The sequence below is a fragment of the Marmota monax genome, unplaced genomic scaffold (assembly GCF_021218885.2).
Source record: "Marmota monax isolate L192 unplaced genomic scaffold, Marmota_monax_Labrador192_F-V1.1 WCK01_AAM20220418_F8-fsc00071, whole genome shotgun sequence".
In the NCBI taxonomy this organism is placed as follows: domain Eukaryota; kingdom Metazoa; phylum Chordata; class Mammalia; order Rodentia; family Sciuridae; genus Marmota; species Marmota monax.
The window spans coordinates 9266825-9406481 of record NW_026695217.1 but is presented as its reverse complement, the minus strand read 5'-3'; the positions used below and the strand labels follow the sequence as shown (position 1 = coordinate 9406481).

The 139657-nt window shown below is 55.7% G+C and overlaps 1 protein-coding gene across 3 annotated transcripts; it reads left to right on the top strand.

The window, feature by feature from the left end:
* The first annotated feature begins 45282 nt into the window (after positions 1-45282).
* Positions 45283-132666, top strand: Galnt2 (polypeptide N-acetylgalactosaminyltransferase 2). 3 transcript variants are annotated; one of them, XM_046432058.2, is made up of 16 exons: positions 45283-45462; positions 86010-86103; positions 99628-99781; positions 107978-108076; positions 108264-108331; positions 108470-108535; positions 112605-112726; positions 114677-114764; positions 116535-116622; positions 117076-117179; positions 120438-120564; positions 122180-122272; positions 122477-122560; positions 124207-124333; positions 128078-128197; positions 130339-132666. In XM_046432058.2, exons 1-16 carry the CDS (start codon positions 45346-45348, stop codon positions 130492-130494), a joined length of 1707 nt encoding a protein of 568 aa, XP_046288014.1. In that variant the 5' UTR covers positions 45283-45345; the 3' UTR covers positions 130495-132666. The 3 variants fall into 3 exon arrangements, with proteins under 3 accessions (XP_046288014.1, XP_046288015.1, XP_046288013.1); XM_046432059.1 differs by lacking the exon at positions 45283-45462 and adding an exon at positions 75769-75828; XM_046432057.1 differs by lacking the exon at positions 45283-45462 and adding an exon at positions 78902-79066.
* Positions 132667-139657: the final 6991 nt, after the last annotated feature.

The window sequence follows — 139657 nt, the reverse complement described above, 5'->3', positions numbered from 1 at the left end:
CTAATTAGCACAAGTTTGGGCCAATAGCAGTGACCCAGGTGCTATATGAGCCACTAGACTAGCACATGGGGTCCCATAGTGGGTGCTCTTGTGTCCCCTCTTGTGCCGCAAGAGTCCTGTTCCGGCTTCTACTCTTCAGTAAGTCCTACTCTTTCACCTACTCATCCTTGCCTGTGGGTTTCACTCTTGAATTCATGAGACAAGAACCCAGAAAGACGACATGGACAGTGACCTGCTGGGGTCTGCTGCACACTGTGGGTACAGCCCCCCACTGAGAGCCGCAGGGCTGCAGCACTGGAGGGCTGCCACCTTATGCAGGTCCCACCTGCCAGCAGAAGGAGAGAAACTCGGGTTTCACCTGCAGACACAGGAAATTCAGTTTCATCTAAAAACTTCGGGTTCACCCATCTACCCAGCAAGAAGGGCTATGAAGGGCTGGGGCTCTAGCTCAGTGGAAAAGAACTTGCCCAGCATGTGGGAGGCACTGGGTTTGATCCTTAGCACCACACAAAAATAAATAAATAAATAAAATAAAGGTCCATCGACAACTAAAAATATATAGATTAAAAATAAGAAGGGCTGTGAGGAGTTGCTGTTGTCCCGTATGCTCCTCAGACTCCACTTTAGGTGGAAGCCTTGGGGTGGGGTTTGTCCCAGGGCAGGGCTCCAGCTGCACCAGGCCACAGCCATACTGGTTTGATACGAAGACCCTGAGGGCCAGCCATTTCCTGCAAATAACAGACAAAACCATCAGAGTGGTCTGGAGCCTTATGGCTGGACCCTAAGGCCAAGAACCCCCTGGATGCTGGCATCCACTTGAGATAAACCAGGTGCACTTAGCTTGAAGTCACTTCTCTTCTGGCTAACATGCACATCCCTCCTGACCAAGTCCCGGGGTCCCTGGTCTTGCTGCAAGACCATGCTCTCCTTGGTCATTCCCAGCAGTTGCCTCTACAGTCCCAAACCTGTCTGCCTTTTTCTTTGGTCTCAGCCTCTCTTTTTGACCAGAATGTGGCTGCACAAGGAGGCTACTGGTGTCTCTGAGCTGTGCTAGGCCTGCAGTGTGGCCTACAGCGTGGCCTGCAGCATGGCCTGCAACGTGGATAGACATATTAAGTAATTAGCAACCTCTACAAAATGTCCAGAGCAATCAAAGCAAATGATGACCCTCCCCATTCAGATGGCGTCGAGGGCCTGGCTTGGCAGAGTCACCATCTGGTTCCTAGAGGTAAAGTGCCCATTTCCCAGTACTCTGTGTGGGGGAAAGTAGGCCTGCCAGAGTGCTCCAAATGTCCTGACCCTGCAGGTCCAGCTGGTCACCAGGACCGTCCTTTCAAGTCGTCCAAAAGCTGCTTCCTCGTCTCCTGGATTGAGGACAACGTCCTCCAGAAGGGACATCAAGGGCAATGTCCAGCTGCTCCTCTTCTACTGGCCAATTTCTCCTCTGAACAACAGTCTGTCCACAGGAGTGTGAGACTGCTGTGCCCCACTTGACTCCAGAATGACACGTTTTTTCCTGAGCTCCTGGGGACTTTTCCTTGGGGCCATTGTCACCCACTGGACATGTGTTGGAGGAACGGGGCAGGTGTGGAATGCGGGAGTCCTGCGATGCTGGGGCGGGGTTCCTTCTGGTCCTTGGCTGGCAACACACCTCTGTGGTCCAAGCTGACCATGCCCACCTGTGCCCAGCAGCTCTGACTCCCTCGGGCAGGCGCCACTCTCACTGGCGTTACGAACTCCTCGCCTGCCTTGGAGCAGGGCTCGCGGGTCACCTGCCAGCAGAGGCACAGTGGTGCACAGCACGTCTCGATCCACCCTGCACCACCCACACTGTGGCCGCCCACAACTGGTGGAACTGGTGCTGGGCCACCTGCAGCAAGGTAGCACATTTGTCACACATCTGTGGGCTGCAGGTGTGAGCAAGCAACTAGCTGCCAGGCGCACAGAGGACAGCACACTGGTCATGCAGTGCAAGGTCCGGGCTGGTAGTGATGGCCAGCTGCATGTTTTCCGTTTCACTCTTCTGACTGCCATTATAGGATGTGCTCCTTTCACTGGGGTTTCGTGAAGGTTACTGTGAAGAGTGTGTCACGTGATGCTGCAGCCTTGAGGGTCTTGTGTTGACCGTGTCTCCTGCCCACACAAGGGGCCATGTCATGGGATGGACCTGCACCCTCTAGGTCAGTGGCTCTGTGGCGTGTGACCCACACTGTCCAGAGGGGTCCTGGGCCCCTTTGCAGGCAGAGGCACTTCCAATGGAGGTGGAGGGGTGCCTCCCGGGCTCAGTTACACTCCATCTAGAGAGAAGCTCCCAGGTTCAGCCCCGGGCCCTGGGACAACTCCTCTCTGTCTCTTTTGCATTAGTGACTCCTGCTCCTGTTCACCACACTCAGACGTCACTGAGGCTGTGACTCCAACTAAGGGAAAAGCACAAGCCTACCAAGCCCCAGCAATAAAGGTTAATTCATGGGGCCACATCCCCCAAGGTGCGATGGCTGCAGCATCATGAAACACACACCATGAATACCAAATAGCCATTGAATAAGGCCACCCCAGCCAAATGGTGAGACAGAATGATGCTGCAGGAGTGGACAGGCTACTTATAAATGCTGGTGAAATGATTGAAGCCAGGACTCTCCTTGTGTGTCCGTGAGCACATGAGCATGAGGGAGTGTGGGCAGCAGACCACAGGAGAGGCCCAGTGGGGGACTAGGGAGAGCTCATGGGTGTGGTGATCAGGGAAGTGCAGGAAAATGCCAGCAGGTTTCAGAGATAGATGCCCTCTCCTGGACAAGGTGGACATCTGGAGGAGACAGAGGACCTGGAGCCATAGGTGGAAGCCCGTGAAAGGTCCTTGCTGTCCTCTCCCGTCAGGAGCTGTTCTGTTTCTCCTCCCCTGAACACTGTCCAGTGCAGCGGAGTGTGGACCAGGAGGGGACATCAAGGGCACGAGGTGCCATTGCGTCCTGTCAGGAGGACTCTGTGAGAATGCTTACCAAGGCAACGGACGTTTTGCGGTGAACTGCAATTCCCTCTCGCTCTTCTGTTACTGGAGAGACGGGTGTTTCTCTGCCTCCGCAGGCAGGGGGTCTGTGTAAGGTTGCAGGCCTTTGCAACTGAGAAGAGCCACAGCTCTTAACGGAGGGCTGTGCCCTACAGTGTTGCAGCAGCCCCCGCAGGCCACACTGGCTTCTTCTTTCTGGGTGGTCTCATGAATTCAAAGAAGGAAATCCACAACGAGAATGAGTCCCTGTGAATAGGATGTATTGAAGTGTCGAAGCAGAAACAGGACTCTTACAGCAAAAGACCAGACCCAATAGTAGATCTTCTGTGATTAAACATGCTACTCCAGGGGTTTATATAGCACTTGGGTCACTGCTATTTATCCAAACTCACACTAATCAGGGTTTGGAAAAGCACTGATGCTATTGGTCAGCCCTCCCTGCACAGGCAAGTGGGAGGTCGAAGGCAGTGGACAGCACATGTGGTGGGCCGTGTGGAGCTGCTGTGCTGTGTGGAATGCGCTTCTGCAGCAGGTGTCTGCACTGTGTGCAGCCCAGGCTGCCATGGGGTGACTGGTCAGCTTATCCCTCTCACTTTGGTGCTGGCCCACTGCCTCAGGCTCATGCCAGCTTGGTCGCTCCACAGGGCAGCCTGTGCTCCAGTCTACCCAGCTGCAGCTCTGCTGCTTTTTGGCAGGGACCAGATGGCTGGCTGTGCGGTTTGATGGCTGGAGAGCTCTGCCATCGGATGCTTAAGTATGCTAATAGCGTGTATGTGAGTCATGTCCTCCTAGGCATTTGGGTAAGCCCTAGGAAAGCTTGCAATGAGGTAAGAAGGACTTTAAGAACTGTGATAATGAAGGAAGTGGAGAGGGCAGATGGCCACTTGCCTTGTCTCCAGTCTTCAGGGTCAGATCAAAGCAGTGACCTCGGTTGTAAGGTAAAGGAAAGTGCACATAGAGCACATGGAACTCCCCCTACAATTGGGGCATGCAACTCCCCTTCTGTCCCCTTCTTGTAGGCATGGTGTGGCCTTCACTGTCCCAGCCTGCTGCTTCAGGAGCATATTAGTATTAAATTGTCCAACACCTCTCCATTAAGTCCTCCCAGTTCTGTCTCTGGGATCAGTAAGCATTATGCCAGGGACTTTGCAGCCCTGAAGCTGAACATTAGGCAATTTAACCTAGAAAAACAATTCAAAACCCAAACCTGACTACCTAATCTTTACCTCCTAACATGACGAATTGGATGGAAACATTACCCACAGCCTAAGTTTCTAATAAGAGAACAGTAATTGTAACCAACCACTGTATGGAATGTTACAGGTTCCCAAAGGAATACTTATGAAGAGTTTTTAAAATCAAGAAATTCTGTCTCACTCCTGGGGCAGGAGAGTACTGACCTCCCGAACCCAGGAGCCCGACTCCTGGAAGGTGGAGTATGGCGTGGGTGACACAGCTCAGAGCGAATCTGCGACACTGTGAGCCAAAATAAACTTTTTGATGTTCTTCTGTGTCTTTCTGTATCACAGAAAGGAAACCCTCATCATCTCCACTATCTTAGGAGACAGTTTGGTTCAAGAAGGTTGTTCTAAAAAACTTCATTTGAGGATGACAAGTACAGAAAAATGCAAAGAAGAAAATATGAAAGGACACTGATGACAGTGGCCTCTGGTTGATGGCACTCTGACCTCTTCCTGCTACTGCAAATTGCAATGGATGGTCCTGATTTTCTACAATAGGTTTATGTCACTTTATAACCTGAAAAAAATGAGAGTGAAGTGGGGCAGGTGGCCAGGGTAGCTTGCTCTCTGGCCCTTAGCCTGTGCGGCACCCAGAACTGTGCTGTGTGGCTGGGACCCTGCCAGGCGTGAGGCAGTCAGGCCCTGTGGAATTTCTGTCCTACCCTGTCCCCCAATGCTGTAAGACAAGAAAGTGAAAGGTACTCACGACAGAATACGCACAGCCCCATAAATGGCCACAGAGCCGGAGGGAGGCCTGGAACCAGGCTGAGGGGAGTTGCAGGCCCTGCTACATCATATCTCCTGGCTCCGACAGGGTTTCGTCTTCCCCCTGACAAAGCGTTGGCAGAGTGCCTGCCTGGTGTGTGAGAGCCTGGGTAAGTACTAGGACAGCCCCAAAAGGGACAAATTAAGAGTTATTTTAAAAATTGGCTTCAGTGAGTGTGGATATAAAGACTTTTCTTGTAAAAGCTTTAAGAAACTGTGCTGTAGATCCAACAGCATAGGAAGCCAGTTCTCAGTCAGTAACCCACCATTGCAGTCATTGAAATTCACACTGAACTCAACCTCCACCACTGGCTCTTCCCCTCCTCTGTGTCCTCTGCCTCACTCAGGCTGTAGTAGGAGCAGCTTGGTGCAGAGGGCGGGAAGCTCCTCAGGCAGCTCCTCTGCCTGTGGGAAGCTGGCCCTTTGGGCTGCAGGAGCAGGAGGCTCAGTGGACACAACACAGTTCCCAGGTCACCTGCCTCCAAAGACCAAGAAGTCAGGAGAGGTTGACCAGCCACCTTCACCTGTACTTGGGGCCCAAGGTCACCAACATGGCAGGGCTACAAAGCCTCGGGCCCAGGCCAGGCCTGGGTGGTAAGGCTGCTGGCTTCCTATCCACACCTCCCCTCTTCCAGGGCCCTCAGCGCTCCACGCCTCAGCTCTGCGCTCACCCTGCAGACAGCAGCACTGAGTCCTCCAGCGGCTGGCCTCCAGCTCACCTGTCTACTTGTGCCCTGGCTGGGGTTGTTTCTCAGACATGGAGTGTTAACTGCCCAGCCAGGTGGAGGCAAGGACATATGCCCCCTCCTCAGGCTGCCTCTGCCTCCCCCTTACCCACACCCTGCACCGGGCCAGGTTCTACAGTGTCAGCCATACCCTCCCCACCCTGCCAGCCACCCTGCCAGGCCACAACTCTGGACTCTGGGTGCTGCTGGTGGGAGGCTGGTGGCAACGGAGACATAGTACTGGGCCTTGAAAGGGTGTGTGCTGGAGGCTGTGCTGCTGCTCGGCAGTCAGGAGTCCTTGGTCACCATTTAAGGCTGGTCCAGCCTGAGGGTGTGGTGCGCCTGTTGGGGTAAGGCTGTGGTGGTCTCAGTGTTTTTCTGCTCTTCTCCTGGGGTTATGGGTGGGGGAGGCAGTAATCCCTGAAGGAAAAGGGTTGCAGGGAGATCCCCACCAGCTCATGGCCTTGGAGTTTCACGTCAAAACTTTGGTTTCATTGATATTTTCACCAAGTTTAAAAATGATTTTTCTGATCTGGGAGTTGCTTGCAGTCTTGTACAGCTTCTGTACAAGGGTTAGCCTTGGCGGGAATCACCAGGTTCATAGCTGCAAAGGCTCTCTGACTCTCTGGAAGACGCCAGTGTCTCTGTCAGTCTTCAGCCCTGAGGTGAGGAAGCAGAGGCCATGCCCTGACCACCCTGCCCAGGGAGCATGACATGCCTCCTCATCTCCAGACCACCTGCAGCTTCAGGGGGCGCCAACCAGCACCTCAGGGCCTGCATGCTTCTTCCCTAGGCTGCAGCTCAAAGCCCTTTATTCTCCTGAGGCAGCTGCAGGAGCAACCACTTCTTCATTTTCACTCATCAAAGGAGGTGCTCTGTGACATCCTGGGGCCAGGTGATGCTTTGCAATGCTTGGCTAATGCCTCCCTCTGACTCCCTTTCTTGTTAGAAGTTTTTCCTAGAAGTTTTCTTTCCTTGTACCTGCCAAATTCCATTTATTCCTTTTCATTCTTTGTTGTGTTATAGCTGAGATTGGGGACTTAGGTTATTCGTATATATTTTAAAATCAATATGTGGGTTTTTTGCTCTAAACAATTTCAAAAAATAGATTTTACTTCTGGCAAGAAAGCAAAATGAGTTTCGTTACTGGAGCCTAGTAAGTCACACGTATTTGACCATAAGGAATGGCATCCATGGTGTTCTTCCAAGAACTTGTCTCAAGTGGAATTCGTGGCTTTTGGTGAATTAAGGATCTTTGTTTGACACTAATTAAATTGTCATCCTGTGCTCACAGAAAATCAGGTTTTTCCAAATGCCCCCAGAATCCTTTGTAATTTTTAGAAACCAACACTTATTTTTTCTTTTTCTGGAGGAAAAAACAAACTCCTAGAGGAGGAGAATGCTGACCACCTGCTCCTGGAAGGCAGAGCGTGGTGTGGGTGATACAGCTCAGAGCCAATGAGTCAGCTGATTATGGACTGAATCTCTGAAACTGCAAGCCAAAATAAATTTTTTAATGTTCGTCTTGTCAAAGCTGGTCACAGAAAGGAAAAAATGGATAAAAACTGAAATTGGTACTGAGAAGTGGGATAGTTGCTCTGACTAACCTGGCCAAGTGGTTCAGAAGCTTTTGGAGTTTTTGAAGTTTGAAAATTTTAGAGATGCAAGCTGGAAAAGCTTTAGAATGTTATAAGCAGAGCTTAATAGGCAATTCTGGTGGGAGCTCAGAAAACCAGGTTCTGATAGGACTGTGGATAGTAAAGACTGGGTTCATGAGGTTCCAGAGGAAGAGGACTCTATTGGAAATTGGACTAGAGGCCATTCATGCTATGTTCCTGCAAAGAAGTTGTTTACATTTTGACTACATCCTGAGACTTTCTGTGAGGCTGAATTTAAAGATAATGAACTAATTAATCTGAAGAGGAAAATTCAAGGCAGCAGAACATTCAGGGGTGCTATGGATATTGCTGGGAGCTTTAGTGTGAGTAAAATTGATGAAAGAAATTAAAGAAGTTCTAACTAAATAAAGAGATACCCCGGGTGTATGGAGGAGAAGACTCGATATTAACCAGACAGTTCTTCCCAATTGATCAATGGAGCCAGTTCGATTCTAATCAATACTTTCTAGTCACTAAAGAGACTCTACCCAGAAATGATAGAAAAGATGGCTTATGGGCATCTCAGGCATTGGCAAGACTACACTCATCCCAGGATCAAGGGTGTAAAAATAAAAATTCCTTTGAGAAGAGAACACACTGGTACCCTGTTTGCTTAGAGGATCCTAGGAAATTGTCTCACTGCTCTCAACTGCCCAGGCATTCAGAGGCTGTGGCAGCTGTGGTCCCAGGGAGGCTCAGCTACTGCTGGAGTTGGTGGCAGACCTTCCTGTCAACCACATGGTGCTGGTTCTGCAGGATTCCAAGATCCTGGAGTTAGGGGGCCATGGAGGCTTCCACTGAGATTTCAAAGGAAGGCCTGGGAGGCCAGGCAAAGTGCAGCAGGGTCAAAGTTCCTGTGGGCAGCCCCTGCAAGGTGATTAATGAAGACCTGAGAGGGAAGTCAAAGCTGCAGCAGAGACCCCCAAGATGAAGAGACGCCAGTAACATGGGATGTTTACCAAGGAAAGTTGCAGAAATCCAGCAGAGACAAGCCAACAGAGAGACCATGTGGGCTGCAACCAGCAAAGCCATAGGGGCAGAGCTACACAAACCCTTCATGATCATCATGATGCCACATGCCCCAGATGCTGGACATGGAGCTATAGAACTTGTTTGCCCAGCTGGATTTTGGTCTTGCTTTGGTCCCATGCCTTCTTTCCATGCCCCTATCTCTCCCTTGTAGGATGGAAATGTTTATTCTGTGTCATTTTATATTGTCTCTATATAACTTGCTTTTGCTCTTTACAGGAGAAAACATCCACGAGTTTGCCTGGAGTTGCAGAGGAGACTTGGATCTTGGGATTTGGGGTAACTGTTAAGAAGGCTGTGTGCACCCAAGGTGTGCACCCAGAGGAGGCTGGAGGCAGATATTTGGAAGTGGCCAATTTAGACAAGTATGTGGGGAAAATTGATGAAAGAAATTAAAGAAGTTCTAACTAAATGAAGAGATACCCCAGGTGTATGGAGGAGAAGACTCGATATTAACCAGACAATTCTTCCCAATTGATCAATGGAGCCGGTGCAATTCTAATCAATAGCCAAGGGAATTCTTTCATGGGTTTCAATAAACTAACATTTTATGGAGAAGAAAACCACCTCAGATGGCCAACATGGAGCAGAAGGAGGACAAAGTCAGGATGGAGGCCACGTGACTTCTTCTCATTCTGCTAATTCTACCCTGATCAAGATGACACAGCACTGACAGAAAGGTAGATAGCAGATCTGTGCACAGTGCAGAGAACCCAGAACTGGACATCCAGAGCTGAGGGATCAAGTCCTGGAGCAACTAGACACACATGCAAAACTGAGTCTGGATACAGAGCTTACGCTGTTCTCAAAAGGTAGCTCAAAATGAGTCCTAGTCCTACAAGTAAAATGCAAAACTACACACCTCCTAGAAGATGACGTGAGAAAACCTGGATGGCCTTGGTGTTGGTGGTGACTCTTGGATACCACACCAAAAGTTGGACCTATGAAGGAAACACCAATGAGTTGGATTTTATTAAACTAAATACTACTTCTCTACGGAAGTTATTGTTTAAAAAAATAAGCCACAGACTGGAAGAAAAATATTTGCAAAACACTTATCTAATAAAAGATGAGTATCTAAAATATACAGGAATTTGTAAAACTCATCAGTAAGAAAACAAACAATCCAATTTAAAAGTAGACTAAAAATATGAACAGTCACCCCACCAAGGAAAATGTCCAGGTGGCAGGCGAGCATATGAGAAGGTGGCCGGCCTCATTTCTGGTAAGACTGTGCCACTGATGGACCGCTTCTGGCACTGGAGCTGTGGGAGTGCTCATCCCCTGCTAGGGGAAGAGAAAGTGGGGCAGCCACTCTGGCTTCTCACAGAACCAAGAGCACTCTTCTTGTGGTGCGCAGCCATGCTCCTGGGCATTTACCCCAAGGAGGGGAAGACTGCACAGAGCACCTTGCACGGGACACTTAGAGGAGCTCTGGCCATGGTGCTAGACCCTGGACGCCAGAGGCTGTCCTCCACAGGGGAGTAAGCAGAGCTGCAACACAGCTGTAGTGGCAGAAATAGCGAGCGCCGGTGACCCTGAACATGGAGGGAAACTTGCATGAACTACTCAGTGAAGAGGCCTGCTTGACTTCAGCCATACAATTCTGAAGAAGGCAAAACTAAGAAGATACTAGAAAGATCAGAGGTTAGTAGGAGTGGGAGGGAAGGGGTGAGTGGGTGGGACACGGGGGACTGGGAGGGCAGTGGACTATACTCAGTGGTGCTATAGCCAGAGGAAGCTAAAACTGTCCTTACACAAAGCTAAAAAGACAGAAGAACCATTTCAAACACACATCATCAAAAGAAAGACCCCATCCTGGAGTGGTTCAGCCACTGCTAGGGTCTGACAGTGCCCACCACAGATTCCATGTGGACATTTAACCCTGGGGTAAAGAACACAGAGCCTGGGTGTCAATTCTGGTATCATGCTGGGAAGTAGGAGCTTTGGGGATGACAGGTTGCAGGAGCCCATGAAGGACTGTGACCTTGAAAGAAAAGGAAAGACCTGACAGGATAGGTCCTGCCACAGGACACTCTGTGATGCCTTGAGACTGTACAGAGACCTGCCAACAAGAAGGAAGGTCCTTACCAGAGCCAGGAGGCCCTCACCATGGCCAGGAAGGGCCTTACTGTGGCCAGGACAGCCTCACCAGAGCCAGGAGGCCTTCACCAGTGTCAGGAAGTGCCTCACCAGGACCAGGAAGGGCCTCACCAGGGCCAGGAAGTCATCACCAGAGCCAGGAAGGGCCTCACCAGGGTTAGGAAGGGCCTCACCAGGGACAGGAAGGGCCTCACCAGAGCAAGGAAGGGCCTCACCAGGGCCAGGGGGGGCCTCACCAGGGACAGGAAGGGTGTCACCACGGCAAGGAAGGACCTCACCAGAGCCAGGAAGGCCTCACCAGAGCCTGGAAAGTCTCACCAGTGCCAGGAAGGGCCTCACCAGGGCCAGGAAGAGCCTCACCAGGGAAGGAAGGGCCTTATCAGAGCAAAGAAGGCCTCACCAGAGCCAGGAAAGGCCTCACCATGGACAGGAAGGGCCTTACCAAAGTGAAGAAGGCCTCACCAGAGCCAGGAAGGGCCTCACCAGGGACAGGAAGGGCATCACCAGAGCAAGGAAGGGCCTCACCAGGACAGGAAGGCCCTCACCAGGGCCAGGAAGGGCCTCACCAGGGACAGGAGGGCCTCACCAGGGACAGGAAGGGCCTCACTAGAGCCAGGAAAGGCCTCACCAGAACCAGGAGGGGCCTCACCATGACCAGGAAGGGCCTCACCAGGACCAGGAAGGGCCTCACCAGAGCCAGGAAGTGCCTCACCAGGGACAGGACGGGTGTCACCATGGCCAGGAAGGGCCTCACCAGAGTCTGGAAGGTCTCACCAGTGCCAGGGAGGGCCTCACCAGGGACAGGAGGGCCTCACCAGGGACAGGAAGGGCCTCACTAGAGCCAGGAAAGGCCTCACCAGAACCAGGAGGGGCCTCACCATGACCAGGAAGGGCCTTACCAGGACTAGGAAGGACCTCACCAGAGCCAGGAAGTGCCTCACCAGGGACAGGACGGGTGTCACCATGGCCAGGAAGGGTCTCACCAGGGCCAGGAAAGGCCTACCAGGGACAGGAAGGGCCTTACCAGAGCGAAGAAGGCCTCACCAGAGCCAGTAAGGGCCTCACCAGGGACAGGAAGGGCATCACCATGGCCAGGAAGGGCCTCCCCAGAACCAGGAAGGGCCTCACCAGAGCCAGGAAGGCCTCACCAGAGCCAGAAAGGCCTCACCAGTGCCAGGAAGGGCCTCACCATGGCCAGGAAGTGCCTCACCAGAGCCAGGAAGGGCCTTTCCAGGGCCAAGAAGGGCCTCACTAGGGACAGGAAGGGCCTTACCAGAGCGAGGAAGGCCTCACCAGAGCGAGGAAGGCCTCACCAGAGTCAGGAAGGGCCTCACCAGGGACAGGAAGGGCATCACCACGGCCAGGAAGGGCCTCACCAGGGACAGGAAGGCCTCACCAGGGACAGGAAGGGCCTCACTAGGGACAGGAAGGGCCTCACCAGGGACAGGAAAGGCCTCACCAGGGACAGGAGCCCCTCACCAGGGACAGAAAGGGCCTCACCACAACCAGGAAGGGCCTCACCAGGACAGAAAGGCCCTCACTAGGGCCAGGAAGGCCCTCACCAGGGACAGGAAGGGCCTCACCAGGGTCAGGAAGGGCCTCTTCAGGGACAGGAGGGCCTCACCAGGGACAGGAAGCTCTTACCAGGGCCAGAAAGGGCTTCACCACAACCAGGAAGGGCCTCACCAGGGCCTGAAGGGCCTTACCAGGACCAGGAAGGGCCTCACCAGGACAGGAAGGCCCTCACTAGGGACAGGAAGGGCCTCACCAGGGGCAGGAAGGGCCTCACCACAGCCAGGAAGACCCTCAGCTGAGTTGCCGTCTAGCCACCCTTGCAGCCTCAGAACCCTCAACAGAAAAGGCCTCTCTTCCTTGCAAAGTACTAGTCTGTGGCATTCAGCTGTGGCGATAGGCAGCTGACTGACCCAGCCAAAAAGACCTTGAACTCTGAACCTTCATCTTGTCCGTAAGGATAGTTGTGTTTAAGAACGAGTGGATGGCATGTCTGGGATTACATAATTGGCAGAGTTAGGAACAGAACCCAAAGGACCCGGTTCTTTGCTTGCTTCTTTTCCTATAAAATGTCTAAAATAATAATGTAATGTTGCAGTCACTGAAGACCCAGGCCTGCACCTGGTGTCCCAGGTACACTCCACAGGTGCACCCCCTGCACCTGGGCATGGGAACCCCCAGCAGTGGGGCTCCCTAGAGGGCTGTACTCCACAGGGTGCAGCCCTACCCAGTGTGAGGTTGTGCCCTGCTTCCCCTTCTTCTGTCCAGGGAATGGTGAAAGCCTGGGAAAGCACCTTTTCTGATCCACAAGGAATTCTAAACAGTTCTCGAACATTTGTCATCTAGATTAAATCCCTTGATAACCAGCTCAGTGCTCTTCAAAAGCAATTGTGGAAGGCTGGCTTCCTCAGCGGGTAGACGTTTCTCAGGAGAGATGGGGGTCAGCAGAATGGATGAAAAGGGGAAGGAAAAAGAGCTAAGCAGAGGGGGCAACTGACATAGGAACTTAGGATAAAGAGAGAGAGAGAGACTGAATCTTAAAAGAAATGCCCACAGCCATTGAGAAGCAGAAAGAACTGTTGTAAATCTTGGCCCATGACTTTGTAAAATGAGACACACAAGACCAGGAAAACGAGTGAAACTGTGCCACCCTCCCTGGTTCCACCTCCAGCTGACTCCCTGATATAGCCCTTGTATAAATACTAGATCCCAGCCCAAGTCAGGGCTACTGCTCACTCCTGATGTGTGTGGCGTAGATACCAAACCAGATTATCAAATAAAATGAAATTATGAGAACATTATGATAAAGAATCAATGCCTGGATGAAATCTTAGAGTATTTTTTATTTGCATTTCTCAAGAATACAAGCAATAGTAAGTGTTTGCAAGGATGTGGGGGAAAGGTACACACATATATTGCTGGTAGGACTGCAAATTGGTGCAACCACTTTGGAAAGCAGTGTGGAGATTCCTCAGAAAACTTGGAAGGGAACCACCATTTGACCCAGCTATCTCACCTTTCAGTCTATACCCAAAGGACTTAAAATCAGCATACTACAGTGATGCAACCACACCAGTGTTTATGGCAGCTGAATTCACAATATCTAAACTGTGGAACTATATGCCAACCTATATGCCCATCAATAGATGAATGGATAAAGAAACTGTGGTATATTTACACAGTGGAATATTACATAGCATTAAAAGAGAACAAAATTATGGCATTTGCAGGTAAATTGGTGGAGTTGGAGAATGTCATGCTAAACGAAGTAAGCTAATCCCAAAAAAACCAAAGGCCAAATATTTTCTCTGATGACTGGATGCTGACCCATAGTGGAGGAGGGGGCATGGGAAAAATGGAGAAAATGTGGATTGGGCAAAGGGGAGGATAGGGAGGGGAGGGGGAATAGGGCAGGAAAGATGGTGGAATGAGATGGACATTCATATATGGTTGCATGAATTGTGCAAATCTACATCGTGTACAACCAGAGAATTGAAATGTGGTGCTCTATATGTGTAGAATGAATTGAAATGCGTTCTGTTGTCATGTACAACTAAGTAGAACATTTTTTTTAATGTAAACCACAAAAAAAGAGTCAATGGCTAGGGAAAGGGTTAATTTCCCACCTCCCCCCCCCCCGCCAGCTTCTCTTCAGGGACCCTAATTAACCATGGGTCTCTTATAATATCTCTGTGACAGGCTTCAAGACCAGAGATGCAGCAGATGCCCATGAAGTTTCTTCTTTGTAAACATTTTAGGAATGTAGCTACATCACTTCATTGCTAGTATAAATTTTAGGTCACTATGCCAATTAACTGCTGCCTACGCTATAACCTCATAGGCTAAGTTCTTAGATTTGTGGCTATTACCGAGATAACTCAGTCATCTTGAGTTACTGCTGCCTGTGGAAAGGCCACTTCACGATAACACTCACAGGTGTTTTACTGTCTGTTCTGTACCTGTGAACTAGTTATTGTAAAATTTCAGTACATGGTCCCTGGACATGAAGGTCAAGAATTCTAACCCATCAGTGTTGTGATGGTTAAAGAATGAAGTCAAATTTCCTATAAAAGCCCTCTGTACCCAGTGGTTCAGGAGGCTGAGGCAGGAAGATTGCAAGTTAAAAGCCAGCCTCAGCAACTGCAAGGCACTAAGCAACTCAGTGAGACACTGTCTCTAAATAAAATACAAAATAGTGCTGGGGATGTGGCTCAGTGGTTGAGTGTTCCTGAGTTCAATCCCTGGTACCAAAAAAAAAAAAAAAAATGCCCCCTGTAACCTCAGCTCTGGGGCCCAGGACTTCAGAGCATCAGCTCATCTGGGTCTACCCATGTGATAACCCTGAGTTCTCACTCTCCCAGTGATGCTCCTTGCTGAGCATGATTTCCATAACATTGAGGCAGCCTGTACTGTGCCCTTGAATGTGTCCCTACTTCCTAAATAAACCTCTGTCTGTGCCTTTGTCTGACTTGTGCTGAAATTATTTTCCGTCATGTATGCCAAGAACCCTGCTGGTTCCCCTCCTCTGGGAACTCCTTGGACCCTTCTCTGGAGACATCTCTTCTCTCACAACGCAGCCAGGCTCTATCCAGGTGAAGGTAGATTCAATCAACCCCAGGGTATTTGCAGCTCGAGTGACCCTGCAGACCTGACCATGCCCCACATTGGGTCAGGGCTGCTTGAGAAGGGGCCAAATGCTCTCTGGGGCCTGCGTGACCCTGAAGAGGCCATCAGCTGCAGGCACCAACCGGCATAACCTGTGCCTGAGCAACTCGGCTCCTGGAGCAGGGCCTGTGTCATGGTAGCCACCATGGTGGTGCTCCGTAGGCAGGTGTGGAGGGAGACAGGGTGCTGAGAAAATAATATTAACACTATTTAACCAGAATTTCCATCTCTAGAGCAGGTCATGAACTTGAGCCGCTCTGCTCTGTTGGCCACAGCCATAGTCACAGTGGAACGTATCGCCCTTCCTAAGCCCAGGGGAGGCCCTCCTCCCAGGAGGGCCTGTATGCAGACTGGAGCATCTCCTGTGCCCCCCCCCAGCTCCATGCTCCCACCAGCCTGTGGCCTGGGGACCAGAGGCCCACCCCTCTCAAGTAGCATGGTCCCTGGAGCCCAGCATCTGAAAATTGCTCCACCTGCCCCACAGCCCAGCACTTTGTCAGTCTCCAGGCCCAAACCACTGAGGGTGAGTCCCCTGGGTCCCTGGAGGTGAGGCAGGGACAGAAAGACAGTCAGTGTAGGTGATAAATAATCAGGTCAGATCAGGGAGACAGGGGCGGGTTGGACAAGAGGAAATGAAATGCTGAGACCTGAGAGCCCGTCCCCTCCTCTACCTGCTGCCCAGGTTACCCGCCTCCAGGGAACTGTTCCTCTCTGCAGGGAGCTGCAGAGTTGTTAGTGAAGCACACCTGTGGCACCCAGCACCGTGGAAGGCTCCTTCCCCACTGTTTTGCCCACCTTTTGGTCACTAGTCACCTTGTAGGCAAGATAAGAGAGGAGGAGGGCATGAGAATAAGGAAAATCTCAAATGCATAAAAAGGGCAGGACACCCCCTTTCCTCAGACACCCCACTCCAGGCCCCTTCTCTGTGGAGAAGTCTGTCTATTCTATCCTTCAAGTCAAACTTGCTGTCTGCCCTTGTCCCGACGCCTCTCCGGTGCTCAGTCTTCGGCGTCTGGGGAAACGGGACTCAGTCCTGACTGATTCTCATCGCTGGTATCAGGGTTCCAACAGAGGAGGAGTATGGGGCACAGGAAGGCGACTGTGAGCCCCACATCACAAACCTTGATCCGCAGGCAGCAGCTCCCGCTTCCCAGGGTGGAGGAGGGCAAGAGCAGGCCTGCAGTGGGAGTTTGCCAGCAGCACCAGGCTTCCCCGAGGGCAAGGATACTCCATCTACTGGCCTCCTCTCCATCTGAGGGCAAGGGGCTGCCAGGAGGAAAAGCCAGAGTAGCACAGTCCACAGAGTTCGCAGTAGCCTCGCTGCTCAGCATGGAGCACCACCCAGCTGCCAATCCAGACAGGGCTACTCCTTCCTGAGTCTATTGAAACTCCTCTCTGGAGGCTGTCTGCGCTGTACTGTCTCGATGGCGAGTCCCCTCCAAACTGTCATGGCTATAAGAGCTCCACCCCGTCCTCGAGAGTGGCTTCCCCAGGGCAAACCATCCCGGGCCTGCTACGCACAGCAAGCTGCCCTGACAAGGGCACCCCTAGATACAGCACAAGCAGCACAGCAGCACAGTAGCACAGTGCTGCTGGCCCCAGTGCTCCGGCTCCCTGTGTCTGTCCCCTTTGGGAAGCATGGCTCTTTTCCAGCCCGGAAGACCACACGCTGCCAGCCTGACCCCACTGCTGCCTCCCACCCTGGGGCTGGTGCTGCAAAGTCCCCCTGTCTTCCTGACCTGGTTCCTGCTCCTCCTCAGCCACCCCCGGAGGCAACAGGGGGATGCATGTGATCTGTGAGGCCTGGAGCAGGGATAATCAGCAGGACCGAAGCTCAGGCGAGGAGCAGAGCTGTGGCTCAGCCCTGAAACTGATCTGTAGGAGGGAAGGAAGGCCAGTCTGGCGTTTTCCAGACCTTGCAAGGTATTGTTAGAGCCCCCAGGATAGCTCTCTGGCAGATTCCGTTCCCAGTTCCGTGTGGCAGTTCACCCATCAATATGGCCTCTAAGCTCAGAGAAGGAGTTTTGCTCTTTTTGACCATTCACAAACATTTTGATTTTTACAATATAAAAACTTGGCCTCTAAAATGAGGTTTCAGATCTTTGAAACAGAAATATCTGATCCCTCTGAGAAGCCTCTGGTCAGTGAGGCTGGACCTCTGGACCCTGGTGATGCATGGTAGATCTTTAATGTGCTGCCAGCTGTGGCCTCTGCACTGGGGGGTCTCACCATGGAGTGGGGATACTGGTGACACCAGGCCCAGGGGGCTCTTGCCAGGTTCTGTCCAGCATAGGCTCCTCTGCTGCTGGGGCCTCTTATGTGCATGGTGTGGCTGTCACCAAGAGACTGCGGAGCCAGCTTCTGTCTTTGTTCATTTAAGCCAGACACAGAAGCAGGAGTCACAGGGGGTGACCTGGAGAAGGGGGCCCCCCGAGAGGCAGGTCCCAGGTAAGAAGTGGGTCAAGTAGAGCAAAACCAGAAGAAACCTCTCCCACCCAGAAGGAATAATCCCAGCAATCCACAGCTCAACCAGTGTGAGTCCAGGAAGGCCCCAGAAGCAGCTCCAAGCTGAGGTCACAGAGCCCTGAGGCCGGGTGCGAGGCCTCCAGCCCAGGCCTTATTTCACAGAGGGAAATGGGCAGCGGGTCCCTGATCCAAGCCTCCTGGGAAACCCCACCAAGTCAGGTCCAGCTGCTGTGGATGGCACCCTCCCTCAGTGGTGTGCCCTGGGAACATTGATCCTGGATCTCAAGAGGGAGTGGGAAGCCCAGGCTGAGGGCTAGGGGAGTGGGCAGGAATCCCAAAGAGTCCCAGGCGGACGCGAGGAGTGGCTCTGTTAGCAGTGCAGATGTGTGTGCCGAGTTGGCCGGGTCCCCTCCCAGCTACTACAGGGTCGCCCGTCACCGCACAACCCCTCCCCTGACTCAGGGCCACAAGGCACCGGTCCCCTTCCACCTCCTCTGAGGGCAGTGCTTTGGAGCCCCCAGCTGGACTCTGGCTCAGGGATTCTTAAGGGGTGTAGGGAAGGTCCCAGGGCCACCACTCTCGCCTGGGTCTGGAGAGGCACCACGGTGACTCCCTCCCACACTGGCCCTGGACCGTGTCCCCCTGACATGTCAGAGGCTCCCCTGAAGCTGACAACCCACGAACCTTTCTGACGTGGCCCTGGAAACACTTGCCTCTGCTTTGTGGTCAGGTGCCTGGTCAGCCCTGACCCTCATAGGAGGGACACAGGGAGGTCAGGACACAGGCAGCTACAAGGGAAAACATGCTTTTAGAACTAAAGTGTAATTGACAACAACTTGAAACGATGAGCTGTCCTTTGAAACTTGTCCAGGTGAGTAAACAATGGTCCTGTGGTGGCCTGCAGTGGCGGAGGGTAGGGGACAGGGAGAAGGGTCCTCCCCACTGTGGTTGTGGTGGGGTGAATTAGTGCCGCCTGCTTGAGGACAAAGAGGTGTAACGTGGGTTTCCCCACCAATCCCAGTCCTGTGCTGCTGGCCTCCATTCTGGGGAAGACCGGGTGTGCAGAGAAGGACCCTGAGCTGGGAAGCTGGCTGCAGCCCAGGGCAGGGCCCAAGGGGCTTTTTCTCAGGTGGCGTGAAACAGCTGTGTCATTGTGGGAGGGGCTCCAGGCTCCAGACACACCAGGCACCATGGAACCCTGCAGGCTGAGGGAGCAGCTTCTGTGGCACGTGGATCGTGGATCGTATCTCAGCCAGACTGTTGGATGCAGGCACACCCCAACAACTCCGGTGCACTACGAAGGGACTGAACACAGCACAGCCTCAGGGCCACAGGACAGGAGGCTCTCTAGGGTTTGTAAGGGATAGGGGACAACAGCCAACTGCAGATGGCTCTGGGCCCGGAAGGGTTGGGAAACAGTGTGTGTCTGTATCTGCTTCTCTGCATGAACAGACCTGGGCAGACATCTAAAAAGAAGTGGGGATGGGCAGAGGAGGGGGAGGAGGTGGACAGGCTGGCGTCCTCTCGGGTGTGTCTCTACTGTACCCTGACTTTGATCACACGATGTTGATCAGTGTGTTCCACTGCTTTCCACGACTATTTACTGTAAAATGGATCTCACTTAATAAAAATAGCAAATTCTGTGTGGAGGTCTGGAGCTTATGGTGGGCATGGCCATGTTACCCCAGGAGGTCCTTACAGCAACCAGGTCCCTATAGCAACCAGGGCAGGTCAGGATCCAACTCTCATGAGCCAGAGAAGAAAACTAAGGCCCTTACAAGGAGTTGGTGGTGAGACAGAACTCCCAAGGGTCTCTCACCACCCCAAGGTCTAGGCTTCCTGTCAGGAACAGATGGGCATGTGGTTAATTGTGTGTCAATTGGCCTAAGCCTGAGGAGGCAGGAGTGTCTCTTGGGCCTTTAGAGAAGAGACAGCCTGAAATGCTGGGCTGAGTGCGGGGACCACCCTCACTGATGTGAGCCCCAGTAGATGGCAAAGCTGCAGAAGGGCCAACCTGCTGTCTGCTAGAGCTGGGACATCTCCTTCCTGCCCCAGACCTGATACTCCATTGGCCTGGCTCCATTGGCCACTAGTTTTGGGGTCCTTGCTCAGACTGCACCATAGGCTGCGGGGCTTGTGCCCCCCACACAGGAGTTTCTGGGCCTCCAGAGTCAAAGGAACCAATCCCTTAAGGTAAGTCCCTCCCAGAGCAATCTCTCTGTCCTGCTGATCTGCTTCCCTGCAAGAGCTGGCCAGGGCCACAACTGGCCCTGGGATCTGGGCTCTCGCAGGCCTCTCCTGCTCCCTCTAAGCTTCTGCCAAGCTGGTGGGACTCCTGGTGGTCACAGCACAGTCTTGATGGGCCCTGAGTGAGTGAAACCTTCCTTTCTGTAAGCGTTTGCTCTGGCAGGGAGCATCATTGGGCACTTTCACCAGTGGATGTAATAGTAAATATGTTCCATTCCTACCTGCATGTCCATGCTGTATTGATTGCTTGCCCTGATGGCGTTTAAAACTAAATTTTACTCTAGGCAGATGGAAGCAAAAAGAAATTGATGGGCTTTGTGCTTAGGTTACTCAGGTACGGAGTCAGCTGGAAGCAGGAATGAAAAGACCTAAAAACAGCGTTCTAAAAAAATATAAATATATAAATATGTAAACACATATATAGCAATTTTTTATGTTGGCGTTAGAGTCACCCAGAAAAAAAGCTCCCAGTCCCGTTTGTCCACAGCTCTCTGGCCCCAGGGAGCCTGGTGCCCACATGCAAGATTTTCCTCAGTTTGGCGTTTAGACCTGTGGAGCCCACCTTCCTCTGCTAAGGGTAGCACCCCATGACCTAAAGACCACCCAGGGGCCCTCCTAAAGGTTGTTCACCTGCAAGGCCCCCCCGGGGGCCCACTCCAGATCCAGACCAAGGCAAGATCCAATCGACGCTGTCCGTGGATCATGCATGGGCAGCATTCCACCTAAGCTGGAAGGCCCTTGCAGGCGCAAGGCAGGCAGCTTGTATAAGGCGGCTCTGTCGGGAACCAGGAAGCAGCAGGTGTCTGGCGGCCTTCCCGCGGGTGCTGGAGAGGGCCCCTTGTCAGGCGGGTCTTTTCTGGTTGAATTTCCAAGTTTTCTCTTTAAACTGGCCTGTTTGATGACTGTCCTCGTTGCTGACATTTTGGTTTGATCATGTGGCACTTGACTCCAGTGACTGCACTTGGCTGGGTCTGCTTGGGCCTTGTGCAGAGCAGTCCCCACACGTCTCATCTCCTGACCTTCCCTGGCTGGGTGCCAGGCTTGCGCCAGGTGGGGCAGGTGGGAATGCCAGCCCCTGAGCAGGGCTGTGGGTCCCGGGCTCCAGAGGAATCTGAGTGCTGCTGGCACCTGCAGCTTCCCTGCCCAGCTTCCCCCACCCACCGTGACCACTGCCCTTGGAGCCCAGCGATCCTTCTGGGGCCCCAGATGCCTCGTTGAGCTGGGGGAGGAGGCTGGCATCAGAGGAGGGTGGTATGCGGATGGCTGGGCTCCTGGAGACCCCAGGACTGAGGGGAAAGACATGCTGGCAACCTGCCCGGGCACCTTGGCCAGCCTGCTCTGTGCCATCCAGCGGAGGTTCGAGGCCGCTGCTGGAGGCTATCTTATCCTTACTTCTCCGAGGTTTCCCTGCTTCTGCACTTTCTGACTAGAGACAGAGCTCAGGAGTCCACAGCAGTACTCTGGCCCCGTCGCTACCTTGAGCCACAAGACAGGGAAAACATTCCTGATGGCACCAAGGAACAGCCAGTGCTTGGGAAGCTTCATGTGCAGATGTGGGGCAGTTCAGACTGCACCCCAGTCATGCCCACCGTGCAGTAACGGGCGTGTACTGAGCAGGTTCTGTGCTCCAGACACACGTCCAGGCACATCCAGCCACTGTGCCTTCCATCCGCCCGACAGCCCCAGGTCCTACTGTGATGTCCACTCTGTAGATGGAAACAACCAGGTACAGAGGCATCCAGTAACTTGCCTGAGGTGGAACAGGGGCCCTTGCAGGGCAGACCTGGGCCCTACACAGACTCCGACTCCACCCTGGGCACCTTAAACAGGGGACAGCTCCCCACTGCGAGCCTCCCTGAGCCTCTGGTGACTTGGGAGTAAGCTGGAGCACCCACAGCTCCACAGCAAGGCAGACAGAGCAGGAAGCAGACGGAACCACGTGGGGCATCAGAGAAAGGGAGAGACCGCGCCATGATAGGGAGGAGGGTCCCTTCTCCAGCTCCATCAATAGACAGCAGCCACACAGTGGGCCACCCGACAAGTGGGGACAAACACATCCAAAGGAGCAGGCCCAGCAGCCAAGTCCTGCCAGGGAGCGGGCAGTGGGGGCCCAGGGCCAGCATGGCAGAGGGAGGATAGGGAGGTGACAGGCTCCAGCCCAGAACCCAGGTCCACACCAGACTGCCTCTCTCTCTGTCCAGTTGCACAGAACATCAGTGAGAGACGGATTCAGGCGCTGCTGCCCAGGACGTGAGCTGCGCATGTCATGAGCCCTCTGACATCAATGCCCAAGCTTATAAAACATGGATGGCACCATGCATTGGGGCATTGGGAGGACTGAAGATGGCGGGTCCAGTACCCAGTGCAACGTAGTGTCCATCACACAGGGCAAGAGTGAGTGCCTGACCAGTTGCTTCCTGCGAGGGCTCTGGCAAAGGCAGGACTGCACCTGGACTAGGAGGTCTCCATGGGGCTGAGACCCATGCGCATCATGGGCCCAGTGCATCAGAACTGCAGGCCCCACCTAGTGCTTCTCCAAGGAAAGCAGAGACGAACAAAGATGGGCATCCACCAGCATGAGTGGTTGACAAGCAAATAGTAGAAGCCACCAGGCTTGTTAAAGATGGGATCTGGCTACATACACAGGCCACAGGATTTGGACAGAATGCGGTACAGACACTGACGACACCGTCTGACCCCGTGATGGTGGGGTGCTCCCCGTGAGTCTTCAGAGCAGGAGAGGAAGGCACCCAACAGTGCTCTCGGCACACTCTGGGGCTTGTGTGCACAGCAGCAGGAGGCCACAGCCGGAACAGTAAGTCCTGTGGATTCACGGTGGCCTTCATCTCCTTGGCCTCCATTTTCCAGATTTTCAGAGAGCGCCTGTGCTGCATTTCACCCAAGAACACGTTTAGAATATTCAGCTTCATTTCTGGGTCTCTATTTACACAGCTTCAATTGGTAAATATCTGGCAACAATGATAAAGCCACCAGAGTGACAGGATTCGGACACCCCTGGTCAGTATGGCAGGTGACAGGGGCTCTATCTTGTTTTGTTTTTGCATTGTTCAATATTAGCTGGTTTTTCTTTTTCTTTTCTTTTCTTTTTTCTTTTTTGGTTTTATTGATTTTATTTTTTTAAATACATGACAGCAGAATGCATTACAATTCTTATTACACATATAGAGCACAATTTTTCATATCTTTGTATATAGAGTATGTTCACGCCAATTCATGCCTTTTTACATTTACTTTGTTTTTTTTTTTGTTTTTTTGCATTACAATTCTTATTACACATATACCACAAATTTTCATATCTCTGTTTATATATAAAGTATGTTGACACCAATTCGAGTCTTCATACATGTACTTTGGATAATGATGTCCATCATATTCAATTGCCCTTAGCTGGTTTTTCTTTAGAGTAAGAATTTCAGGATTTAAACAACCTGAAGTAAGTTAGATAAGATGGAAATACTGAATGCTTTCCCTTGGCTGAACTTAGGAGCTGGGCTTTGGTCCCTGTGGGCAGGAGGAGGTGGGCATTTGGGCCGTCCCTGGTGTAGGAAGCCTTCTCCAGGGGCCTGGGTTCTGCTTCCTGGAATCCAGCAGGTAGGCTGTGCCTTCCCTCTGTGCAGAGGATCCTGGTGTTTGGGGGAAGCGTAGGCCATTAAGGTCCGTGCCCAGGAGGCTGAGGAGAGGTGAACACCACCACAGCCATCTGGGCCCCTCTGCTCTGGGCTGCAAGGTGGGTTCACAGTGTCACGCTGCTTTGACATGCGGGCAGCATGCTGCTGCTGTAGGAGGTGGTTTTTCAGGGTATGCAGGAGAAGCAAACAAAGGGAGACCGTGGAGAGAGGCCAGGGAGAAAAGAGGCCTCTAGGAACGGTCCTAGAGGGTGCGGTGGTATCAGGACTGCTTAGGAAGGGCCAAGATGGCAGATCCGTGTTGTGCATTTGTGTGTGTGTGGTGCTGGGTAAACCCAGGACCTTGAGAACGCTGGGCAAGGGTCATGCCTATTATGTACACTTTTTATTTTTTTGGTACTAGGGATTGAACCCAGAGGCACCCTACCACTAAATGATACCTAAGCCCTTTTTATTTTTTATTTTGAGACAGGGTCTCACTAAGTTGCTTAGGATCTCATTGAGAAGCTGAGGCTGGCCTCGAACTTCTGATTCCTCCAGCCTCAGCCTCCCGAGTCACTGGGATTACAGCCCTGCCACTGTGCCCAGCTGTCATGTACATTTTAACACAAAATAGTTCTTTTAATGTAGGTTCAAGTACTTCATCAGATACATATTTTATTGTTCCTTTTCCAGGCTGCAGCTTTCTGATCTTATCAGTGTGCTTAAACACCAACAGCTTTCCTTTTGATCATATCCAATTCATAAAAAACATCTAAGACAGTGTCTTGCTCTGTTGCCCAGGCTGGACTTGAACCCCAGGCTCAAGAGATCCTCCTGCCTCAGACTCCTGATTAGCTGAGACTACAGATATGGGCCACTAAGTCTTCTAGAAGTTTCTTCTGTAATTTTATGTTTAGGTTGAGGTCTAGATTGAGCTGAGTTGATTTTGTAATGGTCAGTTTACAGTACCGGGTTCCAGCTCATTTGCCAGGCAGACTGAATTCCTTGGCGGCTGTCCACAAAACCAATCGACCTGCACGTGTGGTCTATTTCAGGCTCTCCATTTTGGCTCTTTGGTCTAATTATTGATGCATGCAATTGTCTTTTTAAAAAAATCTACTAGTGGTTTTTGTTATATCTTTTTTTGTTCTTTTTATGCACACATGACAGTAGAGTGTATTGTTTTCATTTTCATTTGTTCTAATTAGTTACACATGACAGTAGACTTCATTTTGACACATTGTACACAAATGGAGCACAACTTCTCATTCCTCTGGCTGTACATGGTGCAGAGTCACACCAGTAGTGTAGTCATACAGCTTAATAATGTCTACTGCATTCTTCCTTCCTTTCCATCCACATTGCCCCACTCCTCCCATCACTCCCCTCTGCACAATCCAAAGTTCCTTCATTCTTCCCTACTCGCCCCCCCCGCCACTGTGGATCAGCATCTTCTTATCAGAGAAAAATATTTGGCCTTTGTTTTGGGGGGATTAGCTTATTTCACTTAGCATGATATTCTCTAGTTCCATCTATTTACCTGCAAATGTCATAATTTCATTCTTCTTGACCTTCTCGGACTATTCCCTGAAGACCTTAAAAGAGTGTACTATAGGGATACTGCTACATGGATGTTCATAGCAGCACAATTCACAATAGCTAGACTGTGGAACCAACTTAGATGCCCTTCAATAGATGAATGGATTAAAAAATGTGGCATTTATACACAATGGAGTATTATTCAGCACTAAAAAATGACAAAATCATGGAATTTGCAGGGAAATTGATGGCATTAGAGCAGATTATGCTAAGTGAAGCTAGCCAATCCCTAAAAAACAAATGCCAAATGTCTTCTTTGATATAAGGAGAGCAACTAAAAACAGAGCAGGGAGGAAGAGCATGAGAAAAAGATTAACATTAAACAGGGACGAGAGGTGGGAGGGAAAGGGAGAGAGAAGGGAAATTGCATGGAAATGGAAGGAGACCCTCATTGTTATACAAAATTACATATAAGAGGAAGTGAGGGGAAAGGGAAAAAAATCAAGGGAGAGAAATGAATTACAGTAGATGGGGTAGACAGAGAAGATGGGAGGGGAGGGGAGGAGAGGGGGGATAGTAGAGGATAGGAAAGGCAGCAGAACACATCAGACACTAGTATGGCAATATGTAAAACAGTGGATGTGTAACCGATGTGATTCTGCAATCTATATACGGGGTAAAAATTGGAGTTCATAACCCACTTGAATCAAATGTATGAAATATGATATGTCAAGAACTATGTAATGTTTTGAACAACCAATAAAAAAATAATTTCATTCTTCTTTAAGGCTGAGTAATATTCCATTGTGTATATGGAATATTAGAGAGCAGGAAGGACTCGCTGAGACCACATTTTCTTTATCCATTCATCTGTTGAACAGCATCTAGGTTGGTTCCATAATTTAGCTACTGTGAATTGAGCTGCTATAAACATTGAAGTGGCTGCATCCAGTAGAGTGTATTTTGACATATCATACATACATGGAGCATAACTTCCCTTTCTTGTGGTTTGTACATGATGTGGAGTTTCATGGGTCATGTATTCATATATGAACATAGGAAAGTTATGTCTGAGTCATTCTACTGTCTTTCCTATTCCCATCCTTTCCCCATTTCCCTTTGTCTAATCCAATGAACATCTATTCTTTCCTTTCCCCCTTATAGTGAGTTAGCATCTGCATATCAGAGAGAACATCTGGGCTTTGGTTTTTTGTGACTGACTTATTTCACTTAGCATAATATTCTCCAGTTTCATCCATTAATGGACAAATGCCATAATTTCATTTTTCTTTATAGCTGAGTAATATTCCATTGTGCAATTGTGTTTTAAATTCAATGAGATAGAAAAGGGTTTTAGAGAGAAGCCCTGCCTTTTGCCTGTATGTGTGCTGCCCTGGCTGTGCACCTTTCTGCATGCCAGGAGCTCAGGCTTCTCTGCTGTGCTCCCTGTAGCCTGAAGCACTCCCTTCAGCATTTCCTGTGGGTCAGGCAAGGTGGAAACAAATTCTCCTGTTTATCTGAGCATGTCTGCATTTCTCTTCCATGTCTGGAGGAGCGTGTTCTGGACTGCGGCCTTCCCCCCAGGTCTGAGATGTTGCGTCTGCCCTGGCCCAGCTGCTGCAAGCCTTGGCCATGGTCCAGAATTCCTGGGCCCCGGGGTGCCCGCCTCTTGCTGCTCTCGAGGTTTACCTTTGGTCTGACTTTCTACAGTTTGATCTTTCTCTTTGGATTAGGCTTCTTGAGTTGGTGAACTGCTTGGGTGTGTGGATGAATGTGTTACGTCACACCTGGGGAGTCCACAGCCGTGATTTCTTCAGACGTTCCTGTGGCCATTTCTCTCCTGTCTACATGGGACCCCACCATATGTGTTTGCAAACCCGAGGGTCCCAGCTCGTCTCTGGGGCTCAGCCTGTTCATGGTTTTTCCTTCTGTTCCTCAGACTGGACCACCTCAGACCACTCCCAGGCTTCCGGGCTCTCTTTTGCCTGCTGGAATCTGCCGTCAGACCCCTCTAGGGATCGCAGGTCGGCTCTTTCTCTTCTCAATCCCACAGTTCACGGTTGCTTCTTTTGTTAGAATCCCTGTCTGTTCATTGATATTTCCTCTTCTGCACATTCTTGCCCATCTTAGTATGGTTTCCTTCAGCTGAGCATATTCAGTCGTGATTGACAGGCTGCTGCGGGCCTGCTGACCTGCTGAGCCTGCCCCGGGGTCCATCAGAGCTGCTTTCTGATCCACATGTCACAGCTCCCTGAATCTTTCCACCCTTAGTTTTACCTCTGTATAGGCCCTTGATCCCTTTCTCCTGCAAGGGTCTCCAGGACAGCCTGAAGTGGGGAAGCCTGTCCCAGTCCTCAGGGGTGAGCCTCTGGCCTTCCTGTCAGTGCAGTTCAGGGGGAGGGATCCCCTCCTACCCGTTTTTCCTGGGTGTTTAGTCTTAAGGGGAGACACATTTTGTCCAACTCCTTTTCTGTATCTACTGAAGGGACGGCATGGTTTTCCTTTCTAGACCTGTTAATATGGATGAACTACCTTGCGTTTTCACGCTAGACCAAGTTCAGGTTCCTGGCATAAATCCTACAGTGATGTATTATGGATTGTATTGCTAGGTCTGATTTGCTAATTTTTTGCTATGAATTTTATCTATATTTTGAAAGACATTGGTGTGAAATTTCTCTAATGTCTTTGTATGGTTTGGGTATCAGGACACAGTGGCCTTTAGGTTAAATTGGAAAAGGTCCATCCTCTTCAGTTTCCTGAGCAGCTGGTGTAGGGTTCTTGCTGGTCATGTCTGGTAGAGCCCATCTCGGATGCCCCCTCTGCGGGAGCTTTCTCCAGGAGGGTGGCTCTTCCAAGAAGCTTCCACCTCAGGGTGGTTTTAAAGTAGGACAGTCCAGGCTGCCCCGGTGCCACACCTGGTGCCAATGCCCCTCACCATTGTCTTCGTTGAAATGGACACTGGGCATCACTCTGACCTGAATGGAGCCTGCTGTCCTTTCCCACGTCCCTCTCCCCTGTTCTCGCATCACAGCCCAGGGGTCATGCTGCCTTGGCCTCTGCTCCTCTTGAGGGTCCTCTGGCTGTGCCAGGCCTCTGGTGCTCCCTGCTTTCAAAGACCTTGACTGTTTCAAGGTGTCCTGGTCAGGTATGCAGACTGACTGCCCACTGAGTGCTCTGGACATTCCCTCAGCTCACCCTCATGTGATGGGAACTGGGGGGACGACAGAGAGAAAAGGCTGTTATGGCCATGAGTGTCCAACTGCCTGGCCTGGGCCTTGGTGCTGACCTGGGAGGTGTGGTTGTTGGTGTCTGCACTGTGGGGTTGCTGGCTTCCTGCTTAGGGACTGCCTTTACCCCATCCAGACAGGGCCTGTGGCCCTCTCAGGTGAGGTCTGTCTCTTCAGGACTTTGTCCATCCATCCTGGGCAACTTCGGACTCAACGCACCTGTCACGTTGCCCTCTGCCCTCTTGCTACGTGGCCCCAGTTAGCCCTTCTCCTCACCCAACCATAGCCACTGTTCCTCTGATTTTGCATTTGCCTCCTGTGACTTGCTGGACTGCCTGGCTGGGCGGGGTATGTGACGTGGCCACCTACAAGGGCAGTCATGGTACCCTGGCGGTAGTCCCTGTGGTATTCTCTTCTTCCTGACGTCACCTACCCTTTCCAGCCTGCACATGGAGCCTGGCTTGGCCGTCAGAGCCACCTCCGCAGGGAAGGATGCCCCACACTGAGGATTCCGCCAGGGAAAATTGCTGTCTGTCTGCAACCAATGAAGTTTAATGTGCATCTCCACCCCCACTCTCCCCACAGAAACCTTCTTGTTTTTGTTGCGTCTATTTAAGAAGAAAATGTTTCCCTGTTCATTACTTCCAAGATTTTCTGATTTCCTTTGTAAATTCTCCTTTGACCCATGGGAGAATTTAGAAGGGTGTCATTTCATTTCCAAATATTTGGGGTAATTTTCCAGATATTTCTGGGTAATGACTCCCAGTTTAACCCTCTCTGGTCTTAGCGCATCTGCTGTCTGACTTAAATCCTGCTGTGTCCACGGGGACCGGGGCTGTGATCTGGGAGGCAGTCTATTCGGCAAGTGGCTCACAGACATGTGAACTCAGCATCTACTCTGAAGCCGGAGCTCGTGTGGCAACTCAATTACCAAGATGAGGTGTAGGAGGGGCTGGCCTGGCGGGACCTGGTGGATGTGAGGTGTGTGCCAGGGAAGGGACGATGGGCGGTCTTGAAGGGCTCTGCTCTGAACCAGCTTGCCAGGACCCTGCAGGCTCGCTGATTTCCCCCGGCAAAGGTCCCTGTCTCACCTGCAACACCTCAGGACTCTGGCAGCAGGACAGCTTCCCACATGTGGCACCTCAACCTTGGATTAGGACATGGGTCAAAATGAACCTCTTTCCTCCCTTTCCAGTCTGCAGAATTGTAATCAGCACAGTTAGAAAAGCCATGCAGTGTCCGCCTGTCCCGGGGGTCACGAAATGCCCAGGCTGGATTGCTTGGACCTCTGTTCAGTGACTGTGTATCTTCTGGTGCTCTTAGTCACGGGGAGGACTCCCCACGACCTGGGTGAGCGGAGGTGGACAGGGATGGAGGATTCCCTGAGGCCCGGGTGAGAGGTGGTGGACAGGGCAGGGGGGACTCCCTGAGGCCTGGGTGAGCGGTGGTGGACAGGGCAGGGGGCACTCAGTGTAACCTGAGCAGTGATGACCTGTAATACTGCCCCTGTGTAGATGGCCCATGGTGCATGCCTGGGCTCCAGCTCAAGGTGGAATGCCGGTTGGGGTTTTGTATAGACCTCTGCTCAGCCAGCCCCTCTGTACCCTGGGGCCCCTCAGTCCTCTCCTGTGAAGCAGGTTAGGGTAGCTTTGCATCCTGGGCAGGGCCTGGCCTCCACGTTTGCATCCTTGCTGTAGTCAGGCCGCCTGTCCCCATGTGTCTGAGTGCAGCATAGGTATGGACAGCAGCTTTCAGAAGGAACTTCCTCTCCACAGAGTCCTGGACCCTCAGGGACCTGGGTTCTCTTCCATGCAGGAGCAGAGCTGGGGTCTCCTAACCCCCGCTAGGGGCCATGTCTAGAAAGCCCAGCAGACCCCATGTCCTCCAGCTCCTGCTGGCCGCTGCCTCTGCAGAAGAGCTCGGCGGGCCCTGCTGCACTGATGGCCTGCAGTCTTGCTCCCGTCCCGGGTGCCTCCTCCTCTCTACAGGGCCTTCATGCAGGTTCGGGGCTGGGCATTGTGGGAGGTGCTGGGTGTGCCTGTCCAGCAGGGGACCCTCAGCATGGCTCCTGGAGTGTGGGCAGTGTCACACATGAAATCAAAAAACCCAGTGTGGAACTCAGAGTGGTGGTCCTCCAGAAGGTCTGGATAGAAGAGTCTGAAACCTGAGTGGCGATGAGGCCTGCCAACAGCTACTCTCCAGCCAGGCTCCAGGAGTCTAGTTCCACAGGATGCTCCGTGGGGGGAATGTGTCGGCCAAGTGTGTCTGAGAATCCAGGAGTCAGAGGCCTTCTCAGGGCGTTCAGTGTCCTGTAACGTGCCTGCCAGGGGATTTTGAGTCTAAAGCATTTCCCGACAGATCTGATGACTGAGGCGTCACGACAGCGCTCAGGAGGTGCCCTTGGGAGAGGCTGGCGTGTGCCTCGCCTCCCGACTCCCTGAGATTTGCAGGAAGACCCATGGGTGCCCCTCCCTTCGGCTCTTCATGCCTGCTCAGGTGAGGAGGGGCTGCCTCCTGTGCCACCCTGTCAGCTGCATGTGAGAAAGTCCACCACCTGCGGAAAGGTGGCTCTGGAATAAGCCCACTGACGGGGCCTGACACTGTCTGATGCGAGGCACAAGCTCCTCCACTCTGCCTTCTCCAAGTGGCTGGGCAACCCTGAGCTGTGTTCGTGACTCCCTCTGAGTCCACTGGCCCGCTCGCTTTGAAGTGACAGTTTTCTCCTCCAGTCCTTCAGCTGAGCTGTCTTTGATTAAAGGTCTTGAGGAAAAATATTCTCGATTCCCCATCAATGATCAAAGAGCAGCGCTGGGATGGAACCCAAGGCCTCACACACACTAGGCAAATGCTCTACCATGAGCTGTAATTCCAGCCCTTTACAGTTTTTACTTTGAGACCAGGTTTTGCTAAGTGAGGCTGGCCTTGAACTTTCAATCCTCCTGCCTCAGCCTCCCAACCTTGAACTTTCAATCCTCCTGCCTCAGCTTCCCAAGTGGCTGGGATCACAGGTGTGCACCTAGCACCTGACAAGGTGAGGTTTTCAGTAAGGAGCCTTCACCTCTGTTTTGACCTGCACACTCACTGACTGGAGTGCAGAGCCCCTGTCCCCCAGAGCCAGGCCTTGAGGCCCCTGCATGGCCACATTCAGCAATTACCACACAGCTCAGGAACGTGCTTCCGGGAATCGAGGTGCTAGTGGGCACTGATCCCTGGCAGAAAGATCAGGGGCGGGAGAGTCGAGACAGGGTGGTGAACATTTGGAGAAAGCTGAGGCTTGGGTCCTCAGCACCATGTAACCAAGTTACAAGTTCCTGGAGTTCCTGAGGAGTCCAGGCCTTGGGCCCCTGGCGGTGATGGGACCAGGCACTCTGAGAGGTGAGGCCGTTGTTTGAAGTGTGCATGCCCTGCAGCTTTGAACTGCTGAAGGACACTGAAGTAAGTGGGGTGGGGCCGGGCCCTGCATGAGCCCAGGAGCTGGGGCCAGGAGGCCAGGCTGGGGATTAGTGGCCTCGTGATAAGACACCACCCATGTGAGCGGGCGGGCTCAGCAGGAGGCCTGAGCCCAAGGCTTGGGAGCACCAGGTGTTGGTCATCACCCCCCAGTGTCAGCCTCCCCCAGCTTTTCTGCCCAACAGTCACTGTCCATCTCTTGCCAGCCCAGTCCTCTGCTGTGGGAATCGCTGGGCTCTGGGGAAGCCAGTCACACTGTCCACCCCCTGGACACCCCACTTCATGAGAACACTCTATTAACTCTGTTTTCTCTATGCTTGGTGCTCAGACATCCAGACCTCACGGACTGCAGAGAGATGGCCCCTCCCAGGGAACTGAGGCCTGCCCAGGAGCTGGCCTTCCCTGTGCAAATAATGAGTCCAACACTCACAGAGCCACCTGCCCTGCCTGGCTCTAGCCGGCAGGGGCAACATCCCTGCCTGGTCACCCCAGGCCAGGCAGACAGCCAGGAAAAACCCCATCCCACAGTCCAGAACCACCCATGCTGGCCAGCACAAGCCTCCTGGCCTGCCAGCCTGTCCCACAGGGGCCACAATAAAGGCCCAGGTTCTCCTCTTCCCCTGCTAGAGACCAGCCTGGTGTGGCCCCTGGTACCCCCCTTGCCTCGAGAGCTGTGAGTGACAGGCCAACTTTCCCGGCTGTCGTCTCATGATCAGTGCCCCCTCCCCACTTTTAAACAGGCGGGACCCAGGGAGGGGGGGAAGGGGGAGATGGTGGGATGAGATGGACATTGTTATTCCACATATGTGGGGTACGATTACACGAGTGGTGTGACTCTACTTCATGTAAAACCAGAGAAATGAAAAGTTGTGCTCTATTTGTGTAAAAAATAAAATAAAATTTTTTAGAAAACCAAGCAGGACCCAAGTCAGGCATCAGATCAATCAGGAATATTCCAGGAGTCTTGCTTGGAATTACAACTGGGCTCTCTCCCTCGTGTCCCAGGGAGGAAGGCTTGTGGACCTGAACCGCAGGCCTGTCCCCCCACCAGGCTAAAGGAAGTGACAGGCCTGGAATGGTCTCTGGGACAGCCCTCAACACTTCTCTCAGAGCTGGTGTGAAAGGGGGCTGTTCCAAGCATCGACTGTGCCGCCTCTGCCCAGGCCAGCAGAGTGGACGTGGGCCAGCTGCTCCTCACACAGGGGACCTCAAGCCAAATGTGCACTGAGCTCAGATGACTCAGGACCTGGCGGAGTCCCACATGTCAAGACCCACCCGGTGCCCTCCATCTGGGAGGATTGGTTGACCTATATGGGCAGCTGGGTATCAAAACCTGGGGCCCTGGCAGCAGCAGAGACTGGGTCTCCACAGTGAAAAGGTGGGGCTCACAGATGGCAGAGGAGCAGAATGTGAGAGACCACCAAGGAGAATCAATGACGCCACCTCCAACACCAGCGCCCCTCAGCAGGGCCCTCTGGGTCCACAGGCAGTGTGAGCTGCTGTTACCTGGGCTGCCACGAGCCCTCCAGGCCAGAGCTAGCGCTGGACAGGGAGTGAGCACCTGAGATCCATCCTGGGAATGTCCAGCCTCCTCTCCCAGGACCTCAGAGCTGCCACATCCCATGTTGTGGTCCTGAGACCACAAGACCTCTGTAAATGAGGCAAAGACAGCAGGCCACACGAACCATGGGCTTTGTAGCCAGCTCACAGGCCACTGGACTCTGCTCCACGCAGTGCACACAGCCATGACATTGAACTCGGCTCCTGGCACAAGACCTCAGTTAGCAGCTAAAATGGGGATGCGATGCGCTGTGTAGGTGAGGAAGCTTCCCTCCCAACCTGCCCTGGGAAATGGAGTAGACCCTCTCAACCTGACCTGGAAAGGGGAGGAGACGCTATGTGTAAGTGAAGGGTCTTCCCTTCCAACCTGCCCTGGGAAGGGGAGGAGACTCTGTAGGTGAGGAGGCATCCCTCCCACCCTGCCTGGGAAGGGGAGGAGACCCTTTTCATAGGTGAGGCAGCTTCCCTCCCACCCTGCCCTGGGAAGGGGAGGAGGCCCTCTGTGCAGGTGAGGGGGCTTCCCTTCTACCCTGCCTTGGAAATGGGAGGATTCACTCTGTAGGTGAGGGGGCTTCCCTCCCAACGTGCCCTGGGATGGGGGACGCGATGCTCTTTGTTGGTGAGGAGGGCATGTGTCCCCAGAGCTTCCTTTAAGGCCCTCTGCTTCTGGAACTAGACCCAGCAGCCAATACGGGTGATGCCTCCTCTTCAGTGTCCCCAACTTAGAGCTGAGGTCCTCGGGCAGCTCTCGGGACCCTGCACTCTTGAGTCTCTGAGTCCCTCTGACTCATCTCTGATGACTTCTTCGCAACACTGGTCACCTGGGCTCCCGTCACAGGCCTCAGGTACCTGTGCAGGGCAGCTCTCTCCTTCTGGGAACCCCTTCTGCCAGGTCCCTGCTCAGCTACTGCTGTCCACCCCCGGCTGAGTTCCAGGTACCTGCTGGCTGTGGACCACCTTCCCCCACACTCCCCCAGCCTCCCTTCCCACTGTGCCCCGCCTGCCCAGTGCAGTTCACCTGTAAACTGCAGTTTGCTGCATAAAGCCGCCCCATGTGCTGAGAGGAAACCCAGCAGGACAGGAACCCAGGTCTGTCTAGTGCCTGTGGAACCCAAGGTCCAAGAACACAAAATGAGTCCCTAGGAGGCACTGGCTGGATACAGAACACGTCTTGTCATGGACATCACCCCGACACGTCCCCCACTGCTTGAGTCCCTTATCTGGAGGCATCTTAAACTGGGAGTCTCCTCACCCTGTGTGACTGCAGGTGTGTCTCCCTGCTCTCCCAGGATCCACTGTTCAGCCCTGCTCCACCCCATGCTGCAGCTTGTTGCCTGGGGCTGGGTTGCCCCCTGAGAGCCGGCTCCACCAGCACAAACCCTGGCCTGGGCTTCCTCGATGGCTGTGGGAACCAACTCCCTTTTGATCAAGACTCATGCTCCAGGATCTGCTCAGTCCCTACCCTGACCCTTCCCACACCCACTCCAGCCACACACCTGTGTCCCTTCTCCACGCCCCCAGCAGGATCTGACTTAAAAGCCCGACACAGCAGGGTATTGGGACAGGAAACCTTTCTCCATTTGGAAATCCAGAAGAGATCTGGATGCCACCTGACCTGCTCTCCATCCTTGAAATCTCATTTTAAATGTGCAGTTGACTTCGCACTATGCCTTCCTGGCTCTGCCCCTGCATGTGCTGCCTTATTGTCCTTCACTGCACATGCTCTGGCTGCCACAGGGCCATCAGTTCCTCCAGGAGAAAGGCTGTTTATAAAGCAACATCCTGAAGAGAATTCCTCAGGAGTGAGGCTCCTCTTAAAGTCAACAAAACATCTCCTGTGTGGAGCTGCCGGCTCACCATGGCAGTGCTTCAGCCTGCAGCTTCTGCCTATGCTGAGATTGGCGGGCCTCTTAGGGGAAGCTGCAGTCTGCGGTTCCACCACAGCTCCTGAGCCTCCTCATGCTCTGTCTCCAGCCCTAGACTGTCAGGGTCCTGGGCATCCCCTAGAGAGGCGCCATTTCCAACTCCCACCTGCAGAGCTCCTGCAGATGGGTGAATCTGGGGACTCTCCTTTCTTTCCTGATGAGTTGCAACGCTCCCTGTACTCTCAGACCAGGCTGGAAGGCAGAGTCTGCCCTTTGCTTTTGGCGGAGGCCGGCCTGCAAGCTGGTGAGGTGCTTGGCACAGGGGGCACTGGGTAACTACTTGTGGAAGGGTGACTCATATTTACACTCTAGAACCTTGATCCTGCAGGGTGTGGTGGCTCCTTCCTGAAGTCCCAGGCCTGGGAAGGCTGATGGAGCAGGACTTCCTGCACCCAAGAGTTCAAGATGGCCTGTGCAACACAGTGAGACTCCAGCCCAAAGAAACTTACCACAGAAAGGAGCCATCCCAGGCCTTTCAGGCAGATGTGCTCAGAACCCCCACTAGGTCCTGGGGTTGACCTTGAAGGGCCTCCCAGGCCTGCAGAACGTTCCCCAAGACCTCGTAAGACCCTCACTCACTGCCTGTCCTGGGAGGGGCACGAGCAGAGGCAGCCCCTTTCCTGGCTCTTGCTCACCAACCCTGAAGCCCCTTCTTCCCAGGGCACTCACTCTGTGCCCTCAACACTGATCCGCCTGCTGTCCTGTCCAGCTTAGGTGTCCAGCCACCATATCTTGCTGGCCCTACTGGCTTCTGATGAAGGACTTTCCTCCATAAAAGCCCCCTCTTATGGCCTCCTGGGACATGTTGGATCACTTTTCCTCCTACCTGAGCAGCTTCTTCTTGGGAATGAAGCCCACTTGGTGAAAGAGGTACAATTGGTTTTCTGGACTCTCCCAGGGGATCATAACCAGAGCAAAAGATCTCACAGATCTGAATTAACCACCCCCGGTTCAAGGGCAGGCATCCCACAGTGTGCACCTCTACTTCCTTTTCACTATTTATGGAAGTTCTAGACTCAGTGCAGACTTACAAAACCTGTTGAATAATTGATTGATGGGCAAACAGTGGACATGCCGGATGTTTCTGTCCAGCTACAGTGTCTGGATTTTTTTTTTCACTACAATTTTTCATGAGAGTTTGCGCATTTGTCTTTTCTCTCCCAACTGTTTATTTTGAAATGTTTAGCCATAGACAAAGTTGAAAGAGTAGAACAAGGATCACCCATTATGCTTTCCCTGACCAGACTCAACAATAATGTTTTTCATGTTTGTTTTATCTCTTTCTATATCTTGTCTACTGTATTTATAACTTTTTTTTAGGAATACTCTTGCTGGGTCATTCGAAAGTAAGATGCAGACATTCAACATCTCACCCATAAATACCCCAGCACATAGCCCCTAAGAATGAGGACATTCCCTCATGCCCATGAACTGATAACCATTGCAAAATGTAACAAAATTGTCCTCCCTTCACTTCTTCTGCAGTTGGAGGAGTTTGCCTTTTGATCAGACAAGATTGGACTCCAGGTTGGAGCCCTGTGGACCCATCAGGATTTGTGAGTGAGGCCAAGACCTAAGTTCAGGTGAGGTGGTTGCTCTGGTTCTGGGGTGTCATACTCTTTCAGGCCCCACAGGTGGTTGCTTCTAGAGCATACCTGCCGGTCCTCCCACAAGCCCGGGAGGTTCTGCTTAGAGGCTGCTGAGGGCCCCTCCTGGAATCTGACTCAGCAAGTCTGGGATGGGAATCTCAGAAACTTACATTTTTACAAAAGCTCTCCAGAATTAGAAACTGGGCAGGGGTCAGTGTGGAAAGTCCTAGTGGGCTACAGAACCTATGCTGCTCTTCAGCCTGTGATCAGTGGGACACTGTGTGATGCTCTAATCAGCTATGGAAGTGAGTGGTGCAGAGCATGTAGAAGGCTTTCTCAGGGTATCTGTGTGCTTCCGCCACCTGGGACTCTGCTGCTGGGGGCGGGGGTGGGGTGGGGTGGGAGGGGTCCCTGCCCTATTCTGGGCTTGCTGACTGCACCAGCTTCTCTGAGCCTCAGCCCCTTTTCCTCCAAGGGGCCAGTGAGGTCTCCTTCTGGGGACTCTGGGAGGGTGTGGCCATGAAGGCGCCTTGTGAACCAAACCAGGGTCTACTCAGCCCAGGCCTGGAGCCAGCTGGGACCCCTAGGGTGGGCTCATAGGAGCTGGCTACGGCAGGGCTCAGGTCCTCCTGGGAAGAAGCCCATCCTGCCTGAGGGAAGCACCTATGTGCAGGAGGGGAAGATGGGGAAGGGGTTTGCTGAGGTTGGGGAAGCTTCTATCAGTGGCCAGGAGGGACCTGGGGAGAAGAGACTACAAGGCAAGAGTGTCCACAAGCCATATCACTGGTTGGTTTTCCTCTCTGTGGAGTGTAGTCAGGGCAAGGTGCCTGCAGTCATCAATACTCCTGAGCTGGGCATCTGACTCCCAGCCCAGCTCCCAGGCTCACTCCAGCCAACCCAGGGCAGCCCAGGCCTCAAGGCCTCAGCAGCAGGCAAATAAATGCAGGACATGGTGCCTGCTGGACAGGGTCTCCAGGAGCCTTGGGAGAGAGGGTGGACGTGGTGGCAGTGGGAGGGGACAGCTCACAGCCAACATTTCCCTGGGGAGGTCAGTAGTCCTCAGTGAGGACTTGGAGGGGGCCACCACCCTCCTCAGAGCCACCATTGGAGCTCAGACATGATATACCCAAATGTGGTGCTCTGGACCTGGAACAGAAGGACACAGAAGAACCTGGAAGCAAGGTCTCTGGCCAATTGCTGTCTTTCCCTGCCCTGTTCCCCAAGGTGGCCAGAGAAATCCATATTCCTCTACCCACAGTGGGTCCTAGAAACTGGAAGCCTCCCCACAGCCAGCCATGCCACCTGGAAACCTCAGCCCAGCCCCCTTCGTGTGGGCACTGGACATGAAGAGCCTCTGCCCCCTGGCCTCGTGGTGGATCATGAGACCCCCTCCCATGGGGGCCTGCCACATTCCAGGAGAAAGGAGCGTTGAGAGAGGTCAGGAAGAGAACAAGCCCTCAGGCCTTGCCGGGCCCCCTGGGCCTGTGCCCACCAGGTCAGATGCTGCGGTGCAGTCCTGTCCACAGCACTGCCTGCTTCATCCAATCTGAGCGTGAAAACTGTTTTCCTGGGTCTTTGGGGCTTCGCTTCTGAAGGTACCTGTGCCTTGTGGAGATTTGGTGAGCAGGACCTGGCTGGGTTAGAAGGTCTGCCCTGCCCTCGCGATGGGCGGGTAGGGGTCTCTCCCCTCACCTTAGCAAAGAGCACTCCTTCACAGCTAGTGGGATTTTCTCCTCCTACTAGGCCTGTGTGGCCCGTGGCATGGGGTTGCAGTGGAAAACAACTCTGCTGAGAGAACCAGGGATGGCATGTCTAGCTCTCACAGAGCCTCCTATCAGCTCTGACCCAGGGAGACTCCAGAAAGGCCACAGGCAGAGTGACCAGGGGACAAAAGCCTTCTGGTCACCCTGATAGCCCAACATGCCCCTTGAATGAGGCAGTGGCTGCTTCCACACACCCAGAGGTTGCAGGGACCTTGCTAGCGAGGACATTCCTGGCCATCTGGTTCCAGCCACAGGGCAGCTGGCCTTGGGGCACACACAGCAGGGGACGGGAGGCACTGCTGCTGCAGTGGCAGGTTCCCACAGATGAACGCGGGGGACTTTTCTGGAAGCCTTAAAGTAAAAGGGCATGACAACCTTCTGGGTGTCACCAAGGAGACCTGCACATGGAAAGTGAGTGCGGCCCAACCACAGAGCACATGGAGCCTCTTCACCAACAGCCCACGTGCGCACCCAGCACCAGTTCCAGCGGCAGAATGTCCCCCCAGCCACACAGCCTGGCACTGAGCCTCGTCACCGCAGCCCCTCCAAGGACACACTGCAGGGGGCCTAGAGTTCACAGACAGCTCACACTCCCTAGCTCTTCTGTCCATGGAGCTGCCTTGGCAAGTGACTCTGTGTCCTGTGCCTTACCATAAAACCAGAATGGCGTTCACTCCATCTGACTGTTGTGAAGCTCTCATGGATCATGGCAGAGGAATTCTGCGATGGGTGCCTGGTGGATGGCGTGCTGATGAAGCAAGGTTGCCACATGCAGGGTGGCCGAGTCTTTTCCCGCGGGTCCCACTGCCAACCATTTCCCAGTCACACCTCACATCAGGATGTCCCTGGGAAGGCTGTGGTGGGGGTCAGCACTATCCACTGCCACTGAAGTTTTGAGCTGATGCCACTAACAGCTGCTTGCTGTTGTATGTCAAAGTGTCCCCTCCCAGGAGAGCAGCCCACAGCAAGTCCCAAGAATGGCAGAACCTGGGCAGGACTTTTCCAAATCTCCTTTTTGTAAAGTCCTTTGTACAGAAGTGTTTAGAGTTCGGGGAAGAGTTCTGATGATCCGAAATCTGGTGTTGACTATCTGGCCCTATTTAAGCAGTTGTAACTTTGTTATTTTTCTATCCTGACTGGGAACTTTCCCTCACTAAAATATTTTAGGAAAAGGAAACTCAGACAATGGGGCTGTGAAAAGGCTCTTCTGTAAGGACACGTTGTCATCGGACTGCACAGGTCCTCTGCCATCTCCGCCACCTCTGAGGCTGATTCATGTGTTGCTACAAGCAGGGTTCCTGACACAACAACATGACATTGACAGATGACAGCCACAGTGCTGTGCAGTACCCTGTGCTGACACAGGGCAAGGTGACGAGGCTCAGAGAGTATTCGGCCCCTACCTCTGAAAACCATGGGGACCATGCACAAGCTGCAGGCGTGTGTGGCTGTGTCAGGAAGTAAACAGATGCAAGAGATGTGCAGAGGGAGAGCTGGGTGCCCGCCAGCTGCTGGGGAAGCAGGATGAGCCCAGAGGCCGGGGCTGTGCAGTGTGAAGAGATGATTCAGCTCCTGCCTCTTTTCTATTTTACAAACTGAAACTAAACACTAAGAGCCTACCACACTGCAAGTAACATCACCTCTTAAATACACACCATCGAACTTCGGGAAATTTGTAATGAACAAAACAGAGAATTCACACCTTTCACCCCGGTCCACCAATTTTTAATGTTTTGCCACACCCATTTTATCATCCTGCCTATATTCTCTCTGAGTCTTTCAGGAGAGGCTGGTTATCAGCTGGTTATCCTGGGACTGTCGACACTCAAGCTCATGTTTCTTGAGAACAACATGGTCCTATGTAGGTCAGCACACTGGGGAGTCTTGCATTCCTGATTCACGCTGCTGTGAGAGTACTGCAGACAGGGTATATCATAGAGCACAAGCTGGACGTCCAAGGCCCCAGTCCAAGGTGGCGCCTCGAAGGCTGCATCCCGCTGAGGGGAGGAGGCTGTGTCCACGCATACAGGAGGGTGAAGGGAGAGCTGACTTGCAAACCCTCGGGGCAGTGCCAACCCCTCTGCTGGCAGAGCCCTTGTGACCCAAGCAGGTCTTGTTGGGCTCACATCCCAGTGCTGGGCAACTGCAAGTCGAGTTTCAGCACAGGTTTTGGGGACTCACTGAATCATGACAACAGCACATGGTCACCTGATTTTGCAGTTTTCCCCCGCCCCCGCCCTGCTCATGTCCTCCATGACATTTGTACACCTGGTATGGGAGCTTGCACTGCATTCGGTCAGGTGCCCACTCGTCTGAGACAGCTCTTCCACGTCTTTCACCACACTTTTTTTTTTTTTTTAATTTATTTATTTTTAGTTCTCGGCGGACACACAACATCTTTGTTGGTATGTGGTGCTGAGTATCGAACCCGGGCCGCACGCATGCCAGGCGAGCTTGAGCCACATCCCCAGCCCTTCACCACACTTTTGAAGAATACACACCAGTTACCCACAAAACATTCCTGGCTTTTTTTCTCCCATACATATTCATGATTAGATTCAGGTTGACACCAAGTCATGATGTCACGTCCTTCTGGGGTCTCTGCAGATGCAAGATGTCCATCACTCCTCATCAGCAATGTTGGCTTTAGACATCTGGCCAACCTGTGGTCATTTCCCCACCAGTTACAAACCTCCCTGCCTTTCATAAAAGATCCTGTTGAAAGGCCCTTAAAGATTGCCAATCCAGCCCTCCCCTAGTGTCACTGACGTGGAGTCTCCAGCCTCTGCTGTGGCTTTTGGCAATGGCAATCCACACCGCTACCAGCTGGCACCCATGGGAAGAAAGACTGCTGCCCCCCACCTGGTACCTGTGCTCCCCCACCTGTGTTCAGAGTGGACTCATAGGTTCCTACTGGATTCGGTTTGTTTTGAGGTGCACATTGTCCAAGGTTTTGCAGGTCGGGGGTGCGCTTCATGCAGCTGCTGTCACTCTAGAGCTGCACAGGCTCACTCTTTCTTCTGTCCTTCTTTACTTTCTATTGTAAGACGCTGTGGGCTCACCTAGTACCTCCCAGGCTCCAGTTATGGAATCAATCAAGTCTTCAGGAAACGTTCTTATGGTGGATACGGAGTGGTCTTCAGCAAGCAGGCTCTGGACGCAAGTGGGCTCCCAGCTGCCTGATGTCACCACATGGGCCCCACCGTGGACAGATCTAGGAAATGTGCACATGTGGTCTGGCTCCTGAGCCATGTGTGCACAAGCATGTGAGCATGCGTGTGTGTGTGAAATGAGTTCTGACTGTCCTCTCCAGCCTCAGGTCCAGGTAGGGATCTTGTTGGCCTTTCTCCAGTTCTTGCTGTATCTGCCTCCTTCCATGGTGGAAATTCCAGTTCCCCAACACCTTGCTCCTCTGCTCAAGTGCTCAGGACCCATTGAGTAGTTTAATGTAGTTTAGATTTTGCTATATCCAAAAAATTATATATATATATATATATATATATATATATATATATATATATATATATATATATATATATTTATGTGGGGGGAGAATTCAAAAACTCTGGGGATGAATGGCTGAAGTACTTTGATTGAAAGTTACAAGCACTACTTTCTTATGTTATTCATTTGCAACATGGTTGGGTTCAGGTATTTCTGTTTGGATTTGTCTTATTCCCCTCCCCCATCTGTTATTTTTATTTTGCTTTTTGAATATGTAGAACATTACCATCTTTGCAAAACCCAAATCTAGGAAACAAGGTTCCTTCTCCTTTTCCTATCCCTCTCCCCGCCTCTGCTGGTCACCAGTTGTATTGTTTTCTGGTTCATCAGTATTTTGTGTGGTTCTGTGTTTTTGCCCAAACAAGCAAACCCCACCCAGCATACAGACCACGTGTGCATACTGTCTTTCTGATATAAGAAATAGCTTTTGATACCTGCCACAGCATTTTGCTTTCATAACTTGTGTGTTTTTTAACTCTCAGAGCATGCCCTGGAACACTTCACACTGCTCACAGAGCCGGCCTGGTCTTCACACTCTCACCCACAGCGCTGGCCAAGACTTTGGCTTTTTGCCTATTTTGGGGGGGCAGCGGGGGCAGGTAATCACTATCTTTTCATCTACAATGGATCCAATTAAGGCTGAATACTGAATTCTGAAGATGGACCACTAGACTTCCTATTCCTCACAGCAGTCCCTTTGTTCTATAGCCGCCACCGCTGTCCACCTCCAGAGCCTTGTCCTCTTCCACCTGAAACTGTCCCCATCACACATGGATTCCCCCTCCCAGCCTCCAGCACCCACTCTGCTTTCTGCCCGTGAAGTGGCTGCCCAGGCACCTCACATCAGGGACATGGTGGCGTGCGTCCCTAGGTGTGACACAGGCGCTAAGGGGGTGCATGTGCGATGCAGCATCTGTACACGTCCTTCCTTTCCAGGGCAGTGGCACTCACCTGGAGAACAGGGTTGTGCTGTTTACCCACCTGTCTGAGACGGCGAACAATACTACCAGGTATCTGGTTTCCTGTTTCCAATTCCTTCAGCTCCCTGCTCAGTAGTGGAGTTGCTGCATCTCGTGGCAATTCTACCTTTGATTGTGAGGAGCTGCCACTGGGCCATAGTCAGTGAGCACAGGGGCAGCTCCGCACCACGCTCGGCTGGTACTGTACAGTGGCTCCTTAGGAATCCTTGGAAAGCCCGTGTGTGGCACCCTCTGAATCCTGTACTGGTTCTCACCTATTGGTCTGTGGCCTCAGTGCTATGGGACAGCAACCTTGGCTGGAGCCCTGCCGCTGTGCCATCCTAATGCACCGTAGCCTCATTTCCACATTGCTCTCAGGAAATCTGATGCCAGCCTAATTTCTTATCTTCATGATCTTTCTTGTAAAGTTTAAAAGTTTCACTAAGATATGTTTTGAAGTTGATTATTCCCAACCGTTTTCCCACGATCTATGGAAAGCACTTTGGGTTTATAGATTTAAATTTTCCCCTGTTCCTGCATGATTTCCCCAGTTACTGGTTCCAGTACCCACTCTCTCTCAGCCTTGTGTGCCCATTTTAGAGACTTCAGTTATGTGTACCTTGGTCCTTCTTTTCTGACTTTCATTTCAACAACTTCCCTCTGAATCTTTTTACTTCTTTGTCTTATTTTCAATTTCTTGATTTTCTTGCCATTCTTCAAAATCCTTTTAATTATTTTCATTTAAATATATTTTTCCTTAGGTAGCTGGTAGTTATTCTTTCTTCCTGGGACAGATTTTGTCTTTATTTCCAATTTCTTTTCTGAATTTGGTCAACTCTCATGGTTTCTTCCTAGTGTTTGTCCAGTCTGTCCCTGGTTTGAAGCTCTTGTTCCAAGCTGTGTGCACACAGCCATCTGGCACCTTGTTCAATTTGGTGGGTGGAACTACCATTGCTTCCACTTCATGGTTCTTGTGTGTGTGGGGGGGGATTTTTATCAGGCCAACCATCATGGTTCCTTTTGTCATCATTAGGAACAGAATTAATTTTCTGTTTTCTTCTTGAGTAGCTTCTTGCCCTTGACTTGAGTTTTCCTGTTCCTGGGCATTTGGGGGCAGGGTTCCCAGGTGGGGAGTGTTCTCTCCCACCTGCTACTGAAGTGCAGATTTCACACATGATGCCCGAAGCTGGAGAGGGGCAGGCTGTCTTATTTCTGCAGGGTCTTCTCACTTCCTTCTTCTCATTCACCCCCAGGCATCCAAAGGGCCTCACCTTTTCCTATGACTCCCGAAAGAAGCAAGGTTTTCTCACAGTTGCCACTTCTTGTCTCCCCCCCTCCTTTTTTTCTCCTGCAAACTCTCTTCCCCTGATCAATAAAGTATGGACCTGTGGTGTTTCCCCTAAGTCCTTGGCTATAGTGGAGGAGCTCTGTTGGGATTTGTCTTTTCTTCCTTCTTCCGTAATCTAAATCTTCCTGCTTTTGTGGAGGATGTGGGTAGACACCATCAGCAGCTGCCATTATCCTGGGACTCTGATGCTCTTGAAAAACTGGTAATGTGTCAAGTGCTGGTAACATTTCTTCCTTTCTCAGGAACACTGGAAACGTTGGCCCTACGAGGGCATGCCAAGGTTACACTGACGCTGTTAGGACAGAGCTGTTTCTTGCGCGTTTGGAGATGCTTCCTGCAGACTGCGCTCTTCTTTCAAGAAAACACCCCATGGAAAAGAAAAGAGTTAAGAAATTCTGCCTTCCTTCCTTTCAATTTCATGTTTGCTTAACACGACCACCTCCTAGCTATTAAGACGGTTCCACCCAGAAACGCGTGCCTTTGAAAACCACCTTCCCAGGCTCTACCTTAACGCCCCACCTCTGCGTAAACAAAAAAGTGAACCTGACACTGGGGATGGGGGCGTTTTGCTGCAAGCTGAGAACGGAAGCTGCAGCGAGCCGACCGCTTGGTCTGGCCCAGGGCCGGGCCTCGCGCTCCGCCTCCGCCCGTAGCCACCTGCCATTCACGCCGCGCGGCGCTCGGGGGCGGGGAGCCGCAGCCCCGGAGATACGGCCCCGCCCCGGCTCCGCCTCCCCGCGCCGATTGGTCGCCCTTTGCTCCCTGACCTCGCCGCCGAGCCGCGCTTCCTGCCGGGCGCCGAGCGCCGCCCGCTCGCGTCCCCGCGTCCCCGCGTCCCTCGCGCCGGGTCCCGCCCCGCGCCCGGTCCCGCCCCGGCCCGCCCGCGCCCTCCGCCGCCGCCGGCCAGGCTGCAGTCGGCGCCGCGCCGAGTGGGAGGATGCGGCGGCGCTCGCGGATGCTGCTGTGCTTCGCCCTGCTGTGGGTGCTGGGCATCGCCTACTACATGTACTCGGGGGGCGGCTCCGCGCTGGCCGCGGGCGGCGCGGGCAGAAAGGTGAGTGGCCCCGGAGGCCCGCGGATGCCCGGCCCCTGCCTACCTGGTCCCCACCTCCGGCCCCAGTCTGCTTGGTCCCCACCCCTGGCCTCTGTCCACCTGGTCCCCCTCCCCGGCCTCTGTACACCTGGTTCCCCTCCCCGGCCGCTGTCCACCTGGTCCCCACCCCTCCCCGCCTCTGTCCACCTGGCTCCCCCCCCCCCCCCCCCGCTCCCGCCCACTTTGTGTCTCATCTGGCTTCTGTTCACCTGGTCTCTCCGGGCCTCTGGTCTTATGCACCACCCGACCTCTGTCCATTTGGTTCCCCCACAGGCCCCTTTCCACCTGACCCCCCCCCCCCCGACACACACACACCCGTGCCCACCTGACTGGAGTCCTGTCCCCGCTCAGCTTGCGCTGCACGGAGTGTAGGGGAGGGTGCTGGGAGCACAAAGGGGTGCGCAGCGAGCAGAAGGAGAGGCCGTCCTTCTTGCGCGGCGTGGACACTAGGAGTCAGGAGTCCAAGTTTCTTCTCGACTCCTTGGTACAGGCGGCAGCAAACCCTCGTGCCTGCCTCTGGCCACCCTGCAGGCTGTGGTCGCTTGTCTGGCACCCATCTGCCCTTTGGCGCGCTGGGCACAGACACCCGGAGCCACACATGCAACCGCCCCGCCCAGGCTGGCCTCCGCTGTGCGGGCCCTGGTTCTCTCTGCCTAGCGTGGCCCCTGGCCTCCCACGGCGATTCCGTCTCCTGCGTTTGTGTTTCCCAGCCCCACTCCCGGTCCATCTGGATGGGTGTTTTCTGAGCGCCAAGGGCCAAGCCATGAAGCTATGGGGAATACGGGGGCCACTGTGTGGTCTCGCCGCGCAGCCGGTGGGGTTTTGATATCCGCGGACTCAAAGCGCCAAAGCCTTAAGGCCATCCTGTGCCTGGCCAGCCTCTGTGCTGCTGAGCTGCCCTACTTGCTGGAGGGGTTTCTGGGGTTTTACTACCGGCTTTGAAAGCAATCTTATCTTTTCCAAAGTCCTGTAAACCTCATTAGTGACACCAGGAACCCAGAAAGTCAGAGTTGATAGAGGTGGAATTCCTCTGAGTAAGAGTGAGGAAATGAACTTGTAGCCAGCCATCCCATGGGGACTAATGTGGCTTGAGCAGACATCTGGGGAAATCTGAGCCACCATGTTCACACAGGACTTGGTGGTCTCTAGCCATCCCTTCTAGCTTGCCCCTGTTCATTCATTCCCAGCTGCAGTTCTCGACTGAGGCAGGTGGAAGTGTTTGGTTTAGCTCTTGGTGAATCTCATGGATAGCTTTATTCATAGGGGCAGTGTGGGGCGGATGTCTCCATGGTGGTCAGGCTTTCAGGAGCTGACCTGGGCTCTCAGCCCTGCCTTTAAGCTGAATCTCTGCTGATTCTTAAATCCAGAGCAGGCAGCTTTGGAAGCAGTTTGGTCCTTTGAAAACCATATAGTGCTAATCTGGAATGATTTTTACAAGCTTGGCTTCCCAGTGAACTGCTCTGGCCAGTGATATAGCTTGGCCTGCTGGTGAGACCCCTTGGCCTTGCCACTGCCATAGTACAGGGGACTAGAAGGGCAGGTGTGTGGGGTCAGCTTCCCAGGGCTGCTTCCTCAGCCAGGGGCTGTAGCTGGTGGGCAGGGTCTTCTTGTCCAAGCCTTGAGACACCCCTCACCTGTGATTTTTAGCTCAGAAGAGAGTCCAAGGAATCCTTATGGCCAGATGAAGACCAGGGAGAAGAGTAGGGAGGTGACTTTCATGTGGATTGGGGTGCTTTGGGATGCTGTTCTACCAACCAGAAAATTAAATCCTATCCCTCAGAGGGGGGAGGAAGTAAATAAATGCCAGAGCTTTTGCAAATGCAGAAGACTCATTGGCCCAATTGGGTGGATCCTGACATAAAGAAGGGAGGACCAAAGCTGGTTTCTGGAGGCCCAACAGGACCCTGCTGTCTTGGATTCCTGACCTACAGGAGAACTGTGTCCTGTGGATTGTTTCCCTGGGTTTAAACACTGGACGTCTCTTCATGATGAAAGGAAATATGTGTTTTTTTCAGCTTGTGGACATAAATAAGATAGTGGCATATTCATGTAATAGCAGAATTTAAATACTATACTTTTCTTTTTTAAAAAGAGATAATTGGGTTTATATTTTTTCTTTGTTTTCTGCTGTTCATTTCTGGGATCTGATTCCACATTCATCCAATTTCTCCACATCCTGAGGCTTTTCATGGGGCACCAGGCTTCAGGATTAGACCTCGGGGCTTGTCTGAGGGACATGTATAGGGTTTCTGCTGTTTCAGCAGCGTGGCCTGGGCTCTTCACTGTGTACCCTGCCTGTTAAATAACTAAGCACAGAACTGTTATTCTGCATTCGGAAAACTCAAAAAGTCAGCTCATTCGGATTGCAGACTTAACAAACCAAGCAGGAATGAGAGCTGAGAACCAACTGCCTTGCACTTACTGTGAAACTCAGGACTCTGTGCTGAGGCTCAGGATGTGTGTTAAAGCAATCTATGTGCAATTTCACTTAACATTTCACATATGTTTGTGGTGGCCTCCCCTGCCCCATATTTTGTTCTTCTCCCTACACTGATGATTTGCAGTCATGAGGCCACCTCCTTTGACCATCTCAAATGCTTTAAAATTTTAATCATGTTAAATCTCCCCAGGGTTCTGGGTTGTTTGGCAGTGGGTAGAGCTGCAGAAGAGAGGAATGCATTTCTGTTTAAGTGAAGTGGCCTCTGGGTGAAGTGTGGCTGTCTTGGTAGAAAGGACGGGACTTCCAGTGGGAGACCATGTGCTCTGCTGGGAGAGGACCGGGCATGTGCCTTGGCCTCTTGCTCCCATCCTTGGGGGGCCCAGGGCCTGCAGCATCACCCTTCCTGGGAGCTAGTGTGGGAGCTAAGCCTTTGCTCTGGGGGTCCCTGGCTGGAGGACTGGAGCAGCCTCTTGCAGGAGTTGTTGGGGTAGGGGGTCCTGACATGGGGAGGGACCTCCAGGGACTGGAATAGAGTTCTTCTACTAATTAGAGGAACCTTAGGTGTGCATTTGGGGAAGGAATTCAGGGTTAAGTTGTGGAGGGCTTCAAACTTGTTGGTTCTTGACTTGGCTGATTTAGGGAGCCAGCAACTTTTTTGAGAGGCTAGTAGACACCCATGTGAAGGGAAAGGACACAGTTCACTTGTTGGCACTGAGTGAGACTTACTTTCTTCCTCTTTCTACTTAGTGACCTTCACTAATTTACTGAAGCTCTCTGACCCTCAGTTTCCTCGTCTTTGCATTAGGGATAGCATTCATATCCTGTGGCCTTTTTTGAGGAGTGCATGCTATTCGTGGTTTCTGGTAAATAGTGAATGCTGAATAACTGATATCTAAAAAAAGAGACTAGAAAAAGGAAACCTTCAAAACCTCTGGAAATGGTGTAGCCAGGGTCCTAAGTGTCGTCTGTATAACTGGGTCTCTTTATCCCTTGTCTGTGTCTCTGGGGCCAATCTGTTTGGTTTCTTGACTGCATTAATGATGGACTCTGGGAAGTCATCTGCCAATGCCAGCTCTCCACCCAGTGTGGTATCACAGAGGGTTCCCATTGGTGGGCAGCCATCAAGAACGTGGGCCCAGGTGTAGCTTGCCTTGGGGCTTGCTTCTGTAGTGGGAAACTGGTGGATGTTCCCCGAGTAGTAAGTCCTGTGCAGGGGGCTGGCCAGGCTCCCCCAGGCTCCTGCCCTGTCCCTCCTGTTGGGAGTGACATTGGGCACAGAAGCATGCTTGGTTTGCAGCTGACATGAGGCCCGCAGTTTCGTAGGTGTTTGCAGGTCCCTGGTGAGCCTGTGGGTAGATGTTGGGGCCCACACTCCCTGCTGCCTCCCCTCAGTTTGCAGTTCAGAGGCCATTCAACAGAGTTGCAGTTGGGAGGACGGCAGGGAAAGCTCCGTGGGGCAGTCTGCAGAGGGCACTGTAAGTTGAACTTCCTAAGGAGGGTAAGGCTCCTAGGTATGGAGTTGTGGCTCCCTCGGCTCTGTGTTCAAGCACAGTGGAAACAGATCGTGACTGATAAAGACTGTGGAGATTCTGAGCCCTGCGCTGGGCCCTCAATCAAGGGGAGTGCTCAGAGGGGTCAGCTTGCTCAGGTTGCGGGTTACTGTCAGGCTCTGGAGCCTGCTTTTGCTGAGTGGGCTCCTCTGCACTCTGCATTGGGAAGAGTGACCGGGAAGTGTTCAGAATAGTGGGCAGTGTGTGCCTTCCTCACTGCTGCTGGTCTCAGGCCTTCTGGCACAAGAGTCACTTGAGGAAGGTTCCAATTCTGTGATCAAGTGGTGAGGCTGCTGCTCTGCTTGCCCAGAAGCAAGGTGGTAGGTACTGAGGCTGCCTGGGCAGCATTAGGAGCTGCTGGCTGAGGTGTGAGCAGTGGCAGGATGTTCTGAGAAGAGCCCTGGAGGCTCCTGATGGACCAGTAGCCTGCATGTAGAACTCATGGATTTGGCCAGACCTACTCCCCTGTGGCTGTGGTCCTTCCTGGTGAAACCTGTTTGGGGAGCTCTGTGTGCAAGGTGACCCGAGAAATGCAGGTCAGATGGAAACTCCGTTCAGTTAGGCCACACAGACTGTGACCACTAGGTCCTTCTGTGTGGTGTAAATGTGTTACCCAGCAGGCTGCCTTCCCTCTTCAGCAATTGAGTGACTTCTGCCATGACGAGGGAGAGCTGCTGTACCCTGGTGCCCGAGATGATGGCAGGCTGAGGCCTGTCCACACAGGCCTGCTCTTGGCCTCAGGGTTGTCTTCCCTCCTGTGTTACGGCTGGTGGTCTTGGGCTTTTGAGTGGTTCTGGGATGGGATGGGCCTGGGCATTTCCTCGGCACATGTGGGTGTGGCTCACTAGGACAGACTTTCTTCTTCTCTACGGTGCCAAGACTTGCTGACCTCTGGCCCTGCAGGTGACTTCAGGGTTAACTCAGTGTGCAGGTGCCAGCCATGTGTAACTTGGCCAAGAAAGTCTCTCCCGCTTCCTCCCTGTCTACAGGGATACAGACCAGGCCTTGGCGCTGAGCAGTCCTTCCCGTGGGCCCGCCCCTCAGCCACTGCGCCTGTCTGGCTCCCTCCTCCTGTGGCTCAGGGTGACTGAGACACTGGCTTTGCACTTTCCCATGTCCACAGTGGGCCTGGGAAGCGTATGTCATTTGTACAGATGGGTTTCTTAGCATGCCAAAGCGCAGACAGCAAGCAGTGATTCATCAGGGCCGGATCTAGAAAACCAACCCTGCTGCAGGGGCCTCGCTCCTGGGCATGCAATGGAAGAGCACCCAGCCGGCAGCCCTGGGAGCCCCTATGCATGCAGGCTGGCCCTGCCTGGGGCTGGGCAGTGGTTGATCACTCCTGGCCCTGCAGGCTGCTTGCCCTTGTGAACTGTCCCTTCCTCTTCTGCTCCCAGGAGTGCTCTGCAGAGCAGGCTGTGTGCGCAGGCCCTCCTGCTGGCAACCTGTCCCTGTCCAAGGCAGCAGTTTCCTGTCCCTAACTCTCAGGGAGGCAGAATAGTCAGGAAGGCAGAATAGTCAGGAAGGATGGGGTAGAGTCCTTGGGCTTCTAAAGTCCAAACTAGGACACATGTTTTGGTTGGGACCAGGGGGCAGTGACCGCCCTGGTTCAGGGTTCTCACCGTGGTATGGTTGGTGTTGGGCTGGAGGGTGCTTTGAGTGGGGGCTGCCCTCTGTTGTAAGACATCGGCAGCATCCCAGCCTCTACCCACATTGTGCCGGAGCCTCCTCCCTACTGGCTGTGGCTGCTGGTGCCAGGCATGTATGTGTCCAGGGACAGAAGTGGTCGTTGGTGCCAGGCATACAGTGTCCAAGGGCAGAGTGGCTGTCGGTGCCAGGCGTGCATGTGTTCAGAGGCAGAGGTGGCTATAGTTGTGGATGTTGGTGGCCTCTCTCCCTGTGCCTTGTGCTTGGACCTTCCAGGGAGTCTGCTGGGGGTCTGGGCTGCACCCCTGCCAGGAGGACACGTAGACACACTTGGTCGGCACCCCTGTGCGCAGTGCATTCTAGGGGTTTCATGCATTGAGCTCTCCTCAGAACAGCTGTCGGGCGTCTCCCTTCGTGCTGATGAAGACTTAGAGTGGGGAGAGGGCAGAGGCTTTCCCGAGATCTCAGGGCTGGTGGGGGCTCCTGGGGTCCCAGGCCCTTCCTCCCTTCCTGGCTTTGGCAGTGCCCATCCTGGTGCACTTGTGCATCTGTGCCTGCTGAGTGCCTCCTGGGCCACGCCTCCCACAGTGCTCAGAAGGCAGTGTCGGCCCCTTGGCCTTTTCTTCATTAGTTTTTTACTCCACCAAGTCTGTGTGCCCTCAGTGCCTGGGCAGGGCCTGGGGTGACCACAGGCTCCATCCCTTTTATTCTCTTATTGAGAATCTTTGGAAGCCTATTGTGTGCAGGCATGGCTTGGTGCTGAGGATCTGCGAGGAGCATAGTGGGTGCAGGGCCCCTGTGCTTGGAGTGCTGGGGGACAGTACAACCAGGTCACCTTCCCTGTGGACACACTAGGTGCAGTGGGCACAGAGTAGTGTGAGAGGCCTGGGTGTCAGTGGGGCCCGTCCCTGCGTGTGTGGGTTCACGGACAGATGGCCCTGGTCTCTCAGCTGTGCCCAGCCTCTTTCTGGGGTCTTTGTTCCTTGGCTTCTTGTGCTCACTAAAAGAGCTAGTTCCCAAGGGTCATGTCTCCTCCACTGTGTGGTGTGGGGAATTCTGCTTTTGCTCCGCTGGCTCTCGGCACACGTGGCTGCTCACTGCCCGCCATGGCCCTGCTGGACCTGTGCAGGCCTTTGTGGCCTATGCTTTGAGCTTCTTGAGTTCTGAGGTGACCTCTGCACGGGGCCAGGTGAGATGGGTTGTGACTCAGGGTGCAAGGACAGGGCACGTTTGCAGACTCCACACATCAGCCTCATGAGCTGTAGCCCAGGGTCTCCACTGCCACGTAGTTGCTGGGTGTGGCCAGAGTCGTGTGGGTGGGGTCACCCATGCATGATACCAGGAATCCAGAGGCAGCCCTGCCCAGTGTCCCCAGCTTTGGGGAGACTGTGGCAGTGTGAGTGACATCAAGGTCCTGTGATCTATGGTATTGTGGAGAATACGTTGCCTATGGCCACTTAGGGCGTGGGCCTCAGGTGGCGTATCCAGCTGCTGTTCCCAGAGGCTGTCTGCTTGTTCCAGGAGTCATCATGGGCTTTGTGGGGTAGTGTGCTCCTGGAGGAGGTGGCTGAGGGCACTGGGAGGGTCCCTGCCTCTGCCTCCAAGGCCAGCTCCTTTAAGGTGCTGCTCTGTAAAATGGACACACTTTGGATGAAGGGGCTCTTTCTCAGTTAAACGACCCTATGGCAGCCTGAGGAGCTGATGCAGATTGAAGGCCTGATTTTGGAGCTGCCCAGAAATGCACTGTTATCAGTAAGTGCAGGTGAGTGTCAGGGCACGGTGTGGCCACCTTGGATGCCTCCTGCTCCCTGCTTCCTGTCGCTCTGGGACTTCCCAGGGTAGCCTCACCCCATTCTCGCCTGGCCTGTCCCCTGTGCCAGTGCTTGTCCCCTGGTCCTTTTTTGGTCACCACTGGTTTCTCTGGTCTAGAATGTTCCCTTTTCGCCACCTCTGAGATGCTGTTATTTGTAAAATACTGTTACCTTATGTAACCCTGGGAAAGAAAAACTGCCCACTGAGCGGGGTCTCGGAGCTTCCTGTTAGCCAAGGTTTTTATTTCCTACTTATTGAAAGAGCCTGTCTGACTTCATTAGAAACCAGTCTCCCAGGTATGGCTCGTGCACCTGGACACAGGGAAATGTGAGGGGGAGGGGTTGGGAATGGTGTTCCCAAATTTGGATCCAGCCACCTCTGTTGGTCACCTGCTGTGCCACCAAGGATGTGGGCCTTTTCCCAGAGAGCCCCCTGAAGCACTGAGTGCCCCCGCTTTGGGCCTGAGGCCCTTACGGCAGTTGTGTAGGGTTGGCCAGACTTCGCTCTTTGGGGAACCTTGCTGGACTCCAGCCTCCTGTCCATCTCTGCCCCACCTTGACGTGGCTCCTAGGAACACTGGTCCTAGGTTTCCTTCTATGATGTCAACATGTTCTTCACCAGTTTTGAGGTTTGAGCTGGTAATGATGTGACTTGATCCCTGCTTGGTCCACGGTATCTCCAGATGTCACCATGGGGATAGGAGTCCCGGCTTCAGGTGCTGAGCTGGGGAGGGCGTCTGGCATGTCTTTTGCTTGCCCTCAGGAGAACTTGGCTGCCATGTGTTCTGATGGAGGAAGCTGGGCCCTGTCTGACTGCACCTCTGCCTCCGTCCACTCCCGCTCCCAGCATACAGACAGAAACACTTTTGCTTTTCATTTCTGAGAGCAGCTGGCGAGCACCTACCCACTGAGAAATCATGTGGACCTACAGGTCTTGTGGACCAGCAGAGTCCTGCCTTCCTTCAGAGGGTCACAGTCATTACGATGACCCCACTGTGTGAGAAACAGAGGGTGGGTTGGGTAATGACCGAGGAGCAGATAAAGTCCAGCCTGGCTGCAGTGCATCCAGTGGCAGCAGATCTGGGGTCTAGGCCTGGCTGCAGAGTGTCCAGGGGCAGTGTGGCACTGGGGTCCAGGCCTGGCTGTCATGCGTTCAGGGGCAGCAGCTTTGGAATTAAGAGTTTTTATACATCCGTATCTTTTGGAGAGTCAAGTCCAGTTTGTGGACACAGTGGTAGCCTACCTGGGGGAAATTTTGGGACAATTAGATTAGCCAGATGTGTTATGGATGTCGACCGCTGGGTGTGGTGTTCATTATATTATTTCATTTTTTGTGTATTTTTGAAAATTTCACTCAAAAAATTGGAGGTGATGTTCCTGGTAGTGTGTGGCCTCGGTTGGCAAGAACATCGGGCGTGGCTGCTGGGCTGGTGTTGGGTCTGCTGCTCGACCTCCTGGAGCTCGGGTGAGTTTCATTCAGGGACCTTGGAGGACATGCAGGACCCTACAGGGAAACCTTCCTTGTGGTTTCCATTGTTCCTGTGGGGAGGACTCTCTGCTTTGGAAATCATCCCCCTGTTGAGTGCCCAGAGGCTATGGGAAGGTGAGGTGGCCCTGTGGTCCCTGACACCTCAGGGACTGCTTGCTGCCCAGAAATGCTTGCTCTCCTGCTCTCCCGGGCTGGTGGCTTCCCAGCACCCTGAGGGCGCCTTCTCAGTGCCTTCTCGCTGGTCAGGTACGTGACTTCGGCACCCCAGGTTTCCTGTGTCCTAGGTGGCTTTGCTTGCTGTTCCGACTGCCCCTTGGGAGGCTCAGGTGGAACACGTTTAGTAAGCACGTGCTGTTCTCTTTTTGTTCCCCAGCAGGACGTGCAGGATTACCTGGGAGCCCTTGCTCCATGCTGCATTGTCAACGAGAGGCTTTTGCAGTACCTGGTGGTGTGTGTTTTCTGTAAGGGAAGCTCCTGAGCCTTGTCCTTGCAACGCCTGGAGGCTATGGTTGTTGTGCCTCTCTGCAAGCCTGGGAGGGAGCCCCGAGGGTCGAGGGTCATCTGTCTTCACAGTGCAGTTTCTGACAGACACACCCCCCCCCCTTGCCAGCCCCCAGGTGACACAGTAGCAAAGCTGGGTGGAGTTGTGTTGGTCCAGGCTGCCTGACAGTGACTTTGGCCAGCACCAGTGCTGACTGTCCTGGTCTTGGGGCCATGTCCCTGAACCATCTAGGTGCAGAGCACAGGTTCCCCTCCTGTGGTGCAGAGCGCAGCTGCAGACTGGAAGGTGCTGATTAGAGGCCAGTGATCATCTGCCCAACCTTCTAGAAACCGCTGATGTGGAGAAGCCAGAAGCCTGGAGCCAGGAGGGGTAGTCTGGGTCCGTGGGTGGTCTGAGCTCCAGGCTGAGTGTCTAGTAGCCACCCAGGCCTCACTGACAGGCTTGTGGGAAGGTCGGGCTCTGGGGGAGTGTCCCTGTGTAGAGGGGACATGCGTTCATTTGTGCTTGGTGGCTTAGGAATTTACATGTCAGTGTGCATCAAAGAGAAATGCAGGCCACCAGGCATTTGCCAGGGGAAACATGAATTAGGTGTTCTGTGCTTGGGTTGAATCTTAAGTTTTTTTTTTTTTGGCACTGGGGATGGAACCCAGGGGCATTTTACCATGGAGCTGCTGCATTTCCAGCCTTTTTTTTTTTTTTAAATTTAGAGACAGGGCCTCACTAAGTTGCTTAGGGCCTTGCTAAGTTGCCTAGGCTGACCTTGAACTTGTGGTCCTCCTGCCCCAGTCTCCCCAGTTGCTGGGTTATAGGCTTGGCCCATGTGCATTGCATGACTCACCTGATGTTGCTGAGTTCTACTTTAAAGGATTTTCCTCCATAACTGGTGATCGAGAGCTCGTGGCATCGTGTGCCCAGCTGGCCCTGAAGCAGTGTCTCTGGTTATCTTATCAGCCTATTTTTCTGCTCAGCATTAGAAAATGCCCACATTGCTGCCAGGTGCACCATAGCTGTTGGAAGCAAAGCCTGGTCCCCGAAGAGTAGGCGGCCTGGGGCTGCTTTTTTGGGCAGAGACTGAATGGTCAGGCCCTGAGATCCACGGCTGCAGCTCTTTAACAGCGTCACTCTGCCCACTTGGATGCCAAGTCCTGGTACCTTGGGGGAAGGCCTAGTGTCCGAGGTCAGGTCGCTCCCTGCAGCCATCACAGGATTTGGAACCAGCTGTGCCTGTTTCTGATATCAAGCGCCCAGAGCAAACAGGTACGGAGCCCCTGGTAATCGGCTGGCCTCGGTGTCTCTCTAGCCTGGTGAGACCTGGCAGAGAAGTCAGAGCACAGGGGCCACAGCCTGATCCTGGAGCCGGGTGTCGGGCTGAGTTCTGGCTCTCTGGAGCCCTTGGCCTCAGGCTTCTCTAAGCCCTCATGCTGTGCTTCACCTTTCTGCCTCTATAGAGGCTCAGGGAGGCCCTGCATGCATGCTAGGAGCTTGGTGTTGACAGTTGTGTGACGAGGTGGGGGGCTGATGGCACCCTGCAGGCCTCGAGCCCTGTGGAGCCAGCTGCCAGTCCCCTTTCGTCCTCTCCCGTCCCATGCGAGGGGTTGTTTGGGAAGGAGCTGGGGAAGGGACTCCTGAAGCCCTCACTCCTCCTGTAGGTGAGGAAACTGAGCCCAGAGTTGGGAGGCTGGTCAGGGTCCTGGGCAGCTATGTGGCCCAGAAGACCCTGTCTGGAGCCGCAGGCCCAAGCCTTTCCCACTCCATGCTGGGTTACAAATCATTTCCCAGTTGCACCTCTTCATTGCTTGTAGCTTTCTTTGAAAAATTATACCAGGATGTGGGTTTTAGACATGTGGCTGTGTAATTTTTATATATATATTTTGGCACTGGGGTTTGAACTCGGAGGCACTTGACCACTGAGCCACATCCCCAGCCCTATTTTGTATTTTATTAGAGACAAGGTCTCATTTAGCTGCTAGCACCTACCTCTCCATTACAGATGCTGGCTTTGAACTTTCGATCCTCCTGCCTTAGCCCCCTGAATCTGTGGGGATTGCAGGTGTGGCCACCACGGCTGACTGTAATTAATTTTTAAACTGATTGGTAATTGTTTTTTTTTTTTTTTTTTCATCCTCTTGAGCTATTGTCTGAACATGGTGTGTTATTTGAAACTCTCCCCCAGGTTTTTATTGGTAAATGTTCTTTTAGTTTCAGTTGTTCAGTTTCTGGCTTGCTTTTGAAACTGTCAGTGAGAAGTTGAAAACAGGTCAGTGGTGACATGTGCACAGAGCCCCCTGCGTGGGCCGAGGACAAGGTCTGTGGGCCAGCCAGGTGTTGGAGTGGTTTCTGAAACCGTCAGGTATTGGAGTGGTTTCTGATACTGCCAATTAAGATAGCTTACAACTGCTACAGACTCACAGATGTGCCACCCGGCCTATGATGGCAAATGTCCTGAGGAAGCATGTTGCTTCCAGGCAGGGCCTGGCCATCCCTAGGCCCTCTGTCATTTTGGCAGCTCCGGGACCTGCTCGAGCAGGGCCTGTGTGAGGCAGTGAGTGGAGGTGAGGGCCCCTTTTACTTGTGTGCTCACATGCTCAGGTTCCCTTCCTGGAGGCCTTGGGCCAGCTGAGGCCAGGCTCCCCTGGCCTGGGGGAGGTGCACAGGGCAGGTGTGAGTTTCTGGGCTGAGGATGTAAGTCAGGTGCGGAGGCCCCAGGAGGGCCACCTCCTCCCTGTCCCCTGCCTGCCCTCCGGCTGCCTAGAATCGCCATAGACCTGGGAAGGCCCCCTCCTCCTTGAAGCAGAAGTTGAGAGGTGTATGTCTGGAGGGCCATGTGGTTTCCTTCTAAGGTCCTCTAATGGGTCAGAGCCCAGTGGACATTCCTGGGCACTGCAGGGCAGAGTGGGCCTGTGGATAACTGTGGCTTGGCTGTAGTGAGCTGGGAATGGGTGCTGCAGGGTGCCCACCTTGCCCTTGGGTCCCCCACAGGTCTGGGGTATACACACCCTTGAGTGGGGCCTGCCCAGGACCTCCCTATGGGGTGCTGGTGACTCTGTCCTTGACCTTGGCTTCTACATACTGAGTCTCTGAGGTGGTCCCCCAGCTGCTGCCAGTGGGGCAGTCCCTCTTCCCTTGAGCAGCAGAGATTACCCAGGGCTGCTGGGCTGGGTGGGGCCAGGCCCAGGCCCAGGCACCAGGCTGTTCAGGCAGTCCCCTCCTGGCAGCCCTCTTCTTCCTGAGTGTTCCATGGACCCTCCTCCTGCCAACTCCTCTCCAGAGAAATACAGTCTGGATGCGCACCAGTCCGGCTGCCTTCGAGGAGTGCACTGGGTGCAGGGTTGGGTCTGAGGGTCATTCCTTTGTTGCTCCAGGGGACAATTGGAGTTCTCTCTGGTTATTTCAGTGCTGCAGTCTCAGCTCATTGTTTAGAGAGCTCTGTTGAAACATTGTTGACTCCTAGCTTAGACCTAAAGGGCAGAAGTGGGCTTTGTTTGTGGAATGCTGGGGACATTGAGGCATACTTGGAGCCCATGGGGGTCACCCTGCATCATTGCCTTGAGAGAAATGGGCCCTGCTTGCAGAGGTAGCAGTGCCAGCAGTCTGCAGAGGTGTTGCAGCTGGCCCACATGTTGAGGTGCGGGGATGTGCTGAAGTTTTTGAGTGGGACTTGAATTGGGCTTTGATGGTCTTAGAACTCTGGAGGAGGAACCAAGACAGTCCTGTCTTCAGTGGCCCAAGGAGTTTGTGGGAGTACCACTGCACACGAGCCCTGGGGAGAGGGCATCTGGGGAGGGTGGGCGACACACGCAATCCTGGCTGCGAGGGCCTGGCTCCGTGTTCATGCTGTGGCCAGCTGGCGGGGCAGGGAGGTATACAGTGGAGATGCTGGAGCCTAAGCAGAGGCAGGCCCCGTGGGAGGATTTGCTGCAGCAGGGCCAACCCAGTGTCGGAGACTGGGGCTTTCCTGTTACTGGGGTTCTTGTGGGCCCGGCTGTGAAAGGAGCATTTTCCTTTTTGCTCTTCGTCACTTCCTAGGTACACCTCTTTAGGACATACCTTTTGCAGGGAGTCTGTGCAGATTGACCCCAGGGCGGGGTCTCTTGAGCAGTTGATGGCTTGGGAAAAGCATCAGGACCCTGCATTCCTGCTCAGCAGTGTGACTACCTTCCATGCCTTTGGGAGCACCCTGGGGAGGTAGGTGGGCAGCCTGGAGCTGCCTGGCTCAGGTGTCAGCCCTGCCACCCGCTGTGTGTCCTGGACAGGTATCCTTCTAGGTCTCAGCTGTGCCCTTGGTAAAATGTGGATCATCTGGGGTTACTGTGTAGAGCTGCTGGGAGGATTCATGGGATCAGGTGAGCACCTGCCGTGCACCCAGACTCCTAGGGGGAGAGTGCTGAGTAAGCATGTGAGGTCTCCCTTCCGGGGTGATGTCTTTCACCTGGAAGGTGTCTGCAGGGGAGACGGATGTCCCTGCCAGAGCTGACTCCTGCCCCTTCTCCATGCAGCAGGCACCAGCCCAGCGTCCGCCCGGCTTGCCCAGACCAGTGCACTCCCCTGAGGGAACAGGCAGCCTGCTGGGGCATGCCAGGTGTGCATGTTTTAGGAGCTGCCTCATCCAGTGCCCAGTACTAATTATCAAGTTCCACAAATGAAATACGTTCAGGGTGAAGCTACTGCATTAGAACTAACCCTTAGGCCTGGGGAAGCCTGCGGCCCCTTCCTACTGCCTCTAGCCTGCCTCTCCTTTTGAGTTAGTTTCCTTGCCTTCACATCTCTGCCCTTTGCTTTCTGCTGCAGCTTGCTGTTGTTCCACCTTAGGAACGCTGGGCAGATACAGAAGCCAGGACCCACCCTACCCAGTTCAGGGCAGGCTGCAAGGCAGGGCTGGCTGGTGGGAGACACTGTTGAGGTTCCACCTTTGGGTAGCAGCGCTCAGGATTGTGGGGCCTGGGGAGTGTGCACAAGCCATCTCCTTGGCTTCCAGCTTGGGTCGTCTCTGTTTTGGGAGACTCATTGTTGGCGTTTACACTCAGGGAAACGTGGACGGGTCTTTGGCAAGGTTCTGCTGGCTTGCTGCTGACGACTTGGCTGATGAGGAAGGCCCAGGCCTGTTGTCTGCCATGAAGACCGTGCGGAGGCCATGTGGAGGCCACACGGAGGCCACACGGAGGCCACACAGAGGCGATGTGGAGGAAGGCCATGCTGTCTGCCCCTTGGGAGCAGGACGGGGTGGGGTCTCTCAGCCGTTGGCTGTGGTTCCACCTCACTGTTCTCTGTGGTTTTGCCAGAGGTGCTTTAACTTTTTGTGGGGAAAACACAGCAGTTTGTGTCTTATTGTCATAGGTGTGAGGTTCTGGAGTCCCATGTATTCTCGCCAGAGTTTGGTAAACTGGTCTGTCCAGCAGATCTGCAGCCATTAAGCAGTGGCGTCCCTCCCTCCCCACCATGCTTGTGTTCCTGTGCCTTTGGGAGTGCCCTGGGGAGGTAGGTGGGCAGCCTGGAGCTGCCTGGCTCCAGCTGGCTTTTCTGTAGGCTTATGTCCTTCTGGAGGCACCACGCGGGTCCCTTGGGGACATGGGCTCAAAGCACCCCTGACCTGTGTGTCTCCCAGCATAGTGTCTGCGCGGCTTGCGCACGTGTTGTGATGGGACTCTCCGCTGCAGGCTGAATGCACCTGATGGGTGTCCTGGCATGGCAGGAGCAGCACGTTGAACGTGGGTGGAGCCTGTCAGGATGCTGCACTTCATTCTCAGGTCTGTGGCCAGTGGCTGCTGACCCTGGTGCCTGTTTCTGCCACCCAAGGAGCGCCCGCTGTCCCCACACAGGCTGCCATAGCAGACTGGCTCCCACCTCCTTGCCAGCTCTCGTGCTGCCTGAGTTTCTCAGCAGCCATCCCTGCGAGTGCGAAGCCATGGCTCATCATGGTTTCCCAGCTTTTCTCTGGATTTTCCTCGGAGGGTTTGGTCCCGCATGCTGGGGTCTGTTGTCAGGATGTATGGGTTTGAGTACCTCCTAGGTCCTCCTCAGGGGCACCTCCCCACTGAGTGGAGGAGGAACAGGAGCCTTCTTGTGATCCAGGACACTGGCATTGGGGGTCCCCATGCTGAGTGGCCTCTCTTCCGTGCCATGTGCAGAACGTGGGCCTGCAGGGAGGCCCTGGCAGAGCTGGCATTTGCGCCCCTGCCACCCTTGGTGGTGGGAAGAGCAGGGATATACATGTGGAGCTTCTGAGGGCCCTGAAGTTCCCAGCCCAAGATGCTCTTTGGCTGGGAACAGGCCAGAACTTAGGAGATGGGAGCTGAAATTCTGTGTCCCTGTCCCTCTTCTCTGCTGTGAGTGGCATGCTGGCAGAGCTAGTGGGGGCTCAGAAGACCTGCTCTTTCTCCAGTGTGTCTGCCATGTGTGACCAGACGTGCAGTCAAGCCAGATGACATCTCACCACTCAGGCTGAGCCTGGAGAGGTAGCCCCGTGTCTGGGGTCTCAGATGCATAGGCTTGGAAATTCAGCTATCACTTCTCCTTGGGTTGTCAGCCAGAACTGGGGTTTGCATGTTGGTGTCTGAGACTGGAAGTCTGATGGGGTGAGAACATGCCCGAGGGTCTGTCTGCTGGTGCATGTCCTCAGCAGACTTTTCTGTAGGCTATGTCCTTCTGTCTGTCTGGAGGCTCCACGGCAGTTCTGCAGCCTGGGGAGTTTGTGCATGTAGAAGCAGCGCCTCTCTCTGGATGAAGGGTTGGTCCTCTATTGGCCTCCTGTGGCCTTGGAGGTGCCAGCACCAGCCCAGCAGTGCCCACCTTGGGGCACGCCCTGGGCTGCAGAGGCACCGTGAGTCCAGCCTCCTCCTTTTATTCCCCAGTTACACAGGGAGTTGCCTGCTGCAGCTGCTGCTCCCCAAAGCCTTACCCAGCTACTGAGGCTACTAGGTAACCACATACGTCATAGCCCCTCCTTGGAAAGCATGGGAGCTTTGTGGTCCCAGAGTTCTCTCTGGAGCCCTCAGTCCATGGTTAGCAAAACAGCCTTCTGGTTAATTGGCTCTTGTTCCCTGGTGCTGGTGGGTGGTGTGCTCAGGCGCCCGCCAGGGCCACCTGGTTTCCCTCTGGGACAGTCTCATCAGCCCCGTCCCTAAGGTGTCAGCAAGGCTGAGTCCTTCCCCAGGAGGCCCTGCACATGGCTACTGCTGTTGGTTCTTTGGCTGTATTTAGAGGCTGAGGTTTCTGGCCTCCCCTGTCCCTGCCTGGGGAGACTCTGGGACACCTCTGTGGATGGTGCTGTGTTTGAGCTGCATTTCTCAGAGGCTGCTCACAGCTCACTAGAAAAAGCAGCCTAGTGTGAACCAAGTTCCACGGACGAAAGCTTGGCAGTGCAGGGCCACATCAGTGGGGGTGAGGCAGGGGACAGGATGGGGAAGCAGGGTGGAGGAGGCCGGCGCCTCCCAGCTGACTCTGTTCAGGGCTTCGCCCTGTGCGAGAGCCAACCACATGTCTCAAGAACCCATGGAGTCCAGGCCCACTTGCTTCCGCATGTCAGCTGACGCTGGCCGAGATGGCTCCTCTGGAGAGCACAGTGGGGCCCTGGGAGTAGCAGCAGGAAGGGGCACGTTGGTCACCGCGGTTCTCATTTTCTGAGAAGAGATTGTCACAGCCTCCAAGCTGATTAGAGGCTGTTGGCGCCAACTCAAAGGTCATGGAACACAGTGGCGGCTGCACGGTGGATGACTTCAGCTGAGCGGGCAGCACAGGGCGTCTGTTCGAACCTCTGCCTGGAGCTTACCTTATGCAGTACGCACCCTGCAGTCCTGGCAGTTGGTGTAAGGCACAGGGGCTGTGGGCTAGCACTCCCTGGGCCACAGAGCAGGGCTAGATGGCAGGCCTTGGCGAGGGGTGTGAGCCTGCCCTGGACTCTGCCAGCCTGCGAACTCAGGCAAGCTGCCGCCTATGTCTCAGCCTCAAGGTTGGCAGTGATGTTTGGTGGCTCTGCACTTGGATGCTTGTATTTGCCTGACAAACCTGGGTGGCTGACGTTGGAAGGCCTATTTCAGCAGAGGATTAAGGAAGAACAGTGTGGGCTGGACAGCCCCGGGAGACAGGCACTGCAGGTGGAGGTGCTGGTGGTGAGCTCTGACCTCGAAGCAGATCTGCTGGGCCAGTGCCACCCCCTCCACAGACGGGGCATGCTTTCTGGTCTGCACCTGCCATGTCGGGAGTGCTGGTGGCTCCTCGCAGGTGGCAGGATCAGGAGGGGTACTGCAGTAGAGCTGGGGGGCTGTGGTGCAGGGAGCTCATGGCCTTGGCTGCCCCTGGCGTTGCAGGCTGGCCCTTCTGTCCGGCAGAGAACATAGCCTCACACCATTGCTACCCGTCCCCAACCATGTCGGCTGAGCTGGACTGACTGCGGTCAGGAGTCAGGGAGGCCAGAGACTAGTATCCTTCACACACTAGGTGAGTGAGACCTGGCACAGAATTGGGCAGTGGTCGCCACCATGGGTCTGTGCCTCTGTTCTTTCTGGGCTTAGGTGGACTCCCTGTGGCCCATCTGGCACTTTGAATGTGTGAACCATATTAAAGCCCCTAAGAGGCATGTTTAGTAACCCCATTTACAGGTGAAGAAACTGCCTCAGGCCACAGCAGAGTGGTGGGTGGGGCCAGACCCACTTGTGCTGCTGTCTCTCGGGAACTCTGCACACCACCTTGGAGTCAGCGCCCTGCATGAGTTCAAGGGACCTGGAGGGTGGTGACCCCAGTGTCCTGCATTTCTCCTTGCTGTCCCCACCTGTGAGTCTGGGCTGAACAGCTGCTCTAGACATGGCCTGGGGGCCTCCAGCCTGGCAGCCCTGCTTCCTCCTGGAGCCCAGCTCTCCTGCCGTGGGGTGTCTAGGCTGTTCTAGAGAAGGAAGCCCTGTGGAGGTCCCTGGAGGCAGCATGGCGGAGGGAAAGGCCACATGCAGAATGCCAGGGCCTCAGGACCAGACACCTGCACTCTCCATGGTGTGGCCTTGAGGGTTCCGAGTGGAGAGAACTTAAGACTTGAGACTCCCGTGGCCAGTGCTGTTGGCCAGGCTGTGGGGCAAGCAGCTTGCCTGGCCACCTGTTTATGGGAATGGGCCACAAATCCTTCCCCCCAACTGGCCAGCCAGCCTTGCCTGGGGTTTTTGGTTCTAAGAAGGCTGAAACCCAGGGCTGTCTTTCTAGCACCTGCCAGGTTGGTTGAGCCCTGAGAGGAACTTTTGTCTTCTAAGAAGACTCTAGCACTGAGCTGGAGGCACAGGTGCGTGTCTGTCCCTCACCTGGGTGACCTGGATGTGCATGGGTCCTGGGGGAAGTAGCAGAGGCTACCTCTGCCTGAGGCTGGTGTGTCTGCAGCACCCCCACCAGCACCTCTACGGCTCTGTCTTCCTGGAGGGGCTCCTTTTCAGTTGTCCCGGCTGGTTCCTCGTTTCGCGATCAGTTCGGGTTTCCTGTCCCCCCAGTCTTGGCAGCTGGGTGCCGGTGGGAACTGCTGTCCTCGTTGGATCTCCTTGATGTCTTTCCATCCATCTCTCCTCAAAGGCAGGACAAGTTCAGTGGTTTGATGTGGTTGACTTTCATACAATCAGAGGACCCGAGACCTGCAACCTGCGGGTCACACTTTCTTTTTAGGCTTAATTTGTGGGAGGTTCACTCGCCCAGCTAGCACACCAGCACACGGGAATGGCTCCTGGAGTGAGCAGTCTCTGAGCTCATGGGGAGGTGGATGGGTGGGAGAGGAGGGAGCATGTTTGCAGAGTTCCAGCCCAGGGCCTGGAGGGCCTGGGCAGGCCGAGGGCTGAGCCCTAGGGACAGATGTGGTCCAGCTATTGAGCCACTGCTCTGTGCACAGGAGAACCTGTCTTGCCTCCCTGAGATTGGCTGGTGGCTTCCCTCTATTCTTTTGTGTGCAATCTGGTTATGTAGTGGCATTCACAAATGTTCATTCTCCTTTATGCAAAATGCATTTGTATGTGTTAACTCATTTTGGTCCCTGAAGCTGAAGGGGAGCTAGCTTTAGAAACATCCCCAAGTTGTGGCCCAACACGGGGAACATAGAATCTGTCTTCTTAACCGTGCCTAAGTGTGCAGTCTGAGCATTGAGTGTGTGTCTGTGCAGCATCCGTTTACCTACTCCAAAACCCTCTCCTCCCCCAGGCTGGCTGTCCCCACAGTGATTCCTGCGGCTCCAGAGGCCTCTACTCTGCTGTCGTGCTCAGCTTGTGTACCTGGAGTCATGCGGGTCCCTGGTGCTGGTCCTCAGGATCCTCGTGTGGCAAGGGCCTGAGTGCTCCTCCTCTTGAGGCTGAGCCTCTCTGTGACGTGTGCATGGATGGCGCCTGGAGTGAGCGCTTGGATCTTGCACTGTTCTTCCTTACATTTTAACATTAAAACAAAGCTCTGTACCTTGTCCTCCAAGGGAGAAGAGGGTGCCCTCTCCTGGGGGAGCGCTGTAGGACCTGCTCTGTCCCCCTCCCAGGTGCAGAGTCTTCAGGTTGTCCTCTGCCAGGCCACATCTGGTTCTGCTTCGGTTTCAGCAGCTAAGAGAGTCAACGTGTAGGAGCACACTCTGGAAGGAGTGCAAATGCTCTAGTCGAAGCCAGTTAGTTCTGAGTGTTCATACCAGATGATAAGTTTTCCAGTAGCGACTTGGCAGGTTTGATTCTAGAAGCTTCAGACACGTTATCCTCACTCTGCGTGGCCAGAATTAAACTAGATGGGGCTGTGTGTAGCTCTTTGGTCAAAGCCTGGCCTGGGGCCGCCAGATTCCCTGGCCTGGGTGGAGGAGGGGAGCCATGGACTCTGCTGCCTTGGACACTTCCTCTTCCTCCTTGGGCTCCCCTCCCTGTGAAGTGAGAGGTCCATCTTGAGGGACAGCATTGTTTTCAGGCCATATGCTCCTGAGTTGCAGCGTGTAGGTTTGTCTGTCCGTTCCCAGGGTACACTTGCTGAGGCCTGGCGGTATGTCTGGGGTTCACCAAGATGTGTGCTGGACACGAGGTGGTTTATCTGAGGTGGACCTGATGGGCCAGTAGACTCAAGCAGGCCAGACTGTGTCTGGTGGAAGTGCTCCCGATCTCAAGTCCCTGTGTGAGAGGAGGAGCCCAGAGCGCCAGTAGCCTTGTTGGCCGTGGCTTTCACCTTCTGAGCAGAGACCTTCAGCTCCTATAGCTCCTGTTCCTCCCTGGGGCTCCAGCCCCTGCCCATGCATCTGCTGGCTGAAGTGCCACATCTGCCTGCACAGGCCTGCCTCCTCAAGGGCACCATCTTGCCCGTGGCCACTCATGGGCACAGGCCACTCTGCTTCTTCCTCCATGGTCTGGGACTCCAGACCCTGACATGAGGGCGTGGGATGGCAGGAGCACAGTGGGGTCAGCAGAGTCTGGCACATGCTGTGTTACAGTGTCTCGAGACCTTCGTGTGCTGGTGAAGTGCTTCCCCAGGCCCCGGTGTCCACAGCCCTGCTGCTCTGCCTGCAGACCTCCACTCCGGGGAGCCCTCCACACATCTAGGTTGGTTCCTGAGAGTCCTTCTGGGATCTGGCCTCTCAGCGTTCTGCCTGAGAAGGTCCACTGTGCATTAGCTGTGATCACTTCAGTTCCTGGGGGGGCATCTGCCATGTGGTGATGGCTGCCAAGCATGCTGTCAGTCATGTTAGGAGCTGCTGTGGACAGTGTCCCTCTCTGCAACAGTCTACTGAACCCAGAGGGTTCAGTCCCCTTTGAGCCTGGAACCCTCAGGAAGGATCAACCTCTTCCCATGACAGCCTGTGGGATGTCCTGAGGCCTAGTGTCAGGTCTGCCCAGGAGAGTACTTGGTTACTGGCACCCTGTCCGCCACCGTCCTGGCCCCTCCACACTGCATTACCAGCTCCTCGCCGTGTGCAGCATGAAACCGGAGTCAACAGGTTGTCCAGTAAGTGAGTGACGAAGGGCCAGGTCCTGTGGCAATGGTAGTTTTCTGAGACTCCAGGGAACTTGCCTAAACACTGTTTTCTGAATTTGAAGGCATGTTTAGGGATTTCTCAAATGGCTTTAAAGGACATGGGTGGCTGCACTGGCCACAAACCTGGCCCTGTGGGTGTGGGGACACCAGGGTGGCGCTCCATCCTCTCAGCAGTCCTGGAGGTACGGGTGTCTTTCAGCTAACGCTGCAGATGAGCAGGCATCAAGAGCAGAGGATCACAAAGACCTCAGGTTAGAGCAGCATCCTGGGAATGCAGGGCGTCCATCCAAAGCGTGTATGTGTGCATGTGTGTTCATGCCAGTGCACACGCGTGTGCAGACATGTGTGCCTGTGTAGGGAGTGTGGGAGGCATGCTCATGCACACACCTGTGTCATGCTCACTCCTAAAGGTGGGGCGAGCAGGATTGCGAAACCCCTCTGCAGGTGATGTGGACAGACTATCCAACAGAGGAACTGATCTTGGGCCAGTGGGCTTTAGGGACTGAGAAGACTCAAAAGAAGCACTATTTCCCTGAAACACAGGCTGACTCTCCCTTCTGAAGGTGGGAAAGGGGATGCTGGACGAAGCCCCCGAGGGCAGGTGGACGTGCTTATTATTGTGGGGTCTCCAGCGCCACTTGGCTACCCAGGATTCTTAGGCTGGAGAGGAGCAGCCCAGGGAGTGCCTGCCCAAAAAGGCTGCAGCTTCCAACAAATGCAGCTGTTAAGCCTCAGGAGTGAAGCTGTGTATTGGAAATTCTTTGCCTCTCAGCCTTAGCACTGGGCTTAATTCCTGGGAGAGCTCTCAGTGGAAGGCTCACTCCTCAGGGTTCCATCTCAGAGTCCTTGAAGGACTATTGCTTGCCAAGGTAGATGGACATTGCGCCTATGCCTCCAGGGGCTACGCAGGCCTACTGGGACAGGCGTGGCCTTGGTGTGGCAATTCATCAGAGGGAAGGAGCAGATTACATCCCTCCCGGGCTTTCATGGTTGTTGAAGAACACAGACTCTGGGGAGTGACAGCATTGGTGGTGGACAGTGAGCTGCTGAGGGGCAGTGAGTGGGTAGGCCAGAGGAGGAGTCGGGCATCCTCAGAAGGTAGCTTGGAGAAGGTGCCCTAACTCTCCTGGCCTGGGAGGAGTGACGTGTTTACCTGTTGTAGCAGTGACACCAGGAGGTGGTGATTTCCTGAGACTGTTTAGAGCAGCGCTGTGGAACAGGCTTCACCATCCCATCGGGCTGCACCTGGAGGCCAGTGCCTCTTCTTCCAGCTCAGCAAGGCTGTCCAGGAAAACCTTAGGAGGAGCTGTTTGCAGAGAGGAGCCAGCTGCATCCTTCTATGATTTGGTAATCATTCCTTGGATTGCAGAACCTGGACGGAGTCTCCTTGTAGATCTCAGTCACGCTCTGTGTCTCAGCTTGCACATCAGAGGACCTTCGTGCCTTTCCATCCCCAGGCACCCTGGCGCAGTGGGGACAGTGCCCGGCTTCCCATCCAGGGAAATTGGCCACGGGCTTCAGCATCCTGCCTTCCCTTCCTGAAGCACCCCTTTAGTCCCTAGGAAAGGTGACCTTGAGCTGGTTTCCATCTTCAGGCTCAGACTGGGGAGAAAAACCAATCACCTGCCTGGTTGGCTGTGGTCAGACGTGGGTGGCTGCAGAGTGGCTGCAGCGGCGCTGTGGGTGGGGGTCTCCTCCCACGAGCTGGCTCCATGCAGTTTTGTGTGTGGCTGTGGGGAGATGCTGCTGGCCAGGCAGGAGCAACTCTGGAGTGATGGGTGGAGCAGGGATCAGAGGCACCCCACCTCCAGTAGGCCATCTGAACCTGCCCCAACGTGCTCTCTGATTGAGGCTAACTGCACTTGGGCCTGATGATAATTGTGGGCTTTTTCTTTCTTTTTTTAATGCCATCTACAAGCCTTCCTGTACCTACACACAAACCCTACTAGAGGTGGTTCCCTCTGGGGTGCGGTGCCCTTGGAGTTCATGTGAGCGGAGGGCCTGGCTTCCCTCCACTTAGGGTCTGGGCCTGCCTGCACCCATGTGGCTGTGGCAGGTCTGAGTCCCCACGGTTTGTGCAGGTGCCGACAGAGGAATACTGAAAGGTGTGGCTGAGTATGCTATAGACAGCGTGCTGGTCCTGGAAGCGCAGGAGGAGGAGGAGGCTGCCACCAGGAGCACAGTGGAGTGATGAGACAGATGTGTCTTTGTAGTGGGGTGAGAAGGATGTCTCCAGGGGAGAGTCCAGGGTGCAGTGCTGTGTGCAACCTGCCTGTGCAGAGCCGAGATGCAGTGGGCACCTGGCTTCTCTGCCCTGCTCCACTGCTCCAGACCCCATGACCTTCCTGGCTAGGTGTTCACTGCTTATTCTCTACCTTGGCCATCTGTGAGGCGAGGGCAGCTCCTCTTCAGTGAATTAGTGAAGGTGGGTATTTGAAGGTGCAGCTTGTCAGGATGGGCATCACGCCCACTTGCTCTGCCCGGGCCCTGCCCTCTCTGGCTCCTCCTGCTCTCTACTATGTGCACACTGGGCAGGAAACATGCCCCTTGGATTCTCTCTGGGTGTGGGCAGACCTCTTGCTTCATATTCTTGTCCACAGCTTGGGCCCCTCTGCACAGTCTGACAGGCCCCGCAGCCAGGTAGGTGGGGTCGCCGACAGGACCCCTTGGCTGTAGTGGGGTTATGGGGGGTTGGGGGGCGCTGGCTCCTCACAGCCTTCCTCTGTAGGCAGTGGTCCTCCTGCTTGGTGGCTGGACATGGGAGTCTTACCTGCCTGGCTTCCAGCTGGGTACCTCTCTAGTGGGCACCCTTGCATCTGAGCCTCAGTCTCATTTGGGAAGAGAAGTGACAGGTGTGCCACGTGGGGTGCCTCCAAGGCTGTGCCTGGTGCCCATGCTGGCACCCTGAGTACAAGTTGCTCTTCTTGAAGCTGCACCTTCAAATACCCACGGGCCTGCAACCCCCAGAATCCTGGGCCCCGAGAGCCCAGGGGACAGCTGAAGGACCCTGCTTGTGGGTGACCTCCTGTCTACAGATCATGCTGTCATGCAGAGGCTGTAGTTCACGCTAGGTGCATTTAGTGTGTGTCTGGGGCTGCACGAACGTGCTGGGCTGGATCCTGTCCTACTCCTTACCTGTGGGTAGGGGCCAGGCTCACTGCGGGAAGCCTTCAGACTCTGCCTGTCCCCACTGCCCCACCCGCCTCGTCCCTTCTGCCGCTGGCCTGTGATTGTCTCCACAGTGCTGGCTTTTCCTGCAGCATAGCCCAGAACCTGCTGTGTTCACCAGTGGCTGTTCAGGCCTGGTCCTCGTGATGGCAGGCAGTTAGGGTTGCTGTGACTTTGTGCCTTGGGAGCAACTGTCTCCTTAGTTCTACCTGATGGCCTGCCACGGATTGCTCACCCACTGGGAGGCTTCCATCGTGGGCCGTGTGGGCTGTCCCAAGTACTGACAACGCGGCGAGTGTCAGTGTGTGAGGCTCCACCACGCAGCGTGCACACCACTCTGGTAGGTGTGGTGGTGCCCTTGCCGTGGTGGTCCCTTCAGTGTCACTTGCATCCGAGTCACAGTGAGCCAGACTCTCTTGCCAGAGCCTGAGGGCCTGGCACAGTGACCCTGTGTAGTGACATGGTGCTGGCCCTGCCACTCTAGCCTTGGCCCTCCACTGTTTCAAGATCTAAGCCAAAGGTCTCACCTCCCAGGGTCACTCTGAGGACCAAACAACAGACCTGGAAAGTCGGCACAGTGCCTGGCATGAGGCTGGTGGCAGCTGCATGATAGCCTGGCCTTGCACCTAGGGATAGGTGAACAGCAGACGCATGCAGAAGGACAGTCATCATCATCTAGAGGACCAGCGAACACAGTGTCACATCTGCCATTCCAACAACTCAGGAGACTAAGGCAGCAGGATCCCAAGTTTGAGACCAATATGAAAAAACTAAAATAAAAAATTTGAACAGTATTTTACAACGTTAGAGCCTTTGTTTATTGCTTTTTAAATATGACTTATGATACTACAGGTTAAGAGATACACACAAAAGTATTTACAAACACACACAAAAATATTTACAGATAAAATAACAGGATTTCTGGGTCCACAGATGGCAAGACAGCCCCAGGCTGAGGGGCTGGAGCATGCCGCAGGATATGGGTCACACCACCACGTGGCTTGCTTGGAACTTCTCCACCAAGGTGTCCCTATGGCCAGCCCTCCCAGAACCATGTCTGTGGTGAGGCCCAGGAGGAGTGCCACCAGCCCACAGTGGTGTGGAAGGAGCAGTGAGCTGTGTGTGGCCACCCGGTGGGCAGAGGGCAGCAAGGCTGTGGTGGGAACGTGGTTCCAGGGCTGCCCTTAGCTCTCAAGTGGGCTGCAGACTCTGAGAGCAGGTCAGCTGGGGTTGGCAGCCCCGAGGCATGCACAGGCAGGGAGGCGGTGCACCTCCTGGGCATGTCAGTGGGCGAGGGGCCAGCTGCCTGCCCTTCTCCTAGGAAGGCTTTCTCCTTGGATTGAGGCTAAGGACGAACCCCAGGTCTGAGGCCTGCCTCTCTTGGCTGGTCTCTCTGCGGCATGGAGGGACGAATTGCAGGAAGTCTGGTACTTTTCCTGATTCTTACCTGTGCCTCTTAACAGTTCTCCTCTGCGGTATGGGGTCAGTCCAGGTACCCATTGGGTGCAGGAGCGTGCAAGGGTACCTGTGGGTGTCCCTGCAGAGCATTTGAAGGCCCTGGCAACACTGATTTTGTCATCTGGACATGGTGGTTGGGGATGAGCTGTGGATTTGGTATGTGTGTTTGCACGTGGTGTGTGGTCCATACCACTGTCTGTACATACCCCTGACATTGGCATCTGCTGAGGCTGGTTGGCATCTTGGTATGGGTTGTGGCTCATTGAACTCTTGGCGGGCTGTGAAAAGGCCTGTGACCTCTCGTTGGTAACTCCTTTGGGCTCAGGTCGAGGTGGGCTGTGCGGTGGCTACTCGTGCGGAGGTGGCTGTAAGGGTGTGCGTGTCTGCAGAGATGGCGCCCTCCCATGACCTTTGGTCTTGGCAGGAGCTGCAGGGTGTGCAGTATGCCCAGAACCCTGCTGCCTGGCCATGCTGCTCAGAGCCTCTGAGTTTCTAACCAAGGATGAAGTCACCAAGCACGGCCACCCGCAGTGTCCATGCTTTAGGCTGAGACTGGTTGCTACCCATTTTCAGAAACAGGTGCTTGCCGGTGGGCCCAGGGCCTTGGAGCCTGCTGTGGAGGTCCCTGCAGCCACTCGGCGACGGCTTCACAGGGGGCAACTCCCGGGACTGGGTGGCAGCAGCATATGCTGATTGCCCGCGTCTTTGCGAGAGTCTGGGGTTCGAAGGTTCTGACCTGTACCACTGGTCTGCATGCATGGCCAGCGCAGTGCAGTCATCCATCCAGTTCTGCCTCCCATCTCCCCGAAATCCTGCCTTTAGCCGTCTTGCCAAGGCCACGTCGAGGCTGGCCTTCACAGAGCTCCTAGAGGCTTGTTCCACTTGCAGGCTCTCTGCATATTAACTGAGGCCCCACCGGGGTCTGGGTTGGGGTTGGTGTCTGGGCTTGCTTGTGGTCCTGAGCTAGAGAAGGGCCTTGTTCGAGGACCCTGGGGGTCGTCCCTTCTCTCCGGCATGTGCCCCGAAGTGTCAGAGGAGCCCAAGTCATGATGGGTGGAAGCCTCTTTCTTCCTGGCCCTTTGTCCCCAGCCTCTCTGCTCTGGAAGACCCTTTTTTCTCTCAGGATGGCCTTCCTGAGCCTCAGTCCTCCCCACCTGTGCCAGCACCCTTAGCCCCAGCAGGGACCACATATGCCTCAGTGTTTGTCAGAGCTGTCTGGCTTGCTCTGGACGCTGGGTCAGCGGACATCTCTGGTGTCAGTGGTGCTCTTTAGCCCCTCCCACAGGTGCTGATCTTAGTCCCTCAGGTCCCCTGTGGGTGCTGGTCTCAGTTGGGTTTCCTGTCACCTCGTTCTGGGTGCATGTGGCAAGTTGTGACACCTTTTTTGGAGGGGCAGGGTACCAGGGATTGAACTCAGGGGCACTCGACCACTGAACCACACCCCCTAGCCCTATTTTGTATTTTATTAGAGACAGGGTCTCACTGAGTTGCTTAGCTCCTTGCTTTTGCTGAGGCTGGCTTTGAACCCATCATCCTCTTGCCTCAGCCTCCTGAGCCACTGGGGTTTCAGGTGTGCACCACCACACCCAGCTGGTTGTGACACTTTTGCTAATGTTTCCACCAGACTTGCTTTAAGCAGGGAGTGTGAACTCACATGGTCAGATTCTCACAGTTCCTGAGTTTTCCATCGTCTATTGGCTAGGAGAGCCCTCCGCACGTGGAGGTCAGGTGGTAGTGAGTGCTCACGTGTCCTTGCGGGCTTGGCTGGCTTGCCTTTCATCCTCCTGAATTTGTTTGGCATTTGGAGTAGAGATCACCATTGTCCCCCTTCTGTGCTGGTCCAGGCACAATGGCTATTTGAAGGCTTCGAGCGGCCATCCCGGTGCTGGGCTGGGGGGATGGCGGTGGGGGTGGGACCAGCTCCTCTTGAGGCTGGGGACTGGCTCTTTCCAGCCCTTCTCCCCTGCGATGCTCAGGACGTCTCACTTGTCTTCTCTGCCCTGTGACAGAAAGCATCTCTGCTGGTGGCCTGCACTTCAGTACTGGGCTCTTCCCACAGGTCCAATGCTGGAGGGCCCAGGTCTGGTCCAGGCTCCTGGACACACCTCTGGCTTTGCCTCCACTGGAGTGTGAGCCCTATGAGCTGGGACTGCCCACCTCCCTGTCGTGGAGGTCACACAGGCCAGCTCTCTGAGGGTGTTGACAGTCCTCTTGATGGCAGTTCCAAAGCCAGGGGATATCACTGTGCACCCAGGTGCTCAGAGCTGAAAGATGAGCCATCATTTTACCTCCAGGGAGAATCAGTGGAAGCCCATCCTGCACCTCTCTGAGCAGTTGACAGGGGCCAGCACCCTGGCTCACTGGCGCTGGCATCTGGTCCTGACGCTTGTGTGAGTGTGCAGTGGGGCTCGGGCTCCGGGGTTTGGAGGACAGTCCCTGACACCCACGTTCTGTTCTCTGATGCATGGTGTCTTCATGTTGCAGACTCCCGAGCTCCACTGTCTCTGTGACTGCTCTGGGCCCATCGCAGGCAAGACCTGTGCTCCCACTTTTGTCTCTACTCTGCTGGTGCAGGAGTGTAGACCCTGCTGAGCGGGTTCTTGGGCCAGAGCCACAGAAGCTGCCAGACCTGGTTTCCAGGTGGAGCTTATACCAGGGGCTAGAGACTCAAAGCCCCGTGGTCCATGCTTCTGCCCCCAGGACAGATGGGATTCTTGCCTGTGGCAGGCTTGGCTTTATTGCTGCGGACCTGAGGCTCAGCCTTAGTGTCCTCTTCTGTCAGATGGAATGAGAAGACACCCCATTGCCATGTTTTCACTTCCTTCTGCCTTCAATAAGCCCAGTTGGCCTGTGCCCCTTTCCTCGGTGTTGGATGGCTGGCCCATGCAGGGGGCTTCAGGAATGTGGCTGAGCCTCACTGGAGCTGTGGACTTATGCTCCTAGGTGTTGAACCTGGTGTTTCAGAATTCCTGAGTCCAGAGGATTGTCTGCCATCAGCTCCTGATGGGAGCTCCAGCAGGCATGTGGCCACCACCTCCTGGACCCACAGCCTCCACCTGAGAGGTCACACTGCTGCCTTGCCAATGAGCTGTGTTCTGGAGCCTTGGGAACTAGGGTGTGGCAGCCCCTCGAGGCATGTGTGGGCACAGTCACCACCATGGCCTCCACAGCAGAGTGAGTGGCATTCGCTGGACCAAGGCCGTTGGCAAGAGCCACTGAGCTGCTTCACAGAGCAAAAGAAGGCTGGCCTCCCCTCCACCCGCGTCACACCCTCTCCTCGGGGAGCCCGATGGCACTCAGTGAGCACCAGCAGGCCTCAGCCTTACCTGCCTTGCTCCCCTGGGCTCTATCATAGGCCTCAGGAAGGCTGGGTCTGCTCTGCAGGGCAGGGAGCCACCAGAGGGCAGACACTTGCTGTGCGCAGGCCAGCAGCCCTGGCTGGCGGAGGGCCTGCCACAGGGTGCAGCTGGGGGTTGTTGGCCAGGCAGCCTCCAGGGCCGCGAATCACAGTTTTTCTTTCCCTTCATTAATGAAAATCGAGTCTCCTTTGGCTTCTGTTGACTAGGCTTTGGAGGTATTGTCTGCAGCCCAGGAGGAAGTCCTTGCTGCTGCTCCCTAGAGCCTTAGTTTTGATCTGGCAGCAGTTAACACCTCATCCTGATGCCTCCTGAGTCCTTTCTCCCTTTATCTGCTGGATTGGTTTGGTGATCACGCAGGAGGGCAGCACCCCAATTTGTATGCCATGCTCTGCTTGCATGCCTTGTCCTGATGGGGACACTGGGTGCAGAGCTCAGCAGCATGTCTGCTGAGACCCTGCAGCACTCAGCTGGCCACACCCCTCTTTCTGAGCAGGTGGAGGACCCTGTCTTGGAGTCACATATTCAGGTGAGCAGGTTTGGGTGAGAACCAGGGTCAGTGCCAGCTGAAGGTCTCAATCTAGGTGCTGAAGCAGTTGCCCTCCATGTGTGTCCCTCGTGACGAGGTATTCACCTGTCTTTGTCACTGCCCAGCCTCTGCCACTCAGGCCATGCTGTGACTGTGTGGCGTGGCCTGGACTTGCAGGTCCTTACCTCCCTGTTGACAGCCCTTGAGTCGTGCTGGCCCTGGGCCTGGTGGTGTGGACACAGGTGTGGAGGCCTTTCTTTCCCAAGTGTGGCAAGCTGGGGCAAACCAGAACTGAACAGCCCAGATCCAGTGCGTGGGGACCCTGTTGTCAAGCCTGGTGCCTGAGTGACAGCAGCTGCAGGTGATGTGCTCTTGAGTGTGGGCAGAGGATGGTTGTAGAGGCCAGCCCCCGAGTGCCCGTGGACACAGCCCAGGTATGTTGGCAGCTCTTCTTCCTCCTCAGGTTCCTAGTTTCTTGGGAATGGTGTGGTGCTGGACACCTCTGTCAGGACTGGTTCTGTGACTGGGGCTGTACTCACTCACTGTGGGCTGCTGCCTGGTACAGCTGAGGCTGGCACAGCCTTTGCTTTCTGTTCTGTGCTACTGGACCCTCGGTTGCCTGTACTGCCAGGCCAGTGGCCCTTCCACCAACAGTAAAGTGGCAGGAACGTGGCCAGTGCAGAGGACAGGCAAGAGAGGGCTTTTCCTGTGTGTGCCATTCCAGGGGGCTGCACACAGGGCAGTGAGCCCGAAGGTGGGCAGCGTAGGGCCTGTTAAGGGAGCCCGATCTCCACATCTTCTTGCCCCCACCTTGTGACCCAATGTCTATGGCCTTCTGGAGATGTGCTTGTCGGGTCGCTGTGGAAATGCCTACTGGCGTGAGGTTGGTGATGGCCGTGGCCTCCCAGGTCCACAGAGCTGCAGAGTGCTGCAGTGCCCAGGAAGATGAAGTGCTCCAGCTGAATTTAGGTACTGGGCAGCTACCCAGGCCAGAGTCAGTGCCTAGCTGCCATGTCCACACAGCCAGACAAGAATCTTCTGCTGGCCATGCTGCCTGCAGCTTCTCTGCTCCCCAGCCTCCCTTTCCTTGTCCTGGCGCCAGCTTCCTAACTGCCAACTCATCTCTGTCCCTAGGCAGCGGGGCTGGCCTCTGGTCTTCAGCAGGCAGGGGCAGTGTGAAGGGGCGGCTTGTGCTCAGGGGATAGATCATCCTGCCAGTTGTGCTTCCTAGTTGGATGGTCTCTGTTAGGGTGTGTGTGTAAACGAACAATAATGTGGCTGGGAGGTCTGGCCGGGGACTTGTCCTGCCTGGCTCTGCTCCACTGTGCACCACCCCCTGCCTCTGGACAGAGTGTCTCGATGGCCATGACTGCCCTCCTGAGGTAGTGCGGGAGCTGTGACCTCCCGTGTGAAGCTGCCACCTGTTGCTCAGGAAATTCAGCATCAGGTCTGGGAGTGCATGAGTGTGCCTGGGAGAAGCCCCGCTCCTCCGCCTGGATCTGCTGAGTGGCATGCTTCTGTAGGTGTGCCAGGCATTCTCTCTCCTGTGTCCTGCTGCTCTCCCGCCTGAGGACAGGGAGGGACCTGTCTGCCCAGTGTCAGTGAGTGCTCGAAGTTCAGCAGGAAAGCGATTCCAATGTGGCTGTCTCTCCATGCCAGTCACTGGGGGTAAGCGTGTGTGGAGGGTCCCTTGCTCATCACCCAGCGATGCTATTGGAAGCAGACTCGGTTTTCCTGGCCCTTCCTGGTGGCTCTGAAGAGCTGCATCCTTCCGGCTCTGGATTGGTGCCAGTGTTGAGAACATCTCACAGCCATGGTGAATGCATGTGTTGGAGCAGCCCACAGAGACCTGGAGCATGTAGAACACGCATGACTGCTGGTGGTGACCCCCAGGGCATGTGCACCCTCACTGTGATCCTTTCTCTTTCTTAAAATGGTGAGGTGCACCGACCGTAACATTTGCCACTAGGCTCTCTGAGGGCTGCTGCAGCTGGTGCCATTGGGCATGTGCACCATGGTCCCCCCACAGCACTCTGCCCAGGCTCTCTGAGGGCTGTTGCAGCTTGCACAGCCCAAGCCTATGGCCCCATCACTTTCCATAGGTGGGCTGGGCCCTGTGCCTTCACCTCCTTCCTGAGACACTCTTCACCATTTTGCTTCCTGCTCCTGCCTTTGCTGGTCAGCTGCTACTTATCCTTCTGCCTCACCTGGGGCCTACGGGGAAGGCCAGGTTTCCCTGACTGCCCACAAGTGGTGCATTTTGTGTTCATCTTAGCACCAGCGTTCTCTTCCAAGTGGCTGTGCACCAGGAGAAAGTGCCCTCCGTTGGAGTGTGCCTAGTTCCTTGCCCCTGGCCGCTCTTTGGAGCAGCAGCCTATCTCTAGTAGCTGGTGGAGAGCACACTGCTAGCTTGGTTTGGCTTCTGGGGCCTTGGGACCCTGAGTCTGAAACCAGAGCCCACTTGTCCCTTCTTGGCAGGGGCCTCTGGGTGCTGGGGGACCAGACACTGTCTCCCCCTCAGTGATGAGCAAGGCCTGGGCCTTCCTATCTCTAGCTTTGTCTCTGCATCTGAAAAGTGAGGACAAAGAACCTGTAGTTTCCCTGGATAAGTTTATTACTTGGAGTATTGCAGGGGACAGATGAGGCAAGACACCAAGTAGGAACAGGAAGCAGGTTTGTTTGGCTATAGCCAGGTTCAGAGGGCAAAGCTTTCACTATAATCATTCAATCCCCCTGAACCTGGAGTTCAGGGAGTTTCAGAACTTTATACCCAGCATGTAAGAGGAGGGGCTCAGAAGTTCACAATCTGCAGAAGTTCACATAAAAGGAGCTCTTTCTTTCATTGTTCTGGGCAAGTTAACCCTTCAAGGACAACACCTGAGAAGGGGAGAGCTGCTTCTCCCCTTTCCTTCATCCCCCTGCCAGCCGTTACCATGGAGCCCAGTTGGTAACTTCTTTTAGAAATGTAGACATCTGTGTGAAGCCCAGCTGAAGGCCAGAGGCCTTGTTAAAGGATTTTTTTTTTTTAATCACACTTTACATTTGCAAACACACTTCTGCAACCTATACTGGATAAATGTTTGAAAATCTAGTCAAGGGGTGTTTAGCACCTGGAGTGCTGATCTCTTCCAGGCCAATGGCCAAGTAATAAAGCAATAGGAAAATAGGAAGTTTACCTACATTGAACTCTTTTGTAGAGACTCTTTTGCTGATAGTCCTAAAATCAATTATGGTAAAGGTTTTTGGAGAAGCTTAGTTAAGATTTTCTGTGGAGGAGGGGGTGCTACTACAGGAGAAGTTGGTTGTGTAGCAGCGGCAGGAAGCAGCTCAGGATGGCCACTGGCAGTAGCAGCGGGCACGGTGTGTGCACCTGTCCCGTTCCCCACATCCCATGCCAGGTGTCTTTACAGAGGCAGGTGCTGTGGGCCGAGGAGAAGGCATTGGTTTCCAGCACTGGCTCCTCCGGGCTTGGGCAGCATGTTGTCCTCATGGCCTGCTAAATGTTCGCCCCACACACTGTTGATGGGTGTGGCCTCCCCAGGCCCCAGTTGTTGCTCTGCTCACCCAAGTATTTGTGCCACACACGAGGGTGGCGTGCTGGGATGTCCTGCTGTGCCCAGCACCACTGCTGTTCCAGGACTCACCTGTAGACGGCTATTCTTCATCCCGTGCGTGAGTTGAACTTTGCTTTCAGTGACGCCATTGCCAACCTTGAATCTGGCTCCTTTAGACAGCCCCTTGCGGGAGGCAGTGCTGCACCTCGATGTCTGGAGGGTGCTCATCCATCAGTGCAGTGGGTGGTCAGGGATGGGCAGGCCACAGGAGCGGCTGTGGACATGGTCAGCGCTTCTCCACCTTGAGGCTGCTGGAGTAAGGTTGGGGAGGAGCTGCCTTCTTGTGCTGGTTCCAGAGAGCTGGACCTGATGGCTCCTTCCTTGTACCTAGAGTGACTGTGACTTACGGGTCAGGCCAGGCTACTTTTGAAAGCCGAAGAGGATGTCCTGGTGGTCCATGGAGATGGTAGTTACCACAGCTGGGTCCTGGCTCATCCCTGCGAACAAAACTGGAGGATACAGCTCCTCTCACCAATCTGCACAGATGCAGTACGACCTGTGCACTTGTGGCCAAAGCTGAGGATGGTCGGCTTCCGAGTGGGTGGCTCTGGTCCTCGCCACATGGGGGGGGGGTGTCATGCCACAGAAGTGCTCCTGGTAGTGCGATCTGCCATTCCAGCGCTGTGCGGGTCCATTGCCCAGCATGCTTTTCTGGGAAGGGGCTGGCATACTTTAAAGCAAACCCATGTGTCGTTTTCTTGCTTTGCCTCAAAGAGAGCGCCACTAGCCTGTGTGGTTGTTCCCGTGCAGGGCAGGGAGAAGGCAGCAGTCAGACAAGGGGCTTAGGGCACTGTCCTGAGGAGCAGGGGAGCTTGGGAGCAGCCAGCTGACATGCTGGGGGCGTGGGGTTAGTGGGGGGAGGGGCTGGTGTCCCTAGGGCGTTTCCTCTGGAGGGGGGTCCCTGAGGGTGTCAGGGTTTGTAGCAGGTGGTGGCATCCCAGGGCCATGGGGTTTCCAAGGTGGGGGCCCTGAAGGCCGCCTCTGAACCTGCTGTGGGTTCTGAACCTGCTGTGGGTTCTGAACCGTTGGCCTGCAAGCATGTCCTTGACAGCTGATGATCTCCCTGGGTCTTGAGGGAGATTGCCTAGTGAGGTCACCCCCCATGTGCGTGTAGGCCCAGGCCCAGGTCCAGGCCCAGGCAAGAGGTGCCTGTGGACAGGGGCTGAACATGTGGCCATCTGTCCTGCTGCCGTCTGCACTGCCTCCTGTTGCGCCTGGAGCACCCCCACCTTGTCCTCCCACCCTGGGACAGCACCCTTGCACTGTCTCAGGTCCCTGGGGCAGAGGCCACATCTTCCTTGGTCCAGGCCACTGCAGTGCCGAGTGGCTGCTGCTGGCCTGTGGGCTGTGGCTCGGTGCTCCGGCGGGGCTGTTTTTCTCTGCCACTCTGCAAGCTTATGTTCTGTCTGGGCTGGAAATGGCATTTTCCCTTCCTCCTCCTTACCAGGAGGCAAAAAGGGTATTTGTGCTTCTTATGTGTGGAGGTGGACGGAAGGCAAGGAGTCGCTTCCCAAGCAGGGGACCTGCTGCCTTGTGGGCAGAGCGTGTGTGGCTTCCCCCTCCAGAACTTTGTGTCAGCTGACCTCATGTTTCCAGCATCCCCTTAGTGTCCACAGCATTTTTGTCTCCTGAGGAGGTGTCCGTAGGAGGCTGTTGCGCTCTCCATGACCAGACTGGGCCAGGGTGTACGTGGCCTCCCCACACTCAGCCAGCCTCCTGAGCACACGTCACACAGGTCCTTGCGGGGACCGGCATCCTGCTGCCAGAGAACTGCCGGGTTCCAGGAGAGGAAAGGCGCAGAACGTGTGCTGTGTGGCGTGTGGCCAGGACCGGCCCCCAGTGGCCTGTGCTTCTTGGTGGTGACGTGTAGCCTGTTTTTGTTGGAGGTGATGCCTGGCTCATGTTCCTTGGAGGGGATGCGTAATAGGTGTTGCAGATGACAAGTGGCTCTGGCCCTATCTGAAGCAGTGCTGTCTCCTTAAGGAGCAGGAAGGCCTTGCACACCTCCACTCCCTGAGGTGCCCCTGGAAGACCCTGCTTCTCCCATACTCACCTCATGGACTGTGGAAGGGACAAGGAGCCCTGTTGGGTGCTACTGAGGCCTTTTGCTTCTCTAAGTCAAGTGCCAGACGCCAAAGCCAGGCTGGGGGAAGTTCTTTAAGTTCTGAGTCATGACCCAGTTTTAAGCAGAGCCAAAACACAATTTTGGAGGTTGGTGTCAGTATTCAAACAAACAAACAAAGTTCCAGAGCACATCATGTTTGTAAAAGCCTTGGGAACTTACGCCATGCACTTGGGTCACGTGACTGTGTCTGCATCAGACTTGCCTTCCACTGTGGGTTTTGGCAAAATGTCCGGAAGCTGTTGGGTCTCGCGCATGGCTGGGAGGGGGCTAGTGCTCATGTCTGACCAGTAAGGGTGGCCCTGAGCCCCCTTGCCCCTCATGGACAGCTGCTGTCTGTCCCTCACTTGGACTCTGAGGTACTCCCATGGTGGTGACAGCAGTGTGTGAGCACCCCTGCTCTTCCCACGCCTAGGCAAGGGACATGGCTCAGGGACAAAGTGTCCCTGGGTTCAATCCTTAGCGCCTGCTCCCTCCTCGAGGCTTCCTGCCTGGGCAGAAGAGCCTCCGGAACCTCAGGAAGCCCATTCCCTTGTGTTGGAGAAGGAACCCACTTGGGCTGCTTCCTTCCAGAGGCAGGCCCTGGGCACTTGGGTGTCCTTTTGAGCCAACAGCTTCATCTGAGGACACAGTCTGAGCTCCCAGCCTCCCAGCCCCGCTTGCTTTCAGACTCCAGCTGGGGTCTCTGCTATGGGGGATCCTTTGTCAAACACAGTAAGCTCAGTCTGGTAGAACTCTTCAGGGTGGTTGGTGCCTGTCCCTCTGAGACTTGCAGAGGCACCATATGGGACTGTCCGCCAGGTGGCTCCAGAGTGGTTTCTCCACCACCCATTGTTTGGGGAGATTAACAGGCTCCTCTGTCAGAAAGCTGCTGGGAGCTCTGAAGCCAAGAGTGCACCCTTCCTGCTGCTGATGCTCTGCGCTGTTGAATCCTTGGTTTTGTTTTGTTTGGCGCTAAGGATTGAACCCAGGGACACTTTGTCCCTGAGCCATCTCCCCAGTTACGAGGTCCTGTTGAAACGAGCTGGATTGTCCTGTGTGTGGAACAGCAACTTCAGTCATGCACGCTGTCCTCCATGTGGGACCTCCATGTCCACCAGTGCCTCAGGGTTCCTGGAGGGATGGCTGGGGACAGAGGGGAACTTTGCCCAGGTTTCCTGGTCCTTGTTTGGATCATGCTTTGCATCTCCATGGTCCAGAGATGCTGAGGACCAAAGGCCAGTCGAGTTCCAGGAGGGCCCTGCTCTTCTCAGGGGACAAGGTTGCTTTGAAGACCACACCCAGCATCAGGAGGCTTGGGGGCAAGTGTGACCTCAGGGTGCCGCACTGCCTAGCGCCAGGCAGGCTGCATGTGGTGAGGGTCAAGGGGGCAGGTGTGTATCCATGGAGGAGACCCGAGTCCACCTGCCACCTATGGATAGGCTGACTTCTCCTCAAGGACTTCACATTCTTCTTCCTGTGTCTGCATCCTCTTTTGTGGGCGGAGCTATTCTGCGTCTTGAGAAGGCCAGGAGGGATCACGGGCGGGACTGGCAGGAGCTTCTGGCCTCACCCAACCCCCATGGCCCTGCTCTTCTGTCCTTGCCACACCGTCTGTGGGAGGAGCACCCACCTGCTGGGGCCCAGCCCGGTGCTGCTGAGGCCCTGGCTTCAGCCTCCTCAGCCACCTTCACTTGGTCCATTTCCTGTCCAGACAGCAGCTGCTAGTGGTCCAGAGTCTCCGGAGGGCTGGGAGGTGGGCAAAGCCGCAAAGCCACAGCAGGTAGGCCAGGCATGTTTAGCTGCGTTTGTCACCGAGTAGAGTCCGAGCTGCCAGCTGCAGGTGGTGCCAGGTGTGCAGGAGGAGGAGATGGCCTTCGGGCCACAGAGGCCATGTGTGGGTGAAGAGGCACCAACTGTGAAAGATTACCAGTACAAGCCGCACTCACCTGCCACTGGGAGGGCTAGGCAGAGGCCCGGGTGCCAGCCTAGTCCTAGTTTGGGGTCAGATGGCGCCCTGAGGCCTGGCTGGAGCAGGCTCCTCCTGCACCATATATGCAGCCTCTGCTTGTCCCAGCAGTGGCCTCCTGTGTCCTGCTCACGCTCCTCCTGCTGCCCCAGGCCCTACCTGGCCTCCTCTGGTTCTCTGGCCCATCTCCAGAATGGAGTCTGAAGCCTGGGCCCTTCCCCTGGCCCTCCTTCCTCCTGGCGGCCAACCTGCTCCTCTGCCTTGGTCCCAGCCCAGCTGGCCTCCTCTCTGTACCATGTGCCACCTGGCTGCCTGGCATCTCCCCCATGCCCTCTGGCCTATTCCCACCCTGCAGGCAAAGTGATGTTTCTGGATCACAGCTTCAGACTGCGTAGCTGTGACCCGACTGCCTGCCTCTGCCTATGCACCTGGCAGCACCTGTGCCTTGTTCTGCCTCCCACAGGGCCCGCCTGCAGGAGCTGACGTGGCCACACCATGCCCCTAGACAGGCAGTCAGTGGTTGCTTCCCCTTAGCCTGGCTCTTCAGGGGGGAGAGGGAGCTCCCGCGTAGTGGCCGCTTGGCTCCAGCTCAGCGGCACCCAGGGCCTTGGCGTCCTCCTCTGTGAAGTGAGGCTGTGGTAGCGATGCCGCAAGAGGAGGCTTAGGGTGCTCTTGGATGGGCCTCTGTGTGTGTGCAGCAGCCCCGTGGGGTCACTCCTCCTCCTCCTGCAGGGCTGATGGGTACGGTTCTGACTTCGAGGCAGGACCAGATGTCCTTGGGAACGTTCCCTTAGAAATATAATTTTAGATTTTGTTTCTTTTTCCTTTTGTACCAGAGGATACCCAGTGGCTCTTAACCACTGAGCCACATCCCCAGCACTTTTAATTTTTATTATGAGACAAGGTCTTGCTAAGTTGCTTAGGGCTTTGTCAAGTTGCTGAGGCTGGCCTTGAACTTGCAGGCTTCCTGCTTTAGCCTCTGAGTAGCTGCAATTACAGATGTGCGCCACCAGGCCAAGCTATTCTTGGGTTTTTGTGACATATTCAGAATATGCATCCTGTGACTTGGCTTCACTTGAGCACTGGCGTCATCCCATTCTGACTTAGGAAGGGCCTAGCTTCAGCTTATCACCAGCTGTGCAACCTGGACAGATTGCCTGACCTCTTTAGTTTCACAAATTCTTACTACAGGACCAGAACCGTGCTACGCTGGGTCTGTCGGAAGGGAGGCTCCCACATGGGGAGGAAGAAAATGTTTACTGTTTGAGGAAACAGAGATGGTTGAAGTAAAAATGTTGAGTTGGACATTGCTACAGATAATGAGTTGATTCTAGAGTGACAGGGCAATGTTGACTTTAGGTTTTATTCCATACAAGGTTAGATGGTTTGATCCAGTAGCCAATGTTAGAGGAGGCCAGATGCCTGAGGGGGAAATTATTAGCCACAAAATGCTACAAACAACCACAAAATAAAAATCAGCACTTAAATTTAAAAGTCTGCACAGGGACCCTGGCAGCGCTACACCTGGCAGATTGAGTGTTACAAAGCCCATAGGGACCAGTGTTCACTGCTGCAGGTGTTGGCTCCTGCGTGTTTGCCTACATTGTTGCAAAATCATTGCCACCAACCAAATAATCTCACTAGTATCTTTTTCGGAATCTTTTGGAGGGGGAAATTTCAGTTGTAACACAGACACATTTTAACATGTTTATTACCGCCTGGGATCGACCACCTAACTACCCGGCACCTGTGAACTGAAAGGCTGTGTGCGGGAGGGGATACCCTCCCCCAGTGGGTGCCCCACGCTGTGTGCTTCATCCGCCTTCCCAGGGCTGTGCAGTAAGAGACTTCATGCTTTGCTCAGCTTTGAAAGCCAGAGAAGGACAGGCTACTTGAGGTGGGGGGCTGCAGCCAGCTTCCCTTCAGTCACTGCACCCCTCAAGTAGGAAGCAGGTTATCAGCAGGGAAGCTGCACTTGGAGTTGGAGTCTGCTGGCCCAGGCCCCAGGAATTACCTTTCTTGCCGATTTCACTGTATACCATGAAAAGCCAGCAGTCTGTGCTGGCCCACGGTGCCTGAAGCAGGGCAGGAGTGGCTGGGCCGCAGGGATGGGTCCTGCCACACAGCATCCCGTGTGTGGATAGCAGGGGCCCAGGGGCTTCTGCCTGGGTTGCGTGAGACCCCTTCTCCCTTGGTGCACAGAAGTCAGGTTGAAGAGTTCTGTAGTCATAGAGCTCTCCCTTGGCGTGATCCAGTGCTGACCAGTGAGAGCACGTTGTTGGCCCAGATGAGTGGGATAAGTCTGCTGGAGCCGAGTCCTGCTTAGCATTCACACTTGGTATTTAACCTCAGCTCTGCTCCATAGTTGTCCCCGGCCAGCCCCAGGCCCCTGCCCCATGGCTGTCCCCTGGCCATCCCCAGGCCCCTGCTACATGGCCATCCCCAGCAGGCCAGGCCTCTGCTTTATGGCCATGCCCCAGCCAACCATAGGCACCTGCTCTATGGCCATGCCTGGCCAGCCCCAGGCCCCTGCCCCATGGTTGTCCCCTGGCCAGCCCTAGGACCTTTCCCAGGCATCAGTGGGGTTAGTATGGGCCGTGTAACTGCTGGAAGGGCTCCAGGCTCCTCAAGAAGGTGCCCACAAATTACTGGGATGTCAGAGCCACCTTCGCCTTGTGGCCATGACTACTGCGTAGCCCTCTGCCTGTCCCACACACCCTTAGAGTTGTCCTGTGGGACCAGGTGCAGACCTCCCTGGAAAGGCCTCTCCCACACTCCTTTCCCTGGCCTTGGGCCATCCTTGGGCTGTCAGGAGGGGCCTTGGAGCTCTCCTTGCTTACCGTTGCAACCTGGGGTCTGCGGGTGTCGCAAGGCATAGTGTGTGGAACGGACGGCTGGAGGCATGCTCACTTGGTGTCTTTGTTCCCCCAGGAGGACTGGAATGAAATCGACCCCGTTAAAAAGAAAGACCTTTACCACAGCAACGGCGAGGAGAAAGCACAGAGCGCGGAGACCCTCCCTCCAGGTACTGTGCCAGGCCAGGCTGAGGGCTGGGCTTTGCTGCTGGGGTGGGGAATGGAGCTCCTGAACCAGCTGGACCCTGCCCAAAGCTCGGCTTTGCTGCTCTGGCCTGGCCACTGGCAGGGCCCCCAGCAGGGCCACGGAAGGTGGTTTCATTGGAAGTTTACTAGGGGTGACTGAAATTTCCTGAAAGAGAAAGTGGAATGAAGTAGAAAATGCGACAGCGTGTGTCCATTTGTGGAAGTTTAGAAAGTAGGCTTTTTAGAGTATATTTAGTGTGCCCACACGGGGGCGCGATGCGGAGCTCCTGTGTGCCTGTGCCCCATGCACACACACTTCCCCGTGCGCTGGCCGGGCTGGAGTGGGCGTCTGCGCCACCGTGATTTGCGTGGACCTCTCTCTGGCTCTGCCTACCATTGGGCCTTCTGCGGGTTTGACCCAGCCTAGTGGCATGCCGCCATCTCTATAGTCTTGTGGACCAGGCTCACTGCCTGAGAGTCCCCTGTGCTCTGCCTGTTCCCCTTCCCTGGAGCCCAGCTCTGTGCCCTCTCCCCAGCTCTGCCTTTCCCAGGGCGTCATGGCTGGGGTCGCGCAGCCTGCAGGGGCTTGTTGCACTGGTGCTGTGTGTGAGGTCCCTCTGTGCCTCTCCTGGCTCAGTGCCCCTTTCAGCAGTGGATAACAACCCCTTGTCAGGATGGACCACAGTTTGTCCACTGGCCTGCTGAGGACTCCTGGTGGTAGTTATTAGGAAGCTGCTGTAGACATCCTGAGGCTGGTTCTGTGCAGCATAAGCTTTAGCTCGCCTCAGCCCTGCCGCTCAGACGTGTGGGAGGAACATGTCCTGTCTTGAGGGAAACAGCCAGATTGTCCTCCACAGTGCCTGGGGAAGGACAGCTGTTGCTGTGTGCCAGGGCCTCAGCAGCATTTGCATCAGTGTTCAGGAATCTGGCCCCTAGCAGGTGTGCAGTGGTACTCCCCTGTTCTAAGTCGTGGTTCCCTAATGTCGCATGGTGGGGAGCGCCTTTCCGTGGGTATTTATCATCTGTGTATCTTCTTTGGTAAGGTGTTCCTGTCTTGTGCTCACTTTCAAATTGGGTTTTTCATTTTCTTCCCACGCTTTAAGAGTGCTTTGTGTATGCTTTCTCCTGTTTTCCATAACCACTGATCTCCCTGTCTGTGACTTAACTTCTTATCTTCTGATGGTCTTTCCCAGAGCACAGTTTGGGGGAGTCTCTCTCCACCAGACTCCCTCTGCTCCTCGTCCAGGACTCGTTGGCTGCGTTTGCCTGTGCGTTGCCTGCTGCCTGCTCAGTAAAACTCAGGTGCTGTCTGTTCTCTTGCTAGCCCCACACTGTCTTGGTCATGGTGACTTTACTCCTCTTTTTGATCTTGGGTTTTGTGCTGTTCCATGTGATGTTTTAAACCTGTTTGTTGATATTCACAAAATAACTTGCTGAGATCTTGATTGAGGCTGCATTGAACTATAGGTGAAGTTGGGAAAACTGACATCTAATAATATTGTATCTTTAAATCCGTGAACATGGGGTACCTCTCCATTTATTTAGTTCTGTCTTACCTCAGAGTTTTATAGTTTTCTTCTTACATATTTTATTAGACTTAAGCTAAATATTTGATTTCTTGAGGTGCTAATATAAATGGCATTGTGTGTTTCAATGTCTGCTTGCTCACTGCTGATATAAAGGGAAGTGATGAACTTTGGCTTTTCACTTAGTATCTCACAATCTTGGTGTGATCACTTACACAAGGTTTTTTGATTCAGACTTTCTGCATAGACAACCATGTCATCTGTTAGCAAAGGCAGTTTTATTTCTTCCTTCTCAGTCTTTATACCCTGTGTTTTTCCTGCCTTATTGACTAGGACTGCAGTAGCATGCTGAAAAGGAGCGGTCAGAGCAGACATACCCTCGTTCCTGCACTTGCCGTCCAGTAGGATGGCAGCTGTGGTGCCGCAGTCCGGCTGCAGCAAAATAACCGGGGTGGGGGGGGTGTGTGGGGGGTGGGGGGGGTGGGGAACAACTTGTGTAGATTGATACAGCAGGAGTAGGAGCCATTTATTGCAGGACAAGAGCAGTATTTATACATTCCACACAGCTTATCTAATTAGCATAAACTAGATACATCAGTCAACCAATAAGGAATCTCCACACTTAATGGCTTGTTTTTGTTACTTCTCAAACCACTCCCTCTGGCATTTTGCCAGGCACCATCCAGGCTTGTTTACGAACTCTAACATTCCCCTGGCAAAATGCCAGGTGTTATTTTGACTTGTTTACAGACTCTAATACTGTGGGTTGGCTGTAGGTCTTCCTTATCAAGCTGGGGAAGTTCCCCCTCCATTCTTAGTTTTCCCAGATTTTCTGTCGTGAGTGATGTTGGGTTTTGTTGAATGCTTTTTTTTGTATCTGCTGATATGATCATGCGATTGTATTTTTAGCTATTTGTTATGGTGGATTACATTAATGCATTTCATTTGTCCAGCCAACCTTGCATGACTAGGGTAAATGCCACTAGTTGTAAATGCCACACAGTTGTTTCCATACATTGTTGGGTTTGATTCAGTAGAATTTTATGAAAGATTTTTGCTTATGTTTGTGATAACAGATGTTATTCTGTAGTTTTCTTGTAATGTCTTCCTCCGCTTTTGGTATTAGAGATGTTTTGGCCTCATAGGATGAGTTGGGGCGTATTCTCTTCTGCTTTCATCTTCTGAAGACCACTGTAACGAATTGCTAGAATTTCTTCATTGAATGTTTTGTGGAATACACCAGTGAAAATGTCTTGTGCTGTTCTGGAAAGTCGTTGATGATGGGTCCAATATCTGTAACAGACACAGGCCTCTTCAGATTGCCTGTTTCTTATCCGAATTGTGATAGTTTGTCTTTCAGAGATTGGTCAGTTTCATGTAGGTTATCAGATTTGTGGGCAGTAAATTATTTGGACTATTCCTTTTGTTGTCTGTGGGACCTGTGCTAATGTCCTTCTTCCATTTCTGTTGTTGTTTCGTCCTCTGTCTTTTTCCCTTAGCCTGGCCAGATTTTTTGATTCATTAATTTTTCTCTGTCAATTTCCTCAGATTGCTTGAATTGATTTCTGTACTAATTCTTATTATTTCTTCTGCTTATCTTGGACTTAAACTTCATCATCTTGTTCCACTTTTTGAAGATGAAATCTTGGGTTTTGACTATTTCTTTTCTAATACAGGCAGTCAATGCTGTCATTTTTGCAAACATTTCTTTCATTGCACCCAACAAATATGGATAAGTGGAATTTTCATTTTCATTTGATTAAAAAGTCTTTAATTTTTTTTCTCAATTTTCTTTGATGTACAGGTTATTTAGGTATGTATTGTTTAATCTCATTAGTGTTTGGGAATTTTCCATCTGTCTTTTTGCTGTTGATTTCTAGTTTAGTTCCTTTGTGATCTGAGACCTGACATTTGGTGTTTTCTGTCCTCAACTTGTTAAGGTGAGTTCCATGTCCCAGAGCGTCTCCTGTTGTGGAGAAGGTTGCATGTGAGCCTGAGGAGTGTGCTCTTTGGTGTTGCATGAAGTAGGCTGTGGGTGTCAGCTGTATCCTGCTAGTGTTGCTGCTGTTCCCAGCTGCTGGGCCTGCCATGTGTGCAGGAGGTCATTCAGGTCCCCAGCGATCATGTGAACTCTTCCCCGCTGCTTCCAGGTTGTGGGTGTTGCCTCTCATCTGAGCCTCACCATGGATTTCTGTTGCTGGGACTGCTGTGTCCTAGAGTATTGGCCTCTTTGTTGTACGACATCCCTCTTTGTCCCTGACCTCTCCTGGCTCTGAAGTCTGTGTGTCAGATGCCATTGCAGTGGTTCACACCCTCTTCAGTGGTGACGTGGCAGATTCTGCTCCCTCTTGGTATTCTCCATCTCAGGTGTCTTCGTATTTAAAGTGGGTTTCTCTTCATGTCAGTTAGGCTTGGTGGAAACCCCAGCAAGCCACCTCTGGTCAGTTTCTCCCGGGGCAACATGTTAAGGGCAATGCTGTAGCACATGTCACAGTGGCTCCTCCTTCCCCTGCCAGAACACAAGGACTTCTGCTCCTACCCTTACTATCAGGACCTGCGAGGGTTTATGAGTGCCTCTGGCTGGGTTCCCTGAGGTTCCCATGTCTATAGATGGTTCACACTGAGCTTCTAGTACCTCATCAGGTGTGGGGCAGGTTCCTGCTAATGGGTGTGTGCTCCTGTCTGTTCTCCCAGTCCCACTCCAGCCTTGGGGTCTTGCTTCCCTAGGTCTGTACTTGTTACAGTGGAGCGAAGGCTTCCCAGTTCCTTATGTGCTGTCCCAGAAGCCCAATGTCTTCATGAGGGGAATTTATGTGGTGAATTCATATTCCCTTCTGTGGTGGGGAAAGCACCACCCTAAGAACACAGGCCCTTCCTTTGTGTGCCCTCCTCATTCATTATCCCAGCCATGGCAGACATAAGGGCTGTCACCATCTCCTCCAGGCTTGGAGTGCACCTGCACTCCAGACCCAGGCGCATCACCATCCCCTTCCCGGCTCCAGTGTCCCTGTGCTCCGGAGCCTCACAGTGGATTTCCGGGTTCCAAGTGTCCCTGCTCACCAGACACAGGCACCTCATCATGGATTTCCAGGACTCCCCTGCACCTGTGCACCAGGTGCCTCACCGTGGATTTCTAGGCTCTGGGTGCCCCTGCTCACCCAACACAGGTGCCTCACTGTGGATTTCCAGGGCTCCCCTGCACCTGTGCACCAGGTGCCTCACTGTGGATTTTCAGGGCTCCCCTGCACCTGTGCACCAGACACAGGTGCCTCACCTTGGATTTCCAGGCTCCGGGTGCCCCTGCTCACCAGACACAGGTGTCTCACTGTGGATTTCCAGGGCTCCCCTGCACCTGTGCACCAGATACAGGCACCTCACCATGGATTTCCAAGGCTCCCCAGCACCTGTGCACCAGGTGCCTCACCCACAACAGCCTTATGAGCCAGGTGTTGCAGGACAGGGGCTCCTGCTTCCTGCACCCCAGCGGGAAGACATGGCTCTGGACCCCACCCCACATGTTTGTGGATTTCCAGGGCTCCCCTGCACCTGTGCACCAGGTGCCTCACCATGGATTTCCAGGCTTCCCTGCACCTGTGCAACAGGTGCCTCACTGTGGATTTCCAGGGCTCCCCTGTACCTGTGCACCAGACACAGGCACCTCACCATGGATTTCCAGGGCTCCCCTGCACCTGTGCACTAGGTGCCTCACCGTGGATTTCCAGACTCTGGGTGCACGTGCTCACCAGATGCAGACGACTCACTGTGGATTTCCAGGCTCCCCTGCACCTGTGCACCAGGTGTTCATTATAGATTTCCAGGGCTCTGGTGCACGTGTATACCACATAGGAATGCAACCTTCTGCTGCTGCTCTGTGAGTGCTGGTGCTCACATCAGGTCCTCCCTGCTCTCCTCTACACGTGCAGTGTCAGGAGGCCTGTGCTAGAGCTCCTTCACAGGTAGAACAGGCGTCACTTGCACAGGGGAGCACGGGGTTGAACAGTTAGCTGTGAGTACCTCTTGGGTTATGGTGCAAGGCTGTGCTGTGCTTTTGCAGGAGCGATGAGAGCCTGGGGGCAGGGGTTGCCCTCAACTCAGAAAACCCTGCTCCTGTGGGTCTTGAGGCAGCTGGAGGAGGAGAGAGCACCTGCAGGGCACGTGCCAGGTGTGACACTGGGTCCTACTCTGTTACAATCAGTTCAGAATATGCTTCGACCTTGTTTCCTAATCCCAGTTGTTTGTTTGAAAATGTTTATTATTTTTTAGTTGTAGGGGGACACAATACCTTTATTTCACTTATTTATTTTTATGTGGTGCTGAGGATCGAATCCAGGGTCTCGCCTGTGCGAGGCGAGCGCTTTACCGCTGAGCCACAACCCCAGCCCCTTCCCAGTTGTTGTTGACGGTGGCTTTCTTTCCGAGAGATGAGAAGGCACTGGTCTGCCTCTTTGGCTTGTTAGCAGTGGTTTTGATGAATGCACTCTGTCCTCTTTGCCAAAGGGTTTTATTTTCCCTTTTTTGTTGAAGGATTTTTCTTATTAAATCAGCACACATAATTTTTTTTTCTTTAGAAGTTATTGTATGATTAAGAAACCCATTTTCCCCAGGATAGTGTAAATGGTCAGCACCTTGTGGTCTGCGGGGACTGCTGGTGACTTGGGTGTGGAGGGGGCTGCTCACGAGGCTCAGTGGCCCCCTGTGCTGAGCTGAGGGTACTGTGGCCACGAAACCCACAACAGCCTTAGGAGCCAGGTGTCACAGGAGAGGGGCTCCAGCTTCCTATACCCCAGCGGGGCAGACGTGGCTCTGGACCCCACCCCACACGTTTGTGCTCATTCATGAATTGTCATATGCACCTGCCTATGTGTTCTAAATGTCGTTGGAAGTAAGCTGCTGTAAGGGTAGGGAGAGTTCTGAAACATGTCCTCATCCCTCTATGCTCTTTGAGACTCTGATGTGGCCCCAGTTTGGAAACTGCATACCCCCAGGGCTTCCATGGCTACAGCCTGGGTTATTGTTCTCACTCTATTTCTTTTCCCAGTTTGCCCTGATTTGGGGTGGAATCTGAAATTGGGAACCAGTGTGCCAGCAATTGGCAGTCCCCACTTGGAGTCAGGGACTCCTGGGGACAGGGGTGATGGTCTGGAAGCCAGGAGTCAGGTAGGGCCTGGAGCCAGGCTCAGTCACGCTGCAGGCCCTTGGCCTTGGCACAGGAGAGAGGTCCCAGCGTTGTCTGTGGCTCTCTACCTCCCTCCCTCCCTCTGGTCCTGGATTAGTGTCTCCTCCCCCTTCCTGGCCCACTGCCCAGGGCCATTGTTCAGCCCTGCAGTGGCAGAACTCCCCGTGAGCCCCCCATCGCCTGGAGCACCTCCTCAGCTGCCTCAGCCCAGCGTCCAGGTGTGGTCTTAGCAACCTTCTGCAGCCCAGCGACAGAGAGGAGTCTGGTCTTTTTTCATTGGAATGGAAAAGGTTCTTTGATGGGAAACAAGTTGCCCCCAGGATGGTCCCTCTTCTGCGCCTCTGAGTCTGACCTTCCCACTAGCCGAGGCTCTGCCGATGCCAAGAAGGTGGGCAGGGCAGGCTGTGGAGAGGCTGTGTCCTCTGGAGGCCTGGGGTGAGGTTCTCGTCAGGGCTCTTGTCCTTCATCAGCATGGCCCCTCGGAGCAGGCTTTCTTTTGGTCCTTAGAAAGCCCTACTGCCAGACCAGGGTTCACTGCTGGTTGAGGGCGAGAAGCAGGGGACGGTGTGTGGTTGAATCTCAGGCCAGCACTGCGGGTGCCCAGGTGAGGGTGGGGGTGATGGGGCAGCAGGGGGCCGAAGCCAGGGTGCGTCACCTCCCATCTTATTGGAAAAGGTTAGCTCTTCTGCCTCCTGCCTGCTGAAGGTGTGGGTCCCAATGTTTATTCAGCATGGCTGTGTCTCCTCCTGGGGGTTCACAGGCTCTGGGTGGTGTCTTCAGAACTGTGGCACAACAGGCATGACAGGAAAGTACCACTGCGGTCACTGTTGAGCATGTGGCTCGTCACCCATGTGTGAAGGCACGTTCCAGATGCGGAAGAGGCAGCCCCTCTGGTGCAGTCTCCCCCTGTGGGCCTCCCGAGCGGCATCTCCCATGCTTCCTGCGCCCATGCCTTCTGTGGGTCTGACTGCTCTGGGAGCCCCATGCTCCCTGCGCCTGGGCCCTCTGGGTCTGAGGCTCTGGGACCCTCATGCCGGCAGGGCCATTTGCCCCTTGGACCTCCATGCCCAGCTGTTGCACCAAGTGCTGTCCTCAGTTCCCTGTGTTGTCCCTCCTGTCTCTGAACCCTGTCCTGTGGGGTGAGCTGTGAGCAGTGTGGGGGAGCAGGTAGCTCTGATATCCTCAGGGTCGTGTGACCAGGCAAGCAGTGTTAGGACACGGGGACACTGAAGAAGCTGGGACAAACAGAGGCCTGTGGCGCCCACAGCAGGTCCTAGAGGATGAGGTTGCATGCCCCCTGGGACAGTGAGTCCCAAGTGCCTGTGGCCTTCGGGTCTGTGGGCAGTTTCTGGAGGCAGCTTCTGGGGCTTGGGCCCCACTGCCCACAGGTTCTGGTCCTCCCCAACATTGGGAGTTCAGGCTTGCCATGGATTCCTACAGGACCTGTGATTTCTAGAGCTCTTGGGTTACCTGTGCTGGCCCTAGGACCCCAGGGCAGCCTCCAGCTCTGGCTCTCTGGGGAGGGGCCTTGCCCTCCCCTAGAAGGCTCTTCTGCAACAGCCCCACCAACCACCAGGCTTTCAGATTCACCTGTGGTACCCTGCATCCCTCCGCCCAGCATGGGCCTCAGGGCTTCTTCGTGGCCACAGACTCCTCCCATGCTAACACACCTCTGTGGTGACAGCAGACAGCATCAGCCACCCACTGCTCCTGTGCTTAGGACATGGCGTTCCAGCCTTGGGGCCTTAGAGATGCACCTCTGCTGTACTTGCTGATTGTGTGCCTCACAGAGCGGTTGCAGGGCAGTCGCTGTGCGTGTGTTGTCATGTCGTCGGTCACTGATGTTTTTGTCTTCCCTGGGGCCTGCTCCCTTGACCCTGCCAGTGTTAGGAAGAACAGACCTCCGTGGCCCTGCCCTGCCAGCAGGTCAGAGAATGGAGACCGAGGCTCAGACCAGCAGCCAGAGTGTGGTGAGGCTGTTGAGGACCACCATGTCTTCAGTTGTCAATGGACCTTTATTTTATTTACTTGTTTGCGGTGCTGAGAATGGAATCCAGTGCCTCACACATGCTAGGCAGGCGCTTTGCCACAGAGCAACCACCCCAGCCCCCCACCCTCATTTTTAATGGTGGACACAGCGCACTCTCTGCAGGGAGGTCCTCCCCTGAGGGGTGGCTGACACATGAGGTATCTGCTCTGGCAAGTTGGTTTTGGTCCAGTGACGATGATGCGGATGGCAAGGGCTGGGAGCAGAGACTAGGCAGGTGCTTGTGAAATGGGCTTGTGGGATCCAGATTCCAAAAGGCCACGGTACCCAAGTGGCAGGATGCTTTTCCCAGACCCCAGCGGGTGGAAGTGGCAGGGATAAGCCATGCTGGCTGGGTGTCTGGGGAAGGCTTCCAGGAGTGAGGGCTCCCAGGTGGAGCCTCGGCTGGGCTTCGCTTCAGCAGTTGCAGAAGGTTCCAGCCATGGAGGCGTGTGCCCAGGCCTTCTGCCTTGAACCGCAGAGGGGAGTACGTGCGCTTGGCAGCTCAGGGCCGGGAGCCCAGGCCAGGAAGGGTGCTGGGCACTGTCCTGCCAGGTGCAGTGCCCTTAGTGCTTCACTTCGGTGTTGCTCAAAGTGAGTGCTAGGCAGGGCTGAAGGCGCAGGGAGACCTGGGCATGAGGTCGGTCCACGTCTAACAGCCGTGTCCTGCTGTGTGGGTTTGATTTCTGGGGCTCGGCCTCTTACTCTGTGAAACGGAAGCAGCCCTCAGGCTGTGCGTCTGGGTGGTGGTAGGCGTGGCCTCCCTCGCAGAGCCGCTGGTTGGCAGGTGCTCTCTGCCCTACCGTGCCCGGCTCTGCCCTACCGTGCCCTGCTCTGCCCTGCGGCAGACGCCCTTCCACATCTGGAGCACTGTGGAGTGAAGGTGCAGTTGGCAGGACATGGACAGGAAGCTGCTCAGAGGAAGCGAGTCCTGACGTGACAGTCAAGGAGAGTCACCAGGACCTCCATGCACTCTTAGGCCAGGGCAGCCCCACAAGGGCACGCAGGCTTCTGTCCTCGCTGGGCTTGAGACTGTTTCAGGGTGTTGTGCTTTAGCTCTTGTATGGGCACGATAATTTAAAATTAATGAAGAGAATTGATCCTGTCAAGTCTGATATTTTTTTTGGTTTACTTTTTAAAAATCTTTTTAAAAAATATTTGTTTTAATTGTAGGTGGACACAGTAACCTTTATTTTATTTCTATGTGGTGCTGAGGATCAAACCCAGTACCTCATGCATGCTGAGCAAGCACTCTACCACTGAGCCACAGCCCCAGCTCTGTTAACTTTTCATTGCTTCTTTGAATGTCTTGTTTTTCATCCTTAAAACAATGAATAGTTTAGGATCCTATTTCAGGAGATGGTTTTCCATGGTGAAGGAAATTCCCTTTTTTGCCAAGAGTCCATTTGGGGCCTTAGTCATTGAAACAGACTATTATCTGCAGCTGGCCTTGCCTGGTCTTCCCCTTTGTGGTGTGGCCTTAGGACCTGCTAAAGGAAGAACTGTAGTTTCTACTTTTAAAGCGAATAAAATGGCATCGGTGTGCCTTGACCAGGAGAGTACCTTGAGCCTGGGGACCCGGGGCTGCCTGCTGAGGCGCCTTCCTGGCATGGCCATCTCTGGGAGGAGGGCTCTGTTGGGGTGGGCCCTGCCTTTGCCAGGCTCCCTCCCAGGAGGGTGGGGCACGCCAGCTACGTCTGCCTAGCATGCAGCACCCCCATGTCTTCTGCTGGGCTCCTCCTGGCACCCCTGGGGCATACCTGTTCCATCTTGGTGTGGTGATTCAGACCGTGGATTGTGACCTGTCACTAGTGTGAGAGCCAGTTACGTCCCCCCACATAAGAGAGCAGACTATCTTCAGCCCTTCCAATGGTAGAGTGTGGTATGTGGCGTGTGCGTGGTGACATCCGGAGTATGAAGTGGAGCATCCCAGATGTGCCTGCCAAGGTCCCAGTCCCCTGCCAGCTCTCGTGGAGAAAAGGACCATCTCAGTCTGTCTCTGGTGCCGCAGTTTGTGCCCTGGGATGCCCTTTGTTGCTAAGCAAGTCGGCCCACCAGAGTCCAGCTGGAAGTGTCCCTGGGTCAGAGGGCTTGTGGGACACCGTGGGTGGGCTCCTCAGTGTTGGCTGCCACAGGGGCATCTCCTGGCTCACTGAGGAGTGTCCAGACCACAGCTAGAATGGCCATTTCTGCTCCCATTGGACTCCACGTCACCTTCCGCACCAAGCTTGTGGATACAGCTGTTTAAGTGGGCACTGAGGGCACGTCTTGTTGGCCTTTGCTGGCTGGTGCCTGTTGGGTCCAGCCTGGGACCCACCCCACTACTTGGTCCAGTTCCCCTGCCGTCACCTGGGGTCAGATGTCTCACAGATCCTGCTGCAGTCTTGTCTGATTCCAGAGGGGTCCCAGTCAGCAAAAAGATGGACGCATCAAGAGCGCTACGGAGGCTGAAGAGGTCTGTCCTGTCCTCAGCAGACCCTCCCAGCTGAGTGCCCAGAGCCAGCGGTTACCTGAGGGCACCTCAAGTGGCATCTCTTCCTGGGCAGGCCTGGCCCTCATAGGCCCGTGGTCTCTTTGTGGGTAAGAGTACCTTGGCACAAGGACTAGCTCAAGCCCCTCCATGGTTCAAACCAGCTCATTTTTCATCAGCCACTGGTGCTTGACTGGACAGTGGTCAGAGGACCAGTGCCTGGCCAGAAGAGCCCTGTGCTCTCTGGCACAGAAGGTAAAAATGTGCGAGGGTAAGTTGGCGAGATGGAGAGGATGGATTGTCAGCGTCTCTAGGGCACTCTGTATGGAAGATGTTTCCCTGAATGTCGCAGAAGTGCTGTGTTTAGGGGAAGAAAGTTCTAGTGCTGGCCAGGCCACAACCACGGCAACGAGGCTCGTGGGCAAGAGGCCAGGCCTCTGATGCCCAGTGTCACGAGCCTGTGGCCATCAGAGCCAGCTGCAGAAGGAGCAGTGGGCTTTGAGGGGGATGACTTACCTTCCGCCCTGAGCCAGCCGCGGAATCCTGTCCACTGTAGAGCAGAGCAGCACCACACTTCGCAGCAGCTGGGCTGGGCACCTGCCCACCCCTGCTGTCTTGTTGCCCCACACTGGTGTGTGGCTGGCGCACCCCTGTTGTCCTGTTGCCCCAGGTGGCTCCGAGGCCAGCACCTGGCTGTTGTCTCAGGCCCCTGCTCCCTGGAGGCCTGCGCCACCCCAGGACCCACCTTGCCCTCTGCAGGTGTCCCTGAGTCATGCTGCTAGGACGGTGTGGGGCACCTGCCCAAGCAGCTGGGCTTCCCCTCCTGTCCTCCTCTCTTTCTGTGCAGTGCCAAGCTCTACCCAGCTCCTTGTGTGGCTGTGCCTGGCCAGCTTTGCTTCTCCACGACCTCACAGCCTCCCTGGGTTCTGTGGAATCCACTGGGTGAGGCCGTTGTTCCCACTGCCCCCTCCCTTCCTACCCTGCAGAGCTGGACCACGGTCCCCCATGGAGTCCTTGTGAAACACGAGTTTTTGTTGCTGGCTAGACTGATGTGGTGGGAGATATGGTTTCCGATCCAGTCCCGCGTACTGGCCTGGCAGGTGGCAGTGCGGCAGTGCCACATCCCTGGCCTGGCAGGTGGCAGTGCGGCAGAGATTGCAGGCGGGGTTGCCCAAGCCAGTTCTCTGCCTCGGTGCCCTCCTCCCCTCCTTCTCACCCGGCTCTGCTTGGTTGGGCCTGCGACCAGCAGCGGCTTGCCCAGGAGCCCTGTCCCCAGCACCAGCCCTACCCCAATCTCCTGAAGAACCTCGTCCAGTGCTGGCTTCTGGTCCATGGTCAGTGTCCAGGTGGGCCACTTTGGCTTTCTCACAGGAAGATACCTGTGTGGGAATGGAGGTCCCCGCCGTGCCCGTGGGCATCTGGGAATCGCACCCTGCGCTTTCTCCATGGGGTCAGTTGGGCTACACTACGAGGGTGTCCCCAAGGAGTCCTGGGGTGCTTGGATGTCCAGTTCTTGGGGTGTGATATTTCTGTATCACAGGGACAGAGGGAGTGTTCCTCCCCGCACCTGGTGTTCAGCCAGGGAGTCTCCTGAAACAAGCTAAGAGTGGACATGTGAACAGGAGAAAGGTGGACAGATGTGTCCTGGGCACTGAGGAGGGAAGGGGGCACCCTTCCCCCTGAAGTCCCTGCCCTCAGGGGAGGAATGGGGCACAGGCAGCATGGGGAAATGACTCCAGGGAGGGAAGGAGCCCACAAAGGGGAAGGGCCAATGCATGTGTGCTGCCAGCGCTGGTCTCCCTGCGACCTGCAGTCGCCGCCTCTGGTTGGCTGGGTGTCTGGGGACGGGACCTACAGTGGATGGCTGTTTCCTGGAGGACTGCTGCACGCGTGGGCCCTTCTGAGCCCACCCGCCCGGAACCACTCTCCCTGCAGAGCCGTAGGGAGTCATCTTGAGCCCACAGCACGAGCCTTACCTTTGTTGCCTGGGCTGCGGGACAGGAGGCTGACTGGCTGGGCCTGGAAAGGTGGGCAAGCAGGGAGTCTCGGCCTCTGGAGCAGGGTGCCACCCTGACACTGTCCTGGCCCTTGGCTTCCCTTTGCTGTCCCGAGGGATCCTGAGGTGCAGGCCTGACCTTCACCCTGCGGACCGTGGGCATGTGATCTCCCGCTACCACCTGCTCCTGGCCCACAGCTCTGGCCCTGCTGTGTGCTGATGGAGAGTGCCGCCTGGGGGCTGGTGGCTAATAGGAGCCAGCCCTGCCTGGGGCCCGAGTGAGCCTCACCATGCTTCTGCTCTGCTCTTTCCAGGGAAAGTGCGGTGGCCAGACTTCAACCAGGAGGCCTACGTGGGCGGGACGATGGTGCGCTCTGGGCAGGACCCCTACGCCCGCAACAAGTTCAACCAGGTGGAGAGCGACAGGCTGCGCATGGACAGAGCCATCCCAGACACGCGGCACGACCAGTGAGTCCCCAGCCCGCACCCGTGGCCAGGCTTGCCCTGCTGTGCCGTGGGGTCTCCCCTCCCAGTGATATCAAGCTGGGAGAAGCCAGGACTGCCCTGTGGCAGCGTGCAGAGGCGGAGTCAGAGGGAGAAGTGGAGGGATTGGCCATGTAGTGGCTGAGCACTTGTTATTTTGAGGATCCAGTCACAAAACACATTTTCCACTGTTGACAACCTTAGAAGGAAGAAACTTTAGATCCTCGCTTACTGGGATGGCTTAAGTCGAAATGTGCAGACTTGGAGGAGGAAGTCGACCTCCCAGCAGAGTCAGTGCTAAATGGAGCAGAAACATGGGCACAGGAATGGTGTGTCACCCTGTTACCCAAAACTTGATCCTTGTCCCCAATGCCAATCCAGTAATGAAGACACGGTTTTGAGAAAGGAAAAAGAAGGCTTATGGCTTTGCTAGCGAAAGAGAAGCCAGGGGACTCCTATCCCAGAGGCTATGCTTCTGCTCATCAGCAGGAGTGGGGGTTGTTAAAGAGGTGGCTCAAAGGCAATGCTCCAAGTGGTCTCTGTTACAGCTGTTAATTCACCTATTAATTTGGGAAGTCTTCTGCTGCTACCCCCAGAGTCTGGATTACCCCATTCCTGTGGTGGGTGTGTGCTCGGGAACAGATAGCTCTGCCTGCATGGGGGAAAGGTCATCCTGTGATTAGGGAGGGAGAGGTTAGGGAGGAGCAGGGAGGGAGAAAGAATCAGGTCCATTTTAAAACTCAGTCGCAGTGGCCGACAGCAAGGGCTAATTCAGAACATGAGTGGACCCTGCTACAACCGCTCTGCGCACCTGGATCCTGGCTTTACTTCCTCGGGGCCCTGGGGTGGGTGTCGGGGCACCCAGGCTCCAGCTCCGTGAAGGGCACCCCTGTATGGTCCAGCTGTTGTCACCCTGCCTGGTAAGCCTTGCTGTGAGAATGCATGGACAAGGGCACTCGGAGTCCCTAAGGCACTGGTCTTGGTTCGGATCACCCAGAAACTGGAGCCCCATCCCAAGGCCACTTGCTTCCTTGGGGGTCAGTGGGCCCTCTCGCCCGTGCAGTTGTGTTTGGAGTTCTGGGTGGTGTCGGTAGCCTGGGGACGATCACACGTCTACCATATTGGGCCCTCTGCAGGGACACAGGTGTGCCTGTTGGAGGTCCAGCCATGCACATGGGCTGCAGCCTGGGGCTTTGTCATCACCACCAAACGTGCCTCTTAGACTGGGACATCCAGGATAAAAGAGTGTAAAGCTGGGCCGGGCTTTCAGGGACTGCAGAGAAGAGCAGTGTGGGAGGCCAAGGCCCCTCCCCACCCTGGGGACTTCGGATGGTGGAGACTGGTCACCTCAGGGCTGCCCTTAGCTTGGTGTCCCAGGCAGCTCTGAGTACCGCAGCGGTGTGCGCTTGACGTGCTGAACAACATGCGTCACGTCACCGACCTTGCCACTCACCCCAGATCGCCGCCATGCAGGGTTCCTGTGCCCACAGGTCCTTCTTGAGGCCTTGCACTGGGCCCCGGTGCTGTGCTGCTGGCTACATTGGCTCTGTCAACTCCTGAACACCCAGTAGACCCGTTTGCAGTAGGAGCCCTGGCCTGGGGTCGGGCCCTGGGTGCCACAGGGGCCTCTGGGACCCAGGGAGTTACGCCTAAAGCTAGATGTGTCGTCAAGGGTGTAGACATGCATGTCTCCGGGGAGTCCCTGGCACTTCCCAGAGGGCCCCAGGGGTTTGTCCCCACAGCCCAGCTCCTCAGGCTCTCCCAGGCCACTCAGGATCCTTACATGCTGTGATGCAGACGTGGGTGGTCTCCTGGCGCAGGGAGGAAGCCACAGCACCCAGGTTGCTGGAAACTTGCCCAGTGACTTAGAGCTTTGAAGAAGGCTTGGCCTGAGCCACGGCTCCAGCAGAGCCTTATGCAGACAACCTGGGGTGCCGTCTGCACAGGAGGTGGGCCTCAGGTCACGGTGGCTTCAGAGCTGGTTTTCCGAAGACTCATGTATACCTTTCCCTTGGGCTGAGAGGGTGGCCCTTCCTGGTACCCATCCACACATGGGCCAAGCTCCTCTGCTGCCCACTGCAGCCCCGGTGTACATGTGATTGTGTTGCTAGCATTTCCAGAGTGGGAGCTTGCCAAGCGGTGTGCGAGTGTCACCGTGTGGGTGGGTATCACCGTGTTTGCAGGTGTCACCGTGTGGGCGGTCTGGGGTTGCTTTCCATTCTGGCCACTGGGTGTGTCAGGTGCGTGTTAGAGCAGCAGCTGGGAGCCTTCCACCATCATTGGACTTCGGCTGAATTAAGTTCTGTTCAGAGCCAACCTGGAGCCTGATCTAGAGGCAGCTCGATGTCCTCGGAGCGAGGTCTGGGAGGACCGAGGTTTGGGAGGACCGAACTGGTGAGCGCTGCCTGGGAGGCCGGCCTCTCCTCCTTCACACAACCAGCGGAGCACATTGAAGAAGGTGGCTTCGGGGGACACCGTGGTTTCCATCTCTGCCATCTGCTTTTGTTAGGTCATGCTTGGCTGTGACCGAGCTGAGCGGTACTGGCGAGGGCACTGAGAACGAACTTGGCATCCCACAGACCTGGCATGAATCCCAGACTTCCCATTCTTCTGTGGCTTTTGTCCCCTATGATGAGGTGTGCGGCCCCGTCTGACCTGTGAGGGTCCGGCAGTGTTGGCAAGGCCATGTCCCTCCCTAGGACATGGCTCTGGAGCTACTATGGCAGCCCCTGCTCTCCCAGAGCCCACCCGCTGCCCAAGAGCTCCCCGCAGTTCTGTCACCACTGATGTTCCAGCCTTCGCCTTCGTTCTCTTCCTGCCTTGGATCTTTGGAATGGTGGGTTGTTACCTGGACACGTGTTGGCATCAGGAGGCCCAGTGGTATCGAGAGGGACGCTTGGCATAACCCGCCCACCTGTTAAGTGCTGTGGATCCCTGATGGCATCAGGAGTCGCAGGAGCATGGCCAGCAAGAGGCAGGAGCATGGGCAGCTAGGAGAAGCCACACTGACCCCTCACAGCCTCCAGGGAAGGCAAAAGGAGCCAGGGCCCCAAGGGCAGCAGACAGGCAGCCCCACACCAGGTTTTATTCAGCTCCACAAGCACATGAAAACAGTGCTGGAGAGCTTGTCCGGGATTGGCACGCCCAGCCGGGCGAGTACACAGGGGTGCCCAGGACACGAGGCTCCTGACAGGCAGAGGGCCAAGCTGCCACCTGCCTCACCTGGGTCGACCGTGGAGACCTGGAAGCACTTGCTGTCCAGGTGGGCTTCTGTGGAAGGTGGCCCTAGAGGTGGCCGAGGGAACTCTAGCAGTTGAGGAGGGATGAAGGCTGGAGGGTGACCTCGAAGGTGTGGAATGGGGAAGATGAACACCAGCACCGAGATGGGTGCAGGCTGGAGCTGGCTGCGAGGTGTGTGGAGATTTAGAGGCGGCTCAAGGCTGCAGCTGTGTCCTCCCCTCCCTGGCTTTGGCCTGTGGTTTGCAGACAGTTGAGACGGCACTCAAGACCCTGCCAGAGCTGGCATCGAGCAGGCTTCTGCCTGGGTGCAGGAGAGCTGGCCAGCTGCTCTCCCCCTTTGCTGCTGGGAAGTAGTCCTGTGGGATTCCACCTGGATTCGGGAGTGACCTTCAGAGCAAGCCCTGAATGCCTTAGCAAGCCCTGGGTCCAGTTCTGGCCTCCCAGCCCTGTGTTGAGGGGCTTGGCTTGGTTCTGGCCTGCAAGGCCTTCCCTCTGCTCAGCTCGGTCAGCCTCTGACCCTGGCTCGAGGGCTATGCCATGTGCTGGCCTAGCTCTCCAGGTGCTGTCCTCTTCTGGGTCACCAGCCCACCCAACCCTGGCCACCTCTCAGTCCTTCCAGGAGGTTCTTTGGGGTATCTTATCCAAAATGGCCTAATAATTAGTAGCAGCTTGATGATGTTTTTTGTAAACCTCTCCATCATGGCCACTTCCCTGATTTTCCAAAAAATTTGATATAAAATCTGCAACAAGTATGCACTAAAATGTAGTTTTAAAGAAAAATGTAATTGCAATTTTTTTCAATGATATAAATTTTTCTCAATAATATAAATAAATAAATATAAATAAATAAATAAATAAAATATAAATAATAAGAATAAATACCATCAAAAGAAACTTTTCCACTAAAAAATTTGCCTTCTCGAAATTCCCTGCTCACCTAAGTCTGCAGGAGACGCCATTTCCCTCTGTGCAGCTGGAGGAGGCCGTCACACCTGGCGTTGTGCGTCCAGGAGACCTGACTAGCTGCTGGCCCAGCACAGCACTGTGTCTCAACTAGGGCCACCAGGTGTATCCTAGGAGTGCAGGGTGCAAATGCCAGTGACTCCCGATGCACAGCACATGCACGTCAGGACCGTGATCATGGTGGCTCGAGGGGGAGAGCTGTGGGTCACTGTGATAGATGTAGGAAGGGATAGTCGTGCTCAGTGTCCCGAATTGTGCTCAAGGGCCCATGAGGAGCCCATCAAGTGCCAAGCTCAGTGGTGACCAATGTGCTCATGGGAGGCGAGGCCCTCTGCTGCTCATGCAGTTGCATACCATGTGTGGCATCGTTGGCACAGGCTGACACAGGACTGTCCTGGTGTTGGGAGAGAGGCAGGCAGATGGCCAGCTGGAGGAAAACCTGCTGCCAACTGGCAGAGCTGGGGGCTCCTGGAGGCCTCTGCAGACAGCCCCTCACAGTCCAGCAGTGGCGACAGCCTGGGAGGAAGGGCAGCCACAGAGCCCTTGCTGGGCTCCGGGCCATGTGGAAGGAGGGCTGTGCGAGATGCAGGGCCTCCCGGGAAGCAGCAGGGTGCAGTCCAAGGACATTTAAAGCTCTGTTTCTAAGACGGTGAATGTCGTCTTCAGATCTATCTGTGGTGTTTAAGCAGTGTCAGGAGCTGATCCGAAGCTCATGAGGAAAACCCAGTGGCCCAGGTGGCCACGTGCCTGAGGAGCATGCCAGGGCAGCTGCCTCTCTGACACACCACAGGCCTGTGGCCATGCAAGTCTTGCAGTGGGAAGTGGCAGAGGCAGACGTAAACCTGACACCAGCAACCTTAGAGACCAAGGAGCCTGCCCGGCTGTCCTGCTCTGGGCTGTCCAGCGGAAGAGGTGGGCAGTGTGTACCCACAGGGCAGCACGCAGGGGGCGTGGCCCGAGCGGGGCCCTGTCAGAGGTAAAGCTAGACAGAGTGTGTGCCACATGGGTGGCCTTGGGCACAGAGGCACTTTCTCACCTCCTCTGGGTCCAGAGTTGAAGAGCCAGAACTTGAGGGTCAGTGTGTTCGACTAGCTGAGAGTGCCTGCCACCATCTCAGGGCTTTGCTGTGTGTGTCGCTGGTGCCCATGTCCACGCCTACCCTTCTGCCACACCAGGACACAAAACAAGGCCCTCACCTGCTGCTGCCCTGCGCTGGGACTTCCAGACTCTGTGCCCCCCATGATCACTTGGATTTCAGTCTTGGACAAGGCACTGAGACCGCATGTCCTCACCCTTGCAGGACCTGAGTTCTACCGGCATTTCAGGAGGGTGGAGCCTTTCCCATCTCCGCAGCCATCTTAGAGTGGGTGTGGTCTTGCAGCTGGCCACGCCCCTCCCCAGCCTCTTGGTATCCTGAGCCCACATGCATACTCTGAGGGTCTCTGGCCGCCCTGCTTCCCCCACCCCAAGCTCTTCCTGCAGGCTAGGTGCCCTCTTCCCTGTAGCTAGGCGCACCTCCCCCAGGCCCTGTTGGGCCTCAGCCCATATGCTGACTCCATCCTGGCCTCTGTACGCAGGTGGCCTCCACCCATGCATGGTTGCCCATGTGATTGTCCCCTATTCCTTACGGTGGCCTTCTGGTTCTCAGTGTCCACTTTCATTGCTGTATTCCTTCAGTGACCTGAAGACCAGTGTGCAGAAGAGTGAGGCAGCTGCCTCAGAGCGCACAGCTGGTGTCCAGAGCCAGCAGGAGCAGGGCACTAGCCCAGCTGAGCACCAGGGGCCATGAGTCAGGCAGGGCGAGGAGACGCCACGGCCCCTTCCCACTACAGACCTGGCCCTCCCTGGTGTGGCACTGAAGCCTTTGGTCGTCCTCAGGGTCATTGCCACCCAGAGTCACCTGCACCACAAGCCACCCTCCCCAGCCAGGAGCTCATCTGTTTGCAGCCACTCGAAGTTCAGATACTGATGCCGGCAGCTCTCAACCACGTGAGCCCAGATTGGTGTTTTTCAAGTTTTTGTGAGTCTGGTTTCTAAATCTCCATTTTACTGGACTGGAAGGTTCCAGAATGACCACAAGAACCCTGGGAGCAAGTCGCCCAAAGCCCCGCCTCTTCCCAGCACCGTGCTGCTTCCAGAGGACAAAACCTCCGCTCTTCCTGCTGCTGACCTCAGACCAGCTCTGCTGGCTCCTGGATACAGCCCTGCCATGGCCACTGGAGAGCTGGCAGGGAGACGGCCCTTGGGCAGAATGCTTTCCGTTTCTCCTGACTTCTGTAGTGCCTGCTCCTGTGGTTCAGCATGGACCTGGGCACATGTCTGCACGTTCCGCCCTCAGGGCAGGAAGGCTCACAGACTGGTTGCTCCTGCTTCTGCCTGGAGGTTGGCAGCCCTAGTCAGCCCCATGCCTCACATTGAGGTGGAGGTGTGGGAGGTGCCACCCCCGACTCTGGCCTTCATTGGCACTGCTCGCCAGTTGCCATCTTGGGACTGATGCTGTCCAGCAAAGCATTCACAGTTGAAGCTTTGGAGGTGTCTCAGTTCCTTGATTTGACCAGCTAACAATTCTAGCTACCGGTCTGCTTGTCACTAAAGGCTCAGTGGTAACGAGGTTCTGTGTAGTCACAGAATCATTTGCCCCAAACAGTGGGGACTGTTATGTGGTTCTTTCATGACTAATTAAAACAGACCAGCTGTGATGACTCAAGTGAAGCAGGGAAGTCCCTTTTGTGATCCCACCTCACTGCTCTGTAGATGTACTATATTTCTAACTCGTGTTTGAGATTGTCTTCCCAGTCTGACAGGAAAAGGTGGCGAGGCTGCCATGTCCCTCAGCCCACACCATGCACTGTGTGTAGTTGTTCAGCAGCTGCTGGGGTCCACATGCATCTCACTGATGGACATTTTGGCCACAGCCACCTCTGCCCAGTGCGGAGCTGTCTCAGCTTGGCCGGGGACCACACTGGCTGAGGAGTGAGCCTGGCCTCATGGCCTGCAGGTCCCTAGAGGTGTCACCTATTGGTCCCACTGGCAGAGTGCTTGATGCCTGGGTTGCAGGACAACCTTGCAGGTGACGGTGACAGCGTGGAAGAGCTTGTGTGGGCAGACCTTTGGCCCAGCCAGCTGAGGGCCAGGCCTTGTCCTCACCACTGCCTGGCTGGCATGACTGTTCAGAACTGACCCTGAGCCAAACTCTCAGCATGAGCAGCTCTGTTCACACTCAGGGACTCTGACTCTGGCTCCTGGCGCAGGCCTGGCACTACAGTTGAGCCTCCTGCAGCAATGTAGACTGTGCTTTCCTGGGTGCTGTTCCCTTGGGATGTGCAGCCCTGCCCCGAGCAGCACCAGGAGTCTGCAGGCCTGCCTGGCTCTCTGCCCTGCGATGCTTGGGCACTTTAGTCTGGAGCTGAGGACTCTTGTCATGTAGGTAGCACTTGGTACCCCTGCAGTTCTGTCTCTGCAGCACAGACTCAGGAAGTGCTGCGTGGAATCTGCCCACCTCTGGAGGCCTGGTCTCATGTTCTGCTGAGAAGTGGCCCCAGAACCCTGCTCACTGCTCAGGAGAAGCAGTGCCCTTGTGTTCTGTTCCACCGGCTGCGGGCACCACCCTCACTCTGGTTGCTTGGAAATGGCCTCACTCTGGTTGCTTGGACACAGTTGTGGGGCACTCTGACATCCAGGTGGAGGGGAGTTGCTGTGGGCCTTGGCTGCTCGTGCCGGGTAGAGGGGAAAGTACAGGCAGGGCAGTGGGCACAGTGGCCTGCCCTGGGCACTGCGGTGGCTGTGAGAGTGCCAGAGCTGCGTCTGCAGCAGGCTGGGGTAGCCCTAGACTGTCCTGGTCCCGTGTGTTCTCAATGTGCTGATCCCTAAGCTCACTCTGGACCTTCCCTGTGGTCACGTCCTGAGGGTGCTCTGTCTCCCAGCTGCCCAGCGCAGCAGCTGTGCCACACTGCACAGACAGACCTTCTCTTCCCTCAGGTGTCAGCGGAAGCAGTGGCGTGTGGACCTGCCAGCCACTAGCGTGGTGATCACGTTCCACAACGAAGCCAGGTCGGCCCTGCTGAGGACCGTGGTCAGGTGAGGCCAGGACACCAGCTGTGGCCCAGTTAGCTGGGTCAGCATGTCCAGCGGGGCCGTGAGTGGGCCACCTGGTGGCTCTGTCCCTGGGCAGCCGATGGCCCCTCCAGCCTAGGCGGGGCCAAGAGAGGACACCCCACCCGGTTGCCTGCACCCGGCCACGGCCCTGTCCTCTGTTTCTCCTCAGTGTGCTTAAGAGAAGCCCCCCGCACCTCATCAAAGAGATTATCCTGGTGGACGACTACAGCAATGACCGTGAGTGCTGGTCCTTCCCCAGCAGGCTGTGGGCAAGAGCACTGGGCAGGCTCCGGCCAGAGGGAAGGGCTTCTCGCGGCCCAGGGGCAGCGCCCACCCAGCCACAGGGACTCATGCTCCCTCTCTTCTCTCCCTAAGCTGAGGACGGGGCCCTCTTGGGGAAGATTGAGAAAGTGCGGGTCCTCAGGAACGATCGGCGGGAAGGTAAGACTCCCTCCCCAGCCTGATGGTAACTGGGCAGTTCTCTGGCTATGAAAGCAATCAGGTCTCTGGTCCCGCTCTGTGCCCTCTCCTGTCCCAGCACACACAGGGAGGACGTCGGACACCTAACCCATCAGAGATGTGTGCTCTGGGTCTGTTCACGCATGAGAAGCTCTGTTCATGCTCAGGGACTCTGACCCGTCCCTGAAGAGCTTCAGCCACAAGCTATTCAATGCTCCTAGCTGCAGCGGCTGACCAGAGAGCAGATCCACGGCCGGCAGCTGCCACAGGGGGCCGTCCAGAATGGGGACACGCTGCCCTTGGTGCTTACACCCCTGTTAGTCCACCTTCCCATGGGCTTCCTGTCACTGGACAGGGCTGAGCCCCAGGAGCAGGCCACAAGGCCGTGACAGGAGGGCTCCCCAGGGATGTGCGTATTGGGGAGCTCAGGCTGGTGCAGCTGGTGTCCCGGTACCAGAGCGTGGAGAGAGGCCCCTCTTGGGATCAGGGTCTCTCAGTCTCTCCAACTGCAGAGCCATGGCACCCATGCTGCTTCCAGTGATTCAGGAGTGGCAGTGCTTCTCCGGCCAGGGCACAGCCCTCCTCCTCGTCCCCACATGGCCACTGCGCTGGAGGAAGGGGGTGTCTGAGCAGGAGCCTGCCCCATCAGCCCAGCGGCCCTCGTGTGGGAGCAGTGCCTTGGGCACCTGACCTCACCAGCCCAGCAGATAGCCTGCTCCTATGTGCACTGTGGCCTTGCTGGGCTGGCACCAGCCCCAGACCTGATCACCTGCTGCGGTCCTTATGTCCCCTGAGTGACGAGGCAATGGTGAAGTCTCCGCTGAGTGTCCTCACTCCCTTGCCTAGAAAGGGGAAGCTGGCCCAGGACACAGGAGGGGAGGAGAGGGGAGGGGAGAAGTGGGGAGAGGGAGAGGAAGCAAGTGGCTGTTGTGTTGCAGTTTGTAACTGGCCTGTCCCTTGCTGGCCTTATGGGGGGTGTCCATGAGCTGCTTAGAAACTGGCCGTGTGTCTGCATGTTAACTCTGGACCTCTGGACTTGGTGCTCATGTGGGGGAGGAACTGTGTCACTGCTGGGTTTAGCAGGGGTGAGGGGCATCGTGTGGGAGTGACTGGCAGTCAGGTCTGGACAGCTCAAGTGGGCAGCAGCTGTGTGATGCGGCCATACCTGCCTTGAACCCCAGGCAGGTGCTCCTACAGCACTGGCCAGCTGCATGGAGCAAGGTGGCCACCGAGAAGGGGCTGGGCTAGCTACTCGGGCACAGCTGAAGACGAGGCAGAGGAGGTGGGCAGAAAGCCCCTGGCCACAGCTCAGCTGCCCCATCCCAGGGCCGCTGCGGAACCGTCTCCTCTGCCTGCCACTGGACCCCACAGTGCGGTTGCCTCGCTTCAGGGATTGGGAACCTCCTCAGGAGGTCGGCAGGGAGTAGGGATGCCCTGGATCTGCCCTCCTCTTCACTTCCAGAGCCTCCAGCTTTTCCTGCCCAGAGTCCCCCGTTGGGGCCATCTCCGCCACCCCAGGCGCAATCTTGATTTTCCCTCGCCAGTGACGGCATGTGGGCCTCTGTCCTGCAGAACTTCCTCCTCGTCCCAGAGAGCGTTTCTGACTGGAATTCTGAGCTGGCCTTGGATGCTTTTCAGCATTTCAGAAGTGTTGCTGCGTGTTGTCCTTGCCTGGCCTGCGCTTTTCTGCCAGGACCACAGGTCTGCTCGGGCATTGGCGCCTCCTGGCTGCACCCAGCCCTCATCACAGGTGTCCCAGTTCACAGCCCTGGGCCTGGGTCCCCTTTACATTTAGGCTGCTTTGCTTCACTGACTCTGGGAGGTATGAGGTGGCGTTTTCCACCAGACTTGGGACTCGCTGGCCATTTGCATCTCCAGCACTTGTCCTGCTTTCCCCTTGACGTCTTTCCTCTCTGTTTGTCAGGAAGGCCCGTGTCCCTGGCCTGTCTTCAAGTCCACAGGTCCCTCTGCCAGCTCCATTCTGTGATTGAGACCCGTCAGGGAGCTGCTTGTCTCCCATCACTTCCTTTTCCTGGCTCTCAAGGACCCCGCTGTGTCTGCCAGACAGGCTCCAGTGCTCTGATGAGGCCCTTGTCTGTTCACTTCCCATGAGCTCTTGAACATGGTCATAAAAGCCATTCTAAATCCTTGTCTGCTGATCCAGCATCTGAGTCATCTTGGGATGCTTCTGTTGGGTTTTTCTTGTGGAGATGGACCATACTCTTCAATTTCTCAAGTCTAGTTATTTTTTATTTTACAATAGATGTTGTGGGTAATATATTGGAGATACTGGGTTATGTTCTCTCTCTGAAGGGTCTTGATCTCTTTTAAGCAGGACAGTGAAGTGACTGGTGGTGACTCTGCTCTGGTAGATGGACAGGTGCTTATCTAGGATGGGGATGCCCTGGATGAGTCTCTTGTTTCTGAGGTAGTAGTCTGCATTTCTGAATGTGATCCTTTGGGTTTCCATAGAACTGAAGTGTTCTCCAAACTTCTCTAACTTGGCAAGACTTGAATTCCAAACCTTGTGTCCACAGGGATTGATAGCAACTGAATTCTCAGCTGTGTCCACTACAACAGGAAGCAGATGAACTCAGCTCTCTGGTTGTTCTTACGGGGGTTCTTGGAGTCCAGGCCTGTGAAGTTAGCTCAGGAGTTAGCCAAGCATGATCACTGGCCCTTTTCAGGGTCTCCTTCTCTAGTCCCAGCCACTCTTCAAGTCCTACGCTTTCTCCTCTGGCACCTTAAGCTAGAAGGGCAGCATTGCAGGGTGGGGTGCCTTGGGAAGCACCCCCTGAATGTGGCCTTGGGCCAGGTGGGCCTACTCTCAGGAGTTGATCCTCTGTGGTTCCATCTTCTGTTTCCTCCGGCTCTGTCACACGATTGGCTTTATGTCTTACTTGGAGTTCATACCAATTTCCAGGCTGGGCTTTGCCAGTTGCAGCGGCTCTGCAGTCAACTGGTCACTCTGTCCTTTGCCCCTGGGGGCAAGCAGCTATGTGGGGTCACTGTGGCTCTCCTCAAACTGCATAGAGAGGAATGTAGAGCCCTCATCCTCCTTGGGTGTGAGCCTCTCGTCCAGTCCAGACACAGAGCCCCCAAGCACAGCATCTGTCGCGTTCCTCACGACTAAGACACTCAGGGTCACCCAGGGGAACTGGGCTGCACAAAATAACCACACAGAGACAGAGATACCTTTTTCTTTGGGTCCTGAGGGCTCCCCTGATCTTAGGGGTCTGTGGAAAGGCAGCCAGCAGGTGCTGAATCCTTTTATTGTGGAGAAGCCATTCAAACGAGGCAAGGGGTCAAGTTTCAGGGGGTTGAGTCTAGCTTCCTGATGTCTGCTGTCAGCAGGTTAACTGACAGCTAGGATGGCCACACCCAAGGGCAGAGCAAAAGAAGGGGACACACAGAGGGAGCTTCCATGGAACATTCCATCCCAAACAGGGCAAAGTATTACAAAAGAACAGGTGAGTGTGGCTCAGCCCCACGGGTGACATGCCTACACCTGAAGACACGCCTTCGACTTCCTGGGCTGGGACAACGCCCAAGTCACCATGAAATGTAGTGATGGGTCAGAGCCTCTTGCTTCAGGATGGAAGGCATGGGTCATCCAAAGGGGCTCCCCACAAGCATCCAGGACAGTCAGATACGTGTCTTGAAGAGCAAGTGTGTGTGGCCAGCGGGTCGCAGGCGTTCAAGCTGGCCCAGCAGCACCACTGGGTCTCTGGCTCTGATAGGTCTCAGAAGACAGAGCTGTCTGCTTCAGGCTGGGGGCGGTGCGACCAGGTCCCAAGATGTGGAGCTGACATCTTCCAGGGCCCAGCCAGTCTGGAAGCTGTGGCTGTGCCAGAGAGAAGTCCTTCTGAAGGTCTAGCTTCCTTGCTAGATAGAGGCTTTATTATGCGAAGATCTTTCTGGACCAGTGGCTCTAGGGGGTGGCCTTCCCAGGCAACAGTCAACTGCAGAGAAGCCCTGGGGGGCCAGGCTGCCAGGCGCTGAGCTGTCCTGGGTTCTCGCTTCCCTGACACACTTCTGCCTTCCTTTTCAGGTCTCATGCGCTCCAGGGTCCGGGGTGCCGACGCTGCCCAGGCCAAGGTCCTGACCTTCCTGGATAGCCACTGCGAGTGTAATGAGCACTGGCTGGAGCCGCTACTGGAGCGGGTGGCCGAGGTGAGGCCCAGGACCGGGCCTGGGCGGGGCACATGGGCGTGTGGTCCTGGGCTGGCCGTGGGTGCCCCTGGTGCGGGGAGGAAGGCAGTGTCTCTGGGGTTCATCTACAGTGCTTTGGGCTGTGGGGTCCCTGTGCGAGGAGGTGGCAGGCTCAGCAGGGGCTGGGAGGTGGCTGGTGAAGGCAGCTTTGGCTCAGGCATAGCTGCTTCTTCGCCTCAGCTCTGAGGGCGTGAGGGGACCTGGGACTTCAGGCTGGGGCAGTGCCAGCCTCGGCTCCCACTGAAGACCAGTCCATCATGCTAGGCTCAGGGAGAAGCACGTGCTGATTGTCACTCAGTGCCTGGGCAGGCCTCTAGAGGGTTACCTGGGGCCCCCTCGGGTACCACCTCCTGCGAGGGGCATCATCATAAAGCTGGGTGGCCTCCTTACTTCTGGCCGCCTTCATTGACTTTCTGTCCTTCCTGCTGTGACTCTTCCTTGGACAGAGAGGGCAAACATGACTAGAGGAGGTGAAAAAAGGTAGAAGTGCTGGCTGCAGCATGGAGGGGCACCTGAGCCAGGGAGATGCAGACACAGACGTCCCAGGGTGTAGCTTGGAGGGACAGCTGGGCCAGGGAGACGCAGGTGTCCCAGGCTGCAGCATAGACAGCTGGGCTCAGGGAGACGCGAATGGCTTGGGCTGTAGCACAGAGGGACAGATGAGGGTCAGTGACTCATGAAGTACAGCATTGCCAAAGCTGGTGATAGTCATGACACTTCACTGCCTGCTTTGGGTTTGTTGAACGATATGGTAGACACTGCTTATGCGCTGTCTCTACTGCAGGTTCTGCCTCCTCTAGACTGTTGAAGAAATGGTGTAGGGGTCGTTGGCCATCGGTGATAGGCAAAATGGTACAGGTGGCAGGATTTCAAAGCAGGTTCTGCTGAGCCCCAGGGTTTGACCCAGAGCCCTCACCTGCCTGCTGCTGCCCACTCTGCCAGGCCATCTCCTAAAAAGCCAGGCCAGAATCAACCTGTGTTGGCCAGTGCACAGGCCCCTGCCTCGAGGCAGGACCAGCAGAGCTGCCTCATGCCCATTCGAGTTAAAGCAAGAAGCACTGAGGTGATGAGTTCTCACACATCCTCATCTTGCCAAAAGAAACAGAGGTGTCCTGTTGACTCCCACAGCCAGAGGAGAGGGAGCCAGGCCAGGGCTACTGCACTTGGCCTGCCATCTGCACATGGTGGCGCTGGAGGCCCCTGGTGCTCTGTGGCCTGTCCTTATTTAGCTCCTCTGATTCCCTTGTCTGATGGTTTTCCCGTCTTTCCTGGCCAATAGGGCTGCATAAGAGGCCTGGGACAGTGTGCCTCTATGAACTGTCAGTGCGAGGCAGGGCTGCAGTCTCCACACTGGCCACGGCCATTCAGGGTTGAAGATCAGAAAGGGGAACAAGCCTTTGTCCCAGCCTCTGACCAGAGTCTTCTTGTGGGCACAAGAAGGGGCGCAGCCAGAGCCTTGCTGTAGGAGCACGGGGAGGCCCTGTGGCCCCCTTGTCTTCTGCTGGAGGGACCTGGATGCAGCTCCTAACCCCTCACACCCCCTTGTCCAGAGAAGCCCAGCCCAGCCTGAGGTCTGCTTTGCCTTAGGGTGCAGGGCCAACTTGCTTCACATCCGAGCTAGGACTTACCAGAATCCTGTGGCGAGATTGTGAGGTGGACCAGTCCCTGGCATGGTCCTTACCTTAGCTGGGTGAACAGATGGCCAGAGTGTCCCAGTCCCCCACTGACCCCCTCTCATGCAGGCAGCCCCTCTGCCTGCCCCATTGCAATTGGGTCCCGAGTTGGGGGAGGTCCTGAGGGCCCAAGTAGAGGGATGCAAGCAGTCAAGGCTGCCTGGTGACCCCGACAGGGCTCTGAGGGCTATGTGCTGGTTTGGGATGTTGACTGCTTCTCTGTTATTTACATATGCAGGACAGGACTCGGGTCGTCTCACCCATCATCGATGTCATTAACATGGACAATTTCCAGTACGTGGGGGCCTCCGCAGACCTGAAGGGCGGTAGGTGTCCATCCTTGTGCAAAGCCCACTCGTCCTGTTTCTGGCGTCTGAGGGGCAGTGACACGGTCCACCCTGCCGTGTGTGCCCATAGGAAGCCCTCTGCATGCTACCAGGGCTGTCAGGAAGGGGCTGTGGCCCTGTTTCCCACCCTTCCTCTTCCAGCCATGTGGCTCAGTGTGGCTGTGTTGTCCTTTCTGACCAGAAGTGCCAGGCCCCCACTGACCGCAGGGCTATAGCTCCTCAGAACTGAGGTTTTGTGGAGCTGGGGGCCATGGCCTCTCTGTACTGCCTGTGCCCAGGGATCACCATGTCCTGCTGACCCTGCCCCTTGCATGTGTCTTGGTCACTGACCCCTCTGCCCTGGCCCAGCCACCTTGTCCTGCTCCCTGCTGGGCAGCATTTGTCCAGGGGATCATACTGGCTCTTATAAGCCTGACAGCACAAATGACCTACAAGTCCACCCCCAGGGCACCAGCCACAACATATGTAAGACCCTCTGTCCCTCCTGAGAATGAGCAAAGGCCCGGAGCTTCCACTGCCAGGGGCTGGCTTAGATCTTGAAGCCAAGGTATAGCTGTGGGGTGAAGCAAGACACGGGCCTGGTTACCCATCAGCCTCTGGCCACTGAACTCCCCCTTCACTTCTGAGGTCTGGATCAGAGGCATAGTGCCCACACCAAAGGGCCTCGAGCCACTAAGGAGCCTCCTGCTGCCTCTGGCCCATGCCCGTGGGTATAGCCCCGTGAGGGAGCGTTGAGCTTGGGCGCTCATGTAGGAACTCAGTTGGGATCCCGAGGGGAGGGGCTGCCTGGTGGCTGGAGAGCTGCCAGTGTCCTCTGGTGCTCTTCTCACTGGCTTGTCAGGAAGCCCATGGGCCCACTCCAGGGCAGCCCGGTGCAGCTGGTCAGCCTCTACATTCCCATGTGGAACTGGACATCTATCCTACCACCTAATGTTTTTAGCCGATTAGAAGAAAATATCCTAATCCAGACAACCCACGGGCCAAGGGTCCACTACTGTTCTGACCTCCAGAAAGAAGACAGTGCAGCAGAAGACCGGGCCCCAGCCTCTTACGGACAGCAGGCGCTAGGAGGCCCCAGTGCCATGGCCCTCCTGCGGGGCCTTGACTTTGCCCCCACCCCACGGGCCCCACTGCCCTGGGTGGGCTGGTCACCTCTGCCCTCAGCGTCCTCATCCAAGACACAGGTGGCCACCTTCCTCTAGTTCACTCTCAGGTGGCAGTTTTCACATCCCCACCCTGTCCCCACTGCTGAATAGTCTCAGGTGGAATCAGAGACACCAAGGAGACCCAGTCGGTAGGCCCAGGAACATGCCCCTCCCCTGTGTCCCTGTCCCAGGGGGCAGGGAGCAGTGGCCAGGGTGCTTGGTCTCCCCTCCTCGCCTCTCATGGCCCTTGGATGGGCAGACCCAGTGTACTTCAGGTTCCGCACTCTCACCAGCTCGCTTCTCAAGCCCCAGGCCGGAACCTGGGGCCTCCGGAGCAAGGCCAGTGCGCCCCACTGGGGTCCACTGCCCTCCTGCTCACTGCAGTGTTGGGAAGCCTGGCCTGAGCATCTTTCTGGGTCAGGGGCCTGCAGTGCTGCTCCTGCCCTCCCTGCCTAGCACCACTGGCCCAGTCGCTCCTTCCACGTACACCTTTGGTCTGGGCTTGGTTTTGTGTGAGTCAGTCCACAGGCCATCTGTCTCTGTGCTGGGGCTGGGCCGGAGCGCGTGCATGCACATCCCAGCACTGCTCGCTTTCCTACCACAGGCTTCGATTGGAACCTGGTGTTCAAGTGGGATTACATGACACCTGAGCAGAGAAGGTCCCGGCAGGGGAACCCGGTCGCCCCTATAAAGTAAGTGCAGAGTGTCCCGCAGGCCAGAGCCCAGCACCTGCAGACCGCCCTGCACCTCCTCCCCTCCCCACAGCTCCCTCCCATGGGTGCTCATGAGGCCGCTCCACCAGCCCTGGGCTGCCTGTCTGCTGTGTGGTGCTGCCATGAGCAGAGTGGGGGCCTCAGGCCACAGCTCCATATCACTCTGAACCTTACGACAGCTCTGTAAGGAGAGCAGGGCCCAGAAGGGCCAAGGACCTCACCCAGTCAGCAAGTGTCCACTAGCAGTCGGTCCCTCACAGGGAGGCTCGGCACAGCCTGGGCAGGGGCTGGGGAGGCGTCTGGAGGCAGTGGTGGGACACAGGATCAGCAGGACTGTGCTGCTTGAAGGCCAGTGTGTGGTCAGGGAGCCTAGGCTGGGTGTGACAGGAGTGCCAGCAGCTCACCTTGACCTGGGCCTCTCCGCCTCTGCAGGACCCCCATGATTGCTGGTGGACTGTTTGTGATGGACAAGCTCTACTTTGAAGAGCTGGGGAAGTACGACATGATGATGGACGTGTGGGGCGGAGAGAACCTGGGTACGTATGAGACTCGTGGGGCGAGGCGCTCGCCAAGGCAGGGGCCTCCAGCCCTGAGCCCACCTTGTTCCTCCCACCCCCCACTGCTCGGGGTGCCGAGGAAGACGTCCCGTCAGAGACAAGGCCAGAATTCAGGGGCCCTTGAACGGAAGCATAGGCTCCACCTGCCGTTTGGCTGAGGTTTGGGAGCCACCTTCCAAATGGGGAAGCTGCCCCTCCCCACCCTGCAGGTGGGCTCCCTGCGCTATCACAGAAGCAGGGCCCTCTGGTCTCTCTGAGTGCCAGGCCATGGTCTGGCTGCTCTGAGGGTGTTGTGAGCGGCCGTGGGAGCTGTTGGTACTTGGATGGGGCAGCCAGGCTCTGGGTATTGGTTGCCGTGGTCGCCAGCAAGACTACGCGTGCTCGCCTGGGCTCTGGTGCTTTCCTCGCTGGCCTCACCCAGCCCGACCCTGGGGCTGCTGCGTGTCGGGTCCCGCTGGTGCTTGGGCAGGTGTGCCCAGGAGGACAGCCAGGGACTGGCACTGCTCTGCTGACAGTTTTACTCCGACAGACTCAGGTGGTTTCTGTTAGTTTAAAAGCCCAGTCTCGCCTGTCGTTTCCCATCACGTTGATGTGTCATTGGAGAAAACGCCTCATCTCTGAGGACCCTTCATGCTTTAATGTTGAAAACTGCTCTGTCTCAGCCTGTGTTGCAGGGAGGGGGATGGAAGGGCCTCAAGTTGGTCTCCATTCCTGGAATTTTAAGGATACCTTGACCTTAGGTGGGGCTCGAGTGGAGTCTTGGGGCTGAGGGCTCCGGTCACTGACCTCTGAAGAAGATACAGAGTCCTGCTTGCTCCCCAGGCTCCCGTGGCAGGACCCCTAATGGAGCAGCGTGGGGCTCGGGTGGCTCCTTCTGGGCACGTGCAGGCTGAGTGCACAGGCAGCACACATGGTGATGGGTGCCAGCTGGGCTCCCGTCTGAGGAGGCTGAAACTCAGTCTTCATCCCCGATGCCAATCCATTAACAAGGACGTGGTTTTGAGAAAAAGGGAAAAGAAGGTTCATTGCTTTGCTAGCAAAGGATAAACATAGGGAACTCCTGTTCTAGAGGCTGTGATTCTGCCCATTGGCAGGAACAGGGGTTTTCATAGAGGTGACTCATAGAAAATGAGATTAGGGAGAAGGTTAGGGAAAAGAAGCCTTTTGCCTCGTTGCACCCTTAAAATCAAGATGGATCACCAATAGCTCTATTGGAGCCACCCGCAAAAATTTGGCCGGGGTTCTTCCTCTTTCCACCTTTATTCAAACTGGCACAGTCTGATCCAGAAACACGGCCTCAATTTGTGTCAGTTGTGTGTCTGTCTGTAGACAGAGGATATGGGCTTCATTAGGTTGGACTAAGTGATCTTCCCTGAGTGGATTGCCCAAGGCAGCCACCCAGCCACCCAATGACAGAGAACACGCTAGTGCTCCGTACATAAAATAAACTTCTAAAAAACTTCAAAAAAAAAAAAGATTAGAAAAAGAAAAAACATGTACGTTTCAAAGCCACAAGGGACATAGAGCGTCGGGTGAACCCTCAATTAGGAGCAAGTGTGCTGTCACCAGCTTTTACCTTGTGTCTGGGTATGGTGGGGTCAGCTGGGTCCCCATGTCCTGGGCATCTTCCCCTCCATGACCCTTGGCCACAAGCTGAGCCGCAGAGTGTCTGCGGAGAGATTGCCCTGAGCGTGACTCCAACTTCTTGTTCTGGGCACTGAGCACCCTGCCCACAGTCGTCACCCATGTGGCCTTTGTGGGTGGGGGGGAGGTGGGGTGCAGACGTGCCCAAGGAGAGTCCAGCCCCCATGGTCCTGGTCAGCAGCAAGTCCTCATGCAGTCAGAGCCCCCGCCAAGGAAGAGGACAGGAGCCTTGAGCCCGGGCAAGCTGAGGCCTCTGTCCTAAGGAAGGAGCTCTGCTAGGCCCTCCAGGGCCCAGGGACAGACACCAAGGGCCTCGCCCTCCAGGTGGGAGGCAGCTGCAGGGCTCAGTCATAACCTGCCCCAGGTCTCCCTGCAGCCCTCCCAGCTCAACACGCCCCAGGCAAAAGCCTGAGTTCAGATCTCCAGTGAAGCAAAGGGATATTTAGATTTTACTTCCTGAAATTCTGGGCCCTTCCTGCTTGGGTCTGTGGGACACTTGAAGGGTGGGAGAGCTTTCACTGCGGTGGCTGGGATGGGGTCATCCCAGGGCCTGGCATGGCCAGTTTCTCCACTGAGTCCCATCCCAGCCCTGATAACCCAGGGATGGTTATCAGGATCCCACTTTGCTGGTGAGTGACCATCTTCCCGCGACCTGGCTTTATCAGGCAGTCTGTTCTGCTGCGTGGTGGGGTGCTTGGCTGGAGGGCTCCACGGGCCTGGAGCAGGTAGCAGTGCTGGCTCGGGTCACCTGCCCACATTCTCAGGGCCCTTATGCAGCCTCTCCAGACCTCTCTGACAGGGAGTCGTGACCTTTCAGAATGGTTCATCTGAATTTCTGTCCAACCTGGGTCCCTTGCTTTTGGGGTGCTGGTTAGGAGAGGTGCTTTGCTGACGTCCCCTGGCACAGAAGACTGTGCTGAGCAGTTGTGTGCCACAGCCCTGCAGGATGACCGCCCAGGACCAGACAGTGCCTGGCCCCGCCATCTGACTCACAGGCTGACTCTGTGGATGCAGGTCACTTGTGGCCTTCTTGGGAACCATCCTGCCTGGGCAGTGGGTGCTGTGACATGCTATGGGTCTCTCCACTGTCCTCAGCCACTGCCATGGGTGGCCTGAGAGGCCAGTGCAGCTCGAGGCCTGAGAAGCATGGTGTTTGTGGTTGGGAGAAGGGTCTCTGGTTGGGGCCCAGCTGCATGAAGGGTCTCTGGTTGGGGCCCAGCTGCATGAAGAGCCCGTGGTCTCCAGCAGTAAAGCCCGGTGTACATCTCAGGGCCCTCAGTGGGGTCGGAGCTGGGCGAGTAGGCGAGACCTGTGAGGGCCGGGCACACCCGGTCGCCAGCCAAGAGCGCCCCTCGTCTCCAAGTTTCTGGTCCAAATCTGAGCTATTTCCCATACATGTGCCCTCTTGAGGGCCCTGAGGAGTCTGACTGTTCAGGGTGTGTCACGTGTCTCCATTTAGAACGTTCTGGACTGTCCTGAAGGAAGGCGCTGCTCCTTGGGGCTCCTTCAGCGGGGAGAGCAGGCGGGGGGTGGACGTGGGCAACTGTGCACCTGGGGTGGCTCTGTTGGTCACTGAGTCTCATTCCCACCCAGAGATCTCCTTCCGGGTGTGGCAGTGTGGCGGCAGCCTGGAGATCATCCCTTGCAGTCGTGTGGGACATGTGTTCCGAAAGCAGCACCCTTACACCTTCCCAGGTGGCAGTGGCACTGTCTTTGCCCGGTAAGTTACTGGAAGACTGAGGCTGAGGTGGCCAGCATGCCACTGTCCACTGTGGAGCTGGGCGTGGCCCTGGGGCCCCTGTCAGGGGCCCCAAGGTGGGTCAGGGGTCTCCAAGGTGGGCATGGCCCTGGGGCCCCTGTCAAAGGGCTCCCCGCAGCTCCAGGTTCTTGGCTTCCTGTGATATGCAACACTGTCATGCGAGCGCTTCCCATCTGAGTGCGCTAAATCATGCAGGGCTGGGTCACAGCAGCCTCCCTGGACCTGATGCCTGGAAGACTGGGGTATGGTAGGTTCTAGATAAATGTCTGAGCAGCTGGCTGAATGGACAAAACTGGTGCAGTCGCTGTGAGGCTCATCCCGTGGGCTCCCCAGATGAGCACCCTGTGGAGCCACTAGGGCAGAAAGGGTCAGGGCATCGTGAATCTGATCCCGTCTCATCCTGACTGGAAGCTCAGGCCCACTGGGCAAGGTCACGTAGCAAGGCTAGTCCCGTGAGGAGGGCCACTGGCATGTGCCAAGTGGCCCCAGCACTGGGGGTGCGCACTGCATTGCAGGTGCCCGTGCAGAGGGGAGGTGGGCAGCACCGTCTCCTCACCCACAAGCCCTGCCGCACTCACACCTGCTGTGTGGGCCTCAGCCGTCTCCCCTCTGCCATGCCCCTTCTCCCTCCCCACGCACCTTGTGACCCCTCCAGCTCCTGCCCGCAGGTGAGGTGCCCCCAGAGCCTCCTGGCGTCTCCCATGCTCTGCCCTCCCTGCGTTCTCAGTCCTGATGATCTCCTGGGGGTGGAGCAGGTCAGGTGGGTGCCTTCTCATCCTGTGTCCCTCAGTGGTATCGCTGGCTCCTGTCGGTGGCCTATTCTCCCTGCACTCAGGGAAGACAGACACAGGTACCTTAAGTAGCAACTGTTGCCTCCCTGCTGAGCAGGACGCTGTCCAAGGTACCTAGTGAGGGTTAGCTGTCACTGTAGCTGGAGTTCGAGGAAGAGTCCAAGATGTAGGGGCTGAGAAGGTGCCGTGCCACCCCCGGTAGTGGACATGCTGCCAGGCTGCACTCAAGTGGCCTTTGTATATCAACAGCCAAGAGCAGCTGGTCCCGGGACCTTCTCTGCCACAAAGCATGGCTCGCTCCATGGTGGGGTCCTGCCTGCAGCTTCCCCTTCTTGAGAACCTGTGAGCCCAAGCAGGGGCCAGCAGGGACCCCAACATGGCCCACACTGCACTTCCACGTTACAGTCCCTCTGTCGGGCCTATGGAGGAGGTGACACTGACGGCCGCTCCTGCCCACCTTTGCTTTCCCCAGAGCTGTGGAGGCGGGAGTCCCTCCTGGTCCCTGGCCCTGCCCTCTTTGTAGGACGCGTGGGGTACATGAGGGTCACGCTGGTCTGTCCTTGGTACATCACAGGCCCTTCTTTAAAATAGATGCCTCCTGTGCTCCGGCAGTGGCCCCAGCTCTGGAAGATCCATGCCCTCTGTAAGACCAGGGGCAGCTCCATGGGCCTGCTCGCCAGAGCTGCCCCACACCCGGGGAGCTCACCCAGTCACGTGCCTGGTGGAGGGGCACAGCACTGTGGTGCCAGTAGAAGCACCCTCAGGAAGGTCGGTTTTGTTTCTAGCAACACCCGCCGGGCGGCTGAGGTCTGGATGGATGAGTACAAGAACTTCTACTATGCAGCAGTGCCTTCTGCCAGGAACGTCCCCTATGGCAAGTGAGTGTCCCTCACCTCCTTGTGCGCCTGGGGGTCCTAGGGGACACCTGTAAACTGGAGCCTCTGCTCAGGCTTACAGGCCTGGTGGAGGCAGGTGGGGCTGCACCCGGAGCCTGGACAGCCCGGCTTGCCAGCAGGTGTCTGTTCTGTGCAGACAGCTGTCCTCCTGCAGCGTGTGAAGGGGTCTGTTTCTTTCTCCTCCAGTATCCAGAGCAGACTGGAGCTCAGGAACAAACTGAACTGCAGACCCTTCAAGTGGTACCTTGAGAATGTCTACCCAGAGCTGAGGTGAGTGCCCAGGGCCTGTGTTTCTCTCTGTGAGGTCTCAGGAGCAAAGATAGTCAGGGAGGCTGTAGGAGGTGATGGTCACACTGCGGGCAAGAGACCAGGGGCAGGGACGCCCTCTACGCTTGAGCTGCCTGCTGCAGCCTCGTGTCTCCTGCGGAGTTGTCCCCACTCTGCGTAGACCTGGAGCAGTCCCAAGGTGTCACCTCATTCTGGCATGTGGCCTGTGGGCAGCAGACAGGTCAGTGGTGAGAGGGACCTGTCTCTCCAGAGCAGCAGCTGGGGCTGCACACAGGCCTGCTGCTCTCTTCCCCTCGTAGCTTCCCCTGCCCTCAGCCCTGCTGGCTGGAGAGGGGAGGTGAAGCCAGCCAGCAAGGGACAACCCCATGGTGACTCAGACAAGGGGCTGCCTCACTCCTGGGAACAGCAGTCCTGGCCCTGCGTCCTGTCGGGTGGCCATTGACAGCAGAGTACTCTTCTGCGCTTCATTTTCACCTCTGGCCTCTGTCTGTGCTGAGCTCCAGAAACTCTTAGGTTCCGGGAGCCACTGCACTTGAGCTGCAAGGGTGTGTCAGGCCGCGGCAGCGTGGACCTTCCTATCTTCCCTGTTCCCAAACAGCAGCTCACAGACCCCTGCACAGGGACGAGGAGCACTAGCTCCACCCTTTGTGGCTGGGAAGGCTTCTCCAGAGTCTCCTGCTACAGGTGGCTCTCGGGAGCTTTTGCTCTGCATTTAGGTGGCACTGGAATTGGCAGGTGGAGGAGGGGAGAGGACCCAGTGTCACCCATGGATGCCACTGCCAAGGACCACCTGGCTGCTTACAGGCATGTCAGCAGGGCCCCAGTCCTTATCTATCACCACCACAGGGTTTCACAGCAGGGACTTTGCCTAAGTGGCACGTGCTGCCCTTGTCCTGGTGGCCTGTGACATATTGGTGATGATGCCATAGGGTGACGCAAGAGATGCTATTTATTGCTAGGGGCACCTGTGGCTGGGGGACACGGGCCCTGTGTGCCCTGCAGACCCTGGCTCAGATGCTGGGTGCCTTACCAGCTGGTGGGCCTGCTTCCGAGCTGCAGGCCAGGGAGGCTCCAGCTACCTGTTGTGACCTGTCTGTGATGTTGCCGCCATGTCCTGCTTCCCGTGGCAGATCTCCATCACATTGCAGTGGAGACCCATCTAGTCGGTTCTGGATGGGGCGTGAGCTGAGGTTTGGAGAGCGTGGTCTTCACTGACAGCCTTGCGGCCAGCACAGCCATGCAGTGGGGCTGACATCCAATCTCATTCCAGAGCTGGTGGCCCTTGCCTGCAGAGCCCTACCACACTGTGGGGGTTAACCATTGGCAGATCCCAGGTCCCCTGCTAGGCTCAGGTCCCAGCCTCTGGAAGGTCTAAGCAGCCAACTTGTTGTCTATGTGGCATCCACAGGCCAACTTGAGTATGGGGACGTTTCCTTACCAGAAGGACTTCTCAGTACAGAGGAAAAGGGGTTATTGCTCCCACTCACCACCTGATGGCGCTGGAGCCCAGCGCGGAGATTGGCCGTGGGAATGTAGACCAGGCCAGTGGCCTCCCTCTTGTACCTGCTGCTGTGCTGAGGTCACTGGTGGTCCTGCAGGACTGAGCAGCTTCTCATGTTGCATTTCAGGGTCCCAGATCACCAGGACATAGCTTTTGGGGCCTTGCAGCAGGGAACCAACTGCCTTGACACTTTGGGACATTTTGCTGATGGCGTCGTTGGAATTTATGAGTGTCACAATGCTGGGGGAAACCAGGTAGGTGTGTGGGTGAGCTGGACGCTGCCAGCCTGGAGGGAACGGGCTGGGGTTCTGGGTTAGCAGACCTGGCTGCCAACTTCCCTATGTGGATGCACCTATTCCTACAGGGCACAGCCTCTGTGGCAGCCAGATCAGGGTCAGGTGGCTGCCGCAGGCCTTGGTGGACCTCCAGATGCCTATCTGGTGTGCGGCCACTGCTGCTCCTGCTGCCAGCCGTTAGGTAGTTTTAGTATAAGATGCAAAACACAAACCATCGCTGCTTTGGTGTGAGCCTACATGCCTTTCCCCTAGCAACATAACACCCACCACCTTCTCCCTCCACCAGGAGAGAAACGTGTGAAGGCTGCTGGGTCTAGGACGTGTGCAGTTGGAGCAGTGCCGTGCACCCTTACCTCCTCAAATGGCTGCCTGACTCTGTGGGCCCAAGTGCTAAGGAGGGCAGTTAGTTCATTTCACACGTCATGGACATGTCAATCTCAGGCCCTTGTGAGATGAAACACTCTGAGGATGGGTGGGGTTTCATATGTCCCACTTGGGATGCAGTCTCCGAGGCTGCTTGGCATGGCCTGGACATCCTGAATAAGATGGGCGTGGCACAGGATCTCTCCAGGCCATTGAAGTCCCCATCAACTAGGGCAGGCATTGGAGCCGGCCCAGCCTCTTCCTGGCACACTCAGGCCATTCCCAGGCCTCTGGGCCCTGAGGATGCTCCCCAGGGCCAGGCTCCCCGCTCCAGGCTTTGGGCGTGGCTGCATCTGTCAGTTTCAGGTGTCTGTCCCTGTGGCAGGTGGGTCCCATTTATACTCTTGTCTCGGGTTCCTTTAGTATTGGGATTCCTGGAAGGAGGCCCTAGAGGGAGAGGGGAGAGGGGTAGAGGTGGAGGAGAAGAGCAGCTGTGCTCTCATGGGCAGGGTGGAGGAAGGGGCCGTGCTCACCATGGGCCGTGCTCACCATGGGCCGTGTCCTGGCGGTTCTGCAGCCCTGGTGCTGATGTAGGTTGGCTCTTGCTGCAGCCTCCAGGCTGGGGCCACCTGCGGAATCTGCTGTGAGTGGCGAAGCTGGGCCCCAGCATGGGTTTGCCGCTGTCCTTCTGGTCCAAGCCTGGTGGCCCTGTCCCCCACCGTGGCCCCTGTGTTGACTGGGGATGGCAGCAGCACAGGTGCTCGTGTTTCCATGTGCGCATTAGGGCCCTGGGGAGGCCCGCATGGCCATGCTGGGAGCCAGGGCAGTCCAAGGCAGAGAGGCCTGGCTTCCAGGTCTGGTGGCACAGCAGTCCCTCAGACCTCGCCAGCCTGGCTTGGGGCTGCTGAGGCTCCCCTGTGGCCTGTGGCCTACGTGGCTGTGTCTGAGGCTGAGTTGCCCTCAGCTGACGAGCTGAGGTCAGGGGGTCAGACCTGCCGCAGGGGTCAGGTCTGCCCTTGCATTCCAGAGGTCCTCTGGGAGGTGCTTCCTGACCGGGCTTTCCAGTCAGCGTCTCTCCAGGCAGCAGGCGTGGAGGCCTTCCTGGCCCTGTGTTGGCCGTCACCACCCTCGTGTGCTCTGGGTCCAGTCCCAGGCTCCCAGGCCTGCACAGCGTGGCTCTCTGGGCAGCAGCATCCCCTCCTCCCAGGCCCTCACAATGCAAGGCCATCACCAGATTTCATTATAACTGTTCCTCCTTAGTCTCAAAGGCGCTGGCTTGAGCAGTACACTGCAGTCACTGTGGCCAGGCATGGAGCCCTCTGCTAACAGGCTTGGTGGCGCCTGTCCATGGTCAGAGCACCTGGAGTCTGAGGCTCCTGGTTGGAAGTAAACAGGTGGCAAGGTAGGAAGGCCTGCCACGGACACAGGCGGGGTGGCACAAAAGGACCTGCTGTGGATGTGCAGGGTTTAGCGCCAGGACACAGCACAGTCGACCCCACCCTGGGGCTGTCTGCTGCACAGGCCACCTGTCTGTCAGCGCTGCCTCAGGGGTCAGGTCTGCCCTGGCACCACGGCCGCCACACATGGATGCAGCTTGTGCGGATGAAGTTTGTGTGGCCTTACTGAACTGAAATCCAGAGCGAGGCTCTGGAGAAGGCTGGAAGTCTGTCTAGCTGCCCCCTTGTAGACCCACCACCATGAGTCCTCTGAACTGATGGTAGAGTGCCACACAAGAGAGGAGGGGCACATGGGAGCTGAGGACCTCGTGGTGTACTCCTTAGTGGCAGCACAGGGAGCATGGTCTACACACCCAGGTCACTGAAGGGCAGGGCAGAGCTGCCCACACTGCTCGCACCAGGTTGGTTTTGCTGGAACCATTGTAACATCGGGGAGGATGCAAGTTTTTTTCACTGGCCGACTGCAAGCCCAAGGCCTCCAGATGCCTGCCGGCAGGACCGTCTGAACCCCAACAAGACCTAGTCATTCCCAAAGGTTGGAGGCCTCCCGGAAATGTCTGTGCAGACAGGAGGACTTCTCAGAGCCATGAGGCCTTGTGGGAATTTTCTGCAGGACAACGTGGCAGGGATACCTTTCCAAATCTGTTCAACCTTGATCTGGTTTTTCATAAAATTCCTGACAGTAAGGTTGAAGAAACACCAATCAAAAGCAGACAGGATTGAGGCCCAGCGTGCAGGACACATGCCCCATCTCACACCATGCAGAGGCCCAGGTGTCCAGTGTCCCTGGCTGCCCCCGCACACCCTCCCCAAGAGCCAAGGGAGAGGAGAGGGGCATACTCCCACGTGGTGGTTGGGCAGCAGGCATGAGGCTCCAGCAGTCCTGGCCGTGCCCAAGGACCGAAGAAGGATAAGCCATGCCACAGCCCTTGGCCCTCCTGACAGCATGCCTGTGCCTCATCCCCCTTCCCACAAGGAGGCCGTCCTGGTGCTGACAGAGCTCTGAGTCAGGCAGGTGCAAGGGATGTGGCACTGTCACGTGGGAGTGGGGGACCGCGGGGGAGGAACTTGTCGCAGGAGCCTGCTGGGCTCAGGGGAGAAGGGGCCAGGGCAGCGAGGCTGTCCCTGCACACTCTGCCAGGAGCCTCACCACTCAGTCCAGAAGGATCCCCTTGCCAGGATTCCCTACCCCCAGAGACTTGGGAGGCCCACCTTCCCGCCCAGCGTGGCCCTACCCAGGGTGGCATGTCACTGCTCCTAGTAGTGGCTTGCCTGGCCATCTTAGCCCTGACTTGCGTGGCAGTGTTCTGAAGCCCAGGCAGGATATTTAAACATCTCAGGCTCAGTTTTCTTGTCTGTGAGAAGAATAGCAGCCCCCAGGGACTTTGGCACAGAGGACACACCACAGCGCTGGGCACTAGTGGCAGATCGGCCATGCATAAGTGCAGTACATGGACTGTCCTTTGGTGTCCAGGGACTCTGGAAGCTTGGGTGGATCAGGCGGCCTCTATTGTGAGGACACTCGTTCCTGCCTAAATCTGCAGGAACTCGCACATGCTTTTCCGGTGTTCAGTCCATACCCCAGCCTGTCTTCAGACCAACCCTGTGTGGGCAGGACCGTTGGCGAGCACCTGCCGTGGGCCCAGGCCAAGGCCACAGGCTTTGCAGCTCATGGTACCTGCAGCAGCAGTGACAGGTGCCTGGCTAATGCCGTCAGCCTTGGCAACCAGGCTGCACAGAGCAGTTTCTGCCCAGCAGCAGGATGAGTCAGGCCAGCACAGCACCACCCAGCTGCGGGTTGGTCTTGAGCGGGTCCCCAGCTGGCGCTGGCCCCTCCTGGTCTCACCTGGACTCCTGCCTCTGACTGGGCCTTATGTTCCAGGAATGGGCCTTGACGAAGGAGAAGTCGGTGAAGCACATGGACCTCTGCCTCACCGTGGTGGACCGGGCACCCGGCTCGCTCATCAAGCTGCAGGGCTGCCGGGAGAACGACAGCAGACAGGTAGGCCCTTGGGCACCATGGTGCCATGCAGGTAGCAGCATTTGCTTGCAGGTGACTGCACCACACTGGTGACATTGGCCACCTGCCGGAGCTCAGCAGAGCAGTGACATGGCACAGAGCATTTTGCAGAGAGACTACTTTGGTTTATTCGTTATTTTTTCCTGTTGAAATTTGCACCCATTCTGGATGGCTCGCATTCACACAGCGGGGACTGGATGCATGGCCCATGCTGAGCTGGGGACAAGACAGCCATGCCAAAACCATACTCCAGTGTGACTGGATCTTTCCCCGGATTGGCTAGCAGGGACTAGCAGGGCTCCTTGAGAAGTGGCCACCAGGTCACTGCATGCTGCGCTCTTTGGGAGCTGGGCTTGTCTGATGTGTTCCCTAGTGGAAGCTTAGAAGGCCTGGGGTACAGCTCGGGGACAAACAGGAACGTGGCACAGGGCACCTCCCAGGGTGCTGCATGTAGAATGCCGCCTGCCCTCCTATAGGTGTAGGTGAGGTGTAGAGTGAGGCACAGAACCTAGTGTGGCCAAGGCCAGGGCTGGCGCCCCTCCCAGCATCACCTGGGAGGACTGGGGCCCAGACAGGTCCCAGCTGGATTCCTGGAGTTGGCAAGTACTTGCAAAGGCCTCTCTCTGCTCCTTGACCCAGTCTGGGTGCTCCACCCTCCTGTCCTCTTTCAAACCCTGCCCATCTCGGCAGTGGGTCCCTCTCTGGGGCTCTGCTTGCTGCCTGGTTTGCCTGTTGGTGCAGTTTCAGGATCTATGTGGACCTCCAGTAAGAAAGTGGCTGTCAAACTGGGGAAGGGGCCACCAGCACGACCCAGCCACAAAATTCAGCCAGGCTGCCAGAGGGGACGGTCTCTGATCAGGCCAAAGTGGCATTTCCCTTAGGAATTGGTAGGCAGAGTGTTTTTTATGTAAAGCTGTGGTAAAGCATGTCCTTGGCTAGTCCCCAAAGCCTTTTTAAAACAAAGGGCTACTATAATCCCTCGCTTCGAAGTTGCTAGTTGTTCTCTCCAGTCCTGTTCTCAGGCCGTAACTGATGCCCTCAAAGGCTCTGTGGTCTCCAGAGGTCACTTTGTGAATGGAATCTGCAAGGTTGTAGCTGAACCCAGATTTGGGAGAGGGTACCCACACCACCGTGGCCATCAGAAGGGCGAAGACCATTGGCCGACCAGCACCCCTCCCAGGGCAAGATTGTTGTCTGTCCCTTGCTTGAGGAACAGCTGTCCTGCTGCAGCCAGTACTGGGTGACCAGGCACCTCCCACATTCCTGTTTTGTGAGCCTTGAAGTCAGGCCAAAGGGAGGCGGCACCAGGGAAATCGGAACACCCAATTCCAGGGGACCACAGAAGCACCTCCAGGAGGTCCCTGGTGCACCATGTGAGGGGCAGAGGTGCCCCCAGGGGTCCCTGGTGCACTGCATGCGGGGCAGAGCTGCCCCAGGGTCCCTGGTGAACTGAGTGAGAAACAGAGCTCCCCAGGGGTCCCTGATGCACTGCATGGGGGGCATCAGGGCTCAGCCTCTGCTGACAGGGAGGAGTGTTGGGAGTGGAGTCGGAACCGCAGAGGTTTTTAAATGGGACTGTTTCTGGAGCTGGCTCAGCAGTGGACCAGGCTGATCCTCAGATGCCCTGCAGACTCTCGTGGACCCTGCCTTCTGCTGTGGGTTGCGGGCCACCTGGCCGTAGTGGTGGGGCTTGTTGTGAGCCTGAGCACCCTGGTGGCATGCCCGGAGCTCCACAGAGGGCAAGAAAGCACATAGTAGGAATAGCTACCTGCACCCGTGTTCTTCCTCACCAGGTGTCCTGCCTGCCGGTCGGCTTGACTAGGTCTTAAGCAGGGGCACCACAGCTAGGTGCCTGTGGCCTCACTGAACACTGGCCAATCCCTGTGTTCAGTGCTGTGTTGATTCCGGGGCCTCAGGCAGGCAAGGGGAGAACGGGCCACTGGTCAGGCTGTGGGTTCCAGCAGGGCGGAGGTGTGTTGCCTACGACCCTCACCAGCACAGGCACCTCCGGTCCTTGAGGCCAGGGTGGGAGCCCGTTTGCCCATGGGGGTTACCCACAGGGGTTGCCGCTGGAAGACCTCTAGGCTGCTATGCTCATGCCTCCTTGTGCTCTTCTCTTGCAGAAGTGGGAGCAGATTGAGGGCAATTCCAAGCTGCGGCACGTGGGCAGCAACCTGTGCCTGGACAGCCGCACAGCCAAGAGCGGGGGCCTGAGCGTGGAGGTATGCGGCCCTGCCCTCTCGCAGCAGTGGAAGTTCTCGCTCAACCTGCAGCCGTAGGGCCAGCGCTGCCGTCCTGCCTCCTGCACCACCGGCCAAGTTTGGTGATCACATTATTGATTATGTTTCTTAAACTTTCCACGAAACTATATACCTCAGTATTCCATCATGGTCTGAAAGTTGGAGAACCCAGCAAGGCGTGGGCTATGCCCATGTGGCAGCAGGAAAGGAGAGCTGTGCCCCCCCCCCCCCCGGGGCCAGCCACCCGCTCCCGCCCACTGTGCTCCCCACTTGCTGAGCAGCTGAGGAACAGTTGAGGCCGAGGCCAGGAGGAGCAGCTGAGTGGTGTGCACGCCAAGGACAGAAGGGGAGGGCGCAGTGCGCGGGGAGGACTCTGCGCCTGCACCTGTCCCACCGGCCACGTGGTGTCCGCAGAGCTGACTCCAGTGGCAGGCTTTGTGGCCGTGCCCGCCCTGCCTCCCCTCTTCACTGACGTGCTTGCTGTATCTGAACATGAACTTTCCGTGGTGGGACACTAAATATAACATACATGAGAAAGAGCGTGCAGCCGGCTCCCTGTGGTCTCCCTGGGTCGTCATCTGGTCACCCGCAGGAGGGCCGATGCTCCTGGAAGGAGCAGGTGGCTGCCTTTGTCCCCTGGAACTTCATCAGCCCATAGGTGCTCTGGTGGCCCATGGGGCCCCCAGTCCCTATCCCAGGGCCCCTCGGGTGGCCTCCAGTTGGGGACTCAGCGTGTTGGGAACCTGCTTTTCATCTGTCAGTGTCTGTGAACCTGGACAGGTTACTTATTTTGGCAAGAATGCTTTGGGTTTTTTTAATTAAATTTTTTTTTGTTAAGGGGAAAAACAGCCCAATTCTGTGTCTCCCAGTGTGAGCCAGCAGTACCCCCTCCACATGGCAGGCAGGTCAGAGACGCTGGACAGCATTGTGCACCAGCTCTGGGCTCCTGCTGACTCGAGGCCTGTATGCCAGGCCCTCGGGGCTCCCTGAGCTGCACACTCAGCCTGCAGGTGAACCTGGAGCCCTGGTGTGCCTGCTGCACCCAGTGTACCCCATGTTTCCCGCAGCATGGCTGCCTCGGGCCTTTGGGTGGGGCTGGGTGGATTCAAAACCAAGCCACACTGCACACTTGGGAGGCTTGGGTGAGTGGCAGGGGCCTGTGTCCCGTGCAGTCTCCAAGGCTGGTGTCAGTGGGGAGGGGAGAACACCAGGCCTCTGCCTCTCGCTTGGAAACACTGCCTAGAACCCGCTGCCTCCTGTGCCCCAGTCTTGACAGCCCATCCCCTGTGGGTATGGCCACTGCCTATCTCCCCTGCCCTCCCACAAGGGCACCTTGGCTCCTGGTGCCTCATGTGCGCACATCAGGCCCCTCTGGGGCCTGTGGAGGCCGGGAGCTGAGGTGCTGAAGGCTGCCAGTGCACACCTGAGCTGTAGAAGAGGGAGCCCTGCTGGGCTCTGCCTCAGGAGCCTGCGGGTGTGCACGGTCCCAGGTCTCATGCACGAGGGCCGGGCCAGGTGGCTGCTGCATCTCCTTCCCTCCAAGTAGATGGTGTCTGTGTGACAGGTGACTCTGCACCTCTCCAAGCTTCGGTGTAGGACTGAGGGGAGCCGCTCCTAGGCGCAGGTGTGAGGCTGCTGAGCAGAACCACAGCACAGTCCGGGACCCCGCCTGTCCGGCACCGCCTTCCTCACCAGGTTCTGCTCTCACCCTGTTGCCGCAGCCCCTTTGGTCAGAAGGGCAGGCCATAGATGTGGGATAGATTGGGCTTGCCAGGGATGCCTGCACCCATGCCATCCTGATCACCTGTGCACCATGCTGCCTGGCCACCCAGGGTGCCAGCCCTGTGCCCCGGGCCGCCGGGAGCAGAGGTGGCTGAGCTGGCTCTCCAGAGGAGCTGTGTTTACATGACGCAGTGTGCCAAAGTGACTTCCTGGGTGTGCCCTCCTCCCACTCCTCTTTACCCACCCCACCATCCCCCCTCCGCCCTTGGGAAGCGCAAGGCAGCGTCTCTGCTGCGGTGGTCCTTGTGCCATGCTGAAGCGATGGTGTCTGTGAGTCTGTTTTGCAAATTCAGAATATAGTTTGGTAATTTTTTTCCAGTTGATTTTTAAAAAGAACTGCTGTACAGAGCTTGTACTTTGTCCATTTTATAGATGGAAACCATCCTTGAGATTGTTTAACTTAAATAAAGAGAAGATACTTTATAGATACCGCTGTCTGTGGCGTCGCCATCTCTGGCCTTGCCAGGGCACGTGTGTGGTGTGAGGGTGGTGATGTGGCCGTTGCTGTCATAGTCGCACACCCAGCATTGGCTGCCGTGCCCTTCTGCTGTTGGGCCACCTGCTCCTGGGACCCAGCTGCTCAGGCCCCTGTGGGGTGCACCTAGGGCCTGGTGTGCTCAGGCCTGGTGCTGAGTGCCCACAGGGTGGCAGCCAGCTGGGGCCCCACCAAGATTCCCTGGGTGTCTTCAAGCTGCCTGTGCTGAGTGCGCCCCACAGGCTCATCAGGGCCACCCGAGGCTGGCCACTTGTTTAGCAGCTGGGTTGAGGGTGTGGGGGACCCTGGAGAGATGCTAGGCACGCACACGATGTGTCTTCCTTCCCACTGTGGAGACCAGACGTCGGCCTGCTCCCACCCGAGGGACAGAAGCCCTCGCTGTGTCTGGGGTGTGCTCTAGGCCCTCCATGACTGTGTGTGCATGTCCTGCTCTGGCAGCGCAAGAGGCTGTGCACTCTGCATGGGACTAGGAGGCCGTGGGCCCAGAGCCACTCAGCAGCCTGCTGCGTGGACAGGTGATGGTGCTGTGCACATGGGCACCCGCCCAGGGCCAGCCTGCTAGACATGTGGGCAGAGCATTCCAGCGGGGGGGCACACCCTTGGGACACAGAGAAAGCCACCTGATGGGACAGGTGAGGCAGGGCAGAAGGGGGTCAGGGGAGGCACTGGGGAGCCCAGGAACGGTGGGTTCTGGGTCTGTGGGCGGGGGGCAGTGGGAGCTGGTGCCTGGACCAGGGGCCAGATCTACTTCCAGCCAAACTCAGCTATTTGATGTTGACCACATTTCAGAAAATAATGAACCAGAAAAATAAAATCTCCATTTCCTGTCTATGTATGTACCTTAAAAAGACAGTTCTTCCTGATCAGTGTGTCTGTCCCAGCTTGCTCCCCAGCAGGTGGCCCTGCTGGGAGTTGGTGGGGTCTCCGGGTACTTGTCACAGTGACGGAGTCAACTACTCACTCCATGTATGTATTTTCAACTGTATTGTAAGTGTCATGATTCTAAAGACCTTGCGTCCCTCAGGTCCAGAAGGAAAGAGGAATCTGCCACTTGAGCATCCAGGCAAGGGTGCTAGAGTTGGGGGCTGCGGCAAAGCACCCCTGGTCCTCACCTGCCCTAGAAGGCCCTGAAGCGGAGTTGGATGTGAGCCTTTGACTGCAGTTCTGGCAGCTCTGTGTAGCGTCCCCACGGGGCGAGTCCCACTCAGAGTGAAGACTGAGTTTCAGAAAGGCACTGGCTTACAGAAGGTCACGTCAAGATCCTGGGGGTCTCCGTTGGCAGCACGATGCACAAGCCAACAGTGGCTGAGGTGGTAATTCCCAGGCGCTGACCCTCAGCGCTGGGGCACCTGTCTGAGCCTTCAGTTCTGCTTGTCAAGAAAGCCCCCAGCCATTGCTCAAGTGAGAGACATCCATTCTCTCGGATGACAAGATCTGAAGACAACAGGATTCCAGGGGTGAGACACCTGAAGTGTGTTTCCTGCCTGGCCCTGTGGATCCCTCCCACCATGGTGCAGGAGCAGGGGCACTCCTGAAAGCAGGCCACCTCCTGCACTTTCCCAGTGCTGACGATCACACCTGAGGCTTCCCAGGTCCTGGGGCTCAGCTGCTTGGGAAGCTGAGAAGCCACAACCTCCATGTGGTCCCTTCCAGGGACTGGGTTCTTTTGGCCAGGAGGACAGGGGAGGGGTGGCTGCTCACCACCACATGGGCCTATCCCACTTGCCATCACTGGGAGGACTCCGGCAGCACTGATGAGCAGCTGGCAGTGTGCTCTCCACAGTGCCAGGGCCATGGGGCCCTTGCCCTGTTCAGGGAATTCTCTGGGGTCTGCTGGTGGTTCCAGCCTGTCCTCAAGGAGGCTGCAAGTGAATAAGACATTGCCTGAGTTTACGAAGACCACCAGTCACGCCAAGACACCATCGTCTCCTTTGCCATGAATGCCCAGGCTGCCACCTCAGCTGCAAGAGCTATGTGCTTACGTGACACTTTGAAACACGTGCAGAGTAATTAATGTGATAAGGATGCCATGACAGGGCTGGGCTGGGCTCAGTAGCAGAGCACGTGCCTAGCTTGTGAGAGGCACTGGGCTCCCTCCCCAGCACCACATGAAAAGTTAAAGATATGGTGCCCTTCTACAACTAAAAATACTTTTTAAAAAATGCCCAGGAGGGTCTCATCAAAGACAGTTCCCAGTGTGTTGGCCACGTTCATAGTAGCAGGGATGCCAGGCATTAGAGAGCCATGGTATAAGGTCACCATTGCCCCGGAAGCATCTGGACCTGAATTTGCCCTCACCATGGATGAGTGTGGCTTCTTGGAGCTTCAGTGACATGCTGGTTAGTTGTGGATGTCACTGTGGGGCCCAAGTTGCCTAGAACAGTGTCTGAGCTGTGTCCCAAGGAGGCTGGTCTATTGGGTGGCATGGTGAAGGGGATGGATGGCCCTCAGTGTGGGCAGCATCATCCAGTGTACCAGGACCCCTGGGAGGACAAAAGACTATTTCCTCTCCTGGAGCTGAGGGCCACTCACTCTCCTGCCCCTGAACATCAGAACTCTGGGTCTCTGGCCTTTGGATACTAGGATTTACCAGCAGCCCAGTTCCCAGGCCTTTGGACTTAGAGCCACAGCCAGCATCCCGGGGTCTCTGGCTTGCAGACTGGGCTTCCAAAGTCAGGTGAGCCAGTTCCCCTGTCCCCACTGTTTATCTGTGGGTCAATCTCTGCTGAATCCTGACTAACACGAGTGGTTTTGTTTTCCCCCTGCTGCGATGTCAAGTGAAAGGGCCAAAACAGTGCCAGAGACAGGTGTCCTTGGGGCACGCGGCCAGGAGACTGTCCAGGATCCAGCTGCTATGACACTGCTTCTGAGCTCTGACCCTGACTCTGAGGAAGAATAGATCACCCTTGAGGCTCAAGCAGGCACTTGATGAACATCACTGGGAAGAGCAGCTAGCGGAGGCCTGGGCAGGTGGAGGCCAAGCCGAGGGGGCTTCTGGGAGGCTCCTACGTGGAGCACTGATTGATGTGGCCTTGGGTGGCTGGCCACCTCCTCTCCACGATGAGCTGCCTGGGAGGTAAAGTGGGCAGACTATCGAGGCCCCAGAAGAAAGGCAAGGACCTCCCAAATGCACCTCCCCACCCGGGTTGGGGAGGTGTCTGACTGCTGGGAACGAGGGCTTATCCATGGAGCAACCATCTTGGCGTCAACTTGGCCTGGACCCAGCTCTGGATACACAGGGCACAAGCTGCCTGCTGTCTCCGAGCTCCCTCGGTGTGTGTGAGGCCTCTGAGAGGCTGAAGAGAGGGAAGGACCTGGTCTCAGGCAGCAAACAAGGGCCCACCTTCAGCAGGGAGGAACCCTGAGGGGAAGGGGCAAGTGAAGGGCCACCTGGGAAGGTGGCTGGCAGACTGCCTGCTGCCCCCATGGACAGGAGGGAACTTGGGGAGAGATGCTAGTTTGGGAGATGTGGGACTTGGATGCTGTGGGGCTGCACCTGGGCTTGCTGAGATGTGTTGTGCTTGTAGGATGGATATGAGTCGGGGTGCACTCTGGCAGGCCGTGGACAGCCCACCCAGAGGTGTCATCCTAGTCCCTGGAGCACCTAAGTGTCGTGGCCAGCAGAGGGAGGTTCAGTGGTCCCATGGTGGGCTCCAGGGGTGGACCCTGATGACAGGGTCCCCTCCACCCCACTCATAGCCTGTGAGGTGCTTGCCAGTGCCACCCTGTGACCTCTGAAGAAGCAGGTCTTAGGAGATCAGGAGCCCTGACTCCATGCTGCCGTGATTACTGGACACCGGAGCAGACGTCAGGGCTTAGCTAGGATCCAGGAGCTGTCCCCAGAAGCTATCAGAGCTCACGTATGCACAGTGACATCCTGGGTATGTGGCCATGAGTCTGCCCTACTCCTTCAATTGCAGGAGGGCACTGGTACCTTCCGTGGGCCTCCTTGAACCCCCACCCCCCCACACACACACGAATAGGTCACTTACAGGCTATGTTTTTGCACAGGTCAATTGTGGGGGGCCCTGCACCCCTTCAGGACCTCAGTCCTTCGTGACCCCATCCTGAGCTCCCTGGCATCTCATGTTGGAGGCAGTGAGGGTCCGTGTGGGGATCGCTTGTGTGACAGGCTGTCCTGCTGCCTCTGTGGCCCGTGGTGCCTGCAGGCAGAGGAGGTGAACCCTCTGAGGTCCGGCTGCACCTTGCCCCGCAGCTGCCTTCTGCCACTTAGGTGACTCCCAGGCTCTCGGCCAGCAACAGGGGGCCCTGTGGCTGGTGGGTTTTCCTGGTGAGGAAGCCACTGCTGTCCTGGGCAGGGGCTGCTGCTGCTGCTGCTGAGCACTTGACCTTGCGTCTGAGCAGCCCTGAGGGGTGCTCACCAGCCACCTGTCTGACATCACCCCTCCTGTGAGCAGAGGGTGCTGTGGGCGCCCTCAAGGAGGTGGTGACAGCCACAACCTGGCTGCAGACCCAGATCCTGCCTGGGCTGGAGCACTGTTGCTCTGCGTCACAGCAGGGCTGGCCAGCCTGCCGTGTCTTGGCTGCTGGCCGGCTCCTCCCTGGAGCTTGCTCCCATGCACCCTTGGACTGACTGCCATCCCACCATCCACTTCCCAGTGGAATGCCCACCCTCCTGGCTGGTCATGTGTTCCTCTCCACTGCCGGATGCGTGCTTCTGGGGCAGCAACCTCTGGGGAATGTCCACAGAGGTGCCCAGCATTTTGAAAGCCCCAAGACAAGTTTGAGGTTCTGCAGGCCTTTTCCACAGCCCTGCCGCTGGCTCCACGGGTCAATGGCTTGCCCTGGGACCCTCAGCCGGGCCCTGCCTGCCTCCCTGTCTCCATTCTGACAGCAGCTGGGGACATGCACGGCTGCCCTCTGCTGGCCAGGCTGGGCAAGGCCTCTCTCCAAGGAGGGGCTGCATTGACTGGGAGGCGCTGACAGGTGAGGCCAGCTGTGAACAGTTGATCCAACTCCGCAGGAACACTGCCTGGTCCGACCTTCCCCCTCAGCCCCACTGTTGCTCCCGGAGCATTGTTACCTTGTGTGGCTCCTGCTGTGGCCAGGGCTTGCCTCCTCCTGGGCTCCCCAAGACATACCTGGCTAGACATAGCCAGGGGTAGGCGACCAGTGAGGGTTCTGGAGACGGAATGTGTCTTGCTGGTCCTTTTGGGGGGCTGGTGGAGAGGGATGCAGCCCCGAAGCCACGACCTCCTGGCCGGGCAGTGCTGTCCATCACCTCTGCCTCCCTGGCCAGAACCTGCCTATCCTGACATCTCTCCTTTAGGCAGAAGTGTGGACCTTGCCTTCCCTCCCCGCAACCTCCTGGCAGGATTGCTGGGCTCCTGCCCTGTGACCCGAAATCTCCTAGTGGTAGATGTCCACCAGCAGTGTCATGGGTTCCCTCCAGCATACAGCCTTATCCAGGAGAGCCCACCCCCCCCCACTTTTTGGGTCATGTGGGTCCCATGGCAGCTCCCTGAAGTGCCTGTCCAAAGGCAGGGCCTGGCTCAGCCAGTCCCACATGTGGCTTTGTTGTTAGTGCTTTGGCCATGTGAGACACTGGATTCTGCTGTGGAGGGGAAGATCCCCAGGCTTGGGCACCTGCCTTCGGTAAAAGCTGCTGTGGTGTGCGGGCGGGAGGGTGCCCAGAGGGAAGGTCTGGGGATGTGGGGAGCAGGGAGGGTCCTCAGGGAGGTGGAAGACAACTGTGCAGAGGACAGTGGGTGGGGATAGGCAGGGTGGGTGGGCATCGCGTGTCCTGTTGGAGAACACTGTGACCAGGAGAGCCCAACAGGAGAGGTCGAGGGGCTGGAGAGCACAGCCCCGGTGTCTGAGCACCGGTCTTGGCTCACAGGAGGGCCTAGAGCACCTCACATCCTGCTAAGGCAGAGAAGCACGTGTCCCAACCCCTGTTCCCCACGAGGAGGGTGGTAGCCCGGGGAAGGGGACAGCCATCTCGCTTTACACAGCGATCCTTGGGTCACAGAAGATGGCTACACAGTCTCACCTCTGAGGACTCTTCCTGGACTGAGAGGACAGCTGTGGCCACAGGGGTGCTCCCAGCAGGGGCGTCGGCTCCTGCATCAGTGTCCCCCTGGCCCTCACCCCTTGCCCGCCCCGCCTGCCCCTTCATTTGCCAAGAGCCCTGAGGATTCCCAGGTGTGGCCATCTCAGACCCCAGGGCTTCCCCTGGGTGCCCTTCCCCACGTTGCCACCGCAAAGGACCACAAGAGGCCATAGCAACGTCCTTGACTGCACCTCAGAGTTGACACCAAGCCAGCCTAGTTGTCACCGACCTGACTGGAGCCAACAGCCGCACAGTGAGGTGCCTGGCTGTGTCACAGCCGGCAGGAGCCACGCTCGGTTTAGAACCAGGAACGCGGCTCAGGCGCACCCAGTCTGTGAGGTCTGCAGCCGGTGTGACCAGCTTGAGAGCCCAGATGTGCAGAGGCGCACAGCCCAGGGAGGTGGATGTCTCCCAATGGTCTCAGCTGGGCCTTGGAGGGCCAAGTGGGGAAAGGAAGCAGGTGGGAGCCCCAGAGGGGCGCTGCCCAAGTCCTCGCCTGGCCCCTGGTTAGTGGAACCTCCCCTGAGGAGGGAAGGGGGCCTGGGGCGGGGTCCCTGGAGGGTCCTGTGCTCCTGGTGTCCCACCTCCCCTGAGGAGGGAAAGGGAGCCTGGGGCGGGGTCCCTGGAGGGTCCCTGCTCTCCTGGTGTCCCACCTCCCCTGAGGAGGAAAGGGGGCCCTGAGGCGGGGTCCCTGGAGAGTCCTATGCTCCTGGCGTGGAATCTGCCCAGGAGCTGAGTCAGGGCTCGGCTTCATCCCCCGGGGAGTTGAGGTCTCCCCAGAGGAGAGGACAGGAGTTGCCAGGAAGGCCATCCCCCGACCCCAGAGCCTCTGCTTACACTAGAGGGACACA

Excerpts from the sequence above, each read along its gene's own strand:
- Galnt2 (XM_046432057.1), top strand. The coding sequence starts at position 78,917 with ATGGGTGTGGCCTCCCCAGGCCCCAGTTGTTGCTCTGCTCACCCAAGT. Across the intron at positions 120,565-122,179 it reads AGTGGCACTGTCTTTGCCCG|CAACACCCGCCGGGCGGCTG; the intron begins GTAAGTTACTGG and ends TTTTGTTTCTAG. Across the intron at positions 122,273-122,476 it reads AGGAACGTCCCCTATGGCAA|TATCCAGAGCAGACTGGAGC; the intron begins GTGAGTGTCCCT and ends TTTCTCCTCCAG.